General features: G+C 34.4%; 5 protein-coding genes and 1 long non-coding RNA gene across 6 annotated transcripts; 3 read left to right on the top strand and 3 right to left on the bottom strand.

The window, feature by feature from the left end:
• Positions 1-13760: 13760 nt before the first annotated feature.
• Positions 13761-15110, bottom strand: LOC123667701 (elastin-like). The gene is made up of 3 exons (XM_045601542.1): positions 15060-15110; positions 14682-14973; positions 13761-14317 (listed from the first exon to the last, which is right to left on the bottom strand). Exons 1-3 carry the CDS (start codon positions 15108-15110, stop codon positions 13761-13763), a joined length of 900 nt encoding a protein of 299 aa, XP_045457498.1.
• Positions 15111-20183: 5073 nt separating this feature from the next.
• Positions 20184-21652, top strand: LOC123667700 (chorion class B protein Ld32-like). Its single transcript, XM_045601541.1, has 3 exons — positions 20184-20234; positions 20322-20613; positions 20986-21652. Exons 1-3 carry the CDS (start codon positions 20184-20186, stop codon positions 21582-21584), a joined length of 942 nt encoding a protein of 313 aa, XP_045457497.1. The 3' UTR covers positions 21585-21652.
• Positions 21653-22971: 1319 nt separating this feature from the next.
• LOC123667880 (gastrula zinc finger protein XlCGF57.1-like) lies at positions 22972-26510 on the bottom strand. Its single transcript, XM_045601714.1, has 2 exons — positions 24959-26510; positions 22972-23444 (listed from the first exon to the last, which is right to left on the bottom strand). Exons 1-2 carry the CDS (start codon positions 26374-26376, stop codon positions 23042-23044), a joined length of 1821 nt encoding a protein of 606 aa, XP_045457670.1. The 5' UTR covers positions 26377-26510; the 3' UTR covers positions 22972-23041.
• Positions 26511-30568: 4058 nt separating this feature from the next.
• On the bottom strand, positions 30569-53855 carry LOC123668009. The gene is made up of 5 exons (XM_045601827.1): positions 53685-53855; positions 38961-39092; positions 37785-37857; positions 32818-32891; positions 30569-32540 (listed from the first exon to the last, which is right to left on the bottom strand). Exons 1-5 carry the CDS (start codon positions 53850-53852, stop codon positions 32010-32012), a joined length of 978 nt encoding a protein of 325 aa, XP_045457783.1. The 5' UTR covers positions 53853-53855; the 3' UTR covers positions 30569-32009.
• A 10082-nt stretch (positions 53856-63937) lies between these two features.
• Positions 63938-64491, top strand: LOC123667827. The gene is made up of 2 exons (XR_006745480.1): positions 63938-64071; positions 64397-64491. It is a non-coding gene; the product is annotated as an uncharacterized LOC123667827 (long non-coding RNA).
• A 44278-nt stretch (positions 64492-108769) lies between these two features.
• Positions 108770-130338, top strand: LOC123667825 (homeobox protein GBX-2-like). The gene is made up of 3 exons (XM_045601665.1): positions 108770-109136; positions 127046-127230; positions 129886-130338. The coding sequence occupies exons 1-3, from the start codon at positions 108770-108772 to the stop codon at positions 130267-130269; spliced, it is 936 nt and encodes a 311-aa protein (XP_045457621.1). The 3' UTR covers positions 130270-130338.
• The last annotated feature ends 638 nt before the right edge of the window (positions 130339-130976 follow it).

The raw sequence follows: 130976 nt of genomic DNA, 5'->3' as shown, positions 1-130976 counted from the left end.
TTTTTGAACTGTCTTTCACGCAAACTCGTCCTCAAGAAACAAGAAAGAAAAAGAAGGAATATCTAGTTTAAAGCAGTCATTCATAAGATATGCGTTAACCTATAGAAGATATCTCATAAACCTCATAAAAACACGGACAAATGTAGACCAATTTCTCATACTGGGTTGAGGGTATATGTTTCAAAAACTCATTTTTTTTACTCAGCACTAGTTTGTGGCTGTTTCACTAGCGGTTGCGTGTTTGATCCCCGCACATGATGGCCATAGAGACGTTTGCCGTGGTCTGGATGTTTGTGCAGTCCCGTACCTCGGAGAGCACGTTAATCCGTCTGTCCTGGTTGTCATCATGTACACCTGATAGCGATCGTTACTCATAGTAGGGAATATATCCCCGCATTGGAGCAGCGTGGCGCATTAAGCTCTGATCCTTTTCCTACATGGGGAAAGAGGCCTATACCCAGCAGTGGAATATTACAGACTGAAGCGACAAGTAACAGATGTTAACAATTCTCCCGTTCCATAAAAAATACATATTTCGTCCGTATGTATAAGGGGAAAATGTCTAGTATTATCATCACTGATCGTTAAGTGAAATATTAACAAGCGGTGAATAAATGACATAACTTCATACAAAAGATTGTTTGCACTTTGTTTCGTTCAAAAATAGTTATTATATTTGTAAAATATTGTTTTTTTTTTTTTTATTTCCTCTCTTTTCTTAATCTCTTGCTGCATTTATGCGGCTTTATTCGACTAGCTGAAGTATCGTAATATCTTAGGAATTTTCTAAAAACATCACAGAACCATTCGTATGTTGGTCAACTGTATTGATGATATAACTATAGTGTCAGAATAGAGCGTCAAACTAGATTTTCTCACTGTCATTTCAAATTAAAATACATAGTACGTACCTATTGTGTTACACTATGTAAGGATTGTTTCGAAATTCGTTTCAGGTTGGTTTTACACTTCTAATAAACTTGTTTGAGCCTTTTCCAGTCTAAAAGACTGGTACTAAAATAGAATTTCTTCCTATTTTTAACGTTTTTAATTTGAATTCAATTATTATATAATGTATTTTGATTATGTAAAATATTATATATTACCTTCGCAATAAATTTATTAATAAATAATGTACAAAATATGAAATCATTTTTATCAGTTTCATTTTCACAGTAATGCAGTTTCTAATTCATATTATGAAATAGAAGTTACATAATATTTAATATAATAATATTTATAAGTAATTTATTTAGTAATTAAAATTTCTTGATATGTGTTTAGTTAGGGGAAATTCATTAATTACGTGAGTTCAGGATTGTCCAATGAAATCTCACCAAATGTCATTTAAACCGAGGGTTATCAGAAATCTCACCTTAACTTCAAAAGATATAAAATGTTACACGAAAAAGTACACAAGTATCCATGGATAGAGTAGCAATTTTAAAAAAGTGTTGTTTTTATCCGTTTTTGCTTTGAATTTTATGTAATTTAATTTAACTATAGTATACCTGAACGGTCAAGAGGGAACTTGTAAATTTACATTTATGGATACGGTCTTTAGTTCGATGCTTGCGCGGAGTAAATATTCTTACTTAGACAAATATTTGCTTCTTGTCCTTATGGGTTTTCTCACCGTGTCTCAGATAACACGTAAGCCGTTCTCGGTTTTTATCATAGCCTCTGATATCAAAATCAAAATCAAAAACAGCTTTATTCAAATAGACCCCTAGAGCACTTTTCGAATCGTCATTATACAAATTAAAATTTTAAAAATAAATTATTATATTTGTAAAAGTAAAGCTACCACCGATTCGGAATGTAGATTCTGCAGAGAAGAATCGGCAAGAAACTCCGCAGTTACTCTTTTCAAAAACAATATATAAATTGTGTTTTAGTACAAAATTAGTAACATGTTGCATGTTAGGATCTCATTACTAATAGTAGAATATTTATGTCGCAACCCGCAGTGGATCAACTTGACACATTTCCTAATTCCTTCTCTTTTCCAATTTGAGGCAAAGACCTATGTCTATCAATGGGACGTAAATCTAATATATAAAATTCTCGTGTCGCGGTGTTTGTAGTTAAACTCCTCCGAAACGGCTTGACCGATTCTCATGAAATTTTGTGTGCATATCGGGTAGGTCTGAGAACCGAGCAACATCTACTTTTCATACCCCTAAGTTATAAGAGGGGGGGGGTTAAGAGTGTTAATAAAATATTATGAAATTTATGAAAAAACTAATTATGAAAAATAATTATGAAAAAACCGGCCGGAACCGCCGCAAACGCTACATCCCGCAATTTTTAGATCTGTAATATTTTCGAAAATATTCATTTAAATCATATGCTGCAAAGGGCCATATAGATCTATATTAAATGAACAATGTATTTAAGGTATTTAATTAGATAAGGATTAATGCTGTATTGGTTAAAATCGCTTCGAAAATTAGCCATTTTTATCGTAAAAAGTAAATGACAAAAACATGTTATTGTGGGATATCCATAAGAGATAGACATATACCATAGCGGAGTTTTCTGTAGACCTTTTCAATGTGTACAATACTAGTTATTTTGATAAATCTCGTAGGGTTCAGACTGCGTTTGCAATGTAAGCGGAAAAAAATTAATTATTTACGACATCACATTAGAAACCTCAAAATAACAGTATTTCTCCACTATTTAATGGGTATTATTATACATATAAACCTTCCTCTTCAATCACTCTATCTATTAAAAAAACCGCAAAAAAACCCGTTGCGTAGTTTTAAAGATTTAAGCATACATAGGGACATAGGGATATAGGGACAGAGAAAGCGACTTTGTTTTATACTATGTAATGATTTCATCTTTTATGATATATCTTAATGCATTTTTTAATCGACTTCAAAAAAGGAAGGGGTTCCCAATTCGACTGTATTTTTTTTCCATCGTTTATTTTTCTGTTTTGTTGTTTTTTTATTTGTTTCGTCTTATTAAATATTAAAAAATATTTACAGAGCCAATGTTTTAGGATGTTTTTTGTCTCACATTTGTCTGTACATGCGGTTATTTTTAAAATAATAAGCGATAGTGTATAAATTAAATTTAAAGAAAATATATGAAGTAATTTTCTCATCATTACAGCCTAAACAGTCCACTGCTGGACATAGGCCTCCACAAGTGTACGCCAAAAATAACGTGAACTCATGTGTTTTGCCCATAGTCACCACGCTGGGCAGGCGGGTTGGTGACCGAATAATAATTTCTCTATAAGAATTAAAAAAATTCAATTTCGGGTAATTATTATTGTTACACCTATCTCGAAGTTATCTTTATTAATATTTAAGATAAATGGAAATTTCAGATAACGATTATTTAAACGTCAGGACAACGTCCGTCGGGTCAGTTATTTTATAATTATATCTATATGATAAATTATTTTTCGTTATGAACGTTCATTCATTACTCACAAATAGCGTTATGTAGCTTTGTAAATCTCAGCACTTGTCATAGGACCGTAAGCTAACAAGAGATTGCATTAAAAATTTACAACTCTTTACAACTTCAAAAATAACATTGCTGTCAAGTAATGGTGAGCAATGCAAATATTGTCAACCTCGTCATCCAAAAACATCCTAGCTGGATAGGAAGTTGACATACCTCCTGAAGCTCCTAAGAGTTTAGGGTTAGAAGACAAAGTTTATTTATTTATTTTATTTTATTTGGGAAACAAACAATTATTACAACACTATTCAATAAAAACAATATAAAAATAACACAAATCAATCAAGTTTCCACAATAAAATTATAACAAACACTTGACAATCCATGATAAAAACAAAAAAACAAAAACTAAACATAAAGTAAACACAGTAATTAACAAAGTTAAGTTGTTGATAAGACCGCCTTTGTACTCTCTTCTTCATTCGTAATATGTTATTGTGTTGATTGTTGTTATGTACAATAAAGAGTATTATTATTATTGTTATTATTGTTTCCAGGCTATTTAAATACAATCTATAGTTAAGAATATGAAGCTTCGTGCAACGCTCCCCGAGCAACTCAAAAGTAATTAAATTACGATTTGCCATATTTACGACATTTTACACGATATTTGAATATTTCATTGATAATACCTTTTTGATTTTATCCAACTTAAACAAAAGGAGTAGGCTTATTTGACTGTATTTTTTAAGTAGGTGTTATTTCATAACTTTTAATTTAACGTATTAATTCGAATATAATGTATATATATATATATATATATATATATATATATATATATATATATATATATATATATATATATATATATATATATATATATATATATATATATATATATACTAGCTGACCTGGCGAACTTCGTATCACCTTATTTTTTTCTGAAATATAATAATAACATAATATATCAAAATAGAATATAGCCTATCTTTTAAGTTGGATCAAACTGCACACGGTGTGCAAATTTGACTAAAATCGGTTAAGTAGTTTAGGAGTCCATTGAGGACAAACATTGTGACACGAGATTTATATATATTAAGAGGAAAGGGTACCGAAGAGACTTTTCAAAAATAGGTATTTGAATAAAATGTTTCTGTCGCGCTGCATGCCGCTACCGCGCCCCGCGCCATCTCCGCCCCGTTTTTTCTATGTGTGACTGTCGTGTTGTTAGTGTGCGTGCGCCGGCTATTCAGCTATTAATTGTTGACGATATTTTAGTATTCGCATCTTTCGTTTGTGATTGACTACGAGTACATATAGCGCATAGTGCTATTTTTCTGAATTTGGCTTGTTTTATTGAATTTGTTCTGCATCGTATTGCTGTGACTCGGCTTACTATTATTGAATTTCGTAAACTACTTATTATTATGTTTTATTATTTTGACTTGGATACTCTTTGTGACTTGATACATGTCTATATTTTTCTGGGTAATTATCGAAATACTTAGGTACTTTATTTATGAATTAGGTATGTAATTACATGGTTGAGGTGTGAGTAAGAATGGGTAATGAAATACATAGGTACATAATTATAGTGTATATATTTAGTACATAGTATAAGTGTAAGTATAGTATATATATGTAATGTAGTACATACATAGTATAAAATGTTTATCTTAGTACCTATATAATTTGTAATGTCTCATGTTTCTTGCAGTTATTAATACATAGGTATAGGTTATATGTATTAATTAACATATAATTGCGGCGATATAACAATGATTAAAAATAATATTATAATTTAAAAAAAAACAAGAAAAGCCGCCTGCGTGAAGAACAACTATTAGGAAGTCAATTGAAAAGGCTGGAACAAGATAAAAATTCAATAATTACACAAAGATAGCTAAATAAATCACACCAATTTCACACATTATGTACTGTACACTTACAAAAATCATGAAGGCGACTTTTTCAATTATTATTTTATTTATGTTTTTTTAGTTAGGCAAATTACGTAATCGATTGAATTTTTTTAAAGAGTGGTTGATTAACATGACATAACATAACAATACACTTTATTGTACACCAACAGAAAATAATAATACGTATCAGATTGATTTTTAGCCGACTTCCAAAAAAGGAGGAGGTTCTTAATTCGACTGTACTGTGTGTATGTTACTTCAGAACTTTTGACTGAGTGGACCGAGTTCGACTTGTACGCAAAGGAAAAAAGCCGACTTTAATTACATCGACATGTAATACAACAAAGGTAGACGAAAATATAGTCAAGTAAATACGCGTTATTAAAGATTACTCAAAAAGTTGTTATCAGATCTCGATGAAATTTAAATAAGGACTACACGATAAACATCAGCTTTCGATTAAATTAAAAATCATCAAAATCGGTACACCCAGTAAAAAGTTATGCGGTATATCTCAAATAAACTTAAGTGAGACCAAATGACACACACCACCTTTCGATTAAAAAAAAATTGTTAAAATCGGTCCACTCAGTCAAAAGTTCTGAAGTAATATACATAAAAAATACAGTTAAATTGAGAGCTTCCTCCTTTTTTGGAAATCGGTTAAAAATAGAAACCGATTTTACACGTCTATAGAATTCCTAAGTCGACAAGCTTGAACAGTGAAAGATTTAGTATAAAAGAAAGAGGAGTGAGAGGGAAATTCAAGAATAATTAAAAAAAAACCAAAAACCCGCCTGCGTGAAGAACAACGTCCGAGCAAAGTCCACATTTTTTAAACTTTAATATTGTATTTCTTTATTAGCATTACGGGAATAATAGTCATGATATACCTTTTTAAAATCCTTGTATTGTGCCCTTCAATTTGATACCCACATTGTAGTATTCGAGAAAAAAAAATTTTTTTTATTAACTACAATGGCTTCGCGGAGCCGCCATGTTTCATTTTTTTTTAATGTCACCTATCTAAGAACACTTGGGCAGCTAAGACGAACCTAACGATACCTCAATTATGTAAATCCGTTCAGTAGTTCTGGAAATATGAGGTAGTAAAGAATATTACATACAAATATACATACATACAAGATACGCGCGAAAAACATAACCCTTCCTTGGCAGTCGGGTAATAAGCTTTCCTCAGAACGAAGACTACGTTCATTGGAATCACTAAGAAATTTAAATCGTCGTTTTAGATAAGCAGGTACAACAGGGTTAAAAAGAATAAAGTAAGTTGAGAATATACGTATTCCCGCAGTAGGGAATTGGGTGTGTAAGCAAAAATTAGTAAAATGTTATCCACAATGAAACTTAATCTTGTGCTTCCTGGAAAAAAGAATAAAAAAACTGTCATAACTACCTATAGAGTTTTCACTTAGAAATGACTGAAGTCTGAAAAGCAATCCCCTTTTATCTAAGTCAAGCGTGCGCCAAATTGTTGATAACATTCTGTATCGTTTATTTCGGGATTCAGTTAATCATTATGAACAATGAATTAATCTTTTTTTATATAAGAATGGGGCACACAAGCAGACGAAGCCATCTGATTTATAACAGCTACCGTCGCCCATGGCCTTTAGAGAAAACATGTAGACACTAAACGCTTGAAAACCCCCAAATTTTAGCAAGGTCATTCCATAGTTTGAATGTACGCGGAAAGAATGCGCACGAAGCTCGCACATTGGTTGCAAACCACTGGTGGATACAATTAGCACCACTAGACTTCTTGACATCGAAAGAATGCAGACAAACGACACTGCTCATAGTGCACATTACGCATCGCGTGCTCGCACCGTGGAATGCTCGATGGTGCTTTTCCCTCATCGTCAAGAGTTGAATTCGACGCAAAAAGAGTGCAAAGAATTTTCGCTTACTTTTTCGCATAATGTGCCAGAGAGCCTTCAGGTTCGCGCAATGATGGAAGTATAGACTAAAAAAGTTACCTTCGACAGCTTTTGTAAGAAACAAAAGGCACGGGTTCCATTTGGAAAGCTCAATAGTCTCTCGCCAATTCTGCTGTGTCTGAACTTTGCCCTAGCGATTTACTACCTGTATGACCTGAACGCAGCGTTGAATCTCTTCTTCAGGTTATGTACCTGTGAATCCCCCATATAGATACGGGAGATTCATAGGAATTCACTAATAGTATTGGCCTCACAGGCTGAAGCGAACGATCCCCCGCATCTATTGCTGCAGGTCAAGGCTAATAACTCTCCAGCTTGGAACTACAAGCTCTTTAAATTAGCTTAAAATCGAAATTCAAAACATTCATTCCATTAAAGAACTCACGGAATTATTACTGATAAAATTCAATAGCCTTGCATCCAGTTTTCCGGAGGTATTAACTTGATGTTTTTCAAAACTAAAACTGATAAAAAATTACCTAAGGATTTCGATGGAACAGGAACAGCTACAGCAGACTACACTCACTATTGTCTATTCTAGGAGGAAGTAATAACTTATAATCAATAAATATTTATTTTAATTCAATGCAAGCATTTTTTGTGAGAAATCTTTACCCATCATTTGCCTGCCCCTCCCCCCCCCACTAATTTTGATACAGGGCCCCAAGGTTCCCGGGGTTTCAAGGAATGCTACGCCAGTGGTGTCACTTGAGTTTTTTACGCAATCCAGAAATATGATTCTATTTGCGAAGTCCAAATACGAATCGCATAGGTACATACATAGATTTGACCAAATTTAATAATCTGCTCCTCAGTAATGTCAAGAAAACAACTAAACAATTTTTTACCGATGAAAAAAACAGAGGAGGTTCTAAAGTCGCCACGTACCTATATTTATTTATGTTTGACCATGCATAGCTTTTTACTGAGTATTGCGAAATTGATAAAAAAAAATATATTGGAAAGAATAAACCCCGAAGTTGTTTTTCGCCTAGGAGGCGAGGAAGAAGCGCGGCTCGCAGCTTGCTTGGCATAGGCATGGGAAAGAGCAGAGTCCTAATTTTTTAAACTTTCTTATTGTATTTTTTATTAGTATTACGGTAATAATAATCATAATATACTTTTTTGAAATCCTTGTATTGAGCCCTTTAATTTGATACCAAAAACAAACAACACAGTTATTTACCATAATTATCATTGTTAATTATTAGCGAAACCCTTCGTTAGCCCAGGTTTTACACAGTGTTACAATAAAAACCGCATATACAAATACGGTTTTATTATAGTTATGAAAAAAGAAATTATTTAATTTTGTTAATACGAATTTTAGAAAATATCGACTAAAAATTACATCACTAGTGTATCGATATAATTATCGACTATGAGGCATCACTTCGCTGGCGTATATACGTATTGCTTTGACCCTTCCCTCCCCCAGACCTATCCCCCAAAAAGCAAGAAAGGGACAACTGCAGCTAAGACCGTTTTAGGTATATAATTTTTGACCAAAACAGTGTTTCGTAGTCGACTGTTTTCTCCTCAAAACATGGAAATTTTTTTTTAATTTTTTTTTTACAAAAAAGAAGAAGCCTTCGGCTATGCCCCTATGTTTTCGGTTTTTTGAAAATATGCATATATTTTTTTTAATGAGTGTCTGAAAATGTACAAAAAATTATGCAATATTTCGAGTTTTTGAAGTCTCCTAATTCCTATGATAATAAGAATATGAAAAAAATCAAAACATAGGGGCATGGTCATGGCAGCAAAGAGTTCTATGTCACAAAAATATTTGATCTAGTGCCATTATCCAGGGAGAAAACAGTCGACTACGTTTGTATGGAGAAAGAGCCGGTACCCTTTCCTCTTAAGATATATAATATAATGTAATGTATAATTATTTTAAAATTACTTTTATTACGATTTTAATGTACAGTTCTTATTTATTATTATTATTATATAGTTGTACACATACATATATGTGTTAATAAACTACGCTATCTGAAAGCGCATGTTGTTGCTAGTTTGGTAATGAACTAGTTTTGTGTCATTCAATTATGAATTATGTCATTTTGCTGATTATGTCGAATGTGTAACGCGTTTACTTAAGTGTAATTGCATCAATCAATGCGTTGTTACCGTTTGCCTCTAACTGAAAATGATGATTCAATGTTTTGTATTTTATAAGAGACTAGCTTCTGCGCGCGACTTCGTCCGCGTGGAACAGAGGCGCGCGCAATACTTGATCATTATTTTGCTGCTATGTTATTTTAAAACTGCAATATCTCCTGAGATACTTATTGAAATCTAACTATGTAAAAGGCAATTTTGTTTTAAATTAAATACTTGTGATGAATAACGTATTTATTTAGATAAGGATTAATATCATGTTTATAAAGACATCTTCGCAAATAATGCGTTATTTTAGAACAAACTTGGTTAGCATAAAAAAGGTTATAGTGAGCCAACCTTAAAAGATAGATATATGCTGTCGCGGACTTTTTTTATAACTTTTAGAGAAGATCAATTCTGTCATACATGATTTTTGCGAAACTTTAACTGTTTTCACGGCGCACGCAGCGGAAGCTCTCAAAAGGAAAAAAGAGCCCCCGATTTTGAAACATTCTTCATTGGTGCTCCGCTCCTTTTGATCTTAGCGTGATGATATATAGCCTATAACCTTTCTCGATAAATGGGCTATCTAACACAAAAATAATTTTTCAAATCGGACCAGTAGTTTCTGAGATTAGCGCGTTCAAACAAACAAACTCTTCAGCTTTATAATATTAGCACGGATATTAGTATAGATTGGCGTAGTGGTCATAGCAATGGTTGCTATATGACTGGTTTTAGATAGAAATTTCTTTTAGTCTGGGTATTTTTGGTTGTGCTATTTTAGTTACTAGATCCCATCCTACTGGGAGCTTTGTATATCTGGCGTTATTAAATATAAAATTACCGTGTCACAATGTTGGTTACCATACTCATCCGAAACAGTAAGACCGATAATAATGAAATTTTGTAAGCATATCGTGTAGGTCTGCGAATCGGCCAACATATATTTTTCACACCCCTAAGTTACAGGGGGTTAATAATATACAGTAATAACAACGTTTGCTGGGTCAGCTAGTTTATTTATAAAATTAATCTTCTATTTTGCATATTACATTTATTGTAATAATAGTTCTGGTTTCCTTTTCGGGTGGACTATTATCAGCTACGCTTTTTCACTAGATCTTATAGGCTTCGTCTAGCTTAAGTAACTACATACATAGATTTAATTTTTTATGACTGATTTCGTATAAATATCGGTATTATATAATAAGTGCCTCGTAATAAGCATTACTCTTGGTAGAAACATTTTTCGTTATCCCGCAGTGGAGCAGCTTAATGGATTTAGTTTCTTCCATATTCGTCATAATAGATTTTCAATATGCAGTTTCAGTATGTAGTTTCAGTAGTTACTGATTCATCATCATCATCATTTCAGCCTATCACAGTCCACTGCTGGACATAGGCCTCCAAAAGTTTACGCCAAAAATAGTGTGAACTCATGTGTTTTGCCCATAGTCACCACGCTGGGCAGGCGGGTTGGTGACCGCAGGGCTAGCTTTGTCGCACCTAAGACGCTGCTACCCGTCTTCGGCCTGTGTGTTTCAAAACCAGCGGTAGGATGGTTATCCCGCCATCGGTCGGCTTTTTAAGTTCCAAGGTGGTGGTAATAGAACTGTGTTATCCCTTAGTCGCCTCTTACGACACCCACGGGAAGAGAGGGGGAGGCTATATTCTTTAAAGCCGTAGCTGATAATAGTCCATAGCGCGTAGTTATTGATTAGTATTATCTTTTTTTTTTTGGTGTATCTAAAAAGTGGCAGTGAGATGTTACAGTCCAATATTTACCCTAAAATATTATACAACAAATTCTTGTCGCGTTTGTCTGTTCGTGATGAACTTGAAACTACCGAATGAATTTTCATTCTCTTTTTTCTAATAGATCTAAAATTCTGAATTAGGAGATTTATAATTATTATTTTATAAAAATACAAAAGTATTTCGGTTAAAAACATTATATTACTAGCTGACCCGGCGAACTTCGTATCGCCTAACACAAACTTTATCGTATGGTATTAAAGTTCAAATTAACTTTTAAGTATTATTACAAATCTTTTGTATGGGAGTTTAGAAAAGTGTTGTTTTTAGACTTTTTCAGGAAATTTAATTTTTTTTTTTTTATAATTTTTTTCTCCGTAAGAACCATCCTCGTACTTCAAGGAATATTTTAAAAAAAGAATTAGCGAAATCGGTCCAACCGTTCTCGAGTTTTGCGCTTAGCAACACATTCAGCGACTCATATTATAAGATTTTATTGTGTGACCAACAGTTGATTTATGTATATTAAGCCGTTGTCAATGTTATTTTTCTGCGTATTATTTGTCATGGTTCTATGTAAACTACATAATCTTACAATAAATGCTAAATAAGTTGGAATCAAATGAAATCAAATCAAATCAATTTTATTCAAATAGGCTTCAAAAGCACTTTCGACTTGTCATTTAACAAACTAAAATTTTAAAGTGATTATTAGTTCTCACACATGAGTTCACGCATTTTTGGCATGAGCTTGTGGAGGCCTATGTCCAGCAGTGGACTGCAATAAGCTGGAATGATGATGATGATGATTAGTTTTTAAAAGTGAAGCTACCACCGATTCGAATTCGAACATAGATTCTGTCGAGAAGAATCGGCATGAAAGTCAGGAGTTACTCCTTTGAAAATAATATATAAACTGTGTTTTAGTACAATATTAGTAATATCTTGCATGAAATACAGCATCATTAAGTCCACACATCTTTTTCAACTATGTAATCCTCCCACTGCTGGACATAGTCTTCCCCAAGTTTGCACCAGACATCCCGGTTTTCCGCAATCCTCATTCCGCCAACACCAGAAATCTTACGTATATCATCGGTCCAGGGAGCTGGAAGACGTCCCACACTGCGTTTACTAAGACGCGGTCGCCACCACGCCTGCTCCAACGGCCATCGGTTCTGCGTCGGTGCCTGGTCGGTGCACAGGTAGCCAGCCCACTGCCACTTCAAGTTGCTAATTCTGTGGGCTATGTCGGTTACTTTCGTTCTCTCGCAGATAGTCTCATTTCTAATCTTATCTTTGAGAGAACCTCCAAGCATAGCCCGTTCCATTGAACGTTGAGTGATTTTAATCTTGTGGACCATTCCCTTCATCAGTATCCACGTTTCCGCTCCGTATGCTATAACACAGGCAGGGCGCATTGCTCGAAAACTTTTGTCTTCAAACATTGCGGAATCTTCGAAGTGATGATTACAAACGCTGCCTAAATCCTGTTAAATACAACAAAACAATGTATTGTGGATTTCGTTTTTAACATATGTCTACAAAAAGTCCCTTGTGGCATCTTAAAAGAATAGTTCTCATAAGTTAGAAAGAACACGTTAGATCTTCTAAAAAAATCGTGACTGGTTCTTGATAGCTGTACTTATATTTTTTAATATAATAATAATAATAATATATTTGACTCCTCGCTTGTTGAATGGATTAAATTTGGCAAAAGAATCACTACAAAAAATTTAAGAAATGAATTGAAGTCGTATTATTTGAACATTCTGTAACTGAACTAAAAGATACTTACTAAAAACTCCAGTTTTCCCTCTATGATGTTCTTCCCCCTCAGATACCTCGCCCAACTAACCTGAGGTCTCTTTTATCATTAGTTCACTCTCAGTTTATTGACATTTTATGTACATATATTAATCAAAATAACATTAGATTGTAGCACTGTTTGTCTTGATTAACCCTACTAACCAATGTTTATATATGTTTGTTTGTCTTTTGTTTCAGATACTAGCTCGGCACTTAAAATTGCGAAAAACTGGCAACAATTCCGACGTATTTCTGATTCACTTCTTAATCTTTATTTTTGATCTTACGACTTGCACTCCCACAAAGCCTTACACAAAGCAAAGTTTTCTGCCCTAACTTAACGATTCTCATAACATAAGGTAAGCTCCACTCACATATTGGCAAATCCTTCAGGGAGCCAAAGTAAAAGAAGAAGAAGAAAGATACTTACTACAGTTTGTAGAACTACCCACCTTATTTTTAATTGCCTAAATAAACTGTATACAAACTTAATACTCCGGACAAATCTCTGCGATTTTTTTGAGTGTATTACTATTATGTAAAATGAGTTTAAATAATAATTATAAAAAAAATATGCTAGATCAAAAAACGAAGTGAATAAAAAATAAAACATAGACCGTGATGTTGAGCAAGGGTTAAGAAGAAATTAACGTTGTAAAGAGGCAAAAGTTTTTGGTAAAGTGGAGTTAAAATATAGTATGTATTTGTATGTATTAGTACTTTTTATTTGTAGGAACTTATTATATTTAAAAACACTAGATATCACGTGTATTTAGATGGCTCTACCACAACCGCAACCAGCGCGGAAGGGTCCAGCTAGAGATCCCACACCGTAGCCGTAAGGGCCGTAACCGAAACCCTCAGCACCCCTGGCACCAATGCCATAGCCTAGTGGACCAGCAATGCCAGCGGGAGCGAGGTCCTCAGCCAATATGGCGACGGCTCCATTGCCGCAGCCGTAGTTGACAGCACCAGCACCAGCGGTTGGCAGAGCTCCTTCTAGAGCCACGGTTCCCAAGAATGGCAGAGCACCGGTGACTGCGAGAGGTCCTTCAATGGCGTTTTCTGACAGAACTGACACTCCTGCGGGAGGGATGGTGGACGCACTGGATACTCCGAGACCGCCACCATTGGACGCTGAGACGGCGGCGGCTTCGAAAGCGAAGGGTGCGGCTTCATAAGCAAAGGGGGCGGCTTCGTAAGCGAAGGGAGCGGCTTCGTAAGCGAAGGGAGCAGCAATAGCGGGAGCGAATGGTCTTGCAGCAGCAAAAGGTGCGGTAGCAGCGAACGGTGCAATAGCCGGGGCGAATGGTCCTGCGGCGTCGAGTTCTGTTTATGATGTTAAAGTGGCATAATTAATGAAATACTACAATAATATATTGAATAAATAAATAAAATTAATGCCTACATATTATGTGAGAACAACGAAATGTTATTATATCTACTAATTTACGGTGATTGAAATAGCGATTTAAAAAGTACTAAACATTTAACGAACTTAGAAAATCATTTTTAATATTCAATAACTGTGTACCAAATTGGAAATATAAACTTTCTTCAGAAGTAAATGTAACGTGACTTAAAGATGTCTTGTTCGAATTCCGTGAAAAATACAAAAAAAAAGTGTTATTATTCATTTAGTTGAATACGTCATCTCGTTAATAAAATAATTGTTTTCATCAGTTTTGCTTACCGTTGCATGCGCAGTTTCCAGCGATAGAGACAGCTCCAGCCGCCGGTACAATTCCTCCGAACTCCACAGCGCCGAGGATCGGCACCTGACCAGCGACCTGAGTTGTACCGGCGACGCCCATCTCACCAGCGACACCCACGTTGCCGACGCCTGAACCGCCATATGCAGCATATTCGGGATAGGCAGCGATGGGGCCCCCGTAGCCTAACATGGTCGGACCAGCCAAACCTTCCCAGCTGAGTGAACCCGCCATAGCAGGCCCCATACCACGCAGGCACTGGCTGTATACATTCTAAAACACAGAACAGTCATCAGAAAAGAAAATAATAATAATAATAACAGTTGTTAAGTTATCACTATTGCAATTGTCCTATTTACCTGAACCAAGCAAGCTTGGACGGCGAGGAGCAGGAAGGCAATAGTGGACATGTTTGTTGGGTTGTTTGCGATGACTACACAATGACGATGAGAAGGGCTGGTCGTTTATATATTAGTAATCAATGAGGCTGTTCAGTTGGTATAAATATGTCGAAACAGCACGAAACGTGGTTGTTCAAACGTTTTAGTTTTTTTACACAACAAATACTTAGTACTAGGTACTCGTAATTGTTGTTGCCGGTAATTTTCCAATTTCAAATTTCAACCTCACGTGGGGTTTTTACATTTGACATAATTATATTTGTTATTTACAAACTTAAAAAGCGCTATAAGAATCTGATTTATGGAGACCTATATTTTCATGACTCTTTAGATAGATTTAACTGAGAACTCCAGAAAATATTCTGCTCAAAATTTGGGGTGGCCCGTCTGGTTAAGTACCTAGACCTACAGACGTACCTAAACTTAGAGAAGATGACAGATAATTACACTGCTTTCAAGCAGTATTGTGTTCCTGTGGTGAGTAAGATGATTAGAACGCCTTGGGGCTATCTATAGGCTACGGTAATCGCTTACCATCATGTGAGCCGTAAGCTTGTTTGCCGACCTAGTTATATATTTAAAAAATATGTTTACATATTAGGTATTTAAGTCATTCATTAATTCATATCGTCTTCAATGGTTCTGAATGGGCATATAAAATTTCGCCAATGTCACGTAGAGTATAAAACGTGCGAAGTTCATTGATCAGAGTGCCTAGAGCGAGTTTTATTCACAGAAACATGAGAGAAACGCGTTTATACGTGAAGATTTTTTGCATGGGAATTTAAACACTGCAGCCTAGACGATAAAGAATAGTATACGACACAATCGATACAGAGTCATCTAGCGGCAAACGCGAGAACTAGATTGAGTTGCCGAATTTCCCATACAAAATGAAGTTAAAATTTACGCCCGTTATTGTGACGGAATAAACAAAACTCGCACTAGGCACTCTGAACGGTCGAGATTTATATCCATCTTTATCTTTTGAATTAGAAGTGTAAGTTTCACTTTAGTTAATAAATACAAATATTTGTGTTTAAAGGATATTATAAATTAAAATAATTATTTAAATACTGTGTTACTCTAAGAAGATTACGAAATAATATTTACGATCGTAAATAAGGTTTATTTATAGCTTAAGTTTATTACGTTTAAAGTTTAAATTTACACAAAAAGTTGCAGAATTAGGAATTTTTGCGGAATTAGGGATTAAAAAAAGTTCGGTTACACCAATTTTTTGATTTATTATCGTCCTGGTGACCAGATTGGTACAAAGAGAAGTATTATAAGTCTATGATCTTCGGTATTTCCCCAGTCGGGCTGCTTCAGATTTTGAACAAAATATTTCCTCTACCTCAAAAACTATTTGTATATGTTGGTATGGTATAAAGGTTTTTATCATGGTAAAGGAGTTTTCATTATTTTTCGAGTTTTTGCACAAGATCACGATCTTATTCCTTAAATTAAACCCTTTACGATGAAAATATTATAAAGTTAACATTGGTTATAAAATTTTTAAAATACGAAAATGTAATAAAAAATTATTGATTTATAAACGGTTATTAACCTATTAACCAAGTATCGTTTGTCACGTAATTTTACATAATACGCTTAAATTCCAACATCTCACGTTAAGGTGATAAGCATTTGCATGTACATATGTATGTTTATTGAGTACAAGATTTCTTTTAAATTTGTGTCATCGCTGTGATTATTAACTGGCTACTGTTGCAGTTATAGGCGTTGTAGCTTGATGTTTTATAGCCTACCTTCTAGACAATGTAGTTTTCTATTAGTATATCGATTCAGTTTTGATATGCTGTTACTGCTGTGCTACTGAGACTCGCATTGTGAAATAAAAAATGCTCTCTATTTCTCTTCCCCAATGTCTCTCTTCGACGTACGGCTTTTTAGTTGTCACAGCCCATCTTGTGTATGATGAAGTAAAATGTAGGAAACCTTAAATGTAGGAGATTTTACCTTCAAAGAAAAATAAGACGTTCCTCAGTTGAGAAGTATTTACAGGCGATTACAATCACTAAGTAACACTAGTGATGTACAATAAGTTACCTGACGTCGACAATGCGGTAAATTAACATTGTAGAGTTACACATGTAATGTGTAAAGCATGTAGTGGTTATAAAATAGGAATGCATAAAGCATGTAGCATGGAAAAAAAAACAAAAAAAAAAACATAATCTTAAATAATTATCTTAATCATTAACCTACATAAATATATATGTATATATAGGTATATATATCTCTCCCACGGTCAGTTTTGGACTCACCATCGAATCAGAGAAAATAAGCTTTAGTTCGCAATTTGAAGCATGCAGTGTTGAAAATTATACGCCTCAACGCTTTGAAAATTAAAATGTAAATAAAAAACGCATGGGCACTTATTTATTTATTTATAGACACACCAACAGCATTACAAACATTACAATACAACAATCTATAATCCACAATATTAAGATAGTATGCATGCCAATTAAAGGTATGTACAGCACTCTTAATTAATTAAATTTAATCTTTATACAATCACAGATGGAGAAAAAATACAAAAAAAAAAACTAATGTGAGTTCACGTTACATACCCTCGTACAGTAGGTAATATATGGAAAAATTCGGAAATATAATCTAAAATAGAGACTATAACAACAAACATAACAAGTATGCAGGTTATACAGAGGGTAACGAATAGAAACGCGCAGTAAATTTTTTTCAAATGCTGGAGAATGAATCATTAAAAATATCTATATCCGATATTGACGCGGTGAGTCGGTTGTACTCAGAGCATAATCGCGGTATTGGAAAACCTTTGAGAATGTTAGTCCTACATGCAGGAACGTATAGTAGCCTAGTAATGCGATGTCGTGGATATTTTCGGGGACGCTCAGCTTTATGTTTTTAAGTAAGTCCGCGCAATCTACATAACCTGACAAGATCTTTTTAAGGAAGATAATGTCGAGCAGATATCGACGGTTATAAAGTGATACCATGCCAAATTGTTTTAGCCGCAGATCATAAGTGTCTTTATGGGATATACCTGAACTGTGGAATGCCAGGTGCCTCGTAAAAGATCTTTGAATGCTTTCAATACGCTGTGAGTAAGTTGTATATTGTGGGTTCCAGACCACTGACTCAAATTCAAGCCTGCATCGCACCAGTGAGTTAAACAAAATTGTTTTTGTTTCTGGGTGTAGAAATCCTTTAGTATTCTTTTTAAGGAAGCCTAGCATTTTGGAAGCCTTAACCACAGTATCAACGTGTTCCCTGAATGTTAGCTTACTGTCCATTATCACACCGAGATCTCGCATTTTATTAACTTCTTGCAACACTTCTGAACTTAATCTATACGTTGTTGCAAGAGTTTTCTTTTTCCTTGTGTATTTAATATGAAACGATTTCTTTGCATTCACTATCATACCATTTATGCTGCACCATGTATTGATTCGATCAAGGTCACCCTGAATTAGCAAAAAATCAACAATCGACCCAACTGTTCTATATACTTTTAGGGCGTCAGCAAAAATCGAATATCTACAGTTTTTAATCGAAGATGTGATATCGTTAATAAACACCGAAAAGAGAACAGGACCCAAGACGGACCCCTGAGGTACTCCTGATTTAGCAACGTAATCCTGTGATCTGTGGCCATTAAGGACCACAAACTGAGGTCTCTTTGCCAAATACGAATTAAACCACTCCAGAAGGGCCCCATCAATAGCGTAACATCTCAATTTACGTACTAGACGTGAATGGCACACCTTGTCAAAAGCACTGGAAAAGTCCATATAAATACAGTCCACTTTTTGATTTCTATCTACTTCCTTAGTTAAATATGACGTGAGTGACAGCAAATTTGTTTGGACAGAGCGTCCTTTTATAAACCTATGCTGCATATCTGAAATAGCTGTACCTATATGGCGAGTTATAATCGGGCAAACAAGAGTCTCGAAAAGTTTAGAGAAACACGATATTATAGAAATAGGTCGGTAGTTTTTAACGTCGTTACAGTCACCCTTTTTGTAGACTGGTATAATCTTAGAAAGTTGGAGGGATTTCGTCGGGACCAGCACCCTTGAAGATGTCAAGTTTTTTAATTGCGCGTATAACTTCTCTCTCGGAAAATTTCAACTTACTCAGATAATGCGATTTGTTCGCTATAACAGATGTTTCTTCAGGTAGTATTAAGGAGCTGTATACGGACGCGAACCTATCCGCAAACAATTTTGCTATCTGGGACCCAGTTTTTGCGATTTGATTACCATGTGTCATTTCAGCAGGTAGAGTAGTAGGTAAGAGCCCATGGATGTTAAAACTTATATATAAAAAAAATAAGTTAACTGTGTTGTATGAGTGCAAACGAAAATAACCTACTGCACTTATCTACATCAATAAAAGGTTATACCACGTAGGTAGTCGGTAAAATAGTTAATTAAATACCTACGCATGACGAGTATCATATTTCGATTTTAAAAAATCGTTGAGATCGGTTAACCAAGTAAACACTTAGACGTAATACACATAAAAATCGAATTGAGAAATTCCTCCTTTTTGTAGTCGGTTAATAATGATGTCCTATTTGTTGAATACAAAGTTTAATGATTGAAACTTAACTCGAAAAGAATTTTTTTTTTTATATAGATACAATTTTTTTAATCTCCAGAAGTTACAATAATTATAGGTACCTACTTATTAAGATACACTTCGAGTAACTTTTTGTCTTACTTGACTAAATAAATTATGTTTGATTTCATGAAAAAATGAGTACATTTATCTTACATTAGCTTAACACAATGAAGGTACAACATACTAAAAATACTAATCATGTTTAATTTGCAAAAGACAAAAAGCTATATAAGTATATGAATAAATAATACATGAAATTTAAAAAAAATGTACAGGCAATATTAAGTAGAATTATTGTGTAAAAAAACTAAAACGTATGAACAACCACGTTTTGTGCTGTTTCGACACATTTATACCAACTGAACAGCCTCATTGATTACTAATATATAAACGACCAGCCCTTCTCATCGTCATTGTGTAGTCATCGCAAACAACCCAACAAACATGTCCACTCTTGCCTTCCTGCTCCTCGCCGTCCAAGCTTGCTTGGTTCAGGTAAATAAGACAATTACAATAATGGTAACGAACTACTATTAAATATTATTTTTGTTTTTCTTTTCTGATAGCTGTTCTGTGTTTTAGAATGTATACAGCCAGTGCCTGCGTGGTATGGGAGCTGCTATGGCGGGTTCACTCGGCTGGGAAGGTTTGGCTGGTCCGACCATGTTAGGCTACGGGGGACCCATCGCTACCTATCCCGAATATGCTGCATATGGCGGTTCAGGCGTCGGCAACGTGGGTGTCGCTGGTGAGATGGGCGTCGCCGGTACAACCCAGGTCGCTGGTCAGGTGCCGATCCTCGGCGCTGTGGAGTTCGGAGGAATTGTACCGGCGGCTGGAGCTGTCTCCATCGCTGGAAACTGCGCATGCAACGGTAAGCAAAACAATGAAAACAATCATTGATAAGATGACGTATTCAACTAAATAAATAATAACACTTTTTATCTGAATTTTTCACGGAAATCGAACAAGACATCTTTAAGTCACGTGACATTTACTTCTGAAGAAAGTTTATATTTCCAATTTGCTACACAGTTATTGAATATTAAAAAATTTAAAATGATTTTCTGAGTTCCTTAAATGTGTAGTATTTTTAATGGCAAAAAAATCGCCATTTCAATCACCCTAAATTAGTAGATATAATAACATTTAGTTGTTCTCACATATGTAGACATTAATTTTATTTATTTATTCAATATATTATTGTAGTATTTCATTACTTATGCCACTTTAACTTTATAAACAGAACTCGACGCCGCAGGACCATTCGCCCCGGCTATTGCACCGTTCGCTGCTACCGCACCTTTTACTGCTGCGAGATCTTTCGCTCCAGCTTTTGGTGCTCCCTTCACTTACGAAGCCGCCCCCTTCGCTTATGAAGCCGCACCCTTCGCTTACGAAGCCGCTCCCTTCGCTTACGAAGCCGCCCCCTTCGCTTATGAAGCCGCTCCCTTCGCTTTCGAAGCCGCCGCCGTCTCAGCGTCCAATGGTGGCGGTCTCGGAGTATCCAGTGCGTCCACCATCCCTCCCGCAGGAGTGTCAGTTCTGTCAGAAAACGCCATTGAAGGACCTCTCGCAGTCGCCGGTGCTCTACCGTTCTTGGGAACCGTGGCTCTAGAAGGAGCTCTGCCAACTGCCGGTGCTGGTGCTGTCAACTACGGCTGCGGCAATGGAGCCGTCGCCATATTGGCTGAGAACCTCGCTCCCGCTGGCATCGCTGGTCCGCTAGGCTACGGCATTGGTGCCTGGGGTGCTGAGGGTTTCGGCTACGGTCCTTACGGATACGGTGTGGGATCTCTAGCTGGACCCTTCCGCGCTGGTTGCGGTTGTGGTAGAGCTATCTAAATGCACGCGATAGCTAGTGTTTTTAAATGTAATAAGTTCCTTACAATAAAAAGTTACCTTACCTACTATATGTTTCAACTTATTTTGCCAAAAACCTTTGGCTCTTACCAGTCTTACCTCTTGGTTCTTTACAAAGTTTGAATATTTATATAACAGCAGCTGCTGGCTGGACCTCGTTTTTGACAACTATAACCTATTTGAAATAACACATAGAAAAAAAATACTAGAATAAACTCTAACACAAAATAATGGACTATTACGCCTAAACAAATAATTATAAAGTAGAAATCAAGAATTTTTAAATTAACTATTTAGTTAACTTTTTACAATTGGAAGATAGCACAAAATGTTTCATGGAAAAATGTGATATAGATGCTTAGAGGACATAATATATTATAGACTATTTTTAGTAATAATCAGGTCATTAAATTAGGTCTGACTTCCTCCAATGAATTATTCCCATACCGAAGTCGTCCTGATGCGCAAAAAAATGAAATAATCAAATTCAAAAATCGCTTATAATCAGACTAGTACTTCGCCGATTTTCGAGTGAGTGTGCTTACAACCTTATTGGACGGCTCGATCCGCACTTGTATCCCCTACATTACAGAATATTAATTAGTTAAGGTCTAACAAAAAAAACTAACTTCAACTTACATTGTAAAGTAGGTGATACAATACATATTATTAATCCAACAAAAAGTTGAGGAAACATAAAAAAAACGGCCAAGTGCGAGTCGGACTCGCGCATCGAGGGTTCCGTATAAAAATTATTAAAAATATTTTCATTATACGATGTAACTTAAATGTTACGCTTTTACAAATTTTTCCTTTATCTGTGCTATAAGACGTTGCTTTGTACCAAATTTCAAGATTCTCAGTTCACGGGAAGTACCCAGTAGGTAGTTTGATTGCGTTGGCTTAGAAATTCGATTTTTTCACAACTCCAAAGTGTCCTTAAACCTGAATATTTGATATGAATTTCAACTAGATACCTCCGCGCGTTCCTGAGAAAAAGGATCTTGACAGACAGACGTTTTTAACCGAGGTAGGGCACAGCAGGAAATTTCCTACTCAAAATATGGAGCAGCCCGACTGGCGAAGTACCTCAACTTTACAGAAGATCACAGCTAAATAATACTGCTTTCAAGCAGTGTTTTGTTTCTATTGGTGAGTAGGGTGACCAGAACTCTTTGGGGTAATTGGGGTAATCGGTAACGCGCTTGCGATACTTCGGTGTTGCAGGCCTGTTTGCCCACCAACTTGTATAAAAAAAAGTCATTTTAAAATTAAATAAAGATGTCATAACATTTTTTAAAATATTTTATTACACTCATTTTTTATTTATGTGGTTACTCACACAATAGGGAATTTTAAATATTTTTTAATATCATATCAAACATTGGGGGTCTAATCTGCATTTTTGATATGATAAAAAAAAATTATTACACCGTTTGTTATAATAACATAGGTTCCTTTGCATGAATCTTTATATGCACTTTCAATGCTGAAGCTTTTCTGAATGCTTGGCCACAACTCGTACAAATAAAAGGCCGTTCCCCAGTATGGCAACGAATATGAGAAACTAAATCATTTCTCTGTATGAACGCTTTCTTGCAATGAGAACATTTGTAAGGTTTCTCTCCCGTATGAGTACGTCTATGGTTCTTCAAAGTTCCAAGTACAGCGAATCTCATAGAACATAAGTCACAGGCGTATGGTCTTTCTCCACTGTGGATTCTGCGATGTTTTGTCAATGAACTGGATGTGGTGAAACTGTTTCCACACTCATCGCATATAAAAGGATGGGCTCCGCTGTGTTTACGGGTGTGTGCGTGTAATTCTCCTTTTGATACAAATCTGCAAATATAATAAACATGTATAATAATGTGACATGAATATCTGTAAATGGATTTCAATTGCAGTAAACATATTTTGATGTTGAAGAGATAAGATAATTTCATGACAAAACATAATACTGAATCTTATAATAGAATTAATTATCATTAATATAGTCGAAGTCATTATTAACATACATATAAAGGCCTTCCATCATAGAACATAGTTTTTTAAAGATATTTCAAAAGAGGTACATTTTATAACTACACAAGCATTACATTAGTTTCAATGTAAACATTCGCAACTATTTTTTTTATATCTGTCTTTATATTTAATCTATATACTAATATTATAAGGCTGAAAAGTTAGCTTTCTTTCTTTTTTTTTTTGTTGAAATGTGCTAATCTCTAGAACTACTGGTTCAAATTAAAAATTTAATTTTTGTGTTAAAAAACAAACAAACAAACAAACAAACAAACAAACAAACAAACAAACAAACAAACAAACAAACAAACAAACAAACAAACAAACAAACAAACAAACAAACAAACAAACAAACAAACAAACAAACAAACAAACAAACAAACAAACAAACAAACAAACAAACAAACAAACAAACAAACAAACAAACAAACAAACAAACAAACAAACAAACAAACAAACAAACAAACAAACAAACAAACAAACAAACAAACAAACAAACAAACAAACAAACAAACAAACAAAAAAACAAACAAACAAACAAACAAACAAACAAACAAACAAACAAACAAACAAACAAACAAACAAACAAACAAACAAACAAACAAACAAACAAACAAACAAACAAACAAACAAACAAACAAACAAACAAACAAACAAACAAACAAACAAACAAACAAACAAACAAACTGAAAAACTTGCATCAATCTCAATTAGTAAGGACAAAATTGGAATAATAACAGAATTACTTAAATATTAAACTGATTATAAAATATACTATAGTTCATATGTATACTTAATGTCATATTACTTAAATTTGTTTTTTATTTTATTTAGCACTTAGAATGTATTTTTTAGTCTTAGTATCAAAAATTAAACTTAATTTATATTATTTATTTTTGTGTTACCCACACATTAGGAAATCGTTAACAGTTTTTTTATATCATATCAAAAATCTAAGCGACCGTAGCGCCATCTATAGTAAGTTTCTTTACAGAACCCGTAAGGCCGTCGTGAACATAGAATGTATGCTAGAACTGATTATAAAATCATCATATTAAAAATTTCAATCTAGCGCGTACATCGTTCCATAGCTTAATTGGCTAGAGCATCGACACAGTCAATCCGAAATGCAGATTCAATCCCCACTGGAACGGTAGATTTTTGATATGAAATTAAATATGTTTAAACTTAATTTAGTTGCATTTTGTAAAGAAATGCTTACTTTTAACTTATATAGTAAATGAATACTACATTTAAAAGCTAATTAAATATGTATATCTACTTCTGTGTCCAATCTCAGTTAGACATACATAAACATAAAAAAAAATCACCTGTGCTCACAATGTTCACATTTAAAAGGCTTTAGACCCTGATGTCTCATGATGTGCTGAACTAAATTATTCTTCTGACTAAACCCCCTTCCACATATAGAACATAGGAACGGCTTTTCACCAGTATGAATTCTCATGTGCTCTGTTAGTGTTGATAACATTGTGAAAGTTTTGTTACAGACTTTACATTGATGTTTCTTATCAACTTTATGGCTTTCCATGTGGAGATCGAGGCAATCTTGAGTTGAGAAGCTTTTACCACAATCGTTACATGATACGCCTTTTTCTTTTGAGTGAACTAAGTTTATATGGTTATCTAAGTGGGCTCGGTGGTGAAATTCACGTTTGCACGCCTTGCAAGTATACTTCGTCTGCTTTTTATCTTCATGTCGCTTTATGTGAGAGATTAACGATAGTTTATGTACAAATTTTCTCATACACATCGAACATTGGAAGTTCTTTTCTTCACTTTTTAATTTGGTTTCAACGTGGACTTTCATATGAATTGTTAACTCATCGAGATTAGAAAACTGTTCCTTACATTGACTGCACATTAGAGGTATGATTTGACCATTCTTTGAATTATTTTTAGTCTTCTTATGTTTATCCCTAATTTTGTTTTTATGACTTTTCATATGAGCTATTAATAGTGTTCCGTTTTCGAATTTCTTTTTACATTTAGGACACTCGTCATTTTTACAATCTAGATTTTCTTTGTGATTATTTATATGTATTTGTAGTAACTCTAAATTAGAAAAGTTTTCATTGCATGTTGGACATAACAGTTTTATTACATTGTCTTTATCAATGCACATTTTACATTCTTTTGTATGTACTTCGAACTCAGATCTATCTACAGACACAAAACTACATATACATTTTTGTGGGTAATCTGGTAAATGAGTATTTTCTATAACAATACTATCCGTTAAATCATCAATATCATTTTGTAAATAATCATCTCGCTCTTCTTTTATCGAATTTTCGTATTTATAATTATCAGAACTTAGACAAAAAGTATTTATAGGCTTTTCTATGTCTGAATTCTGTGACTTTTTTATATAACTAGCATAATTATCGTGCAATTGATTATCGATTGGTAAATGTGATTCATTAATTATTTCATTCTTTATTAAATCGCTAAAATTTGCTGTCAGGATTCCGCTTTTTAATATGCTCTCGGATTGAATGAATCTCTTTTTAAAATCATCTGCTTTGTATATCATAGTATGGCACTCATTACAAACCTGCTTAGGATATTCTTCACATATAGAAATATCGACACCGGTTATAAAAGATAAAACCTCACAAAGAGTTCGATCATCTCCTACCACTTTGCTTAATAGAGATTTACAATCCGACGCCTCGCAAAGACACGTACGGCAAATGTTATTCCGTCTTAGTATTATATTATCCATGTTGATGGACTTCGAATTTAGTTAAATATTTATTGATAATCGACACAAACACGATATATTTACATTTTAACGGTTTAATATATATTCCTCGTTGTTTGTCATTCTAATTCTATTTCTTATTGTTTTCATACCTACAAAATTACAAATAATGTATCAGTGTTGCCAACACTTAAAACATCTTTTTCCTAAATATTTTACCAAAAGTCTCTAAATTAAAAACCAAACCTCCTAAGCCTATAATTGAATTTTTTTATAATCATTCAGATATTTTTTTCATTACTTTATATTTTTCAGTCTTAAAATAGAAAATAAATTATTTTGTATACTTTGCTTTACTAAATTCATTAAACATATGCTTCAGCCAGAAGCATCAGAGCTTAATCCACCACGCTGCTCCAATGCGGGTTGGCGGATATATTCCCTACTATGAATAACGATCGCTATCAGGTGTACATGATAACAACCGGGACCGACGGCTTGACGAGCTATCCGAGGCACGGTAGGGAGACCCACAAGGACTGCACAAACACCCAGACCACGGCAAACACCTGTATGGCCAATACAAATGTTTGTCATGAGCGGGGATCGAACCCGCAACCGCCCACGCAACAGGTACAATCCAAGGCTGTAACCGTTGCGCCAACGCGGCGTCTGCTATTTGCTAAATATCCTTAAATTTATGGAAAAATCTCTAAAGCTGGCAACAATGTATTTTATAGTCTACAGATATCAGATGTGAAAAAATAATCGATTCATATATTAATCAATTCTTTTTTCGTCAATCGATTATTGAAATATGAAAAATCGATTTTTAATTAAACGATTTATTTGAAAAAGAAAAAAAAAATTTTTTTTCGTAGTACATATCATATTCCACGATGATAAAAAAACGGCCTAAAATTGAGGTGTAGATGTTGCACGGACACTGCCGTGTGTTGTAATATTTTCTAAATACTAAATAGTGCATTGACTCTGTCATAATTATGATATTTTTATAGATACCATTCGTTTACTAAAAAGAATTAAGAAGCCCTTTCTAACCGTATACAATTATTATATTTGGATTTGACTTTTTGACGCATATAGGCCAACACATTTTTGATATTATTTTTATAGTGACGCTGTATTTCTTGCAAGATATTACTAATTTTGTATTAAAGTTTTTTCTGAGCATTTTTCGATCCAGATAGATTTATCAGGATCCCCAATGGAACTTAACATTATATACCTATCGGAGTTTTTCCACAGGGAGAATTCAGAAAATATCATAATGCGCGTTGTCAGTTTCAGTTTGACACCTAAACACAATAAATACAGATATAGCTCTCTACATTTACCTACTCTCCTTAGATTTTCTCGAGATTTAATAATAGAAAAAATATATGCATATTGTTCGGATTAATGCTCTAATTATGATATTCGATTCATGCTGGAGTGTAAAACTTGAATTACGTTTTTTTTGTTCTCAATCCCCCCTTTTTTTTAGTTCCACTAGATTCACAATAATTAACGTAGTAGTGGCCGAGTAACTATTGTAGTGTTGCTATCTACCTCCTCCTCGGATGTCATATTATTTTTCTTGTATAAGTTTTTTTTTCAAGATCATGACAAAATTGAAAAAGAAAGTTTGTACAGAAATTAAACGAAAAAATAAAAACGATCTATATCGTTTGGGGTAGGAGAAAGAAGGAAACGGGACCGAAGGTAGGAGGGAGCCTTTTTGTCATGGAGTATGTTAAAGAGAAAAGAAAGGATGTGCATATGATGAAATAACTATTCAATTTGCAAATATTTTACGATTGATTAATGTACTAAATCTCATCATCATTTCGGCCTATCACAGTCCACTGCGTGACTAGGTCTCCACGAGTACACGTCAAAAATGGCGTGAACTCATGTGTTTTGCCCATAGTCATCACGCTGGGCAGGCGGTTTGCTGACCGCAGCGCTACTAAATCTACGCGCACTGTAATAAAAAATCATACTAGTCTATTTTATCGAGGTAGTGCACAACAGGATATAATATCCTGATCTGAAGCAGCCACACTGGGGAAACACCTCAACTTTTCAGAAGACTACAGCTACATAATACTGGTCTTGAGTAGTACATACCTAGTCATTATGATGAATAAAGTTGCGGAGGTTCAGAGGTAGGATTGTTCAAGGCACTTACGATGCTTCTGGTATCTATAGCCTATAGCCGCTCTGGTGAAAACAAGGTTGTAAGTCCTATACGTTTAGACTAGTGATGTACGAATATTAGTGATATACGATTTTTCAATATTCACATTCGAATTCGCGCGAAACGATGCGAAATTTTTATTTTATTTTATGATGATGGATATGAAATCATGATACTACTGATAAGATTTATACTTATTATTACTTACGTTCTAATAAAACAACTATTCTGGTGAAGTAGCGCGTGTAACACACCGACCTTGGGTTTGATTTCTACTGATATTTGTATACCTAAGTACTTGTATGAATATTTTTTTTCCGGTCAAGATGTCTTATCTTTGTGGACGTTCCCACTGTGAAAAAAAATATTTATGTAGAGAAAAAGGTTATGCTCGTAGTGGGATGGTACAGGCTAGTACAGACTAGACTGTTCAGCTCTCGCTGGGCAACCGCCACTGAAACTAAGTCATCAATGTTGCTGTCAACAGTGTGATCTGAAACCATGTCCGTTAACGCTAGTTTCTCACTGTGGTTCAGTTCAGTGTTGCGAATTCTGTATACAATTATTCGCATTTGCGAATGTGATGAATCCAACATTCGTTACATCACACGTTTAGACGCTAGGCTATAGCTACTTATAACAGAGAGTTCTCATTAATAGTACTCAAACTTGATAATTCTAAGTGTCTTAGATTGTATATGTATATTCTTTATTGCACTAAGTAAATTTTACAATAGTCATAATAATATAGGAAGTTGGCAAGGGCGAACTTATCTCTAAAAGAGATCTCTTCCAGTCAACCCATGGCAGTGAGTGATAATGTGAAACGCGGGGCAAAGTAGTGCAGGAATAGAATAATAATAATAATAGTAATAATAATAAAACATATAAAATGCATACACCACACATACATAAACATATATAAACACTATAGATTCGTAGAGTTCAAGATGTTCTGAATAGTAGTGTTCCCGTGTAGCAGATTAAAACATGGTTGTAGACTGTAGAGATGGTAGGCTGAAGCCTACCTACCTCTACAACTCTTCAGAGTTGTAACTCTTCAGAGTTTACAAATGTACGCGGAATTTTGCTGTTTTCGAACCCCCACTTAAACCCAGTGGTCCCTTAATCGTCATAGCGGGGCGCCATGGGATCGCTACCGCTTACGCCCGTAGAATACCCACGGGAACTATGAGCGCTCTATTATCTCAAAAAAACATAAATACATTCTTTTTTTTTTGAATGTTGAAGACTTCTTCACATCACATCTTCACCTTGACCCCTCCCCCCCGCTATACAGCTCGTATCACGTCGTCACGCTAAGCAGCCCCCTTCCTTGCTCCTAATTTAGGAACGTATAGGACAACCTCTAAGAGTAGATTCATCTTAAGACATCATCACCACTTGTCAACAGAAAGTAATCGTAGTCAAGAGGCCTGTACCTACAGTTAAAACAAGGAATAATCTAAATACTGAAAATTTAAAAATAAAAAATTTAATCTCTTTCGTAACAAGTTTCTTTTTACATATGTACTTCTATAATCTTCTCTAATTATATTGAAACCTCTTTTTTTCTGAATTATTTTTTAAGTGGGCTGTCAATTTTCCCGCCACCGTTATTTTCATTTCATTTTTCATCGAATTTCCAGCTGGCCAGCTATTGCTTGTAGAATATGTCAATGATAACTAGGTCAGCAAACAACCGTACGGCTCACCTGATGGTAAGTGATTACCGTAGCTTATAGGCGTTTGCAACACCAGAAGCAAGCGCGTTGACGTCCCTATCCCCATTTCCCCCCAGGAGCTCTGGTGATCTCTCAGACTTTACTCACCAACAGGAACACAACACTGATTGAAAATAGTATTATTTAACTGTGATCTTCTGTAAGGTCGTGGTGCTACCCCAATCGGGCTGATCCAGATTTTGAGCAGGAAATGTCCTGCTAAGCCCTACCTCAGTTAACCTCAGTTTAGTAATAAAATACATCGGAACAGAAAATAAATTCTTTATTCAATATCAATAATATCCAATTTAATCAGATTAACTTAATAGTGTTTTTAAAATAAAAATTAATACGAAACATTACAATACTCATAATTATTTGTTGTCCATTTTATTTAATGATAAAATATCCTTTATTTTATATCCGCGCTGAGATCTTATTAAATACATCACATTGTAAAAATTGTTGTTATAAACCACATGTGTTGCCAGCGAAGAAAATTTCATTTTTTCAAACTGGCAATCTTTTACGGAGAACAAAAGAGGGTGTAAGTCCCATATAAAAGTTTTCTAAATCTTTACAACTATATCTATTTATGTACAATACACTGTCTGAATGAGGTATTATTTATTTATTTATTTATTTTTTTACTAACAACACTTTTTGTACTGCTCATTATTTCAATTCCTAGATTATAAATTACATGAAACATTAATATCATACTGTACCGAATTATATTTTTCCGTAGTAATTGTCTACCATTACGTATTTTTTTTATATTTTATCTATATCTTATAAATGTAATAACTATATATAATAATTACATAACAATGGTACTCGTTATTGGCACGTCGATGACTTTGAAAACTTTTATGAAGTAGTTAACTATCTTTTTTTATTGACGACAATATATTAAACCTCATCAAAATCGATCCGTGCGTGTTACGAACATTTATATCTATAGATATATAAATCAAACACATTTGATCGAACGGTTATTAATATTTACGTGTGCGTTATTTAATAACTTAATAACTACTTCATAAAAATTAAAATTAAAAAAAAAATATACTAGACTAGGATTTTCACTTAATACGCTTCGCCAAAGAATCGACACTATTTGTCAAATTTGACCCCCAAAAGGGGACGCTAGACTAAGGTGAAAAAAAAGAATGCCCCATACGGGACACTAAGTACCTATTAACGTTAAAAAATAACAATTATGCAAAATCCTATATATTTGGCAGTTATTTTCGTTTTGCATGATTATTTAGCTGCCATCTTGAAAAAATATAATACTATAAAAAATAAATCCGCATACACACGCGGCTAATAAAACTTTAAGCACATTATATGCACAAAAATAAAACTAAAAAAAAAATATACAATATAAACTATGCGCAATAAAGATTACTAAAATAAAGTATCCCTATTTTTAAACATCACATATCGAAGCCCAAGTTTGGTACAAAATTTAAAAAAAAAAGCTGCCAAAATCGATTAAAAAAAAAACGCACCAAAAATGCCTTTTATAATCTATACTTTCATTCATAATGAAATTGCCCAATTTTTTTTACCGTTTAAAAAAATAATATCGGGCAGTAAAATATATGAAAAAAATAATTAAATTACGATGGCACTGTATGGACTATGGCGTTCTTAACTATACATTTACATCCCAATAGGGATTCATCTCTTTCTTTACCGCTTAAATGGGCGAGATAGGCTCATTTCGCGCTCGCTTTCTCCAAGAAATCCATTTTCAACCTCAACTCGATCAGAAAGAGTTGCTTTTGCAATGAAAATATTTCTTCCTTCTGCCGTAACTCCATATTTAGTATTTTCATTTTAGCTTCGTGTTCCCATATAGCGTGCTGTCTCTTCGCTATGAAATATGATCTCTCTTCCTCAGTCGCGGACCCGCAATCATGTTTAATTTGGTCATCTGAGTTTTCCTGTCTTTCGTGACCATTTTTTCTATTTTCGTCATCCAAATGACTTAAATTTAACGGCGTATTCGATAGTTCGTTGAGCTTTTGAAGGAAATTTTGATGTAATCTCGCTTGTTCGATCGCTTGCAGGGGGTTCGTTATTATGGGGAGGTGGGAGCTGAGTGTTAGTGGGTTGATTTGGGGGTTGGGGAGGGTTTTGACGGGGGGCGGGGTGGGGGAGGATTGGGGGATGATTTGGACCTGGGGTTCGAGTACGTTTGGCATCGTATCGTCGCTGTCGTTCGTTGATAGGCGGCCGTTTGACATCTGATTGAAAATGGAAATTATTACATTAAAAAGATATACAATAATGTATTTTTGGTAATATATTTTTAATTTTTTTTTGAACTTTATAAAGAAAACCTTCGAGAAACAATTTGCACAAGTCACAACAAATTGTAAGGTGCCTAACAAAAATATTTATGAAAATTTTATCATATAAGATGTCGTTCTAACATTTGTCAAATTAAGATTTTTTTTAATTTAAAAAATGAAAATTGTCGATAAATTGGTGTTATTCTACAATAGTTTAGGAGTTACTCACGTTAACAGGCACACAGTCATCGTCTTTAACGCTGTGAGCGCCCTCTGCGCTTGTTGTTGCTTCTCCCTCCTCATCTGAAAATACAAATATGATTGTCTACATCAATAAAATGATAATTAGACTATTTACAACAAAATAAAGCAATATTTCTGCATAGTGACAATCGAATCTTCTAAGTTTCATTTCTTAGACATAAGTCAAAAAACCATTTTTAAATTTACAATTATGGACTTTTTTTTCAAAGCGTAGTTGCGGAGTTTCTTGCTGATTCTTCTCTGCAGAATCTACATTCCGAACCAGTGGAAGCTTCATATTAATGATTATAAGCTTATTAATAACGAACATAATTTTAATTTCATCATCATCATTTCAGCCTATTACAGTCCACTGCTGGACACAGGCCTCCACAAGTTTACGTCAAAAATGGCGTGCACTCATATGTTTTGCCTATAGTCACCACGCTGGGCAGGCGGGTTGGTGAGCGCAGGGCTGGCTTTGTCACACCGAAAACGCTGCTGCCCGTTTTCGGCCTGTGTATTTCAAAGCCAGCAGTTGGATGGTTATCCCGCCATCGGTTGGCTTTTTAAGTTCAAAGGTGGTAGTGGAACTGTGTTATCCCTTAGTCTCCTCTTACGACACCCACGGGAAGAGATGGGGTGACTATATTCTTTACTGCCGTAGCCACACAACAGTGTTGTTTGTATAAATCCTTCTCGAACAAAACAATTTTTGTATGATTTTATGTAAGCGCATAACTTCCAAAATTGCGTTAGAATATAAGCAATTAGTTTTTGTTTCTTATTGTTAGGAAAGTTTTTTTTTTTTTTTTTTTTTTGATTACATATTAACAATTGTGTTTGCTGGCAAACGAAAAAAACCGACTTCATTTTATCGACAAGTAATACAACGTAAGTAGGCGAACAAAATTAACAAACGCACTAGTCGCCACTGCGATTTTCGACGATTCCCCTCGATTTTTCTGGGATCCCACCATCAGATCCTCGTTTCCTTACTATTGTACCACTCTTGGTATTTCTCTCTTTTCCAACAAAAAAAAAAAAAAAAGAATCAGCAAAATCGCAAAATCTCCTTTTTTAAATCGGTTAAGGGGCTACCCGGCCGAATTTACTGTTTTTACATTCCTTATAGTATGCTTGAGAACAACATAACACATGAGTTCACGTTATTTTTGACGTAAACTTGTGGAGGCCTATGTCCAGCAGTGGACTGTATAGGCTGTAATGATAGTATGCTTGAACGTTGAATAAACAATAAAGTTCTAAAGACAATATTTTAGCTTGATAATTGATCTGTAATTGTGTCTACTGATATATTGAAAAATTTACCTTATCACGAGAAAATGAATTTTTCGTGAACGCTTTTCTCGGTCTAAAATCCGTATAAACTCGCTAATTATGCAACGCATAGACATGAAACTTTAACCAGTAGTGAATAATGCATTACTCTTCAATACTGTCTGCCAATTTTTCAATTAAATAGATAATTTTTGAGAAATCTGTAATATTGAATTTCGTAAGTAAACCGGGCAAGCGGGTGTCTGCGCGGGCGACGAGGAGCATTCGCCTCTCGGCCGTTGTATGAGGACCTTGTGTCGTTTGATGCGACGCGCGCGCATTTATTGTTTATTATTTTATTTTTATTGACCCCACAATTTTGACATTTGTGTGATAGGACACTGTAGACACTTTAGTTTTACAAGTGAACGAAAGGACGCATTTACTTATTTGCTTGTGCAAATACTGTTTACTTAGTTTTATAAGCGAGCGAAAGGACGAAATAACTACCTATTTGTTTACTTGTGTAAATTGAATATGCCGAAAGTATCAAAAGTGAAATGATATCAGCAACAAAGGCTCACGGAAATACAAATCGCAGTGTAAGTACTTAATTACGTACTGATTTTTTATCGTAATTTTATATTGTATTGTAAGTTTATTACAATACAATAGAACGTATTAATAAAATTAATATAATATCAATTAAATTTACTAAAATTTACAATATAAATAATCATCTTATTATTTTATTTACAGAGCTCAAAGAAAAAGACAGGTACTACAACAACTCGATGGAAATATAGAAAACCAAGATTTAACTTCAGAAAATTGTCAACTTCGAACTTGCGATGTCACACAGTAAGTAAAATATGCTAAGAGTCACACCGCAATATTAGACACTTCCTGACTGGGCTTTGCGGACTTGGTGCGGTTATAAAGTAAATCGGTATGTGAACCCGACTGCTTAAATCGCTGTGAGTGATTTAAAATCAAGTCCAGTACTCAGTATAGGAATCTAGATTGAGTACTGGACTTGTTTATCTTTCTTTTCAGTTTTTATGCAGTCGGTTTTTATTTATTTCTTTTAATTTCCTTTTTTTACTTAGGATTAGTTTAAATGAAAAATGAGTACCTAGCCAGGAAGTGACATTTTAATCGTAGGCATCGATTACGTAATAGTATAAGTTTTGTGTGTTATATGTATGTGTGTATGTAATTAAGTATGTATGTATGTATGTATGTATGTTATATTGTGTATTCTTTTTGTCTTTATTCATACTATCTAATGAAATGACAGACCTACTTATAATCGACGAATAAAGTATTTGTATATGTATATTATTTATGAAACATACATTTTAGTGTGTCAAACATACCTATATACCTAGTACCAAAAAAAAATGCAGCAATAAGTGTACTAGTATTTGTTTGCGTGGATGTGTGTGTAGATGTGTACAAAATGTAAAATATGTTATTATCTTAGTAAATGTATATTTTTTTCTAGGACTACCTTTAAAAAAGTGCCACAAGGTCTAGATTTAACTACGCCTATGGCACATAAGAATAAGTTTGCAGAGTCAACTAATGGGTTTAATTCAACCTAATGTCAGGGATTAGAAAGTGAAGAAAAAGAGGTTTTTCCATTTTAGTTATCACTGTATTATTTTACCTTTCACATTTTCTTTCTGGTAAACAAATAAAATATGTGTTCAACTTTTTGTTCTCGATTCAGTTATTTTTTTAATTTCAGTATACTGTTACTACGAAACCGGAAGAAATTATATCCGATAAATACGTCGGAAGGAAGATTGTGGCCATATCTCAACTCAAAAATTACTTAACTTTTGTAAACATGGCCATCTAGCGTATTCATCGAATGATATAATACTAACAGGAGAAAATCAAAATAGTCTGATATCATTATTTACTTTTCAGTGTAAAATGTATAACGTAACTCTTACAATCGAAAATGATATCTGTGAAGACAATTATTTAAATTTGAATGCATGTGCAGTAGCTGGTACCATCGCAATAGGATGTGGTCGGTCACAACTTCAAGAAGTGTTGTCAGCTATAAATTTGCCTAGTTTCACTGAAAATACATACGACCACAATCACAAGGTTATTGGCAAACATCGTCATCTCATTGAGGTGAAATGTCCCATTACAGCGCATAGAATCGGCATAGACGAAGCTATTAGGAAGAAAAAAATAACCGTCTGGAAAATAAATAAGAATGGTCAATACCACATTAACAAAAATTGGTATTACCAAATTCAAGGTCAATTACATGTAACACAAAGCAAAAAATGTATATATGCGGTATGGGGCAGTGAAAATGAATCGCTTAGAATCGAAATTATTAATAAAGACGATAATTTTTGGCAGAAGGAAATAAAACAAAAGTTGACAAAATTCTATATTGACTGCATACTTCAAAAACTGATTGATCCGAACACATTATTTAAGAAATATACTCAAATAAAAGCAAAAATGTAACCGATTCATATTTAAAAATAAAAATCACAATTTTAAATCAATGAGTGTATGTTTAATCATGTGTACTCAATATAATAATTGTGTTTGCAGGCAAACGAAAAAAAACCGACTTCAGTTATATCGACAAGTAATAAAACGCAGGTAGACAAAAAATTAGTCAAGTAAATACGCATTATCAAAGATTACTCCAAAAGTTGTAATCAGATCTCGATGAAATTTAAATGTGACCACATGATAAACATCGGCTTTCGATTAAATCAAAAATTGTCAAAATCGGTACATTAAAAAGTTATGCGGATTTTCGAGTTTTCCTCGATTTCTCTGGGATCCCATCATCAGATCCTAGTTTACTTATCATGGTACCACACCTAAGATATCTCCTTTCCAACAAAAAAAAGAATTATCAAAATCGGTCGATAAACGAAGAAGTTATCCCCGAACATACATAAAAAAATATATACGGTCCTCCTCCTTTTTTGAAGTCGGTTAAAAAGAGTAGGATTTTTTTTTATTTATTCGGCCCGCTGACTAGTGGTCTCTTTACAATCGACTATTTGGCTAGTCGGCCAAAGCTATAATCAGCACATCTATACTAATTAAATTACTTACCAACAAATAGATATCCAGGTATTTCTTTTTAGTCCATCCCTAATTGCAAATTAACTCTGTAGCGTATTTAAATAATTTGCAAAGTTAGTATTCACATATATTTAGAAGTGAATTATAAATAAAATATATTTAGGTATTTTAATCTGTTTGCGTTATCAACTCTCGGCCTATAAAATCGATTGATGACTGCGCGTTGTAATAATACGCAACAAATCCGCTAGATGTCTTATTTTACCTCACGCGCTTAAATACGTAAAAGTTGTCAGGTGAAGAGCGGGAAGGGGGCGGTCAAGCGAGTTGAAACGCGCGAGGTCATTCAGATAGGGTACGCCCTTAAAAATAAGCGATATTTCACGAAAAAAACCTCTAAGGTTTTCTCCCACAAGGTTTTGTGACTTTTTGTTTTGTTTATTAACAAGCATACGGCCCACCTAATCGTAAGCGGTTACCATAGCTTAACGAGGGTTTTCCCAACACTATCCCTTACTCACACAGGGACATAACACTATTTGGAAGCAGTGTTATTTAGCTGTGATCATCTGTAAGCTTGAGTTATCTTACCTTTGACATCTAGGGGGTGAATAGTTTGCCAGAGCATGCCATCGAGTAGGTTCGGCGCTTCTGCTGGTGGTGGCTGGAACAATAATTAACCAACTTTGTTTCAATAGCATCATATCCATACTACGTGACCCGTTTGGAGGGGGGGGGGGGAGTCTTTAGAAATACCAAGCTTGGTCGCAGGGGTGGGGGGATGGTCTTAAGTTTTTGTCACGTAGTCAATAATGTCTAGAAAAATGTCACGTTTTTTCGAGCTAGTTTATTCAAATATGGTGCTTTTATGGTAATTAAGACAGATGAGAGACAAAATATATTTTTTTCACTTTCTGTTTGCAAATAATTATTTCAACTATACGATACGAAAAGCAGATTCTGCAGAGAAGAACTAGCAAGAGACTTCGCAGACACTCTTTTAAATAAATTAACTGTGCTTTAATACAAAATTAGTAATATTTTGCATGAAGTACAGCGACACTACAGTTTTGTTCAGTACAAAAATAATAACTAATTATAATAGTATTCAATAAATATTTATATTCACATCCATAAAGCGATGAAGTTGAAGGTCAGCCGATCAATATCTGTACCGCTAACTATACACATACTATTTGACGGATAGCGGTATCCAACGGATAAGTTTTTGGTATATTATTCTTTTTTACCATCGAATTCCGGTATATTAACCAGTCAGTTCAGCCTGTCGCAGTCCACTGCTAGACATAGGCCTCCCATAGTTCGAGCCAGACATCGCTATTTATCTAATATATAATGTCGTGTATTTGTAGTTAAACTCCTCCGAAACGGCTTGACCGACTCTCATGAAATTTTGTGTGCATATTGAGTAGGTCTGAGAATCGAACAACATCTATTTTTCATCCCCCTAAATGTTAAGGGTAGTCCACCCCTAAAAATGTTTAATTTTTAGATATATTATTTATTTTTTATTTTATTATGATTTGGCGCTGAAAAATACATACAACCCAAAATTTTCACCCTTCTAGCACCAACCCCTATTTTTAAATAGCGTTTAGCGGCAAGACAAAGTTCGCCGAGTTAGGTAGTATGAGATATTTATTTTATCAATTGAGAATAAATAGATCCTAATAGATTAATCTACCGTCTGCCGTCCAAGTCTATTCGTGACAGAGGCCCACAGTGTGTGTCTGTTTGTGTGTGTACCTGTGTGTCGTGGGCGCGCATCTTGCACTTCTTCTTGTAGTTCTCGTACCACATCTTGACCTGCGCGGGCGTGCGCGGCCGGTCGCCGCCGCAGCGCTTGTTCACCTCCTCGCAGATCGTCGACCACACTAGCTGGAATATAGAATGAAAATATCAGCCTAATTATGATTATATTCAAATTTCTAAAAAAGACATTAAAAGCTCATTCTATTATGTACACATTTCACTATCTCGTTTATTTTACAAAAACTTTTAAATTGGTACCTAGTAACTGGGACTCAAAGTAGCTCGTACCTATCGGTTACTCACTAATTTAATGTCTTATACGCCTTGACAAACTCATAAAATATACTTTATAAAAAATTACACGTACATTAACATTTTTATTCGCTAACCCGAAGTTGAGCAGCGTGGTGGATGCAATACTTCTTCTTCGTGGTAAATGAGGCATATGCCCAACAGTGGGATGTTCAGGCTGAATCGTTCGTTTATCGTATTAGCATTTTTTAGCTGTCCGCTTCGCGTGCAATGCCCCAAAAGTAACAGATATAAGCCAGTTAAATCTAGTCTACGTAAGATTGCCAGTGGATACTACATAAGGATTGCGAAGAACCGGGATGTTAGGCGCGAGCTTGGTCTATGTCTAGCACTAGATTGCTAGATTTTAGTATTTTTTTTATATATTATGTTTATAGATATTTGATATATATATGTGTGTGTACGTGTGTAATGTGTATATGTATGTGTATTTACGTATTATATGTATATATTATGTATGTACACCTCCATGCCGTGTAATTCTTTTGTCATGTCCTTTTCATGCTAGAGGTTGTCTGGAAGAGATCGCTCTTTTAGAGATAAGACCGCCTTTTGTACATGTCTATATTTTCTTTTCGGTGTAAAATATTTTTTCTCTGATAGTGTACAATAAAGAGTATTTGTATTGTATTGTAGATTGCGATAGTTAGAAGCGAAGTCAAGCGAATAAACTGACTGACTACTTAGGTGGAAAACCACAAACCGCCTGATGTAAAGCGTTTACCGTAGCATATGGATGCCTGTAACTTCTGTAACATCACGAGGGCGTTACCGACTCTAACCCTGCAGTCAACACATCATAAACTTAGGGACTACCGTATTCACAAGAAGAAAACAACGCTTCTCGATAGCAGAATTATTTGACTTGAATTTCTCCGTACTCTTCATTTTTAAGCAAAACTTGCATTCGCATTCAGCCTGTATCATATCCCACTGTTGGTCGTAGGCTTTTCCTCATGTAGGAGAAGGATCAGAGCTTAATCCACCACGCTGATACAATGCGGGTTGGCGGATATGTTCCCTACCATGAGTAACGATCGCTATCAAGTGTACATGATAACAACCGGGACCGACGGCTTAAGTGTTCTCCGAGGCACGGTAGGGAGACCAATAAGGATTGCACAAACACCGAGACGACGGCAAACATCTGTATGGCCGATACAAATGTTTGTCATGTGCAGGGATCGAATCCGAAGCCGCCAGCGCAACAGTCACAAAGCAGTGCTGTGACCGTTGCGCCAACGCGTCGTCATTTGTTTTGTAATAGTATCAAATTATGTAACATAATGATACTGAAAACGTCAGCAAATGTTGATTTGAATAACTAACAATACTAGTTGGTTACCGTGACCTTTTATACTCGTAATTGTGTCATATAAAGAATTTAGAACTAATGGCTTCACTAATATCACGGAGGATGGCGAAGGCACGAAGGAGATAGTTCGGTGAATTAGAGGTTACAACCTCAATAGAATTTTGAAGATTGCTAAAGTGTAGTATAGTATAGTAGGTAGTCTGCTATTGGTTACGACAGTAAAGAATATAGTCAGCCCCTCTCTTCCCGAGGGTGTCATAGGAGGCGACTAAGGGACCACACATTTCCACTACCACCACGAAAGCGGGATAACCATCCAAGTGGTGGTTTTGAAATACACAGGCCAAAGGCGGGAAGCAGCGTATTCGGTGCGCAAAGCCAGCCCTGCGGTTACCAACCCGCATGCCCAGCGTGGTGACTACGGGCAAAACACATGAGTTCACGCCATTTTTGGCGCGAACTTGTGGATGACTATGTCCTGCAGTGGACTGCGATAGGCTGAAGTAATGATGATGATGACGATGATGTGATGATGAGTACAGATCAACTTATGAACCTAAAACATCACAAACATTGAAAATACTATGTACATAAACAAAAGTATTATTAGTGATTCATTTACAACTACACCATGTTAGGACAATCACGTTAATCTATACAAATAAATAAAATTGGAGTGTCTGTTTGTAATATTGAAATAACCGCATTTTACTAAATGCATATATAAGTTTTATTTCTGCCGTGTGTGAATGACACACCCACACATTTTTACGATTAGGGTGGCAAACAAGCGTACAGCCCACGGTTATCGTAGCCTATGAAGTGCTACCAAGTCAAAAACTCATCTGCCACTAAGTTTTACACGGTCGTAAGAGACGCCATGGACAGAGACCGGTGGAGGCAAATCATCCGCTCCAGATGCAACCCTGATGCTGACCACGATCCTCAGACACGAGGGACCGACAAGAGAGAGAGAGATGAGTGCTTGCAACACTAGAAGCATCACAAGCGATGCCGACTCTAACCCTGACTCTCCCCAGGAGCTCTGGCCGCTTCACTCACCACCGGAACACAAAACTACTAGAAAGCAGTGTTATTTGGTTTGCGATCTTCTGTAAGGTTGTTCTGTAAGGTAATTTCACAGGTGACCAAGACATTTTCTGCTATGCCATACGTCAATAAAAAATATGGGTTTACGCGTTACGATTTTATAGGCTAGATGCAAGGGATAGCTGACTTAAAAGGAGTAGCAGGAACAAATAGTTGATTTTAAGAAATTGTAAAAAAAAGGTTTCTATTGGACCAAAAACACATGAGTACACGCTAGTTTTGGCGTGAACTTGTGGAGGCCTATGTCCAGTAGTGGACTGCGAAAGGCTAATGTGATGATGATGATGTGACTGGACCAAAAACCAATATATTTTTAAGATTCATGTTTTCTGCGCTGCTTATCATATCACTTGTATTTTCTTTTTCTTGACATGTATACATAATCTATATATTAATACGTGAAGCAAAACTTTGAACCCCTTTTTACGAAAATTGCGGAGACGGAGGAGTATGAAATTTAGCACACCTATAGTTTATATAGAGAAGGAGTGCACAATGCTAATATTTTTTTAAATGTCATGAACATGATTTTTTAATATGCATAAATATACATTAAATCAATAATAAAAAAAAAACATTACACACACTACCATGTATGTGTCACACACACGCAAACATACTATTTTGTTTAATATTATAGAAGTATATTAGTATTTGTCTACAGAATCTCATTAATGTTCGAACTTATAATTTAAATTATTTATGGTCGAATTTCGACCTCTAGGCGAACACTAGCTAAAATAAATACACGTAAACCCGCGGTGTCAATATGTACACAAGTACATTTCATCATAAGAAACACGTGGCGTTGACTGCAGACGATGCAGTGTCGCATTACAACAATTTGCTTAATAACGAAACAATAATCGAACGGTAGGTACGACATAGTTCATGGCATATATCTTTAACTATTGTAAAATATTGAAGAATAGCCGGCCCGGCAATTTTCGTACCGCCATTTTTATCCTGACATAATGATTGTTTTTAAAGTGAAAACTTCTTTAAGTTTGTAATGTCGAGGTACTACCCCAGTACGAAATATTTTGCTGTGCCCTAACCTCAGTTGTATCTGGGGAAATCATGAGCTATTGCCATCATTTTATTAGCGATAACAATAATTGTTTGATCGCAAGCGAAAAGAAAAAAACCGACATCAATTATATAGACAAGTAATACAACGTAAATAGACGAAAAAATAGTCAACTAAATACGCGTTATCAAAGATTACTCAAAAATTAGTCATCAAATCTCGATTAAATTTAAATGGGACTACAAGACAAGCATCGGTTTTTGATTTAAACAAGAATCATCAAAATCGATATACCAACTGAAAAGTTATACAGTATACAACGTAGATCGACAAAAAATTGTCAAGTAAATACGCATTGTGTTAAATATAACTCGAAGTATATTTATTAGATCGCAATTAAATTTAAATAGGGCCACATGAAACACACTACCTTTAGATTTGAAAAAAACATCGAAATCGGTCCAAACAGTCAAAAGTTCTGAGATAACATACATTAAAAAAAAAAATTATAACCGAAGTGAGAACTAAAACTTAAAAATTCAGACTAGGCTGTATGGATTATAGTCCTTTGCCTTTCCCTATTGGGGATAAAATTTAAAACAACAACAGCAGTTTAAATGATACCTGTGGATAACTATCAAATTACCTACTCTGTTTATATTATAAACGTGAAAGGTGTCTGTATTATTTAAACTAATATTTGATGATCGTTGGTTTTCAAATATTTAAAATTGTGCTTTGATGATGTTGTTCAATCTTATTTTTATTTCATACGTGAAATTTAAAGAAACGAAATAGGCGAAGTAATTTTACTAAAGAAAAATACAAAACCGTTCAAGATAATTCATAAAAAGATCTTGTGTCTGAGTTGCGTATCGAGAAACAGACAACGTAACTAAAAAAATCACCAACTGTTATTTACTTAATAATTAATTGGACGGTCCGCCTGATGGTAAGAAGCCTACGGATTAGTGGCGCATTTACCAGTATATTAGGCTGAGTAAGCTGGAGCCTAGCAAATTTTGGGGCAGCATAGTTTTCCTAAATTTAAGTTGAGATGAGTCGTACGGTTGAAGATGTCTGTGCATTCAGAGAGTTTGATTGCATTTTTTTATAAATACCTTAATTTTACAGAATTAGAAACTTAATTGTTACAGATTCATTACAACTAGTGGTCGGCCAGTGGTCGAAATTCGACCATAATTTTACCGCTCGCGGCTAATAATTTGACCATTCAACATTCCAGTCCAATAAATAATAATTAATTTTAAATTGGTAGAGGTATCTGTCTTCGCGCATTATGTGAGGATTTTCTAGTTGCCAGCTATGAAGATTGTTTACGCTACGCCCGTACGGAGGTACCTGAACGAGCGGTATCCCAACAGATGGATCGGCCTCTCGGGACCTATTTTGTGGCCATCACGATCGCTGACCTAAACCCAATAGACTTCTTTTATTGAGGCTGCTTAAAAGAAAAAGTATACGAAAAAGTAATTGCAACAATACATGAACTTCGTCGACGTGTTTTGGATGCGGCTCGAGAAATTGGAGAGAGCAGGTATTCGCGCCTATTAAAAAGGTCGTTCATAAGAAGATGTAGAGCCTGTATTAGAGTAGGTGGTAAACAATTTGAGCTTTTATTATAAAACTACCTATTTGAAATTGTTTAAATTATTAATTGGGGTGTTTGATATACTATCCAAACCACCCCCAAAATACACATTCACTGATTTTCGAGATAAAGTTCTTATTTTATTATTTGTTTTGGTTATAAGAAAAATAGGGCTAGAGAAACATAGGTAGCAGTAACTCGGTGATTTGAAAAAAAAAATGAGTGTAATACCATTTAAGAAAGTTCTATTTTATAGACGTTTTTTAAGCTAATGGCCACCTAGGTCTCCCTACGTTTTTTTATACCACAGGTGCTCAAAATTTATCGTAATAATTGTGTTTGCAGGCAAACGAAGAAAAACCGACTTCAATTATATCGACAAGTAATACAACGTAGGTAGACGAAAAAATAGTCAAGTAAACACGCATTATTGGGTTATTATTGGTATTGGGTTGTCTGGAAGAAATGGCTAATTAGCCATAAGTCCGCCCATTGTACTTCACTGTCTGTAACTATCTTTATGCTTTTTTTTGTAATATATTTGTGGTGTACAATAAAGTATAAAATAAATAAATAAATAAATTATCAAAGATTACTCCAAAAGTTGTAATCAGATCTCGATGAAATTTAAATGTGACCACATGATACAAATCGGCTTTCGATTAAATTAAAAATCATTCAAATCGGTACCCCCAGTAAAAAGTTATGCGCATTTTCTAGAGTTTCCCTCGATTTCTCTGAGATCCCATCATCAGATCCTGGTTTCCTTATCATAGTACCAAACTAGGGATATCTTCTTTCCAACAAAAAAAGAATTATCAAAATCGGTTCATAAACGACGGAGTTATCCCCGAACATACATAAAAAAATATATATATACGGTCGAATTGAGTAACCTCCTCCTTTTTTTGAAGTCGGTTAAAAAATTCGAATACACTATTTTTTATTTTTAAGTCTTTGAAAAAAAGAAACAGTTGTGGCTAGAAATATTTTATAATGCGCGATAGCAAGCCCATCTACGGCTATTTCCAGAGAAAATCAATTATTTATTTTTGAGTGTGCAGCCGTAGTGCCTAAAAGTTTGAACAAAGGTTTGATACCTTTATTAAATACTTAAAAAAATTGTAAAAAAATCCTAGACCGTTGCAGATAGATTTTTTTTTCTGAGTTTGTTATACATTAACATTGCGTCTTGTTAATGTTACAACATATTAACTTTCATTTTTATTTTTACCCTACTTAATACTATTTCAAACATATTTATAAAAAAATAATAAAACAAATAAAGATATTTAAAAATATAAACAATCTTACTCCACGCCAGGCCATCGGTAGTTAAGGCTCTAACGCCGAGTTGCACAAAAAGAAATTAAAATTTAAGTAGTGATTAAACTAATTTAATCGCAAGAATTGTATGAAATTCTTGTGATTATTAATCTCTACTTAAATTTTAATTTTGTTTCGTGCAACTTGGCGTAAGGCTGAGAACCTCCTCAAAATGCGGCTCGATCGTCTCCAGCAATACTGGTCCTTTTAACCTGACTTGTTTCTTGTTATTTTTTTTTTTTTTGTTTTTATTATTATAGTGAACGTGACGTTAAAATGAGAGTAGTAGAAAGAGTAGAAAATAAGAAAAGAATAGGAAGATTAATATACAACCCGACCACAGCAAAGCCAAAAGGAAGGTTATAGTTTTAGCAGTCTATGGATGTATGTTCATCTGTTCCCACATATCTCCCAAACTACTTGTCGTATTTAGACAAATGAGGTATCATTAGAGGCGTCTTAATTGTCAGCTAGTTATAAGCTACATGGTGTTACATTATATCGAATGGGGCGCCCTCTGAGGGACATAAAGTGACTTACAAATTTTTTTTTGTCGTAGTCAATTGAGTATGAGATTTTAACTTTTTTATTTTGTTACTTTAAGCCTAAGCAGACATTAATTTTAATTAAAAAAAAAAACAAGTAGTTATTCGTTCTTTAAGCGAAAAGATCGCCAAGTACATTTTTATCGAAAAATTATTGCGATGGTTTTACTATGGTGTATAATTAGCAGAACATTATTATTTAGCATGCTATTATTAAATCTTTTCTTTTAACTGAGGTAGTGAACAGCAGGAAAATTCCTGCTCGAAATACGGAGCAGCCCGACTGGGGAAGTACCTCGACTTTACAGAAGGTCACAGCTAAATAATACCGCTTTCAAGCAGTGTTGTGAGTAAGGGGACCAGAGCTCCTGGGTATATTGGGGGTAGGGCTGGCAACGCGCTTGCAATGCTTCTGGTGTTACAGACGCCTATAAGCTACGGTAATCACTTTCAAATATGCCGTACGCTTGTTTGCCAACCTAATTGTATAAAAAGACTGGAGGATAAAATTCTTTATGTTACAACAGCTTTATAATTAAATATTTCTTTCTATGAATAGATACAACAGTCGTCAGATAAGTTGGTGAAATAGTAACAACAACTTATGTTACCCTAGCTGTCGTGATTTCGATCACCGCTCGTGACAAATTATTGTACCTATTGGTTATACATATATATTGGTCGTGGCCTGGACGTTTTACGTGACTCCAAATTATTTATCATACCTAGTGAAAACACATCCCACTAAATTAATTATTTTCTGTATTTTTTGTTTCTGTTTTTTTTTCTGTATATTATTCGCGTTTACGCTTTGTCAAATTTTATTTACAAAAAAAAAGTATCTAATTATGTGAGCTAAGGAAGCTTAAGGCTAAGGCCAATATTTCATGATGACTCTTTTATAAAAAAAAAAAAAAAATTTAACATCTCATAAAGTAAAAAGCACTGCGTCGAAACTACAGCTTTATAAACGGACAATACATTTATAATTTATATTTATATATTAAACGATCGACGAAAAGCGGTCGCATAGCAATAAAATTTGGCTGACACGTTTTTTTTTTCACGAATTCTCGAAAATCTAGTGACCTGGATTATAAATGAATTCATAACTACGAGTATTGTACGAGTGTGTGTTAGTAATAGTTATATTTAATCAACTACATTCATATGAATGAACTATATTTAGACTATCTATAATATATCTAGATATCCCCAACGGTTTCAACTGCGTTAAAATGTTTGACTACTATTCCTGTCTATGTCATGATACTATACACTTATATTTCTAAGTGAATAGAATACTATAATTAATTTTTAAAACGAAGACATACACTTGTAACAAGCAGCGCGTTCCCGAGCAATTTTGACAGTTTTCGACAAAATCGCGCTAGCAAGAGATAACTCGGGGCGGGCATCATACCCACAACCCCCGGAGCAGAATGCAGGATCATTGCATACTGCCCAACGGGCTAGATCATAGGTATCCAACACTGTGCCCGGATCTTGTTAGCTTCAGTCAGTCAGTTCAGCCTACTGCAATCCACTGCTGGACATAGGCCTCCCTTGTTAGCTTCGGTTGGAATTTTTATTTGTTTTGGGGATCAAGGTGTTTTGTGAACTTGACTAGTGGTCACCTAGTGTTATATATAAGTTTAAACATTAAACAAAAGAGTATGCGTGTGTGTCAAATACATGGTAGTGTGTGTAATGTTTTTTTTAATTGTTTTAATGTATTTTTATGCATAATTTAAAAAATATATTAGCACTGCAATCTTCCTCTATATAAACTATAAGTGTGAAATATTTCATTTTCCTCCGACCGCGCAATTTTCGTAAAAAGGGGTAAAGTTTTTGCTTCACGTATAAATATATCCCACTACTAGGCAAAGACCTCTTCCCCCATGTAGCAGAAGGATCAGAGCTTAATCCACCACGCTGCTCCAATGCGGGTTGGCGGATATATTCCCTACTACGAGTAACGATCGCTATCAGGTGTAGATGATAACAACCGATTATAATATAATATTTTTTTAGGTGTAAATGCCGAGTATTTTGTCAATTTTTCTAATCAAAATCTACATTTTAAATCGGTAGTAGTTGCATCCTGTAAACTATAATAAAATTTCTCAAAGAATTATACACAAAAGTTCTTTTGAAGCCTACGTGAATAAATTAATTTTTGATCGACGCCTTTACAAGGAAGTCTAGCAGTATTTGAACGAATCACGCAAATTGTTATCAATGACGACAGCGTTACAGTTAAAATAATCAGTTACATATATTTATCTATATGTTAATACTATAGCTGTGCCCGCGACTTCGTCCACGTGGAATTATAAAAAATAATATTGTTCAGTTCGCTGAGTTACAAAATAAATAAATTTCTAAAATAAAAGTAGCCTAAGTTACTTTTTCCTTCTTCCTATACTGTGTGGTTACGACTGTAAGAATATAGCCACCCCCTCTCTTCCCGTGGGTGTCGTAAGAGGCGAGTAACGGATAACACAGTTCCACTACCACCTTGGAACTTAAAAAGCCGACCGATGGCGGAATAACCATCCAACTGCTGGCTTTGAAATACACAGGCCGAAGGCGGACAGCAGCGTCTTCGGTGCGACAAAGCCAGCCCTACGTTCACCAACCCACCCAGCGTGGTGACTATGGGCAAAACATATGAGTTCACGCCATTTTTGGCGCGAACTTTTGGAGGCCTATGTCCAACAGTGGACTGCGATAGGCTGAAGTGATACATCCATATATGCATTTAGTAAAAAGCGGTTATTTTAATATTACAAACAGACACTCCAATATTATTTATTTGTATAGATTAGTATCTAATTGATGAACGGATACGCTGCCGTAAGATAAGACAAGTTGCAAGGTCACATTAAAAATATTGTCAAATATTCAGTAAAGATAAACAATAACGATTAAATATCGATCGTAATAATACTTAACAGATTGGTTATTTTTAACCGACCTCAAAAAAGGAGGAGATTACTCAATTCGACCGTATATGTATGTATAAACTAGCTTTTACCCTACTTCACTCGCATTGAATTTTTTTTAAAGTATCCTATGTTACTTCTAATACCTCCAAGAATATGCGTACAAAATTTCATGATGATCGGATTAGAGTTAGGGATTAGGGATATATATATATATATATATATATATATATATATATATATATATATATATATATATATATATAATTTATTTTATCGTTTGTGAACCGATTTTGGTAATTCTATTTTTTTGTAAGGAAGGAGATATCCCAAGGGTGGTACAATGATAAGGAAATCAAGATCTGATGATGAAATCCCAGAGAAATCGAGGGGAACCCTCGAAAATCGTAGTGACGACTAGTGCGTTTGTTAATTTTTTTCGTCTATACTTACGTTGTATTACTTGTCGATGTAATTGAAGTCGGGTTTTTTTCCTTTGCTAGCAAACACATTTATATATTTTAATATCATGAAATGATTTCAATGGAATTATCTTTAAAAGTGCTAATCTCTGTTAGCAGTATGAGTTTGTAAATCATTTTTGTACGTTATAAGACTCGCTAAATACCCAATTAGATAAAATTGACGCGATAACCATAGATGATTGCTGATTTTTTTAATCTGGTGTTAACAATTAAAAATTAAAAGTCACCTACTTCAATATTGGCCATACAGATGTTTACCGTGGTTTGGGAGTTTGTGCAGTCTTGGTGGGTCTTCCCACCGTGCCTCGGAGAGTACGTTAAGCCGTCAGTCCCGGTTGTTATCATGAACACTTGATAACGACCGTTACTCATAGTACTTGAGTAGGGAATATATCCGCCAACCCGCATTGGAGCAGCGCGGTGAATTAAGCTCTGGTCCAGCATCTCCTACATTGGGAAAGAGGCCTATGCCCAGCAGTAAGAGCTAAAAAACGCTTCCGCCTGTAGTCAGGCCTCAATGTTAAGAATTATGTCTAGCCAATAGCGACTTTCATACTCAAGAATGATGCAAATTACAACTGACGAAAACGAAATAAGTGTATGTTATTGTAAATTAATTTGAGGTTTTGTCTAATAGATGAAAAATGTCAAGTACTCAATTAAATACTTTAAATTTTAATCACCATAGAGCAGCCCGACTGGGATAATACCTCGACCTCACAGAAGATCACAGCTAAATAATACTGTTTTCAATCAGTGTTGTGTTCCTGTTGGTGAGTAAGGTGACCAGAGCTCTTGGAGGGAATTGGGGATAAGGTCAGCAACGCGCTTGCGATGCTTCTGGCGCTGCAGACGTCTATAAGCTACGGTAATCGATTACCATCAGGTGAGCCGTACGCTTATTTGCCAACCTACTTGAATAATAAAAAAAAAAAAAAACTTTAAACAACAAGTGACACTCTTTTGCTTCGAGAAGATTTTCATATTGATTCCGATGTATCGATTTTAATGCCTTTTTTGTGTTTATCAAGTGGTTCCATTTAAATTTGAGGGAAATTTAATAAGTAGTTACAATCACAAAAATGATTGTTTTTGTATCTGTACCTACCTGCACAGTTATGCTACGACAGGACTTTCAATAAGTTTTTCAAAGATCTAAAATTATTTTTTACATGTTTTTCATACAAATTTTTAAGATTAGACCAAGATAAGCAATGCAAGCAGTCAACTATCAAACTTTTACCATCTTATTATAAATACATTTAATTCAATTATATATATAAAAAAAAAATAACGATAAATCGGTTAGTAAAAAATCCTAATACCAAGCAAAGATGCTTTTCCAAATTAAAAGATTGGAAATTAATCTATCACACTTCTATTTTGAGTTAGTGGACAATATTAATAATTCCCTACCATAATCGACCATTACTATATCAACAACTGGTACCGACAGCTTTACGTGCTCTCCGAGGCAAGGTGGGGAGGCCCATAAGCACAATATATTCAGGCCATAAACAATTATCTGATCAGAGCTGGAACTTTGAACCAATGAAGGAAAAATCCTTCATTGCAAATTCTACGAAAGTTCGAATGAAGGAGACAAAGTCTAAAATGAAACTTCATTATTAGGCTTTTGATTAGGACTGTTATTCAGCTTTCCTGATACCATTCTTTAAAACGGTAATAAAACTTAGGCACTTTTAAGGGAGTATATATAGTTTTTAAACTGCCAAGTGAAACTGCGAAGGGAATCTAGTATTAAAATAGCACCCAATATGAAGCTGCCAATCAGCTACACGTGTGTATGGCCGTTTTAAAATATATTATGAGCAATGTTCAACCCACGTTGTGTGACTGTTCATTGACTTGTATGAGTATTTGTATAATTATTTAACAAATTCTGTTTTTATCACTGCATTTTGTTACTGAATTCTTGATGACTTACGTGTTTTTAAAAGTTAAATACTATAGGATATAAGCTTTATTTATAGCATAAGCTTGGAAAATGCATAGATATAGTAAAAAAAAGTAGATAATGCGCGGCCTTTGTTGTTAGTGAAGCCACAAAACTCGGCTCCTTCAAGTAAATACACGCGCTCACGCACACATATGCATCAAACTACGCTCATTTTCGTTAGTATGTCACGAGGCTTCATACAGTAACTTTGCTTATAAAATGCCGTCTTGTGTGATTAAATGGTGCAAAAACAATACCAAAGTAAACAAAAAATCTGAAGAATTATCGTTTCACACGTAAGTACATATAAAACTTTAAATTTATTGTTATTCCAAAATAATATTGAGGTTATTCGGAACTTATAATTTCAATGTCACGAAATGACGTACCATGGGAGTGTTGCCAGTAGTTCTTTTTTTCAATACCCCAAAATGTGGGTAAGTAAATTGTACGCAATAAGAAAAATAATTAAGTAAAAAGTAGACATAGTTATTGTTTTTATTCTCGTGTTATTTTATGTTACATAAATTGAAAATAAAAAAATCTAAATATATTTATGAATTATTAACTCGTTTGTTTTATGTTTTAACTTTTTACAATTTTTGAGTAAACTAGGTACCCATATTTTACTATCAAATTTCATGGTTTTAGGTTTCCAACGAATATTTTAATAAGAGGTGAATGGGTAGCGGCTGTAAGACTGAGAAAATGACCACGATTATGCTGGCCATGCGCATAAAGTCAGTTTAATACGATTAGTGATTGAAAAATATTTGAACATAAGACTACATCATATTAGTAAAATGCAAACAATGACGATGACTCTGAGTTCTAAGCGACAAAAATTTAAAAAACTTATACGACATAAAGGATTCTAGGTTTAAGAAAAATAGTTTAAAAAAAAAACCGACTGCAAACTGAAAAGAGATAAACAGAGGGGATAGGAAGTATCCATTCATACGATTATCTTACGAATATATTTTTTTATTATTCTACCGATTTTTTGTTTTATTTTTAGTAAATTTATTTAAAACTATAAACAGGTTTTTATTTTCACATACCCATTTTACCTATATTAAATTAATTGTTTAATAAAAATTTTAGGGACTTTTTTAAAAGGTGTCAACACTTCACTCACTCACACATCTTTAAAAAAGTGGCTTCAGTTTTCTGTTCTAGGTGCGTTATCTACCTTTTTTTACTTGATCTATGGGAAAATGATATAAATTTTCAAACCACTAATCAGCCTGCAAATCAAAGGCTTAACTGCCATTGTTGCAAGCACATGATCAGATCTGACTCTACGTTTCGTGACTCATTAGTTAAAGCTACAGATAGGGCAAAGTAGAAAATAACTCGGAATTTCTAGGCAGCCCATTTGGTGAATTGTCTCAACCTTACAGAAGATCACTGCCAAATAATAATAAGGATCTTAAGTAGTGTTACTTTCCTGTGGTGAGTAAGGTAACCAAAGCTCCTGGGAGTGAAGTTCCTGAAGAGTAGAACTGACAATGCGCTTCGAATGGTCCTAATTTGGCAGTAATCTATGGCAATATCCGCTAATTATCAAACGTGCCATAATTCGTGGTATAAAAATAATTATGCCCCAGCCGCATTCTATGTTTATATCTATAAACTTGGTCAGCACACAAGCGTACGCCTCACCTGATGGTAAGCGATTACCGTAGCTCATAGACGTCTGCAACACCAGAAGCGTAGCAAGCGCGTTGCCGACCCTATCCCCAATTCCTCGAAGATAAAGTTGACAACGCTCCTAGTGCTACAAGCGTCCATAGTGATAGCTTGCAGTTGTTCATAAACTACGGTATCGTACGCCTATCCACCAACCCACTAGTATATTCTGCCACCCTAGTAGTATAAAACAATGTAATGGTCACTTCTGTTTCCGTTCAAGGTCGATGATATAGTTGATAGCGCCCTTAAAATGCTCCTAGTATTGCAGGCGTCTATAGCGGTACCTATCTGTTTATTACTAGGCGCTACGTATGCTAGCCTGTCACCTTCCAAGTATAATCTGTGACCCTAGTAGCATAAAACAAAGAAATGGTCACCTGCTTGCTGCGGTTGGTCGCGTTGTTAGAGCGCCCCTGCCGCAACACGTCCCGGTGGCGTGCGATCAGCTCGAGCACTGTCCTCTTCTCAAGCTCGGTGAAGTTCTTCGATCGTTCCTTATGACCGCGCCGCGCACGGATCGCGGTCGCGCTACTGCGCGTCGTCATATCACTCTGCGGACAATTTATTATGTTTATTTATTTATTTATATTTATTTATTTATTTACGTATATAATAATATATATCGTATATAACGTTACGTAGATTAATCCAGAGCGTGTAATTCTGTTCGGACGTGTCCATTGTTAATTTTAAATACTTTTAATAAAATAGTTTTAATTTAATTAATGTAATATTTTTTAAAAAGCCCTTTCGCGCTCCCGTAAACTTGTCTATATTGTAAACATTACAAATCTTAATAATTTAATGCGTTTACAAAATTTTCTTTATATCGAATCTTTGGTCTCAATATACCGCTTTACCGCTCTGCGAAACATAGGAGGCGTTGAAAAACATAAGTCTATAAAAGTTGGGTCGCATACTTGCACACCATTACCTAGAGTCAGTGTTCGAATTAGTAACTCTCCCATCAACCTCGAACTTCATTCCATCATTGCAAACAGAGTATGCCGCCGAACGTGGTTATAATATATAATGTTATATTTTATTGTACACCACAGCTCTGACTCTTCTCCTACGTGGAGAAAGAGGCTTAAGCCCAGCAATGGGATGTTACAAGATGAATCGTAATATTAAAAACGAAAGTCAAGGACAGTTACATATTATGAAATACAATGGACTTATGACTCACTTCAGCCTATCACAATCCACTGCTGGACATAGGCCTCCACAAGTTTGCGCTAAAAATGTCCTATATGTATAAACTTTTTTTTTGTGAATATACCGATTATCTTAATTTTTCTTTTCTACAAATCTTGTTCTGACAATAGTGAACGAAAAAAAAATTCGCTATGGTGCAGTCGTTTGAAAGTTATGCGCGTAGACACATTACGGCAATTCGTTTTTATTTATATACATAGACAAGCACAGGTGATTAGAATGGATTAAATTTTGGAAACCGTCTAGTTTTAAGTTTTTCTACATAGCAATTGTGTCTTTATTTCTCTGCTGGCTTCTATTATTTTTGCCAATGGTTATAGGGCAATCTAATGGTAGTAATCATTGAAGAAGTCATAATTTTTTTCTCTCATCAAGATATAATGCTGAAGTTGTGTGGTTTGCCATTTATTTTTAACGTTATTTAACAGATTTTGATGTATTTTATTATATATATAATACGACAAGCTGTGCTCGCGACTTCGTCCGCGTGGATTTAACAAAAAAGTTATTGTTCAGTTTGCAGAGTTAAAAAATAAATAAATTTCCAAAATAAAAGTAGCCTAAGTTGTTACTTATTACATCAGCTATCTGCCAGTGAAAGTCCCTTCAAAATCGGTCCAGCCGTTACAGAGATTATCCAGAACTAACAGAAAGACAACAGATAGACAAAAATTGTAAAAAAATGTTATTTTGGTGTATGTACCATGTATATATCCATATGCATTTAAAAAAAACATTTTTTTTTATATGTCAAACCAGGAACAATCTTTTTGGTTCGTATTCTGTTTTTAAAATTAGTAACAGATCACGTTTCTGTCAATGTCATGATATATCAATTTCTAATTTAATTTTTTCCTTTGTTTATTTTTTATAATGTTTCGATTACAAAAGTCACGATTATCGTAGATCAATGGTTTTAATATGATTATTGGTTTGGTTTAACGAAGGACGGGAGGACGTCTACGATTCGTTTCAAATTCTATCGACATTTTTGGTTATTACTTTGCCCTTATTTTTACATTTAACACTTCGTTAAAAACACTTTTACAATCAGACACAAATATATTTTTTTCATTATTAATTAATATAGATATCAAAAAGTTTTTATTAAATTATGTAGTCATAGATAATAATTCTCACTACAGCTTATAGTTAAGAAAAATTAGGAACGTCGATTGTGTTGAGAAGAACCGGCAAGAGAATTTACAGTAACTTTTTTTTAATATTTTATTTTTATATCGGCTAATATTGGCTTATATCGACATTCAATGGAGAAGTGTGGCGATATAAATCCTATATAGAAGTTTCTGCCCAACATTGAGACAATTTATGCGCAGTACAGTAAAGTTGCGTCTATTCTACGTAAAGTTAGAATAACTATTATGCTACTAATTTTAAGAGTATATTCGTTGCATATAGATACTATTTTTTTCACTATAAAATAACTTAAACAAATCCTATTCAACAAGATCAACAGGCAAAATTTATTAGATAATATTTTCTAAATATTTCTATAAAAAAAGTAATAATCGTTAAAACTTGCTTTATTTTTTGGTATCATCTTATTAAAATCAATGTAAAATGCACGGATGGCATTTAAACAACCATACTAATTAAATGTTATTTATGAATGTTTAAATTAGCCGTTTGAACTAGTCACAAAAATATTCGTCTATAAATCAATTAATTAATTGTAATTAATTTTATTATTCGATTTTTCTAGAAAGAAGCTTTAAAAGCACATTAAAATATTTTACAAACCAGTGTAAAAGCCATGTGCATGTCCTATAAATGCACTTTAAGCACAGTACACTCAACAAAACACGCAGGAGCGCACAACACACAACAACAAACACACTTGTCACTGGCACAACACAACACCCAATGGGCGATTTAACACGAAATGCAACATAGATGGCGCCACGAGTGCGGGTGATCAACGCAGAACTTGAAATTTAATGGCATTTTTATTAATAATCATATCATTATAGGTACAGAAAATTGTTGTTTTTGTTAGCTGAATTAATCATCCAAAATTAACATATAGGATTTTATAATATATTTTTTTTACTAATTTGACAAAATACGCTGTTATGCTATTACTAGCGTTCATATCACAGTTCCAGAATTCATTTGAAAAATTTAACGATTCTTACGGAATAACTTCAGAGTGAGACTGCTATCCATCTCACATATGAGCACTCACTTCACTTTTCACAAGTCTTATTTAAAACAACCAACACAACTAACCTTCAAGACCGTAAAGAACACATTAAAATTAAACTTTTTTTATTATTTTTATGTCACTATGTCGGCAAACAAGCGTACGGCTGACCTTATGGTAAGCGATTACCGTAGCTTATAGACCTGCAACACCAGAAGCATCGCAAACGCGTTGCCGACCCTATCCCCAATGCCCCCAGGAGCTCTGGTCACCTTACTCACCAACAGGAACACAATACTGCTTGAAAACAGTATTATTTTGCTGTGATGTTCTGTAAGTTCGAGCCGGGCTGCTCCATATTTTGAGCAAGAAATTCCTGCTGTGCCCTACCTCAGTTGTCTTATTTATGTAACTTAATACTTTTACATTACATTTCTTTATTTTCATCAGGACATCTAAACTAGGTATAGCCTGTATCTCAGATGTCAGTCTCCTTCGTTACATATTTAAAGCAAAAATTACATCGCATGCTCATCACAAGTACACTATTTGTAATAACATTTTAACAAATAACAATAATTAATGTGAGGGTAGAGTAACAATTACATTGTGTTCAACCAAAAATGTATAGTTTGACAACGAAAACTATGAACTTAAGCACGTTTCTATGTATTATTTATTTCTATTTATTTTTTAGATATAACTAGTTACTATGTTACAGATTTTCCATTTATATTTATATATTGTGCGTAACTAACATTACTAACTAAGATTAAACAGTATACCGTTACCGAAACCTCGTGTGACAGTAATTTATATTTCATCTTATCTGATATTGAAGATATATTCATCCGGCTTTCGAACTATTTCTAGGCCAATTATTGAATAATTTCTAGAAAAAAAAGTCCTCCATAAGAATATCCGTCGTTACAGCGATACTATGTGAAGAAATGAAGAGTCGAGTTCGCACGTCAAATAATTATTACTCATTGATTCTTAAATCTGAGCGGTAAAAAATTGTATAGATAAGAAATTGGCGAAAGGCGACGAATATGTATATTTAACTGTAATAAAGGATGTACATTCGAAAGTTAATCCTAACTTACTTGTTGACCAGCCACTTGGTCGAGGTACGGTACAGCAAGAAATATCTTGCCCCAAATTCGGAGCAGCCTGACTGGGAAAGCACCTCAAAGCTTTCTCCCTTGTAAAGAAATGTTTTTTGAGGTACGGTATATAACAGGATATATCCTGTTCAAAATTTGGAACAACAACCTTACAGAACATCACAGCTAAATAGCAATGTTCTCAAGTCGCGTTAAGGTCCTGTGATGAGCAATGTTGGCCAAAACTCCTGGTAAGGGCTAAGAAGAAGAATCCGTAATAATGGGGTCGCCGGCCAATAGTCGGGGGGCTTCGGCCGGCCTGACAACGCGACCACACACGACTGAGGGGTGGCCTTGTTGTGAGCGAGGCCACCCCTCAGACGTGACGCGACAAAGCCAGTACTGCGGTCACCAACCCACGTGATGATTCAGACACGTGGTGATTTCACGTTATTTTTGGCGAGAACTTGTGGAGGCCTATGTCCAGCAGTGGACTGTATAGGCTGTAATGATGAACTCCCAATATTTCAATGACGTAGCAGACGCCATAGTCACGAGCGATTAATTGGAAATAAGGTATGGAATTATTGTACTGTCAAAAACGGACCCTGTCTCCGGACTTTAATACACTTTCAGCACTTATCATTGGCAAAATCATCGGTGAAAAGCTGATGAAGCCAGTCTTTAAAGAAGAAGAAGAAGAATTGGAAATATCGACAGTTTCAAAATGACAATCGCGGTAAAAGTATGATTGTAAACGCAAACGAAAAAAGACCGGCTTCAATTACATATATAGACAAGTAATCGCGTAGTGCGCGTTATCAAAGATTACTCAAAAAGTAATTAATCATCAGATCTCGATCACATTTTTATGGGACTAGAGACATGTATGTGATATTGGAGCCATATTTTGTCTACCAATTTTATCGAATCAAAGAGACTTCCTTTAGGATCTAATTTTATAGAAAAGTCTAAAAATGTCGTTGTTTTTTTAGGCAGTGATATTGATTGTTACTGTTTATCCACTGTCGTATTCGCATTAAGTTTAATAGCCACTTAACTATTCCAAATCAAACACATTCTAAAGGAAAACGTAACTAAATTTGGTTCATTAGGTCTCAAGACAAGCCCGTTCAGTGAAACAAACAAACAATCAAACTCAAGGATTTATTATTATTATTATTATAGATTATATTTGCACAGAATATGCAAAAAAAACAAAGAAAGCAATTAAAACCTCTTTAGTATTATATAATAAAACCTGACTCCGTTTCCGTCCTTGATATTTAACACGTTACATTTTTTCTTATAAACTTAAGCGTTTTATTTTTATGATGATTTTAACATTTTTTTGCTGATTTTTAGGAACATTATTTATTTATTATTTAACTATTCAGATCTGTATTTATTAACATTTTATGTTACTCTCAACAAAACAGTATCTACAAAAAAAATATTGTAGCGTTCCGCAAAAACTACTTTTCAGCTTTATAACTTTCGAACTACACCTGGAAACTAATTGTTCCTTTTTTTGTTACTTGGAGTTTTTAGGGTAATAATAATAATAGGGTAATAATAGGTATAAATAAATACTTGTAGCAAAAATACTTATTAAATTGTGACGGTACCGTAATATAATTTCTTTAGTATTCATTTGTATTTATATTTTTATTTCATTGTAAGTAGGTTAAGTTTGGAAATATATTATTAAACATTATTATTATTAAATAAAAAAAAAAACTTAGGCCGCGATAAATTTAACACACAAAAATAGTGCAAATTGTAATATCTATGTACCTAATCCATAAAATTAAATAGATTTATAGTCTTGTCACATAAGGTTGTTGTATTTAGAAATTTTTAACTGACTTCAAGAATAGGAGGTTACTCAATTCGACCGTATATATATATTTTATTATTTTTTTTTAAATGTATTATGATCGGGGATGACTCCGTCGTTTATGAACCGAATTTGATAATTCTTTTTTTGTTGGAAAGGAGATATCCCTAGTTTGGAACCATGATAAGGACACCAGGACCCTGATAATGGGATCCCAGAGAAATCGAGCGAAACTCTAAAATCCGCATTACTTTTTACTGGGTGTACCTATTTTGATAATTTTTAATTTAATCGAAAGCCGATTTTTATCATGTGGTCACATTTAAATTTCATCGAGATGTGATTACAACTTTTGGAGTAAATTTTGATAATGCGTATTTACTTGACTAATTTTCGTCTACCTACGTTGTATTACTTATCGATATAATTGCAGTCGGTTTTTTTTTTCGTTTGCCTGCAAACACAATTCTAAATATCTATTTTATTTTTTTATAGACGTGATATTAAAAGTAAGTAAGTTCCAAGGCATGTTTCAGAAATGTTGTAGCGTTGTGAATTTCACTACGCCCTTGCCTACGATTTTAAAAACACAATTTGCATTTGAAACTATTAAGTCAATGATATAATAGGCTATATTACGTAATATAACTCCACTATCAGGAAGGATAACCACAACAAGAATATTTATAATTAGCATTTTTAAAGTTTTAACTCAACACGGGCCGAAACAGCAGAGATTTTACGACGCAAAAAATTCAAAAGTTCAACCACAAAAAAAGCCAAAGAAAACCTATGCTAATTGGTATCCACAAAGGAACCAGTCAAGTCTATATCATTGAAGCCTCCAAACTCGATGCGACAATTTTTTCACATCATCAATTAAAGCATAGAAATAAGACTACCAAAAAAAATTATTTTTCACGACACCAGCGCGTTCCTAGGTAACCTGTTGTTAACTAAGAACGTTAAACTTTGAACAGGTTTCTTTCAAGGATTTATTTAGTTCGAAACGATTCTAATTATTTATTTCGTTCTAAAATTTTTGTACATTTTTAACGTTTTACGGAATTCAATCAAGACTAGTTTTAACAGCTTTAAATCGGTATCAAGACAACTTCATTTAAATAAGATAACGCCTAGGTCTCGTTCTTCTCGTTAGTAAATTTTTAAGACCATCTATTGCTATAATTAAATATACATAATTGATTTTCTCATATAATTAAGTGAAATAGTTTTGTTTGTTGACGTTAATCTTGGATGGATGGATATTTTTTTCTTCTAAAAATTCGAACAGCCTGACTTTTTTTGGCAAACAAGCGTACGGCTCACCTGGTGGTAAGAGATTACCGTAGCTTATAGACGCCTGCAACACCAGAAGCATCGCAAACGCGTTGCCGACCCAATCCCCAATCTCCCCCAGGAGCTCTGGTCACCTTACTCACCAACATGAACACAATACTGCTTGAAAACAGTATTATTTAGCTGTCATCTTCTGTAAGGTCGAGGTACTACCCCAGTCTACTCACTCTCACCCCCAGTCTCACTACTCCAAATTTTGAGCAGGAAATTCCTGCTGTGTCCTACCTCAGTTCAGACTTCAGACGTTCAGTTCTGAACGAGGAAGTATTTCCACTTTACGAGATCACAGCTAAATAACACTGCTTTCAAGAAGTTCTGTTTTTATGGTAAGTAAGGTAGCCAGATAGCAACGCGATTACAGTGGTCCTGGGGTTGCAGACATCCATAGACTGAGGTAAACGCATACGATCAAGACATTACTTGTAAAGGCGATGAATGTTACTGTTCACGTACCTACCCGCATATTATAAATAATAATTTTCGATTAAGAAAGAGTGAAAAATTGTTCCTGTATTTGGTAATGCAAACGAATTCGTTTGTATCAGCTATATATCCTCTTTATATTGTTTGTATTTTGGTTCATATCAAGTAGCATAGGACTCGTTTTTGTTAGTAACAATTTCTCATTAACTAAATTTGACTGGAAACATCTTCGTTTCATTCGAACTGGCGCAGCGGTGACTCACATATGTATAAGCAATCTAACCTCCTAGAAATTATGTATAAGATGCTGTTCGTGTTGGCCCGTAGTTTTTGCATCCCGCACCTTTTGCACATAATATATACATATATGTAGACAAGACGTCTAGGTCGATCAATCAGATAGAGATAATAGTATAACATCTAGATTTAAATCTAATCTCACGTCTTAATTTACTTATCTCACCGCATCCACGCAAAAGAGCTACTTAACGGAGGAAATGTTGGTATAATTCTTACTGCAATTTATTTGTCATATTATAAAATTTATTTTATGTTAAAAGTTATGATTTTTGTGAATGTCACGTATGCCTCCAGTAGAGTTGTGTTGTGTTTCTGGTAAGGTAGCCAGAGGTCTTGAGGGTGGGCTGTATTAACAACAAGAGTCAAACACCATTGACTATAGACGGTGAAAGAGTGGCTTTATCTATAGTCCAAGGGGTTTGGTGCGCCCAGGCGCTGTATTAGTTTAGGTTAGCTGCAAATTAAAATTTAAAAATGTATTACTAATATTTGTAATTGTCAAAATATCTATTATCGACATTTGTGTTTATGTATCCATTTTTTTTTTTACAATTTATATTATTATTACTACACGCAGGAACTACATGAACTAAAGCCACCTATGTTCTGTAGAAATATGTCCTATATGTGTGTGTTTGTGTGTCCTATAGCCTCTTGGAACAACTGAATATCAAGAAAAAGACATGACTTAGACACATCACATCGTAATTAAGGTTTAGTAACTATGACACTCACCACGGGTGAAGCTGCGAGTGTCATTTGGTTCAACATGAATAGAAACAGGTTGTAAAGTTTCCAAGCACGAATTTAAATATAATTTTCCTTGTTTAAATATAACTACTATTTGTACGTTTTTATTTTAGTTATAATAATTGTGTTTGCAGGCAAACGAAGAAAAACCGACTTCAATTATATCGACAAGTAATACAACGTAGGTAGACAAAAAAATTGTCAAGTAAATACGCATTATCACAGATTACTCCTAAAGTTGTAATCAGATCTCGATGATCGAATGTGACCACATGATAAACATCGGCTTTCGATTAAATTAAAAATCATCAAAATCGGTACATCCAGTAAAAAGTTATGCGGATTTTAGAGTTTCGCTCGATTTCTCTGGGATCCCATCATCAGATCCTGGTTACCTTATCATCATAGTACTAAACTAGGGATATCTTCTTTCCAACAAAAAAAGAATTATCAAAATCGGTTCATAAACGACGGAGTCATCCCCGATCATAATACATTAAAAAATAAATAAATAAATATATATATATATATATATATATATATATACGGTCGAATTGAGTAACCTCCTCCTTTTTTGAAGTCGGTTAAAAAGGTGATTTTTATCGTTTAAAGCAATTTCTTCCAGACAACCTTTGAGTGTTAAATCCCAGCTTAACTTAAGATTTCATGGTTTGTTTGTTTGCATCGAATAGGCTCCGAAACTACTGAACCGATTTAAAAAATTATTTCACTATTGATGTTGAAGTAACACTATCCGCGAGTGACATAGCCTATATTATATTATCAAACAAATCAGGGAAAAATATAATTGATTTTTTTGTTAAATACCCCTGCGAAGCCGGGACGAGACGCTAGTATATAAATAATCCTTTTCTACATCGTCTCGACACATGGCATTTAAACGGCATTCCGATTATAAATTACCAAAAGCATCGCGAAAACCCGACTCCCACGTTACTATTTTTTTATTTGAATTGACAAAGTTTTAGATAAACTGAATCTTTAATAAGACCGCTCTATATTCTGCTGGCTAGTTTTTTTTTTTTTTTATTCATAAGACTTTGCCGAAACTTTATAATTATGTATTTATACAAAAAAAAAATGTAATTTTCGGCTATGGTGAATGTAGTGGTAAGATCTGGTCTACTTGACGCTGACAGTCTTGGACTAGATTCTCGCTCGGGAAAGATATATTTGAACAAATATTTGTTACTGGTGTGTATGTCCTTGTACGTATTCCCATCGAACTCGGAATTTAATAGCAAGTAAAGCTGCTGGTCCCGGTTGTTATCGTAGACACCTGATACCGATGCACAGAGGGTGATTTGACCCAAAAAACTGGTCAAAATTCAAAAATTCAAAATTTATAAATATTAGAAAATTTTGCTACATAGTCATAGATAAGGACATAATGAATGATATACCGTAAACTTTCATTCACTCTTGCTTCGTTAAACATATAAATCAATCGTCATTTTACCGTCTCGTTTAGATCGTCTTTGTTCTGTACGGTTTGCTGCGAAAAACAATTGAAATTTATATTTTATTCGAAACAAGATTAAGTGAAACTGAACTTTTTTATACAATGGACCTTTATGCACCAGGTATGTTTAATTAATATTTATTAGTAACTTGGTATTATATTGCTTAGTATCTTTAGAAACAAGTTTTTTTCTAACTACCTTCAACATATTATTTATTTTATTTAAAGATTAAATGTATTAAGTTTTTTAAATATGTTTCCCGAATGGTCCCAGCTTGTATTTTTTTTCTACTATTAACCTAATGAGTTGTGAAGAGAATTACATAAAATTTAGGTGCCACTAAGTGCCACTTTTGGAATGATATTATTTTTATTCAATTGACTCTTTTACAAAGCAAAGTTTTATTTGCGTTCAGATATTTATTTACCGTATTTTATGGTTGTAGGTTCTTCTGGGTTAACTGTTTTATCAAGACACAGTATATATATGATGACTAAGAACATAAATGAGAAGAGTTTTAGCGAAGAAATAGATAAGGTACAAGAAATAATATTAAATAAATACAGTTTAAATAGTAAGGAAAAGAAAAAATTTATCATTAAATTTTCAAAGCTAAAGTCGGAAATGAAGTCACAGTGGATAGCTGCAAAAAGAACAGAATATAAATTTTTGAAAATGAATCGAGATTGGCTGCAAGGGACAATAAACGTCGCGACGTTTGCTACGCTCCGATAAGACTTCAAAGTCTTTAGAGGGACGACCAACACTTGATATTTTTTTTCTCGTCATTGATAATCTCGATTCGTTTTCAAAAATTTATCTTCTGTTCTTTTTGCAGCTATCCATCGTGACTTCATTTCCGACTTTAGCTTTGAAAATTTAATGATAAATTTTTTCTTTTCCTTACTATTTAAACTGTATTTATTTATTATTATTTCTTGTACCTTATCTATTTTTTCGCTAAAAGTCTTCTCATTTATGTTCTTAGTCATCATATATATACTGTGTCTTGATAAAACAGTTAACCTAGAAGAACCTACAACCATAAAATACGGTAAATAAATATCTGAACGCAAATAAAACTTTGCTTTGTAAAAGAGTCAATTGAATAAAAATAATATCATTCCAAAAGTGGCACTTAGTGGCATCTAAATTTTATGTAATTCTCTTCACAACTCATTAGGTTAATAGTAGAAAAAAAATACAAGCTGGGACCATTCGGGAAACATATTTAAAAAACTTAAGTATTTAATCTTTGAATAAAATAAATAATATGTTGAAGGTAGTTAGAAAAAAAACTTGTTTCTAAAGATACTGAGCAATATAATACCAAGTTACTAATAAATATTAATTAAACATACCTGGTGCATAAAGGTCCATTGCATAAAAAAGTTCAATTTCACTTAATCTTGTTTCGAATAAAATATAAATTTCAATTGTTTTTCGCAGCAAACCGTATAGAACAAAGACGATCTAAACGAGACGGTAAAATGACGATTGACTGATATGTTTAACGAAGCAAGAGTGAATGAAAGTTTACGGTATATCATTCATTATGTCCTTATCTATGACTATGTAGCAAAATTTTCTAATATTTATAAATTTTGAATTTTTGAATTTTGACCAGCTTTTTGGGTCAAATCACCCTCTGTGCGATGGTTACTCATCTGGAGCCTGTTCTTTCCCATATGGATGCCCTTGCCTTTATGAATGATGTTAACACCAGTGATATAATTTAAAAGTGTACATATAATCATATTTACACTTTTAAATTATTCATCATCATCATTACAGCCTATACAGTCCACTGCTGGACATAGGCCTCCACAAGTTTACGTCAAAAATAACGTGAACTCATGTGTTTTGCCCATAGTCACCACGCTAGGCAGGCGGGTTGGTGACCGCAGTACTGGCTTTGTCGCACCAAAGACGCTGCTGCCCGTCTTCGGCCTTTGTATTTCAAAGCCAGCAGTTGGATGGTTATCCCGCCATCGGTCGGCTTCTTAAGTTCCAAGATGGTTGTGGAACCTTGTTATCCCTTAGTCGCCTCTTACGACACCCACGGGAAGAGAGGGGGTGGCTAAATTCTTTAGTGCCGTAGCCACACAGCACATTTTAAATTATTGGTATTACTTTATTTATATTACTTTATTTATATTTACACTTACTAATTATTAATAAATTGTATAGAAAACGGTTTATTGCAAGTAATTTATTCTCATTGAAGGTGTCTAAAAATATAAATAATATTATGTCTAACAATAACTTATTAGCATCGAAAAAAGGCAAAAGAGACTACGTTCGTTACATCACGATCACTAACTTAAATATTTATTTATTTATCTTTTTATTGTACCTCTCTTTATTGTACACAACCAAAATCAAAACAATAATATATTACAAATACAGATCACAAAGGCGGTCTTATCGCTAGCATAGCGATCAAATTAATATTATTGTATTATTTGCCTTTACAGCGGTCACAGCGTGAAAACCTTGTCTACTAATTATGATTGCTCTGTGACCAATGGATAGGAGTCTTAGTAACGGTCAACCGACTTTAAAAATTGATAAATCATTAATGTTATGTGCAAAATTTTAACACTGAAATACATATACCTTAATAGCCAAAGCATATTATTCGGTACAAAATTATATAAATGACAGAGATGTGTAGGTCAGTGATGTCATATCTACCAACTTTTTGGTAGATCTACCAATTTTTACTTCAGTCTACCTATCTACCACCCTAGACCTAAAAACTACCTATTTTTTAATTAGTTTGACATATCACTGAATTATATTTAGGACTATGACCAAAAACATGACCGAATTGGACAGATAGTAGATGACATTTCATTTCACAGAAAAAAATGTGGTTCCTACACCTAAAGAATTCTGGAAGCATTTTTATTTTAAAAAAGGATACCGGTCTCCTTTTTTTCCCCTGCTATGCGAATTCGTGAGAAAATTACTCGCACTTCCACATAATAGCGCCAACGTTGAGAGATTGTTTTCTGCAATTAATAATATGCAAAACCTTCCAGAGAAATAGAATTTGCACGGAGACTAGAGGGATTGTTGCGTACTAAAAGATTCATAGCAAACAACTGGCAGTCTAGCGCAGAAGATTTAAAAAATTTCAATAAATATATGTATAATTTGCAAAAATAAACATTTTAAGAACAGTTCATGCATTTTTAATCTTATAATATCTTCTAAATTGAGGTGGTAGATCTACCAATTTTGCATTTTACATTCTACCAACTTCTACCAACATTTGGCACATAATCTACTAATTTTCTTAAATTCGGGTTGGCAACACTGGTGTAGGTGCAGTACCACATGATCTAAAGCGAGACATATGATTGAATTTATAATGGTTGAACAATAGGTATGCTGTGTTACGGCAGTAAAGAATATAGCCACCCCCCCTCTCTTCCTGTGGGTGTCGTAAGAGGCGACTGGGGGGTACAGAAACTGCGGAGTTTCTTGCCGATTCTTCTTTGCAGAATAAACATTCCGAATCGGTGGTAGCTTTACTTTTACAAAAATAATAATCATTTTTAAAGTTTTAATTTGTAAAATGACGATTCGAAAGTGCTCTTGGGGCCTATTTGAATAAAGCTGTCAAACAATATCGCTTTTATAATTTTGATAGGACGTAGGATTATATTACGTAGGTATCAGTGCAACTAACGTAGTTCCTAGAATTACTATTGTCAGGGATCAACGATGCACGTGTCGTTGTCGGCGTTGAATGCAATTGTGATTTGAACCAGAGCAATTTTGTATCTATATAAAGCTGCTTTGATCTATACAAATAAATAAAATTGGAGTGTCCGTTTGTAATATTAAAATAACCCTACTTAATAACGGGACATTCACTGGCAGATAGCTGATGTAGTAAGGAGTAACTTAGGCTATTTTTGTTTTAGAAAATTTATTTTATAACTCTGTGAACTGAACAATAACTTTTTTTTTAATGTCCACGCGGCCGAAGTCGCGGGCACAGCTAGTATGTAATATAAATTATACAAGCAAGCAATAAATTGCTTATTAAACATTTATTTTTTTTATTTTTATACTTTATTGTACACCACAAATATATTACAAATAAAGCATAAAGATAGTTACAAGACAGTGAAGTACAATCAATGGGCGGACTTATGGCTAATTAGCCATTATTATTATTATTTATTATAATAATAAGTAAATAAAGCTCTTATTAATGAGTTTATAAGTAAATAATAACAAATAAACAAATATTATAAACTAAAAACTAAAAAAAAAAGAATACAGTCGAATTGAGAACCTCCTCCTTTTTTGGAAGTCGGTTAAAAAATTATAACAATATATCGTTATATATTATAACTAATAAAATCGTTGGATAGTAATTAAACATGTCACAAAATTATCAATTTGTCTAGATTGGTTTCATATTTTAAAGAGTGGACTACAAAAAGTCGAGCAATTTTTCGAGTTACATAAAAAAAAAATTCAAGTAAGCTATGAAAATTCTTTTGAATCGTCATTTTACGAATAATCTATTATGTCATAATTTATTATAGTTTATGTTAAGTTGCCACTGATTCGGAATGTGGATTCTGTTGAGAGGAACAAGAAAGAATAGAAATTACTCTAGTCTTGCAATTTAGAACTTTTTTTTTCAAGTACTGACGCCGCGTTGGCGCAACGGTCACAGCCATGGAGTGTACCTGTTGCGCTGGCGTTTGCGGCTTCGATCCCCGCACATGACAAACATTTGTATTGGCCATACAGGTATATTTGAAGTTGTTTCATTATAATGTGTTTATTATTTTATTAATTGAGAAGAATCGGCAAGAAACTCCGCCGTTGTTCCTTTGAAAATAATATTATTAGATTATTACACAGTATTTTTGTACATAAAATAACATTAAATTTTAACAATTACAATACAATCAATAATACCAATTCACTGTGTAATTAATTAAATAATTCAAAAATTAAAAATATATAAAAAAAAAAAAATTACAAATAAAATTATTTTTATTACATGCAACATCAATTTCAATATGTCAGATTACATGTCATAATTAATTTAATTTTACAGACATGTCATAATCAAAGAGAATATTTATTCTAAATCTGATACAGATTTGTATCTCTAACCGTATTATTGACGTTAATTGACCGTTATTATTTTGACCGTTTCGTACACAACTAATTCGTCACAAATGAATAATTTATCTCAACGTAACACTACTATTACCGTTAACTATAAAAATATCTCTGTCGGTTAGTTCCTAGAGTGTTGTGGCGATTTTTTTAACGACATCATTAACTATAACTCATTAATTATACAGTTTGTCTATATAAATAAAAGAGTTTGCCGCGTCGTTGAGATCGTCTTGTGAGAATTTTTCGATCTCGTCACTCTAATTTTTTTTTCTTATCGAAAATGTTAGAATGAGAATTTATATAAAAAGAAATGTTTTAGAAAGTACGAGATTGGGGTGTATTTTTTGTAAAGTTTCTACTGTAAAATATATAGGCCTCTTTCCCCGTGTAGGAGAAGGATCAGAGCTTAATTCACCACGCTGATCCAATACGAGTTGGCGGATATATTCCCTACTATGAGCAACGATCGCTATCAGGTGTACATGATAACAACCGGGACTGACGGCTTAACGTGCTCTCTGAGACACGGTGGGGAGACCCACAAGGACTGCACAAACACCCAGACCATGGCAAACACCTGTATGGCCAATACTAATGTTTGTTATGTGCGGGGATCGAACCCGCAACCGCCAGCGCAACAGATACAATCCATGGCTGTAAACGTACAACATGGCTGTAGTGTACAATAAAGAGTATTTGTATTGTATTTGCAGGTCGACGAAAAAATAGTCAAGTAAATACACATTATTAGATATAACTCTAAAAGTACTTGTCAGATCTCAATTAATTTAAATGGGACCAAATGACACGCAACACCGTTCAATTGAAATAAAAATCATCGAAATCGGATGACCCAGTCAAAAGTTCTGATGTAACATACGTAAAAAAAAATACAACCGAATTGAGAACCTCCCCCTTTTTTGGAAGTCGGTTAAAAATATTAACATCGCTTTTGTAATTTAATATGTATTAACTATACACCTATACTTATAATACAAAAGACTAAAAAATTTGCTGGACAAATGCTTTTTAAGCCTATTTGAATAAAGTTGTGTAGTCCGCATTCAGGCGAGGCCGCGGTGAAAAGCTATTACGTACTAACAGGACAATGCCTATAAATCAAACAATTATACCACATACGAAAATTTAAAAAAAAATGTGTCAAACTTATAAAAATTCCTTTGATAAAGTAGTAACTATCGACATTTTGACGAAGCGTAGGTAAAACGATACGTTTTCTGAATATGGGATCCGAATATTAAATTTCAAAAAAGGTTCAATATTTTAATTAATTAAAATCAAATTCTATCATCACAGACTATCATAAAATACTAATTTTAAAGTAAAAAGATATAGCCTACTCGTATAATCTGCCGCGGTAAATGGCTATCCAACGGAAAAAATATTCTTTCAATCCGAACAAGTACGAGTAGTTCCTGAAATAGCGTTTAAACAAACAAACAATCATTTCGGTTTTATATTATTATATACTTAGTACAGATAATAAACTATGCTACGGACATATGTATATCACGTAAGATCCATTTGTCACTATGTGTTAAAAATAGCACACAGGGTACAACATATGTATGTATGTGTGAATTTAAAACTGCGTTTAAGAAAGATACACATACATATATTTTATGTGTTAGAGAGAGATAGGAGATCTAACGAGCTTTTATTTTTTTTAAATCGATCAATTTGACGTAACCTTTATATGACATATGTTATATGCATATTCATGCGGGTTAGTTATTGTATTGTGATTGAGAATTAGACTCATTTTAAATATAAAGCTTCCTATAGACCAGTGACCAGTTCATTTTTTTTTTTTTACCAAATTAATTTAACTAACTCATTGCCATGATAACTAGCAAATAAGTGTTAATATAGACATAGATAACAAAGTTAATAAAATGTTCAGAAATTATGAATGAATGAATGATGAGTGATCAAAGAGTAGGGGAGGGGGGGGTCAGCGTCGGAACATTTCCTAGTTTTGGCACTCACAAGCTAGGCAGTCACAGGACTATCGATCTGTAGTTTTTATGATAAATCGCCTGTGGTATTAATATAATTATAATGCATGTTTAACAAAAGGCATGGGCATTTTGAGCCCTGGATGTATCTTTTTAAATAAAAAAAATAAACTCATTGCCAGCACAATTTTCAGTATAAAACTTCAAAAAAGGAAGATCTCATTTCTACTATATTCTTAATGTTGTCATTGCGGACGCGATTTGGATTTTTTTTTTGGCAATCGAAAAATCGTTGTCTTTTGTCGCCGTCTTTTTATGTGCCACCCAGGACCATTGCCCTCCCCGGCACCCCCCACGCTATGTCCCTACTATAAGATTACTATTTCGTAAATGCTACTTATTCTCTTCTCTTACTATCTTCTCTTCCCTAAAGAGTATATCTAAATATAAAAAAATAATTTTAGATTAAAATATTTGCTCCATACCTATTATTATTTCTAAACTCTTAAAAGTTCCAGAAGATTAAGTTAAGTAAGGTAAGGTAAAAAAAAAACCTTACAGACGTTTACATTCATATGGAACAGGCAGCATTCGATGCAGCACAAATGCGACTGGAGAGTGAAGAGGAGTAGGGAGGAGGTAAGAATAGGAAATTGAGGAGACTAATTCCTGTTACTATTAATAATAGTAAATAAACGCCTCACACTCAACGGCCGTCAGCCGCGTCTTCGGTGCGACAAAGGCAGCCCTGCGGTCACCAACCCGTCTGCCCGGCGAGGTGGCTATGGGCAAAACACTTTAGTTCGCGCCATTTTTGACTAGACCTACCCCACTAAGATTTAATTTCGTGTCCGGGGTCCAGAAACACAAACACAGACACCCAGACCATGGCAAACATCTGTATGGCTGAGACAAATGTATACCATATGTGGGGATCCGTAAACCACCAGCGCAACTGCCACAAGCCAGTGCTGTGACTGCGCTAATGCATCGTCAATACGCAGTTATAGCAATTTTTTCACAACTATTTTCAATTTCTAATAATTTCATTCCACTTCAGCCTATCAGGGTCCACTGCTGGACATACCTCCCCGAGTCTGCTCCTAACTTTCCGGTTCTTTGCAGTCCTCATCCGGTCCCCTCGATCTGGGTATCTACGTAGATCCACCTCCATCTTACGTAGATTGACGGGCCAACGACTTATATTAACCTATTCACTAAAACTGGCTTTCATAAGCTGCTAAAAAGTTAAGCTAACTTAGACCGAGACATTTTTTGTTTTTGACAGCAAAACAATAGATTTAAGAGTCATATTAATTATGAAAGTAATGTTCAAATGTTAAAATTATTAACTATAATAATTATATACTTCGATTAACCTCATTCTCTAAAACTTATGTAGGACACCTTTACAAGATCGTGGTCGTAAAGTATCGGCGTTTGTTTTAAATGCTAATAATGCTCAGTTCTATGATTAAATATAAATTTTAAAATTTTCGGCATTCGTTTGATGAATTTAGCCAAGCCATAATCTATATATACATATATTAATACGTGAAGCAAAGACTTTGTGTCCATTTTAACGAAAATTGCGCGGACGGAGAAGTATGAAATTTCGAACACTCTATATAATACTATAAAGTTGAAGAGTTTGTTTGTTTGTTTGTTTAAACGCGCGGGAACTACTAGTCCGATTTGAAAAATTCTTTTAGTATTAGATAGCCCATATATCGAGGAAGGCTATAGGCTATATAGCATCACGTTAAGACCAATAGAAGCGGAGCACCGATGAGGAATGTTTCAATCATTTTTTTTTTTCGTTTTGAGAGCCTCTGCTGTGTGTGCTGCAGTTTCGCAAAAGTTACGTATGACACAATTTTTCCTATTCCACGCGGGCAGTAGTTTATACACAGAAGGAATGCAGATTTTTTTTATTATGCATAAAAATACATTAAATCAAGTAAAAAAAATTACACACACTAACATGTATTTTACACACACGCATATATACTCTTTTGTTTATTGTTGTCCGTGGTCAAATTGAGAATAGATTATAGATTAATATTGTTTGTCGTTACTGAATGTCAAACATAACCATAATACATTCATTTATTACCCGACTGCCAAGGGAGGGTTATGTTTTTCGCGCGTATCTTGTATGTATGTATGTAATATTCTTTACTACCTCATATTTCCAGAACCACTAAACGGATTTACATAACTGAGGTATCGTTAGGTTCGTCTTTGCTGCCCAAGTGTTCTTAGATAGGTGACATTAAAAAAAATCAAACATGGCGGCTGTGCGAAGCCATTGTATTTAATGAAAAAAAAATTTTTTTTCTCGAATACTACAATATGGGTATCAAATTGAAGGGCACAATACAAGGATTTTAAAAAGGTATATCATGATTATTATTACCGTAATACTAAGACAGAAATACAATATTAAAGTTTAAAAAATGTGGACTTTGCTCTTTCGCACGCCTATGCCATGTCAAACTCGCCTCCTAGGCGACGATCAACTTCGGGGTGTAGCCTTTCAAATAAAATAAAATGGTTAAAAAAAAACATACAATTAAAATTACAAATAAAAATTAATAAATGTCACACCAATTTACAATTACATTAATAAAATTAATAACAAATACATAATACCAAATACAAACAAATAATTTTAATAATAATTTCATTATATTAAAACTAATAGTTGTTGATTTAAGCAGTCACCTATTTGCTAAAGGTCAGGCTTACGTTGCTTTGAGCAGAGTGAGATCTTTCTCCGGGCTTGCTATCAGTTCTCTTGACCCTAAAAATTTACTTAATCAACCACATGATGTAAACTGTTTTAATTAATTGAACCGATTACGTAATTTGTCTGACTAAAAAGACATAAATAAAATAATAATTAAAAAAAAAAACAAAAAACCCGCCTGCGTGAAGAACAACTAATAGAAAATCAACTGAAAAAGCTGGAACAAGATAAAAATTCAATATGCACACAAAGTCAGCGAAATAAATAGAAACAGTATCAAACATTTTTTGCTGTACATTTAAAATATATTAATAAGGTAGTCCTTCGAAACTTTATGCAACGTCATAGATAATATGCAGTCGGAGGCATGAAATTGAAGGATAAGTCAAATCATTCTCTCTTTGTGCATGTCGCTGACTTTGTGTGCATATTGAATTTTTATCTTGTTCCAGCTTTTTCAGTTGATTTTCTATTAGTTGTTCTTCACGCAGGCGGGTTTTTTGTTTTTTTTTTAATTATTATTTTATTACAATATGTATATTAGTTATTTATATATAATTATTTATTAGTTAGTATGGTCGAATTTCGACCACTGGTCGACCACTAGTATACATCCAGCTGCGAAAGCCAGATGCACGTCCTCCTCAAATTTACGCTAAAAATAGCTTGAACTCATCATGTGTTTTGCCCATAGTCACAGCGCTGGGCAGGCGGGTTGGTGACCGCAGGGCTGGCTTTGTCGCACCGAAGACGCCGCTGCCCGTCTTTGGCCTGTGTATTTCAAAGCCAGCAGTTGGATGATTATCCCACCGTCGGTCGGCTTTTTAAGTTCCTTGAGTTTTTAAGTTAATTAAAATGTGTGCAATTCACATACGTCAGAAGTGGAACTTCTGAAAAGTTGTCATAAAGCAGGTCGTTGCGGTTTATTCTATCGACTAGGGTCAAGGTCACGTGAAAAAGGCCATAAGCGCCATGTAAAACGCGTCACTTACACGTGTTTTGAGCAATAATGTATTCTATCTGATTTTATCCTGTAAATTCATGTGTTTCACTTCTTTTAAATAACAAAGATTCTAAAGAGGATTTACTTGAAAAATTTGACAAGCCACGCCGCCGCCGATGCAAGTGCCCACTTTAGCCGCAACTACTCTATGTAAAAACCTATATATCTAAAGAAGTATATAAATATATAATTATCAATCTGCTGTGTGGCTACGGCAGTAAAGAATATAGCCACCCCCTCTCTTCCCGTGGGTGTCGTTAGAGGCGACTAAGGGATAACACAGTTCCACTACCACCTTGGAACTTAAAAAGCCGACCGGTGGCGGGATAACCATACAACTGCTGGCTTTGAAATACACAGGCCGAAGACGGGCAGCAGCGTCTTCGGTGCGACAGAGCCAGCCCTGCGGTCACCAACCCGCCTGCCCAGCGTGGTGACTATGGGCAAAGCACATGAGTTTGCTGTTTACTGTTGAGTAAGATTGCCGGTGTAGGCTGGATGAGGATTGCGGAAAACCGGGATATTTGGCGCAAACTTGTGGAGGCCCATGTCCAGCAGTGGACTGCAATAGGCTGAAGTGATGATGTGATGATGATGATATTAATATCTTGAGTGACATAATATCGCCCGACTGAGACCACTACGGTATTTACCACTGACCATACGGTATCACGGAGGTATTGGTTTTATTATGTCAGTCACTTATGATATTATTTTTCAAAATACTTTCCCTATAGGAATCCAATTAGTGCCAGCCATTTACGAGTATAAGACGATTTTTTAGAGATGTGATATACGAATATATATTTGACTTCGTAAAATCTGAATTTCACTTCGTACGAAAACACGAACAAAAGTAAATAATACGAACCTCAATAATTGAATGCGTCATATAATGTAAAAGATAATAAAAAAATGACTGCGATAAGAAAAAAAAAAATTCATACAAATGAGAATTAACGTTTTTTGATAAACAAACTCTTTCGCCTAATCATATTATTATAGAAGTATTGATTCTTTAAGTAGTAATATAAATTTTGATAAAGTAACTGTTGCAGGTTCTAAGAATCTGCATTACGATTTCCGAACCGGTGAAAGATTAAAGATATTTTACAAGGGAAATATTATAATTCAAAATTATTTAATACCGATATAGTCCACTTTTGTTTTATACATTATTTACGCTTCAGCCTGTCATATCCCACTACTGGGCATATGCCTCTTTCCCCATGTAGGAGAAGGATCAGAGCTTAATCCACCACGCTGCTCCAATGCGGGTTGGCGGATATATTCTCTACTATGAGTAACGATCGCTATCAGGTGTACATAATAACAACCGGGACCGTCGGCTTAACGTGCTCTCCGAGGCACGGTGGGGAGACCCACAAGGATAGCACAAACACCCAGACCACGGCAAACGCCTGTATAGCCAATACAAATGTTTGTCATGTGCGTGGATCGAACCCGCAACCGCCAGCGCAACAGATACAATCCATGGCTGTAACCGTTGCGTCACCGTGGCGTCTATAAATAAATTATTTATAATTATATAAATCTATACCTACTAACTAGTGGTCACCAAGTGGTTGAAACTCGAACATACTCAATTTAAATAATAAGTTTGAACATTAAACAAAAGAGTCTATATTCGTGTGTGTGTAAAATGCATGGTAGTGTGTGTAATGTTTATTTATTTTTATTGATTTAATGTATTTTTATGCATAATTAAAAAAAAATTTGCACTCTGCACTCCTTCTTTATATAAACTATAAGAATGCGAAATTTCATACTCCTCCGTCCGCGCAACTTTCGTAAAAAATGGTACAAAGTTTTTGCTTCACGTATTAATATATAGAAGACATACTATAAAGATAATATATATATGATTTTATGTTGTTTTTTTTTTTGTACAACAGATGGACCGATTTTTTTTATTTTAATTTTTATTTTATTTATTACTTACTTTACTGCACAATACATAAAAGAATTGTACAAAAGGCGGGCTTAATGCTAAAAGCAATCTCCACCAGCCAACCTTAGGATGTACAACAGCGAACGTTTGTAGGTGTGCCAAATTGAGTATCAGTAAAATTCACATTAAGAGGAAAAAAATAAGAATTCGTAACCAATATAATTGTGTTTGCTCGCAAATGAACTGTTTGTGCAGTCCTTGTGGGTCTCCCCACCGTGCCTCGGAGAGCACGTTAAGCCGTCGGTCCCGGTTGTTATCATGTACACCTAATAGCGATCGTTACTCATAGTAAGGAACATATCCGCCAACCCGCATTGGAACAGCGTGGTGGATTAAGCTCTGATCCTTCTCCTACGTGGGAAAAGAGGCCTATGCCCAACAGTGCGATATTACAGGCTGAAGCGAAGCATACTCTTTAGCCTTATACATTTTGCACCATTTTTTTTTTTATATATATATAAAAATCAATAATATACGCAATAAGCTCAGACTTATTCAAATCGTAATTAACAACAAGAATGTTCTAAACCAAACAAACATTCCATTTCACTTATAATTTTTGTTTACGCCTTAAAGTTAGTACTTTTTAATAAATCAATACACGAACATACCCGCGGGCCCTAACAGGTGGCTTAATAAATCACAATTAAACGGAAAGACATAGAAAGTCGTCATCATGTTACACTTCTATTATTATTATAAGTTTTTTGCTGTTACGAAACAGGACGGCCTTTATCGTTAACATTTAAAACAACTGGTTATAGATTATTCGTAAAATTAACATTTGAACGTGCTTTGTAAGAAAAAATATATATATCGCTTTATATACGGGGTGTTTCATTAAAACCTCTGTGTCGTAAATACGCCTCCATAATCTTAATAACGCCTAATTTATAGTCATATGATTAAAAAAAAAATTGTAACACGTTAGTTTGCGTCTCTATACCCTAGCCCTCGCTGTAAACATTACGTCACAAATATTTACTTACGAGTAAAAATGAAAATCGAAATATAACAAATTCCGTAAAATCTTCAGTCAACTTTTTAAAGTTTTGTCGCATCAAGTACACGTCGTTTTAAAAACTGCTCCCATCACGAAAATAGACTTAAGGACTAATAATATAACAATAACAATCAATTCAAATTTATGTAAAGGAACGGAAAGCGAGATCTTCGATAACAATCTACGTAAAAAAAAAAACCGGCGAAGTGTGAATCGGACTCGCGCACCGAGAGTTCCGTGCAAAAATTATTAAAAGAATTTTTATTATATGATGTAACTAAAAATTTATACTTTACGCAATTTTTCCTTTATCTGTGCTATAAGACGTTGCTTCAGACCAAATTTCAAGATTCCGAGTTCACGGGGAGTACCCTGTAGGTTTAAATTCTCTTGCGAGTGTCGAAAATTTGCAGCATAAACGGCTGTATCTAGTGATTGCATTGGCGTTTGGTTTTTTCACAGCTCCAAGGGACAGTAGGCCTGAGTATATTATATGAATTTCAGCGTAATACCTCCACGTATTCTAAAAAAAAGTGTCTTGACAGACAGACGGACAACAAAGTGATCCTATAAGGGTTCCGTTTTTTCCTTTTAAGAAACGGAACCCTAAAAAATGAATTGACAAAATGTCTGCACGCGCATAACTTTAGAACGAGAACACCAAATTGAATAATTCTTTTTTTTTCCATTATTGTAAAGACCTTTGTATAAACGAAAATTTAAAAAAATCTAAAAGTTCAAGGACAAAAAAAACGAGGTACTTTACACACGACTGAAGTAAAACTTCTGCACAATAGGCCTGCACTGTCTTAGATATACGAAACGAAACTGGCAATGAAAGAAAGAGACAAATAAAATGTGTGCTCACACCTCTCTTTTGCTCCGGTCGCCCCGCCCGATCACACTTTTTGTAACGCTCCCGTCACGCATTTGCCAGCTTACTCCCCAAGTTAGCGTGCGTAAAGAAGTTTTACTTCAAAAAGGCGATAAGAAGACTACTATAGATTTGCCACTTGTACTATTATGACGTCTCTGTCATTTCATATGTTAAAGTCCGTCAAACAATTTAATGCACAGAAGCGTGCCAAGATTGATATGATAATATACGTACGCACGAAAATATCACCCTCCTTTGGCAGTCGGGTAATAAAATTACAAAGTTAAAACAATTAATGACAAATCTAGACTGTGTTACATAATAGTCGGTAGACTGGAAATTGATTATAACAACTAGCTGTACCCCGCGGTTACACGTGCGTTAAATTAAAAAAAAAAAACGTAGTCTAAAGTCTTCCAAATCTAACACAAAAATATTTCTTTCAATTCGAACCCGTAGATCCTGAGATTAGCGCGTTAAAACAAACAAACAAACTTTTCATCGTTATTATATTAGTAAAGAAAATACGCTTCAGCCTGTAATATCACATTTGCTACCATACCTGATAGCGATCGTTACTCATAGTAGGGAATATATCCGCCAACCCGCATTAGAGCAGCGTGATAGATTTAGCTCTGATCCTTCTCCTACATGGGGAAAGAGGCCTATGCCCAGTAGTGGGATATTACAGGCTAAAGCGAATCAATATAGTATATTCGTCCATGTCCATTGGTAAATGGTTTGACAGAACTTAGGCTTTCAAGCAACACTTTAAGAAATATGTATAAAGATATGGTTATATTAAACACTCAGTAGATTATTACAGCTGGAGACGGGTATGAAAGACCAGTATTGCTTGAAATGGTACAAATTGTGAGAAGTTTCTCAGGTCAAGTTTAACGCCTCCGTAAAATTGTATTTTTATTATTAATTGTCTCTTTTTAGGAAAAAATTTTATGATATTACAGTTATTTTAAACAACTAGCTGTGCCCACGACTTCGTCCGCGTGGAATAGTGACTTTGTACAGCATTTTTTAGATATATATTTTGGTTTATTTTGGATTATAAGCACCATCGTTTGGGTATTTACACGTTCGAAGTGATTATTTAAACTGACATAACTTTTTTATTTATGAACCGATTGACATGAAACAAACACTTAATGTTAAGTGAAGCTTTCTAATATTTATTAGTGGAAACCACATCAAAATCGGATAAGCCGTTTCTGAGATTAGCGTGCACAAACGCACAGACAAACAGACAAATTCTAACAATAATTGTTTTAGGTGCTATTTACGTTTGATAAAGGTCTTAATAATATTTTTTCTCATATATCTTCTATGTACAGATAACGATCCGTTACATTTTTATTATACGTATTGATAGCGTCCGGTAATATGGTATTTTTAATGAGTACGATTGAAATTTTGACATGACGTCGATTAGTTTTGACGTTTTGACGTCACAGTTGTGATTTTAAAATATGGTCGCAAAATTACTACCGTTCACCTCGCCCCATCACACTATTCGTAACGCATTCACCAGCTTACTCCTCAAGTCAAGCATGCGTAAAGAAGGTTAACTTCAAAAAAAAAAAAAATTTTACCTCGCCAAAAGAAAAAATAAATAATCCTAACGTAAACGAAACACCCCATACATACCGCTCTATTTAAAAACTGAAAGCCTGTTCTGATAATTGTTCAAAAGCTTTGATCGCGAGCTTACACGTGTGTTACAATTCAGCAGATTCGATACGATATTGGTGACGGGTTGGTCCTAAATATATTTCTGATGAATAATTATAAAATATGAGAAATATATTGTTTGCTTTTATACGTTTTTCGGATTTCATTTTGAATTATAAGTTGTGTTTTATTTATTTTGTAAACTTAGTGTGGTCTTTTGATTGTATTTATGTAAATGTATGCATGTGTACACCTTATTTCTACTTTATTCTTTGCCAAATTTCAAGAAAAATCGTTCTTTTTGTTATATATAAGGTCGTCTTTTGTACATTTATTGGTCAAATCTTTTTGTTAAATCCTTTATTTTATGCTCGCTCACTGAGTGTGTAATCAGCTATGTTTAAAGGCACGTGTATTATATATATTTTGTTCTTCATTATTTTCGTATCTGTTCTGTACTACTTTCGCTGGAAAGTTCCCTTTTATTTATTATTTATTTATTTTATACTTTATTGTACCACAATATATTACAAACAAAGCATAAAGATAGTTACAGACAGTGAAGTACAATGGGCGGACTTATGGCTAATTAGCCATTTCTTCCAGACAACCCATGCCAACCACTTTTATTTGATTTTTACGATAGTTTCTTACAATTGGTAGGTAGTCTACTAACTCCAAAAGCATATATTATTGCGCTAGGAATATAGGGACTTATCCAGAATATTATTTTAATTTTTTTTTATATGACAAAGTTTGGGTCAGCTAACACATTTTAAAATATCAGAGCAATAAAAAAGGCGAACGTTATCTTCTTTACGATAAATCTAACGCAAACATATTTTTTCTATCGAACCGGTAGCGCCTGCAATTAAGTCTTTCAAACAAATAAATTCTTAAACTATAATAATAAGTATAGTATTAGTATTTTTAACCAACAAATCTTGAATGCTAATTAGACAAATCTCGTGGGAATTTATTTGCAATAAGTTAGATGTTAAATAACTTAAACCCGTTTCGACTACGAACACAGATAAGCTTGCAATTTAAAACATAAAGAAATGATATTAACTGTCGATGCAAAAATATAATGATAATTTAAATGTCAATTTTTTTAAACAAATACATTAATTAACATAATATAATAGTGTTTTTATTGTCTGGAAGAATGGCTTATTAGATATTATTGTGCCGTGTAACTATTTTTTTATACAACTGGATCGGCAAAACAATCGTACGGCTCGGATGATGGTAAGCGATTACCGTAGCTTACAGACGCCTGCAATACTAGAAGCATCGCAAGCGAGTTGTCAACCCTACCCTCGACCCTTCCGTCATTTTACTTACCACAGAAACACTGTTTGAAAGCAGTATTATTAAGCTGTGATCTTCTGCAGGGTCGATGTACTACCCCAGTCGGATAGCTACAGGTTTGAGCAGGATATTTACTACTGTACCCTACCTCAGTTAAGTAAATTAAGTTAGAAATTTTGTGTTTATTACTATTATTATATTACTGCCAAGAAGGGTTACATTTTTCGCGCGTATCGTACGTATATATGCATGTAATATTTTTTATTACTCCATATATTCTAAGCCGCTGAACGGATTTATACAATCAGGATATCGTTACGTTTGTTTTGATAACCCATGTGTTATTTTCCCTAACCCTTGTGTTCTTAGATAGGTGTAAAAAAAAACAACTAGGACTGTTTATAATCATAAAATAATCTTTAGTTTCCTAGACCAAAATCTCGTCTCGTTCTAACATTCATGCGATTTCTTGTAGCTGAGTTATTAAATCGTTTCAATAGGTATTGCTGTTCGAATTCGTTAAGTGTCACGTTGAAACACATTGTCGATTTATTGACGAACAGCGGTTAGAAATTTTATTTATGTTTACATTTTAGGAAACTTTTTCTTCAAAACAACTAGAGCGACAAAGAAGCGTACAGTACACACCAAGGTAAGCAGTTACAGTAGCCTACAAACGCCTATCACATCAAAGGAATCATAAGCTCCTTGTCAAACTTATCAAATACAACCAACTGCCAGGAGCTCTGGCTGCCTACAATACGCTTTTTTACACGTTTACATTTGAAAATTGTTAGACGCGCTGAAACAAAGTTAAAACTTGCAAACTTATTTTTATACCGCACCGACCTCAGGAGCTCTAGCCACGTTACTCACAAACAATAATTGAGAGTGTCATTTAGCTGTGATTTTTGTAAGGTTTAGGGTACTCACGTTAGATTTTGAGTGAGATATCTCGTGCTCTGCCCTTCCTCAATTAATCTGTATGAAGCACAAAACATAAACCGAAAATTGAACGTAAAACTATTTTATATTTATTTTATTTTCATTTGAAAGTATGTTCTTTAAACGATTTATTTTTCTTAATATTTTGATTAAACTTATCAATAATAATCTCTATTAACAAATTGAGAGAAAGGAGATCAAATATTTATTCTATTCGTTTAAATATTAATTGTAAGTAACCAATCAAGTTATTAAGGAAGTTAAATATAAATCAATCGGTACTTTAAACTACATCAAAAGGAAATTTCTATTTGACTATTTACATACGAATTAAGATTATTTTATTTCAATTTTATTGTATATTTAACGAGCTTGTGTAATATTTAAATTGTAGCCAAATGAGTGAGTATAAAAATTTCTATAATGTTGATTTTTAATCTATATAAATATAAATAACATTTACCAACATATTAACAACTAACAACTATTACCAACATATTTTTCTTATACCACTTTTATTAAAGGTTGCCTGGAAGAGATCGCTATAAGCGATAAGGCCGCCTTTGCATACATTATTTGTTTTTGTATCTAATCGTTCTAAAATGTATCTTCTTTTTGTGTGTGCAATAAAGTTTAATAAATAAATAAATAAATAAAATAACTTTGTATACTACGGGACTTTTCGCGGTTTTTATTTTTCAATTTCCGATATATCGGGTCATTGCAGGCGCTATGGTCACAGATATTTCGAGTAATTAAGGGGTCCCGTACAATAAAAAGTATTCATAGTGACTGTCAAACTATAAATTTATATAAAATTGAAAATATATGTACGCGCATAACTTTGGAAAGACACCACATTGTTTTCGTTATTGTCAGGACAATGTTTATATGACAAACTAGCTTCTGCCAGCGACTTCGTCCGCGTGGAATAGGAACAGTTCTGTCGTACATGATTTTTGCGAAACTTTACGCAGCGCACGTAGCGGAAGCTCTCAAAAGGAAAAAAAACCCAATTATGAAACATTAATTCATCATTTTACAAATTAAAACTTAAATACTTAAACTTAATTATGTTTAAAAGTAAAGCTATCACCATTAGGAATGTAGATTCTGCAGAAAGAACAATGGCGCAAGAGCTGTTTCCGCAGTTGCTCTCAAAAAAAAAAAGCTGGAAGTTCAGCCATAAAAATATTGCCGGTTTAGTTGTTAAACTTTAAATCTCCTGAACCAATTCCAAAACTAATTACCATTAGAAAAAAAAATTGTAGCAAAACTCATTATGAGGCACGGGTTTAATAACTGTACCGCATAACTATGGGGTCAACGAACTCTAGTATAGATAAAGTACAGGAAGTAACTTTCAAATTCGCAAACCATATGAACGGAACTCATCAACGAAGGCTTCATCATTTATCCGAGTTTCCGGATGTCATCTATATGTATATCACAGCTTTATAATTTTATAAGTAAAATTCTAGTGTCACAATGTTAGTTAAAATATTCGTCCGAAACGGCTGGAACGATTTTTATGAAATTTTGTGTGCATATCGGGTAGGTCTGAAAATCGGCCAACATCTGTTTTTTATACCTCTAAGTTGTGGGGGGGGGGGGGGGGGGGTTAATAACATATATAGGCAAAACGTTTGCGGGGTCAGCTAGTAACTATAGCTAGTACGTAAGAGAAGGATCAGAGCTTTATCTATCACGCTGCTCCAATGTGGGTTGGCGGATATATAATATAGTAATGATCGCTATCAGGTGTATATGATAACAACCGGGACCGACGGCTTAACGTGCTTTCCGAGGTACGGTGGGGAGACCCACAAGGACTACACAAGCACCCAGACCACGGCATAAATCCGTATATTAGGGATAATATCTTGATCAAATATAAATGGGACGAACATGTCTAGCGCCAGCTATTGATTTCAAAAATAATGAAAATCAGACACGTAAAAAGTGATGGAGTAACACAAAAAAACTTAGTGTCGTATCGAGAACCTCCTCCTTGAAGTTGGTTAAAAAATTGGTCGCAAGACAAGCTTACAAGTAAACTCTATTTAAATTATATGTAGTTTAAAAATAATATGGAGTCGTCAATTAATCAATATGAGGTTCGAAAGGCTCGGAATATTATCACGAAATATCACAAGGAGAGAAGGGAGGGGCGAAGGGGGGGTTAGGTAATTGAAATATCATGTATATATAATTTTCATTGAACGTGCCATTTCTAAACTAAACAAACAAGCAACAAACACCCTGCAACCTTGATGCCTGCCACAAATTTAATCAGGTTATACCTGTATTTAAACATAATAATCTATAAAAAAAAAAAAAAAATTTGCTTTGCACAAAAAATACACGTTTCATAGGGATTTTGGGGGGGATTGGGTATAGTCCAAAATTCAACATCTCCAGGGAGTACGCGGTCAAGTGATTAAAGGACGATCTCTTTCTAGAATATTTCTTGCCTCTCGCTTGTATCCACATATTGTATACTATATTTTTCAGGTAAGACTTTTTTATGCACGCTTCACTTGGGGAGTAAGCTGGTGAATGTGTGACGAGCGCGTTACGAAAAGTGTGATCGGGCGAAACGAACGAAGTTGAGAGGGAGGTATGTTAGAGCTAAAGAAGTTTTACTTCAGTCGAATGGTCTAAAGCACACTCGTTTTTTTTTTTTTTTTTTGATACAATTATTTATTGGCATTAATAAACAGGTTCTATTAAACCCAGGATATGGTAAATCATTAACATTCAGTTAATACAGTTTTGATAAAAATCTCTAATGACTATGTATCGGTTATCTATTTAATATTTCTAAGATAAAAAAGAAGCCCGTTCCAAGAATTGCTTTCACATTCTTTTATATATTATATATATTAAAATGTAATAAATAGTTTATATATGTAGTTATACTAAATATGTTAAGCAGGTATTGCTTTTAAGGTTTTATATGTGAGATAAAAAAAATAAGAATTAAAATTTTTTTTTTTTTTTTGTATCTGATATATAGTATACAGTAATACTTATCAAAATGAAATCAAAATCGAATATGACATTATTCAAAATAGGCCTCAAAAGCAACTTCGAATCATAATCTTAGAAATTATAATTATAAGTGAAGCCATCATTACTAATATGTAATCTTGCACAGCTAACACTAATAATAAGCTTTAGCTATTAATTTCTTTTTAATACAAACTCTAGATTTATTCTCAGACAACTGCATCAAATGATAAAAATGAAAATGGAACTTTACACAAGATTTTTTTATATTTTACATACAACATTTCACACATACACCCAGAAACATACCTATGTACATATATATATACAAAATTGAAGATTTGAATATATTTTATAGGAATCATTGGTTTATATTTAGTATTTATAAAGATTCTTAATTCTTGAGTTTTTAAATAAAAACATTTAGTTACTATTCTTTTCTTACTAATTAAATGATATATATATATATATATATATATATATATATATATATATATATATATATATATATATATATATATATATTATGGTATTTTTAAACAAAATTATGTTAGACATGTAACAGACATTTAATTTTAAGAAGAAAATTTTAAGTAATTTTTCTTAACTACATGTAAATCATTTTCTTATTCACCTACATGTAAATCATATCCATCATCATCCCTTCTTACTACATGTTAATCATTTTCTTATTCACCTATTGGGAAGGCACTTTGATAAATTTTTTTATTATTATTTTTATGTAATTGTAACTACCATAGGTGTTTTAAAATAAATAAAACATATTGGTATTGTTAATTCCTTACAAACTTGATAATTAATATTATGTTTAAATATATATATTAAGTACTTGATTTTAAATATAAAATCATTAGGTATCATAATGTGGTTTTGTAAAATCATTAAATATAAGTAAATAAGAAATATTATGTAATAAAACTGACAATTAAATTAAACCGTTATCATAATAATCTCTATATCTGTTAATTTTCTGTTAAATGATAATTTAATTTTATCTTCTGTTAATTTTTTTAAAGTACTTATTATCAAAATTATATAATTACATTGTGCCACCATATTACTTGTTCAATAGATAAATATAATGAAAATTTTGATATTAGAATTGGTATTAAAATGTTTATTATCTTTATAATATAAGTATATCATTAATGAGTATAAATATAATGAATTTTATTTTGATTTTTCTAAAAAGATAAATAAAAAATTTAAATAAAAAGTTTTATTATGAAAAAGATAGTAACAGAGAAAGTCGAGTAAACATCTATCACTATCTGATAAAAATGACTGATTAAAATGCCTTTTGTTTATAGATAAAGAAAAACAATAAAATATTGTTAAATAAATTAAAAACAAACCTTTTTCTTTAATCCATTAAATTTTTCACCAAAGCACTTCGTAGTTCGAGTCGTAACTAGAAAAGTTAGCACAAAAATAAAATTCGCGGCAATCAATTTTTTTTTTCGTGATAACTACAATGTCAGTTAAGGCACTTTATCGTACAGTTTAGAGCCAATCAAAGGTTTAAATATAAATTTTGTACTAATTGAGATAACGAAACAATTACGAACGATAAGTAACCGATTAAAGTTTGGTATATATCGACGAAAAGCCGAAAATATTTAGAGACCCGGTTTGTATTAGACAAATGTAAGCGGCGACAAGGCGATTCGTAATAAAATTATACACGGCATAGCGTCAAATTACGCGTCTCTCGCCTTTAGTTAAAAGGTTAACAGCCAATTGAGAACATTTTTTTTTAATCAGTTAAAAATAAGGACATTCAACGATTAAAACGATGGTGGAACAACTCACCGTTGCTAGCGCGCCGCATTCCACCGTTCTCGAAGTGCGTGGGATCGTATTTTCATCTTGTTCACGTAATACCACTTTACGAATTACTAATATTTTGTATCAAAATGCAAGGAGATATAAAAAAATAAGATCACCACTGTTACATTGGAACTGTCAAAGTTGAACTTCACTCAAGTGGCCGTGCCAAGAACCATAGACAACCTTTGTGTTTTATTTTTAGATAACTTATCTACTCAATACTAGGTGGCGCAATATGTATTCAAAATTACTGTCCGGTCAACGAGTAGAAATAAAAGTTCAATTATAAATAATTACATATCAATAGATTTTAACTATTTGGAATATGGGTCTTACAGTAAAAGTTTTACTGAAGAGAGCCTGCTAAAAATACAAATATAATCAACTATCTTGGGAAATTGTAAGGAATGTTAGGATTTGCTAAATTGGTATTCTGTGTCGGCTATTTCTTCGCCTTTGCATTACTCGTTGCTTTTAGAAAACACCCATGAAGATTTAATAACTTCATTGTTATTTACATTTATGTGTTTTAATGGCTTTGCTTAATTTAATTCTGTAAAAAATATAACTAGTAACTAGATCTGATAATATCTGATAATTCTTGTTCGGTAAATCGTGTTAGTTCTTCATCATTACCAGTAGACACTCATCTCGTTTCTAATGGCTATTTTGAATATGCTTCTACAGTTTGCACACCAATGTACTTTGCTTATAAGATTCGAATAGAACCAAATGAGAACAAATTTATTCGAAGGTTGAATCTTAGGCGGTTAAATTACACCGCGTCCTAAATCAGTGGAGCTCGAGCAGTCATGAACGCAGAGACCAAATAATAATAAAACTGAATGTTATCCTAAAATAAAGAAAAATAAAATAAAAGACATATCTTGAACTTACGTAAATATTTGTTGATAAAAAAAATGTATATTTAAGTCACTTTTGTCATTATCTTGTGTATTGGTATATTGTTTTTTTACTATGTACGTCATCAGTTGGTCCTATTGTATGAATGGCTTACACAATAGGTGAACGATCCTACTTATTTATTTTACTGTGATTTAAAATGCGAAAGTCTATGTGAATGAATGAATGTTTGTTACTCTTGCAAGCAAATACTCGTACTACTGAACATATAGTTAGAGATTAACACAACGCTTACATTTGTTTCCGACATGTGTAACAATTATCTGATGTATATGTTAATAGAATACCTGTTATAGCAAGAGAACCTAACTAGAAAAAGGTTTATACATATAAATATTTATTTTTGATCTGGAGGTCAGTTTCTTGTTCTTCTTTGCTTCCGTGCATTTGGGAGCAAATTAGATCATTTGTCCCGCTTGTCAGGTGATAATGTTACTCAACCATGGTTGGGAAACCCCCCCCACATCCAACAGCACAGCGTGGTGGATTAATATCCGGTCTAACTTTTACATACCGTTTTAGTCAAGTCAATCAAAAAACAAAAATTAAAACAGGTGAAACCACGCGGAATATATGAATGAATGAAAAACCTTTTATTATAGCCACGCGGAATATATAAGTAGTCATTAATATTTAAAACAACATTAAGATAACAAAAAACAGTTCCCCACGTGTGAAACCGTCAACAGATTACTAATAAACTATAAATAACTTAGCAATTAACCAATTTGTAACCAAAGGCTGACAACACCACGGTCGGGTTGCCGTATTTTATTGCTCGGGCAACATTTTACCGTTCCTTTGAAAATCGAATATCATGGAGACGCAATGAGGCGCGAAATGTTTCGCGCCTTGCCGGTTAAATATGGCCGACCGTGTAAGTTGCAATATTTGTTTTTTTTTTTAGTAGAATTATGGGCTGTTTCTTTGGATTTCGATACAATTTATCTTATACATAAGTTACTGATAGACGTTATTAACTGTAAGTATAACAGGCAATCAGGGTTTTTATTACCTCAACTTATAAACTACAATTTTTAGATTAATATTTGCTTTTTTTGTATTTTAAAACATATAATACACACGATCGTCTGTTCTCATGGTAAGCAATTTAATACTTGTGTTATAAGGACCAGGTAACTGTTATAATTAAAAATATTTCTTAAATACATATAGAAGTAATACATAAATAAATAAATACAAATATTACACCCGGACTCATGCGGAGGAATCCAACCCGCAACCCGCGGAGCAGAAAGCAGGGCTACTGCAAACTGTGCCAACGGGCAAGTTAATATCTCATAAATATAGAGGAATTGAATGGTAAAAAAAAATACTATTTAAAAAAAAAACAAGAGTGCTCTAGACCACACAACTGAAGTTAAACTTCTGCACAATAGGCCAGCACTATGTCTTGTGTTCACCTCACCTAATCACATTTTTCGTAACGCTCTGGTTACGCATTCACCAGCTTACTCCCCAAGTCAAGCGTTCGTAAAGAGGTTTTACTTCAAAAACTTTTATCTACCTCCTCGGTAAATGAACCTCCTCGGTATCCAACACAAAAAAAAAACGATTCGAACCAGTAGTTTCCGAGGTTAGTGCGTTCAAACAAATTCTTCAGCTTTATAATATTAGTATGGATTTCTTGTCAATTGTCAAAGTATTTAGAAGACAACTTCGGAACGCAGTCGTCTGTAACGGAGGGTAGATTCATATTTCATCTCTCAATAGCGTCTAATGCACTCTTGAGTGGACGTTTTATGACTTCCGGTTAACTATAACTACAAATTGCGGTAAATATCGTTAGTAGGGAAATATTTAGAATTATTATTCATTGATTGTAATTACAGTTTACAATTGTTTTAACATGCTCACTTAATCCTATAACGTAACTTGAACTAAAAAATATATAATATATTAAAAATAAACAGTTCCAGCCAACGAAAAAAAAAAAAACAATAAAAATCGAGTTAGTGCGTAGGTACTTAAGTTTAGTGACTAAAAATGTCAAATACAACCAATTACTTTCAAAAGAAAAAACAATTAAGAAATTTTACGAGCAATATATTAACATTCAATATCCTTCGTCTACATGACGATAAAAGATGTAAAAAAAAAACAAACACATTAACGCATTCCCGCGCAAAACAACGTCAAAAAGCCCGCCCACATCCATCTGTCAGTTTGACAACTCGAAACGTCAAGCATTGGTGACTCCGTTAATTGTTATTCGTCTCAATTTAAAGAGCTAATGTTTATCGGTGGTATTTTAATTTAGATTCTTTCGTCACAGTAAATGCGTTCTTCGATTTGTCATTAATAGTTAGTTGATTTAGTTTTTTTTAGTCTAACGTTTTTTTAGTGCTTTCTCCTTAAAAAAAAGATAAGTCACGTGGTATGTAAAAAAACTGGGACTGAAATCGTGTAAACGACGAAAGAACAGACTGCTAAGAGTGACGCTTTACAGCGCCTTTAAGTGTCTCACGATATAGGTATACTAGTAAACCGGCACTAACTATACCGATACAAATAGCAAGCACCAATTTACGTTTTCATTTTAAAATTTTTGTTGTTTTACTTAATTATAATTTAATACATTTAATAGAACGTTCTAAGTTTAAATAACACAGATTATTAAGGAAAAAACTTCAGTCACGTGTCGAAGTTGACACAAACACTTTTTTTTTATTTTAATTTTCTTTTTTTTACATCTTAAGAAATAAAGTCTGAGCGATACGTTCGTCATTTTAACCGCAACTCGCAAGGGTGAACTAATGGCGGGGTCACATTCGGGGTTGTCACCCCAAATGTAATGCTTAAGCATGCCACGATAACGTATTAACAAATTATAGGTCTAGACTTTTGTATAGAATTACTAATATTAAAGAAGTGCTGGCTTTATTTGTGTGATAAAAATAATGTTAAAAAAAAAGTTACGTCAGCTAGGTTTTACATGTAAACTTTAGTTGTTTATTGGCAGAGTAATGTAATGTGTGTGTTTTTTAAATATATTAGAGTTGTCACTTGATGTCACTAGACAAGATCGTCCATATGTGATTAATATTTAAAAAGATGATAGTAATTAAAACCGGCGGTTTTATTTACGCCATAACAAATAATTGTCTTAAACATAACACAAAAATTATTCACTGAAAGGATATTTAAGCGTAAATATATATATAACAAAAATATCTGACATATGTAAGTTACTTACAGTATACTTTAGTTTTACCAGTAAGGGGTAAAAATGAAATTTAGAGCATTTTCCGTTTCAACTGGTGGGTAAAATACAGCTTTAGGATACACAGGCTGCAAATAATTTTTATCTCCGACTGAATAAGTGGAATTTGATAGTGAAAAGAAAAATTTATCACATGCATCTATCTGTTGGTCCAAAGACGTGCGACAAAGCCAGCCCTGCGGTCTCCAACGCCTGCCCAGCGTGGTGACTATGGGCAACACACATTAGTTCACGCCATTTTTGGCGCGAACTTGTGGAGGCCTATGTCCAACAGTGGACTGCGATAGGCTGAAGTGATGATGGTGATGAAATTGATGTTTGCTATATTTCTTATTTTATTATTTGTCGATTTGAATAGTCGTTTTTTTTTCGTTTTCGAACAAACAATTTGTGTTATTATTAAAAAATAAGATTAATAAGCACTAAAGTATAGATAACAACTTAAAGTACGTATAATTAAATGCAAACTTATATTGATTTTTATTTATATAAGACATTTCTATTAACTTTATATCTCTATGTAAAACGAATTTACGATACAAATGTTCAATTATAAAGTGTTTTGGGAACGGAATGACGATTTTAAAATAAATCTTTCTCTTGAATATAATTTTGTACTAAATTATAACGTTATTTTGGTATAGTGGTGATGGAAAGTTCTATCAACGCCAGCGTACATATATGTAGAAATATTTGTATGTAAAAAAATGTTTCTGGTCAAATGTTAGTCAAAATCTGAGAATCGGCCAACATTCTATTTTTTATAATCCTAATTTATGAGGGGTTAATGGAAGAAAAATATTTCTTTATTTTTCTTTCTTTATATTCGATCGATTCAGCCTGTAACTCCTGTCCCACTGGCATAGGCCTCTTTCTTCATGCAGCAGAAGGATTGTAGCTTAATTCACCACGCTGCTCTACTACGGGTTGACGGATATGTTCCCTACTGTGAGTAACGATCGCTATCAGATATTTATGACAACAACCGGGACTGATGGCTTTACGTGCTCTCCGAGGCACGGTAGGGAGACCCTACAAGGACAGATTTCCAAACCGGCAAGACATATTTGTACTAATACAATTATCCATTCCGAGCGGGAATCGCATCAGCAAACCGTCGTTGTTTTAGACTACACGCACCACTACACCAGAGCAGTTGTTAGCTATGACGTCATCATTACCATCATCACTTCAGCCTATCGCAGTCCACTGCTAAACATAGACCTCCACAAGTTCGTGCCACAAATGGCGTAAACTCACGTGTGTTGCCCATAGTCACCACACCACGCCTGCCCAAGGCGGGTTGGTGACCGTAGGCTGGCTTATCGCTGTTTTAGGCGACTACAGGCACCACTGATGATGAGTTCCTTAGATTAGTTTCTAATAATAAAATAATCATGTTAGTTTTTATATATATTTATATCATAAAACTAATAAATTATATAACGATTCAGAATGTAGTCTTTGTAGATAAGAATTAGAGAAAAACTCCGCAGTTACTTCTTTAAAAAAAAACATATTATCTTTATGGATCGCCCATTTATTAATTATCCTAGTTCTCCTGGTGACCCTGGTGTTGCTGGCGTCAATAAGTTCTTACGCTTGTTTGAGCCATTGTAAAAGAAAGAAAACCCTTTGAATATGAGAAGATTCTAATAGACCTTTCAGAAGATCACAGCAAAATAATATTGTTTTCAAGCAGTATTGTGTTCCTGTTTTGTTGTAATCGCTTACTATCAGGTGCGCCGTACGCTTGTTTGCCGACCTAGAGACATAAAAAAAAATCAAAAAAAAAGATAACAACTAGAAATGTTTTAATTTCCCTTTGCTCTTGCCAACGTTTTAAACAAACATTGGTCCCAACGCTGTCCGTAATTATAAATAAATATTTATTCGATAATGATTGGTGATTATTGGCCACGTAATTGGACGTTGGCTCGCGTGTCCCACAAATTACATGGTTCAATTGATTGCCGGTCATTTGTCGTGAATTTATTTCGTAAGTAGTAATTTATAGAAGGTACTCGTATACTTCTGAACGAACATACGATTCTATATATATTGTTTTGTTTTTGAAGTGAAACTGGAGCGATACTACTATAATAATAAAATAAAATAAAATAAATAAAATAAAACATAAAATGTAGTGGCGAACGAGATTATTCACCCATAAAAAAAATGTGTTTTCTTGTAAATGAAAAAAAAATCACCTTTAATTCACACCAAGTACCTACTACCTAATGCGACGAAGGTAGTAACAAATATATTCAATCAAATACGCATTACCATGAATGATTCAAAAAGTACCTACTTTCGTCAGATCGTAATCAAAATAAGATCACATGAAAAGCACTAGCTTTGAAATAAAAAATAGTCATCAAAATTGGTCAACCTAGTAAAAGATTATGAGGTAACACACAAAAAATACAGGTGAATTTAAAACCTCCTCCTTTTTATGGTGGGTTAAAAAACACCTAGAAAACATAACTCACTGGACACGGAGTGCTATGTAGGTATATCGTTATTTTTAAAACTTTTACAAATGTTGCCATTATTTTTTGAACCAATTGTCTAAAAAATAAAATTGAGAAAACTTAAGGCCAATTTTACCGGTTTTGGATGACGCTGTTTGATAAAGGTATCCAACAGATAAAAGTTCCATGTAGTATTTTGTAACTATCTATATTTATAATATACTAGCGACCCGCCCCGGCTTCGCACGGGTGCAATGCTGATACTAAAATAATATACTACAGAATGTCTTTATTTATAGTGTGCAGCTGGCTTATAGCATGGTTATTAACATAATAACAACAACATTCAAATATGCTTCGTTAGATTACACGCTGTTACAGAATGCGTTGAAGAAATAAAGGTTCACTGCTCGTTCCCCGCAGGTGATAGCGTGATAATACCTATGTAGCCTATATGTTGACCCGACTTCTTAATCATATTCGTGCCAAATTTGAAGTAAATCCATGCAGTGCTTTTTGAGTTTATCCCGGACATACATACAGACAAACAGACAAAAATTCTAAAAACTATATTTTTGGCTTCGGTATCTATTGTAGGTCACACCCCAAGCATTTAAAAAAAAAATATCCAACGTACAGTTTTGACTTTCCTACCATTTTATTATATGTATAGATGATGATTGATAATGTGGAACAGATCCTAATGGCCTATTCAACCTCCTGTTGTTAAAGTTACGTTGTAAATGTTATTCGTTACTTATTTGAAGGATAAAGTATATCCACAACCGGTAAAACCGGCCCTGAAATAAACAAATATTGCAATTGACACGGTCAATTCGGTCCTTGATTGTCGACTTTGATCGACTTTTGACTAGCCCGTTGGCGCAGTTTGTAGTGACCCTGCTTTCTGCTTCGAGGGTTGTGGCTTCGATTCTCACCCCGAGTCTGGGTGTAATATAAATATTTATTTATATATCTATATATGTATTTATAAAAAAAAATATGTAGCTATATACCAGTTGGCTGTTACTTATAACACAAGCATTAAGTTGTTTAATTTAGGAACAGACGACCGTGTGTGTATTGTGGAAAAAAAACGAATGAACTCTATCGCTCTGTTGAGAAGTCCGTTTACCCAGTTGGCAGTGACCTTTTATATTTGTTTTGCGGATTCGATTCCCGCTCGGTGTGGATATTATTTATTCTATAAGTATTTCTATAAATATTTCTTTCCTGTTTCGATTTCTTATCTTCTTGGTCTCCCCATTGCGCCTCGGAGAGTACATTAAGCTCCAGAACCCGGTAGTTATCATATGCACCTGATGGCGATCGTTACTCATAGTAGGGAATAAGTTACCGCCTATCTTAGGGACAAACGACCATATATGTTTGTGAGACGTATTTTTTTATATATTTTTTTTATATCACTAGGTCGGCAAACAAGCGTACTGCTCACCTGATAGTTAGAGATTACCGTAGCCTATAGATGCCTGCAACACCAGAAGCATCGCAAGCACGTTGCCGACCCAATCCCCCCCCCCCCGCCTCCCAGAAGAAGCTCTGGTCACCTTACTTACCAACAGAAACACAATACTGATTGAAAGCAGTATTATTTAGCTGTGATCTTCTGTAAGGTCGAGGTATTTCGCCAGTCGGGCTCCTCCATATTTTGAGCAGGAAATTCCTGCTGTGCCCTACCTCAGTTAAAATATATTATATTTATTCAATCATTAGTTTATACTATGTAATACAAATTACGTCTTCCCTATTTTGTGTGTGTGTGTGTGTCCCCTGTAAGAACATTAAGCAGACACCACACCGTCCCACTCCTCAATAAATTACATTTTATTAATATGCCCATTAAAACAACCAGTTTAGTGTGAACTGTCTTTATTAACCGATATCGCAAAGACGTGTAATGTAGTTAATGTGAGATAATTGAATGAAATATATATTTTTAACAAATGTTTAGGTACTTAAACATTAAATTTAACTGAACTTAATTATGAAATAAATGTCTTTTTCCAGAGTTTATGATAATTTATTTATTTATTTATTAATATTTTATTGCACAACACATTAAAGAATTGTACAAAAGGCGGGCTTAATGCTAAAAGCATTCTCTACCAGCCAACCTTAGGACGTACAAGAGCAGAGGTTTTTAGGTGTGCAAAATCGAGAATTAGTAAAATTCAGATAAAGAAGAAAAAAGGGAAGAAATATAAAGTAACGTTAGCGGCTTAGTATGTACATGAGCAAATAACGGCTATAGTAACGGCTAATAATAGGCTTTATGAGCCCTCTGAGATAGTGGAGACATCAACAAGGACGTACTTACAAGCCGTATTAAATATTTGTATAAAAACAAATATATGCGTCGAGACGAAACCAAACCCATGACCGCTGATATTAAGACGTGTCAATATTATTAAAAGATAAACAAATAACTATGAAGATACACACATACAAGCATACATCATATCATAAAACAGCGTACCCCTCTTTTGTCAATCGGTTAAAAATAAAATTTATTCAAGCGAACAATATGAGGGTAGGTCAAGTAAGCTGGTCGGCGTAATGGATCTCATTTCGCGCTAAAACGGAACGCGGCCGGAAGCCACGCCCCTTCCGGTGACAGCGTGCCAAATTATCTCGCCACAGATTATGTACATTTAGGTTTAAGGCGGCAAACACGTTTCTTAAAATGAAATGAAAATATTGAATACTTCAAGAACTATTTGGGATTGCAACTTGACGAAGTATGCGTTTCTTCTAAATAAATTGACAAAAGTTGGTGGGAAACTACCAAAGATTTAAATTCTGCCGTGAAGCATTGGTAAGAATCAAGAAAAGAAGCATTCTTTTTTTGTTGGAAATAAGATATCCCAAGGGTGGTAACTTAATAAGGAAACCGTAGTGACGACTAATACGTTTGTTCATTTTTTTCGTCTATTTACGTTCTATCTCGTGGTGCATTAAATATAACTAATAACTAATATAAGGCGTTGTACGATTTCTGCTTCAGTTTGAATGTCTGTGTTGTCGCATGTCTCCCCACTGTGCCTCGGGGAGCACGAAGCTCTCGGTCCCGGTTGTTATCATATACACCTGGTGGCTTTGCACCCAACAAGTAATGGAACAACGTGACGAATTAAGGTCCGATCCTTCCTTCATCAAAAAGGAGGCGTTTTCCCAGCAGTCGGACTTTACAGGTTGAGTCAATTAATCTTCCTAAAACAACATGTCTTTTATAGGTTAATTAAACTAATTAATACACAATAATTAACTTTAAAATATTCCATCATCGTCACTGTTGTTCGTAATTATATTGACGATGAAAGATCTTCCGTAATTGGTACTAAATATGTTCCTAAGATAATAAGGTACAAGGCTGACGATACCCAAATTGTATGCAGGTGAAGACAGGTGTAGTGGTTATAGTCCTGGGTGAATTAAGCGGGTTCGATTTCCACTGATGATAAGTATTTGTATATGCCATGTATGTAGGTGTTTGTCGTAGTTTAGGCTTTCTATTAATATTTTGTAAATATTTCTTTATTTAATATACATATCATTCATTGGCCTTAGTCCATCTATTGCAGACGATTTAGACAGTGTCAGACAGACACTGTGTCGCCTAGGTCACTTTCAGGAAATCGCAGAGTTGCCTAAGCTCTGCGCCACCCTCTCGATGGCTAGGCCCAATTTCATAGCCACATAGTTAGTTACAAAACACAAAAGATTAATTTTAAAATCAATTTAATAATATTAACAATTAACTATTAAAAATTATTTCTTTAAAAATTAATTAAAACATAAACGCGATAACATTTTCTGCATTTCCATTGTCCCCAAAGAGTCGACGTCAAAAATGTCAGAGGGCATTCTATTTTCAAAAACTGCGCGCGATTTTGATATCCGTACAAAATTAAATTCACTTCAACAATCAAAACACCTTTTTCAATTAAACCAAACCTTATCACAAAAGAATAAGAACTACAATTATTATAAGCAACGGTAAATATAAATGTGCCAAAAAGAACTACAAATTTATCTACAAAGTCTACATAAAACAGGATACATTCATAATTGATTCGTACTACATTGTAATAAGGTTTAAAAATAATTTTAGGATAAGGAATGTTATTTTTGTAATCCAAGTGACGCGTTAAGTGCGCTGTAGTGATGCGACATGACAGGCGATTCGATATGTTAGGGTGAATTTGAAATAAATTCGGTTTCGCTTTCTATCATTTAGTGATGTGATTTTGATGTTGTTTATGCAAATGTATAGGCGTGGGGGAACTAATCGGTTGATTTAAGAAGGTAAAAGGAGAAGTGTTTTTGAAAGAAACACACACACACACACATCAGCCTATTGAAGTCCACTGCTGGACGTAGGCCTCCACAAGATCGCCCCAAACATTCCGGTTCCACTGGTATTCAAAATAGCCGGGAACTAAGGGGCGAAATTTTTGGCACCTACTTATGAGTTTTGCCCGTAGTCGCCACGCAGGGCAGGTGATTTGGTGACCGCGGTGCTGGCTTTATCGCACCGAAGACGCTGCTACCCGTTTTTGGTCGGTGTATGAAAGCTGGCAGTGCGATGGACATCCCGCCATCTGACGGCTTCACCAGTTTCAAGATGGTAATGAAACTTTGTTATACTCTAGTCGCCTCTTACGACACCCACAGGAAGAGAGGGGGTGGCTATATTCTAAGCTGCCGTAGCCTAACAGCATTTTTGAAAGAAAGTGCGATAAAAACAACATAGTCAATAAAATGCAAGAATCTACTAAATACCTAACTATAAATCTAAAATTATATTTTCATGTAATTTCAAAAGGGAATGTAAAAAATGTAATTTCATAGTCACCACGCTGGGCAGGCGGGTTGGTGACCGCAGGACTAGCTTTGTCGCAGTGAAGACCCTACATTTAAGAAGGATATTTCATATTGAACTTTATTGTTTAGAACATAAAAAATATAATCTTTGCTTCCTAAATAATGTATTTTTGGGATAAAATAACTAAATCGTTGAAGAAAGAGCGTCATAACGTGTCTATACTATACGAATCAGCTTTCAACCCTTACCGCCTAATTTATATATAATGAGCATCGATCATTATTAAATACTAAACACAATAACTTAGAAATGTTAACTCTAAAGGGTAATAAGATTCGTAAACACCAAAGTTAAGAACAAGTTTTGAACCATTGCAATCGTGTCTGAACAACTAACACGAATCCTAGCAGATTGAACACACGTTTTAATTTTTTCGAGAGATTATGTACATACTGAAAAGTTACTTTACATGTAAAATAGCCTGTAACATGGAGATTTTGTCGAAAATCAATAAGTAATCCTATGCATTTGTGTTATGTGAGTCATTTGTGCTTAACAATAAAAACTGTTGTATGTTTATGTTGGTGTTAACTTTGTATTGCTATTTTTGTCTTTATGTTAGTACTGATTTTATTACGATTTTTTTTATAAATAAATAAACGCTTTACACACAACTGTGCTGTGTGGCTACGGCACTAAAGAATTTAGCCACCCCCTCTCTTCCCGTGGGTGTCGTAAGAGGCGACTAAGGGATAACAAGGTTCCACAACCACCTTGTAACTTAAGAAGCCGACCGATGGCGGGATAACCATCCAACTGCTGGCTTTGAAATACACAGGCCGAAGACGGGCAGCAGCGTCTTCGGTGCGACAAAACCAGCCCTACGGTCACCAACCCGCCTGCCCAGCGTGGTGACTATGGGCAAAACACATGAGTTCACGTTATTTTTGACGTAAACTTGTGGAGGCCTATGTCCAGCAGTGGACTGTATAGGCTGTAATGATTACACACAACGACCCCTGTAGGATTTTCTCCTGTTTCGGTCCAGAAACACACACAATAAACAAGCACAACGCACAGACCACCAAAAATATCCATATGGCAGATACAAACGTCTGTCGCGAGCAGGAATTGAACCCGGACCGCCAGCGCAACACTCAGTGCTATGACCGCTGCGCCAACGCGTCGTCAATTTTGGCGAAAAATTACTAGCCACAAATTATGTAGATAAAAGTATTTTCATTTAATGACCGATTACAATACGGACACATTAGAAGAGTCATGTCAAATACGTGTTATGAATATGACCTAAAAATTTCTTCATCATAAATTTTCCTATCTTTATAATATTTAGTACTTACAAAGTAGGTACTTATATGTAGAATTATATTTCAGGACGATCGTAATATTTATTAGATAAATAATAACTAAATTTCATTAGTTAGGAATTAACTTATTTAACAAATCCTTTCCTTCATTAAATTTCCTTAAATTTAACAAATCCTTCCTCCCTACACAGGTAGATACTTATATAAACTTTGACAAAATAAAAACAAATAAGGATATACAGTTAACGTAACGTTAAAAAAAAGAAATTTATTTTAAAAAGATAATAAAAATCAATAGCCCCCACACAAACATTAGCACAGATAATAAAATAGCAACATTAAAATAAAGCATGTAGTATTCCAAACTAAATTATAATTCGTGCTGATCAACCCACGGTACAATCTCTAGGGAATTATTGTCAAACGACGCGATCTCATCACTACGACACGCTAATGAAAGGAAATTACTCGATAAAAAAACTGTACATCACTATTAAAATCGACCAATCAAATTACAGAACGCTGATTGTTGGGCGTGACTACCCTCATTACTTACGAAGCAAAGATTTCGGGACGAAATAATTTTGATATATCTATCTCCTTTTAACATACGTAAATTTGATCGTTAGATAGAGATAGAATAAACTCATTACCGAAGCAGACGTGTTCACAGGCTGTTTTAATATTTAATTTTATGGCGGTATTAATGTTGTTATGAATAAGTTGATTCTATTATTTGGGATTTATGTGGGGGTGTCTTAATGGTTCGGAATACGGATTAATGGCTGTGAACGGTATTTGTCAAGTGGATCGTTTTGATGGGGTTTGTTTTTTTACGGTTTGTTAGTTTACGTTACACTTTTGTTTTAATGAGTCATTTTGTTTAGACTAAGGTAATAATCTTTTCATCCTAAGAATTTATTATGCTAATTTTTTTTAATTAACAATTAACATCCACGGGCTCCAAATGCCCATGCCTTTTGTTAAACTTGCATGCATTATTATAATACCACAAGCGATTTTTCATTACAACTATAAATCGGCCGTCCTGTGACTGCCTAGTAAAACTAGCACGTTGTCCGACGCTGACGTTTTTTTTTCCTTACAATTACTCTTGATGGAAAAGTATACACATCATTCCTTAACTGCTTAATATTTTGAATAGTTATCTGTACCTACATGTACTTATATTGATTTGATTTACATTTAATTTTACAATAGATTATCTTAAACATAATGAAATATACGTATAGCGTGTTAGATAAATCTATGTAATCTTAATATAGGTATACTTATAAATTACGCGTCACGTTGTTTGACCGCAATGGACTCCTAAACTATTAAACCGATTTTAATCAAATTTGCATACAGTGTGCAGTTTGATATAACTTGAAAGTTAGGCTATATTTTATTTTTATTTATGTAATTATTGTATATATATATATATACGGTCGAATTGAGTAACCTCCTCCTTTTTTTGAAGTCGGTTAAAAAGGCGGTACGAAGTTCGCCAGGTCAGCTAGTATACCTATTATATATTTTATTTTATAATTATAAATTTATAACTAAAACATATTTTACTTTATTCAAGATTATATTATTGATAAACGTGTATGGATTTAGTGATGCCGATTTTTCTCTGCAGAATCTTCATTTCGAATCTGTGTTAGCTTTACTATTTACTATACCTAATTAACGTATTAAGATGAATATAATTTTAATTATATAAGTGAAGATTCAAAAATGTTTTTGAACCATATTTAAATATAAATGACTATTATAATATAATAAAAATTAAATAATAAAACTATTATGAATATTTGAATAAAGTAATAAGTGTATTTTATGATTTTATGGTTGGGTCCATAGGACTGTTTTAATTAATATTGAAACATAGCGTAGTAAAATTGGGTGGTTATTAACGTAACCACAAATTCTTTTCAAATTTATTTGTGTTATAAGCAATCTTTGCTCTCGGTTTTATTCACGATTGCCATTTCTTCGGCAATAAAAATACATACAATCCGAAATATTCACCCTTCTACCACTAATCCCTATTTTATAATAGCAATATTATTTTCCGATCATTCCGTCAATAATAATTGATAGACTAAATGTGAGAACGCAGCCGGTCTCCTGTCTTTCTCTACAGACCTAAACCGTTTTTGGCCATTACTTATTAATACGTGCCATGTTCTCGCGTGGGTTCATCTTGTTTATGTTGGCTGAAGATGGACTCTCTAAAATATCGTGCAATCCATTCCACTGAGATAGGTGCTGATAATGTTTTCTTTTTTTCATATTTTGTGATACAGATGCAATTTGCCATTTATTAGTTACGATAATATAATTGTGTTTGTTCGCAAACGAAAAAAGAACCGACTTCAATTACATCGACAAGTAATATAAGGTAAGTGGACGAAAAAAATAACAAACACACTAGTCGTCACTACGATTTTCGAAGATTCCACTCGATTTCTCTAGGATACCATCATCGGATCCTGGTTTTCTTATCATATTATACTCCTTGGGATATCTCCTTTCTAACAAAAGAAGAATCAGCAAAATCGTATATAAGTTATCCGCGAACATACATAAAAAAATATATATACAGTTAAATTGAGAAACCTCCTCCTTTTTGAAGTCAGTTAAAAAATAAAAACATCTCTTTATATTGAAATATTAATTTTATTTTGCATTAAGAAATACTCGTGCAATTGCCAAGAAAGGCCATCGTCCTCATCACAACGCTTTATAACGCTATGCTTAGACTCCAGTACATCCCTAGCTTATGGAAGGTTTCACAAATCATAATGATCCACAAAGTAGGCAAAACACCATATGATAAAACTTCATATCGACCAATTAGCTTGCTACCGGTACTGTCAAAAGTCTTTGAAAAGCTGTTACTCAGGAGATTAGCTCCAATTCTCATGGAGCGAGATATTATACCGAAACACCAGTTTGGCTTCAGACCTCAACATGGAACCGTGGAACAGGCCCACAGAGTCTGTGCATCGATACGAAGGAGCCTAGAAAACAAGGAATATCGTCGGCTTTCCTGGACATACAACAGGCTTTTGACAAGGTGTGGCACAGAGGTCTACTCTGCAAAATAAAACAGACTCTACCCCATAGCTATTTCCTTATACTGGAATCATATCTGTCTGGGAGAATTTTCTACGTTAAAGAGGCTGAGGAAACTTCAGATTTCTATGCAATAAATGCTGGAGTACCGCAAGGGTCAGTCCTTGGGCCTGTGCTCTACATGCTCTATACGGCTGATCTGCCCTTAACACCCGGCGTTGTAACTGCCACCTACGCAGACAATACCGCAATTCTTGCCTCTAGTGCCGATCCTAGACAAGCATCGGATACGCTACAAGTTGGCCTAGACAAAGTAAACAAATGGATGCAGACGTGGCGGATAAAAGCAAGCGCTACTAAATCGGTGCAGGTAACTTTTGCCCTCCGACACGGAAATTGCCCTCCGGTAAAACTTGGCGACAACATACTACCAACCAGCGATTGCGTAAAATATTTGGGTCTACACCTCGATCGTCGTCTTACATGGAAAAACCACATTAAGGCCAAGAGAGATGAAATATCCATACAACACCGGAATCTGTACTGGATGCTAGGTAGAAACGCAAAACTATCGCTAGATAACAAGCTCTTGCTCTACAAAGCGATAATTAAACCAATATGGATGTACGGGATACAGCTATGGGGAAGCGCAAGCAACTCTAATGTAAATGTAATCCAGAGGCAACAGAACAAGATACTCAGATCTATAGCCAATGTACCCTGGTACGTCACCAACAATGAGATCATGCAACACCTATCGATGAATTCTGTGAGGCACGAGATCCGGTCCAACACCTCAAGATATAAAGAAAGGCTATTAAACCACCCGAATGAGCTAGCCCGTCAATTAACTATCGACGACTGTATTAAAAGGCTAAGAAGGCATAACATACTGGAACTACAAAACAGACAGTGAACTGGAGAAAAACTGAGAGTAGATGTCTCATTGGAGGCACACTCAGCCACAGACGAATATCACAACCAATTTGCTTATAGTTCGGATAGACTGATTGCAAATACTACATTTAAAAAAAAAGAAAAAAAAAATTTGCATTGAGCAAACACAAAAAATCTTACCGCGCTATTTTTGATAATCCTACCCAAAAAAGTAACTAAATAAAAATAATAAGAAAAAAGAAACAAAACCGCGTCAACTATCAAGTAAACACAGTCCAATCAATATTAAATATCCTCCAAAAAGGTAGTAGGATAAACCAAAAAACAGCATTTCCAAAGCAAAACAGGAGCATTAACAAACTAATACGACATTACACAGACAAAACCCCATCAAAAGTCTACACGTACCAATTGATACGGTATGCGAAAATTCATAAAACATTAGCACATAGATCTTTACCCAGTCTAGTCTCGTGGTCGCTTCTCACACGGCATTAGCGTCTCAAATACACATTGTCTGCGCGTAAAACTATAACAATAGATCATTAAACCGCTAATTCTATTAGACAAACTAGCTGTGCCTGCGACTTTTTGTTACAAAATAAATAAATTTCTAAAATAAAAACAGCCTAAGTTACTCCTTACTACTTCATCTATCTGCCAGTAAAATTTCCGTCAAAATCATTCTGGCCCTTTCAGAGATTAGCCGGAACAAACAAAAAAAATTGCGAAAAATGTGTATTTAGTTAAAAGCGGTTATTTTAATATTACTAACAGACAGTCAGACACTCCAATTTTATTTCATCATTACAGCCTTTACAGTCCACTACTGGACATAGGCCTCCACAAGTTTACGCCAAAAATAGCGTGAACTCATGTGTTTTGCCCATAGTCACCACGCTTGGCAAGCGGGTTGGTGACCGCAGTTCTGGCTTTGTCGCACCGAAGACGCTGCTGCCCGTCTTCGGCCTGTGTATTTCAAAGCCAGCAGTTGGATAGTTATCCCGCCATCGGTCGGCTTCTTAAGTTCCAAGGTGGTAGCGGAACTGTGTTATCCCTTAGTCGCCTCTTACGACACCCACGGGAAGAGAGGGGGTGGCTAAATTCTTTAGTGCCGTAGCCACACAGCACTTTTTTTTATTTGTATAGATAATAAGAATTAGAATTTATTACATAAGATCAAGCATAATCGTCTGACTGACAAATCAACGCCAAACCCAAAACACTAATAATGATAGAAATTTGCAAAAATGTAAACTGGTATGAGATGGATTGTGTAAGGTTTTATACTGCGTCATTTAGAAATGATTTGTAATTCATTCGTAAAACGAAATAATCTTTACTCACTTTTGTAGGTATGAAAAATATTTACAATGTTTATCATAAAATTTAGTTTTTACGGTTTTCAATAGCTGTAATAATTAAAGAAATATGTACGTCAGCATTCGCTGTGTGGTTACGGTAGTAAAGAATATAGCCACCCCCTCTCTTTCCGTGGGTGTCGTAAGAGACGACTAAGGGATAACACAGTTCCACTTCCACCTTGGAACTTAAAAAGCCGACCTATGGCGGGATAACCATCCAACTGCTAGCTTTGAAATACACAGGCCGAAGACGTCACCAATCCGCCTGCCTGCGACTATGTGACTATGGGCAACACACATGAGTTCACGCCATTTTTGGCGCGAACTTGCGGAGGCCCTATGTCTAGTAGTGGACTGCGATAGGCTGAAATGAGATACTTATTTAGCTTTTTCTCTCTTAAATGCCCAAGCCCATAATTTAAAAAGCGATACATTAGCTCCAAGCCGTCCCATTATTGAATCATTCAGATAACTTGACATGTGTTACAAATGAGACAGGCTTAGTTACTTTTAAAAGATTTATTTGAAGTCTAATAAAATACAACATATCGACACAAATGGACACTGACTCCACTCGAGAATATCAAGTGACTGATCACACATGATTTACTTGAAGGAAATGTGATTTAAATACTATCTTTTAACACCTTATAAAATATTCATAAAGAGTAAAAACTGTATAATCATACGATTTTCCTCGTATTGAAAGTTTTAACTAAACAATATATTCAAAGAAAATTTAGTACAAAAGTACATATCAACTAAAAATATTCAATTTTTTTTCATATTTCGTTACTCATTAGTAGGTGGGTACATATCCGCCAACCCTCAGTGAAGCAGCATGGTGAATTAAGCTCCGATCCTTGTCCCAGTAGAGAATGAGGCCTATGACCAACAGGCTAAATTGTGATCACGATCGAGCTACATAAAAATAAAGTAATGTACAAAAAAATATGTGTCAGCTCCGACGCACGACGGGAGTTTACTCCTTCAGATCGACTGTCTAAATAGGCACAAAAAAGGCTTACTAGTCTAAGAAAAAGGTTAATACCATATCAAATGGTAAATAAGCGAATCAAATAATGCCATCTATCGGAACCCCATATTCCAAGGCCATTCGTTCAGTAGATATTATTCCTCATATTTTTTTCATACCGGGGGCCTTATATGAAAATCGATTCTTAAGGAGTTAACTCTAATAATAATATGTATAAAAATAAAGTATATCCTTCACATGAGACAGCTAAGGTCCCACTATTAGGTATACCTCTTTAGGTATATCAAATACTCAGACGCTACTCTTCATAATGATTATTTTGACAGATTTCACATTAATCAATAGTCTTTTTGACATTTATGACATTGTGTAGAAACGTCAGAAACACGAAAACAATTTGAAGTCTATAAATCACTTATTTAAACAAATAGTAGAATTCGGTAGCCTATCTAAAATAGTATTAACAAAAAAAAATATTCAGAGGTTACCCATGCAACACCAGAAGCACCACAAGGTCATCAACGGGAACTGATTCTCCACGAGAATTCTGACTGTGATCTTCCATGAGTAAGGCTGCTCCAGATTTCAAGCAAGACATATTCCGCTATCAATGGGAAAATAGTGTTTCAAGCTAGATTACCAGTAGATACCTAGATTAATCTGCATACGGTTTGATCTCGGTTAGCCTCGCTCACCATTTGAGGCAACTGTGGGTTTAGAACGATTCGTCTGCAGCCGATAAACAAAAAAGTTTTTGATAGATTCAATAATACATAAGCCTACATACAAATATCCATACATAAATAATCACGATAGTATAATATGCATGTATAAATGTAAGATATATACCTACCGATATAAAATATATTTAAATTATGACGATTATGTACAAATTTATATGTATTACTATGTAAATAGTTATCCATTCCTCGTCGTCAATTTGTCGGCGATAATTATCAAGCACATCAGTGGTAAGGGATGGCTACAATCAATTGCATGAGGGGTGGTCGAGGGTGAATTGATCTCTAATGACCGAGAGGACTGTTTAGTTTGTCTACTACGTTATACCTCTACCTAAGTAACTATAATTCTAAGTGGCAAAAAAAATTGCATAAATTTTAATTGTCATTATATTAATCTGAAAGATTTTGGAGGAGATCTTTGCGCAAAAATGGGTACATATTTCAAATAATCAAAATTAACCATACTAAAGATATATTAAGGACTTGTTCCCCAGTTGTGGATAACGCCATTTGTCGGATGACAATACAAATACACTTTGACAGCGCGAGGTAGAATAGGCCAGTGGGACCTGTTTCTCCTCAATCGATAATCTGCAATTTTAAGATTAATATATACGAATAGATATCACATAAATATTGTAGTAATAACCATTAAAATATTTAATCCCAAAATATCACGCCAGTGACAAAAGGAAGCACAAAAATCTAAAGGAAGCACAAGACCATAAACTTATACAAAGTGCTGACATACAAAACACTCTGATCACCACCAATTACCAGTGTACTGAGCGGTCACAAATATCCATGTTGCTATTTCTTTCTAACATACAATAAACGTATACATCTATCTCGCTTTAACTATACCGTAAACTGTTCTTAATCATTCTACAACTACCTTCAAAACGTGCTATGTCATTGTAAAGGTTGAGAAAATTTGTATCTTGTTAGTTTATTTGTAGAGTTTAATATCGTTTGCCGTAAATTTTGATAAGGGTTTGTTTATGGGCAAGGGAAAAGAGATTTTACGTTGCAGGAATTAACGATAAAATTGTTTTTATGTTTGCGTACATATGGCAGTATGTTTCTGAGTTGTGCGGTAATGATAGTAGTATTAAGACGTTGATAATAAAGCTTATGTTCGCTCAGCCGACGTTCGCATTAATAAAATATAAAATTACAGCCAGTAACACCCCGTATGTGGGCGTGTCTGAGCGGGCATCGTAGTACATCACTACGATGCCGCGGTGGACGCACGTATCCCGCGCTCCTATTCTAACTTTTTAATTTACTTTTTTTTCACGCGAGTGTTGTGGCCAGTGATTTGAAAAATTAAAAAAAAAACATTTTTTAATGTGCAATGGAGTCCGAACTCGAATCGCAGATTAAGAAAAAGGCTCCGAAACCTTTTTCGATAGAATCGTTGATCGGTGACAGAAAATCGCCGGAGATCGACATAGAGAATAATATATCGGAATCTTCTAGAAATTCTGAGGACGATGTCGGGGACAGACCTGAGGGTTTGGATAGGATGAGGTACTATTTGAACGCGCCATTTTTACAGCAGAATGTGAATTTTCCGTTTTTGCTCGGTTATCCAGAGCCGTGGTTGTCGAGAATGTTCTCTGTGCCTCCGCAAGCGCAGGAGAATAGAGAAGAGAAGAGAGATAGTCCGGTCAGTGTTGGAAGTGACATAGATAGTGATGGAGCTGAAGATAATACTCAAGGTATAGTTTTAATTACATTTATAATAAACTTTTATACTAAGCTTTTATCTCTATATATTACTAGCTGACCCCGCAAACGTTTCTTTGCCATATATGTTATTAACCCGCTTAATCCCCCGACCCCTTATAATTTAGGGGTATGATGTTGGCCGATTCTCAGACCTACCGATATGCCCACAAAATTTTATTAAAATCGGTCGAGCCGTTTCGGAGGAGTTCAATGTTTAACACCATGACACGAGAATTTTATATATTAGAAGATTACGGGAAGCAAAAACTTTGTACCCCTTTCTACGAAAAATGCGCGGACGGAGGAGTATAAAATTTCGCACACTTATAGTTTACATAGAGAAGGAGTGCAGAATGCTAATTTCTTTTTTACATTATGCATTAAAATACTTTAAATCAATAAAAAAAAACATTACACACATGACCATGTATTTGTCACACACACGTATATACTCTTTTGTTTATTATTATAGAAGTATAGTCTTTGACTACAGAAGTTTAATAATGTTTACACTTAGGTATAATTTAAATTAATTATGGTCGTATGTATTAACGCGTAATTACACATTTTACAAAATCATACAAGTGGAGACTGTCTATCTAGGACTGGTATACAATTGTTTTGATATTACGTAAGCATATTATTTAAATCTAAATAGCCATAAATACGCTGTATTATATAATCTGTAACTATGTTAAAACTATGTTTGTTCAATTTTTTTGTGGTGTAGGTAAAAAAATATAAAGAAAAATTTACTATGTATCTATTATAAATATCATTACATAGTATAAAACAAAGCCACTTCCCGCTGTCTGTATGCTTAGACCTTTAAAACTATGCAACGGATTTTGATGCGGTTTTCTTTAGTAAATAGAGTGATTCCAGAATGAAGGTTTATATTTATAATAGTAGAGGAACACTGATAGTTTATGCAACCTTGCGAAGCCGGGTCTCGCCGCTAGTAAATATTATAAGCCTGAAAAATTCGTTTTTTTAATTCTTTGTTAAGCGAGCTAATTTCAGAAAGTTATGTTTCGAATTAAAATATAATCATTGTGTTAGATAGCCCATTTACCGATGAAGGCTATAGGGTATTTTTTTCCTCAAATTAACTCGGATGAAACCGCGGCGCGCAAGTAGTTACCTCATATGTATTTAGAACTCTATATGATAGACTCTATACCTTATATGGTTGCTTGTAGACTACAGAGTAGGTAAGTTTCCATTACATTTCGCAATAATGTCTTTTTAACCGACTTTCAAAAAGGAGGACCCCAGAGAAATCGAGGGTAACTCGAAAATCCGCATAACTTTTTACAGCGTGTACCGATTTTAATGATTTTTAATTTAATCGAAAACCGATATTTATCATGTGGTCAATCTTTGATAATACGTATTTACTTGACTAATTTTTCGTCTACCTACGTTGTATTACTTGTCGATATAATTGAAGTCGGTTTTTTTTTTCGTTTGCCTGCAAACACAATTATTTAATATCTATTCAATATTCTGTAATTCCTTATAAAGTTAGAAAATATATATTAATTTTTATGTAATTTTTTAACATTCTCAGAATACATACACGCCATTAATTAAATACAGTGTTAAACTAATGCTTGAATTGTAGACTTTTAGAACTGAGGTAGAACATAGCAGGAAATTTCCTATTCAAAATATGGAGCAGCCCGACTGGGGTAGTAACTCGACCTTACAACACCAGAAGCATCGCAAGCGCGTTGCCGACCCAATCCCCAATCCCCGCAGGAGTTCTGGTCACCTTACTCACCAACAGGAACACAATACTGCTTGAAAACAGTATTATTTTGCTGTGATCTTCTGTAAGGTCGAGGTACTACCCCAGTCGGGCTGCTCCATATTTTGAGCAGGAATTTCCTTCTGTGCCCTCCCTCAGTTAAAATGGTATTTGTGATGTCTAATTTAAATTTGACGGACATCTACTTTTACTACTTGGTACTTTTTGACTAATCTTTGATAACGCGTATTTACTTGACTATTATTTCGGTTACCTACGTTGTATTACTGGTCGATGTACTTAATTGAAGGCGATTTTATTTCGTTAACAAGCAAACACAATTATTCAAAAACACGACCAGCTTTTTTTACCTACGATACATACATATAATCACGCCTCTTTCCCGTAGGGGAAGGCAGAGATCACTTCTTTCCACTTGCTACGACTACATACTTCTTTCGCTTCGTCCACTTTTATTATTCTAAATGAATAATAATAATTCTAATGAATAATTTACCTACAATGCCGTAGCTTATAGACGTCTGCAACACAAGGACCATTGCAAGTGCGCTACTCTACAACCCTACCAACTCTACCAACTCGACACTTCGAGCTCTGGCTATCTTGCCATAGCTTCACAACACTTCAGAGAGTTATTATTTACTCGTGATCTTGTGTAAAATATAGTTATTTTCACAGTCGGGCTGCTCGAGATTTTGTAAATTCAGTTTTATATAAGCATTCTATTAGATATTGTATGTAGATTTTATTTTATGTAATAGGATGGACAAACAAGCGAACAGTACCATTTGACTTGAACTTATGTTTACTGTGGGCAGGCAAAAGTAGTTATGTAGTGTGTAGCGCAACGCTCACGGCATTGATTTGTGGCTATTGCGCTGGTGTTCGCGGGTTCGATCCCCTCACACGATAAACATTTGTATTGGACATACAGGTGTTTGCCGTAGTCTGGGTGTCTGTGCAGTCCTTATGGGTCTCCCCACCGTGCCTTGGAGAGCGCGTTAAACCGTCGGTCCCGGTTGTTATCATACGAAGGCTGAAGTGTATGCATTCCTGGATTTTAAGGAAAAGGTGTAAATAGTAATAAGGATAAGGTTAAAAGATAAGGATTAAGATTAATAGGATATGAGGTACTTTATTATTTTCAAACTCCTTTTTATACCAATCAGGTTGACTGGAGGACATCCCTGTACCGTCGGTCTGTATAATTCGACCATTCGGTTGTTCCAGTTCTTATTTATCCATTTTTAGGCTTAAATCTATGGAAAATAAATTAGCATTTACTAAGTGACTGATGGTACACAAAATATTTGAAATATTTTTAAGCGCAGCATGTTGAAGCTTAAGATCACTTTTATTATTTCTCTTTGAGTATTCCATCTTAAACACACATATAGTTGGTCGGTTTGGGTAGTTTTTGCTCTTCCATCCACATTTGTATCCCCACAATATTCCCACAAAGATAGTTATTTTTTGGTCAGTTTATCTTCACCTTAAGGGACCCTCAAGATTAAAAAGAATTTCTAAGACACGTACCTTCCTCCTCCTATTTTCTTGGGTTATGGAAAGTAAAAATCGATGTGTATAACAAGCTATAAGAACATTATTCACACAAAAATTTTAATAAAATATTTGAAACGACAAAAATATTTATAATAAAACTAGCTTTCCCCGCATACGTTGTTTTGCCATATATGTCATAAGTCCCCCTTAATCCCCCCCCCCTCCCTCTTATAATTTAGTGGTATAAGAATGGATGTTGGCCAAGTCTCAGACCTACCCGATATGCACACGAGACGATGATGACACGAGAATTTAATTATAACATAAACAAAAAAAAAACAATAAACAATAAGCGACTTAAGTGTGACTAATAGTCTAAAACACTAGTCCCCAAAAAGGGCTTCACTAAACCTATTCTGTATTTAGTTATGTACTTCTTACAAGGTATCTTCTAAGTAGACTCTTGGACCCCTGTAGCTCGGGGGCAACCATAATTGACACGGCTGACACAACGGTAGTAATACCACTGGGACATGATTCTGCAATTTCAATCGGTTATCAATGGACAATCATTGGCGTTTATAGTAAATGGTGTTTTTATTGTCGAACAGTTTTAGTCTTATTGATATGACACTAGCTGGACCCCGCGGTATCACACGCGTTGATTGAAGAAGAAATAAAGCCTTTCTTCTTCTTAAAGCATAATTAACCTTCTATTTTAAATAGTTTAATTTTTTTAGTTGTGGATGTCGGTAGAGCAAGGAATTATCTATAAAACGATTTATAATTTATGTGGAGTAATTTTGAGATTTTTTCTCAAAAGGGAGGCAAACATCTTTACCTTAGCACATTAATGTATATGATTGGAAATCAATGAAACATGTTAAGCGATTATTACATGATTTAATAAATATTATATGTATATTTATAGTTATGTATATATTTCTGTGTCTTTCTCCTACATGAAGAAAGAGTCTTATACCTAACAGTGGAATATTACAGGCGTAATACAAAATTGTTGGCGAAAAATGATAAACGGTTAGTAAGTTTTACAAGCGCGCTGTCAGCTTACTACCACAGATACCTAACACTCCATAAGAGCAGCATTATATAGCTGTAAATCGCTAGTCAACTATTAAAAAAAACTTCAACCTCTAACGTATCTACTTATCATTGAAAAAAAAAGAAACGATTATAACTTGACAAATGTCATAAATCGACGCTAATTCGTATCGGCACTCACAAACGTACATACAATACTATTTCACGCTAATTACGTTTCAGAATCGAATATAATGACAGTGCTACAGATTCGAAAAAAAAAATGTCACGCCACTAGAACGCATCTGTACCATGAAATTGTGATTTCTGAACGCTACTAACAATTGTTTTGGCGCGAAATTCGATAACAAGGTGACAGCTGTCATTTTGTAAAGGAATATTTTCGTTTTAATTCTGATTTTTTTTTTGTATTGCCGTTTAATTTTTCTATTACTTCTATTAGTATGACATTTTAAATCTTTTTTATCAAGCAATAATTCTGATACCTTGTTGATTGATACCTTGTTATCCCTTAGTCGCCTCTTACAACACCCACGGGAAGAGAGGGGGTGGCTATATTCTTTGATGCCGTAGCCACACAACATGATGTGATGCATGATATAATAATATTACAAATTATAATATGCAAAAATTATTGAACTGAATTAGCTAACAATAACAAAATTTAATATTTTAATACATTTTTTTTTCGGTATATTATCTATTTTAATGTAACCTCGACGGTGTCAACCTGTGCGTTTATAAACAAAAAATTAAAAAAAAAAGTTAACACTTTACCAGCTAACCCGGCGCATTGGCGCTTTGTGCCAACTTTTTATTAACCGACTTCCAAAAAAGGAGGAGGTTCTCAATTCGACTGTATTTTTTTTTTTTTTTTTATGTATGTTACATCAGAACTTTTGACTCGGTGGAGCGATTTCGACAAATTTTCTTTTAATCGAAAGGTGGTGTGTGCCAATTGGTCCCATTTAAATTTATTTGAGATCTAACAACTACTTTTCGAGCTATATCTAATAATGCGTTTTTACTTGACGCTTTTTTCGTCGACCTACGTTGTATTATACCGCATAACTTTCTACTGGATGTACCGATTTTGATAATTCTTGTTTTGTTGAAAAGGAGATATCCCAAGTTTAGTACCATGATAAGGAAACTAGGATCTGATGATGGGATCCAAGAGAAATCGAGGGAAACTATTGAAAATCCGCAATAACTTTTTACTAGGTGTACCGATTTTGATAATTCTTTTTTGTTGGAAAGAAGATATCCTTAGTTTAGTACCATGATAGGGAAACCAGGATCTGATGATGGGATCCTAGAGAAATCGAGGGAACTTCTTGAAAATCCGCAATAACTTTTTATTAGGTTTACCGATTTTAATGATTTTTAATTTAATCGAAAGCCGAAGTTTATCATGTGGTCACATTTAAATTTCATCGAGATCTGATAACTACTTTTTGAGTAATCTTTGATAACGCGTAGTTACTTGACTATTTTTTCGTCGATCTACGCCGTATTACTCGTTGATGTAATTGAAGTCGGTTTTTTTTTCGTTTGCGAGCAAACACAATTATTTCTCATGAAATAGGTATTCAAACATATTATTTTATAAAAATTATTATATTCTTTTATAAAAACTTTTTGTATGACAAAAACAAACAATAAAATAATTTGCATTCATAAAAAAATATATATATCTAACTAATTCAGGTAGAATGGAAAAAATAAGATGGAGATTGATTGAGCCGATCGAGATAACAATCTCAATAAAATTTTGGAGATTGATGAACTAGTAGGTTGTTTGTGGTTAATCTTTAACTCGAAACGGTACAAATATCTTAAAAAATAAAAACTTATTCAATATTTGAGGAACCTTTTTTTAGAATTTTTTTTTAACAATCACAAAAAATATTCATCTACAGCATAATTTTATTTCATTTAAGTGACTTAGCTACGTTACTAACACAAGAAATATCATAAAGGAACAATCACAAGTATCAACAAATATTTTATATTTACAAGATAATATACCTAAAATCATCAGAATACTCGTATATCAAGATCACCCCTTGGATACTGCTAGAAGTGATTTAGTAGAGAATTTATAGGGAAGGGCATTATGGATAGGATAATATGAATAATAGATTATATTATGGACTAGGAGCTTAAAACCATTGAAAGGGATGTTTAGTTCTGTAGCTTCATTGGCGCCAAATTTACTTACAATGGGAGTTTCAGCGCACCCGGATAGTATCTTATAAATAAACAAAATAACTAATAAATGCACTAATAATAAGTAATAATATCCCACTACTGGCCATAGCCTCTTCCTCCATGTAGGAGAAGAATCAGAGCTTAATCCACCACGCTGCTCCAATCCGGGTGATGAAATTAAGGGATTCTATTAATTCTGCTTATCAGTGACATTTACAATATTTTACCATAATGTCACTAATGAAATTAAAAGTAGTTCTTTGTACTCAAACTAGAACACATTATCTATAACTAGACTTAGACTTAAAAACTGTTAATAAATTACGTCACACATTAAGGGGTCGACAAAGTGTGACATTGTGTGACAAGGGGTGAGGGAGTCTAAAATTTGTGACATCACATTTCAAAATAAAAGACTCGTTTATGTAATTGTGAGTTGTACTAAATAGAAATAATATAGAAACTGGATGTTTTAATTTTACGCTTCAGCCTGTAATATCCCACTACTGGGCATAGGCCTCTTTCCCATGTAGGAGAAGGATCAGAGCTTAATCCACCACGCTGCTCCAATGCGGGTTGGCGGATATATTCCCTACTATGAGTAACGATCGCTGTCAGGTGTACATGATAACAACCGGGACCGACGGCTTAACGTGCTCTCCGAGGCACGATGGGGAGACCCACAAGGACTGCACAAACACCCAGATCTCGCAAACACCTGTATGGCCAATACAAATGTTTGTCATGTGCGGGGATCGAACCTGCAACCGGCAGCGCAACAGGTACAATCCATGGCTGTGACCGTTGCGCCAAAGCGGCGTTGTTTTAATTTCAAAAACAAAATATTGTAGTATGAAAATGCTACATGAAATTATGGTCTCATAACGTCAAAAAATCGAGAAATTTGTGTGACGTAATTTATGGATGAATTATGGATGGAAAATGGTAAGAAACTCAATGAAATTAGCATACATTTCATCTTCTAAGCACAGACTGTCTTATGCTAAATGAAAACCGACCAGTAAGCCAAAAAACTTTGAAGTTTTAAATTACAGATATTTTATACATTACACACTAGCTGTGCCCGCGCCTTCGTCCACGTGGAATTAAACAAAAAAAGTTATTGCTCAGTTCCCAGAGTTATAAAATAAATTTCTAAAATAAAAGTAGCCCAACTTACTCCTTATTACATAAGTTATCTGCCAGTGAAACTGCATTCAAAATTGTTTCAGCCGTTTCAGAGATGATCCGGAACAAACAAACAGACAGACAGACAAAAATTGTAAAAAATGTCATTTTGGTATATTACCGTGTATACTTCCATGAATTTAGTAAAAGCGGTTATTTTAATATTACAAACAGACGCTCCAATTTTATTCATTTGTATCATCATTACAGCCTATACAGTCCACTGCTGGACATAGGCCTCCACAAGTTTACGCCAAAAATAACGTGAACTCATGTGTTTTGCTCATAGTCACCACGCTTGGCAGGCGGGTTGGTAACCGCAGGGCTGGCTTTGTCGCACCGAAGACGCTGCTGCCCGTCTTCGGCCTTGTGTATTTCAAAGCCAGCAGTTCGATGGTTATCCCGCCACCGGTCGGCTTTTTAAGTTCCAAGGTGGTAGCGGAACTGTGTTATCCCTTAGTCGCCTCTTACGACACCCACGGGAAGAGAGGGGGTGGCTATATTCTTTAGTACCGTAGCCACACAGTACATTACATACATACATACATTTGTATAGAAGTATATTATACCAACATAATGAACTTGCTACAAACTAGTAATGACGTAGAATTTAATTTTAAAAAATTATAGACACACTAAAAAGTACTTAGTATTTTAGTTCCTATTTAAACATACTATTTTATTTTTCGTAGATTTAAAGACAGTAGAAGTAAGTAACACAATATTTAGGTATATTTCACTGAAAAAAAAAAAGGTTTTATTTTAATTCAGTATGCTAGACGTAACCTTTTATCGAATTTTAAATGTTCCGGATTTCTAAGTACACGAAAACAAATATATCAAATATTTTATTTAAACAAATATTCGACTTAAAATTCGATCGCATGTAACAACAGTGTGAAAAATTTAAACCAACTCGATACGTGACCAACATCACTAGTGACGTCCGTTTATCGAATTTTACAGATAAATATCCGATTCGAGCGAAACTGCATATTAAAAGTTCACGAACGATTTAACTTCGCCGCTGACTTTCGAACGCACTATTTACGAATTCGAAATTTAAATTCCTAACGCGTCGAGCAGGAACTCGGCTTTATTCGTTTATATTTTCTTTTTCTTTTGTTATCTGTGGACTTTATTCGACTTTATTAAGGTTTGTATTTCGGTTGGCGCGTTCGAAATTTAGATTATTACGTTTTTACAATTCATTTGACGCGTTCGATAACTGTCAATGGTTGTCGAAGAAATAAACATACATATTTATTCGTTAAAGGGTTTTTTTATCGGAGTTTTTTCATGGAACGAACGAATGTTTAATTTTTTTTTTTTTTACTGAAACGCGATTGACACTCGACATTACTTTACAATTCCAAGTAATTTGTCTCATTTATTTATACCAAATCATTGTTTGTACAAAATTTATAAGCTTTTGTTTATTGTAATTTAAAGTATTTTAATACGAATATTCTGTGTGTACGTGTGATTTTTTTTAATGTAAGCTTTTAAATTTGTTTATTTATTTTTGTAATATTAAAAACGATTGATAACCTCCATTCAAATAGAAAAGTACACAGTTTATATCTATACCTCCCGTTTTTTTTCCATTTAAATTGCAAATTTTATTACAAATTGGCAAACGTTCGTTTAATAATTTTATTTACTAATAATGCTTATATTTGTGCAGTCCTTGTATGTTTCCCCACTGTGCCTCGGAGAGCACGTTAAATCATGACCTGATAGCGATCGTTACTCATAGTAAATAATCAGATATATCCGCCAACCCGCACTGGAGCAGTGTAGAGAATTAAGCTCTGATCCTTCCCCTACATGGACATGCTCAGCAGTGGGATATTAAAGGTTGAAGCGATGCTTATATTTACTTCAAATCTATAAATAACTCAAAAAGAATTAAAAAAAGTCTACTAGCATAATTCACATATAATATTTGTATGTATGACAAATATATTAAAAATGAAAATTGAAAAGTGTAATAAGTAATAACACTTTCAATAAATGAATATGCATTAATAATCTACAGGCCTGCAACATCGTTCACAATTACAAGTTTCGGCCATCATCTCAACAGTCCTTATCACATTTATATTCGAAATATTATATACACGTATGACATTAAAGGTTTATCTCGTTCACAAAGTACTGTAAAATATCCACACAGCTGGAAATGAAATAGACTCTTAAAAGAAATACTGGCATATTGATCTACTGAATTTAAAAAATTTAAAAGTAACATCTGAGTTTTTCAACACTTTTACTCCGTTGTAGTAGGATCAAGAAATTTTTGAACTGAAACTTCCTGTAAATGTCACACTGTAGGGCGAACACTTCTCCACCTGTAAAGGGTAGTGTAACGTTTATTCTTCACAAAAAATAAATAAATAAATAAATATCTTATACATTCACCTGTTATTAGAGTAATCATCTTAATGTTTTTGTTATAGATATGACGGATATAGCTTCATGGTTTTTTTTTGTCTATAAACTTAGATACTAATAGTATATTACAACCAAATTCAGGTAGAAATGAACTCCTCAACACGAGGAGCAGAAAGCAGGGTTACTACAAACTGGCAAACAATATCCGCGACTCTTTTCATATTAACACATTTTGACTTTCATCTCCTACCGAAAGGGACCTGTACTGAATTTTGGGAATAAGTGTATATAGTGTCCAAGCTTGTAGTATTTAATAAAAAAACACACGCGGATAATAGAAACCTTACACTATCTAATATATAAAATTCTCGTGTCGCGGTGTTTGTAGTTAAACTCCTCCGAAACGGCTTGACACAAGAATTAAAGTGGTATATATTATAAGTTTTATATATAAGTTATATCAGTTTTGACATCTTAAATGATTACAAGTAACCCTCCAAAATAAATTCCAAGATATCTTCAATGTAAATGTGTCATTTTCTTTACATATATAACCAAGTGTCAGTCTATCGCACTTTACTGCTGGACATAGGCCTTCCCAGTTTCGCGCTAAGCATTCCAATTTTCGCCTTCAATATTACGTAGACGTCCGTCCAGCGGGACGGAGGATGTCCTACACTGTTCGACAGCGCGCGGCCTCCACTCCATGACACGTCTGCTCTAGCGGTCATCCTGCAACACATACATACATAAAATTCAGATATTCAACGGAAAGACATTAGACATTCTTTTCAAAATGTCTTCATTGTACACAATTAGATTTGATAGACTTTGTATTTTACTATGGAAACACAATTTTATATTATACTATTTATTATATAATAAATAATTATAATGTATGGCGTCAGTAAAATTTTCACCATTAGCCAATACATACTACAGCACTATAACGATACGATATGATTCAGCCTGTAAAATCCCACTGCTGGGCATACGTAGACCTTTTTATTCATGTAGGAGAAGGATAAGAACATAATCCACCACGCTGCTCCACTTAGTTGGTGGAAATATTTCCTTCTATGAGTTACGATCGCTGTATCTGTGATAACCGAAACTAACAACCTTACGTGCTCTGTATGACACGGTGGGGAGAACCACAAAGACATATATTCAGACCGTAAATAAATATTTATGCAAGTACAAATATCCATCCCGAGCAGGAATCGAACAACCGTCGATGTTTAGATCCTTACACGGCAGTCAACCAGAGCGGTATAGATAGTCAAGTAATATTAGAAAATGCTTTAGAAAATGCGAGGCAAAGTTGAACTTTGATTTATGACTTTCTTTTGTTATTCTTCATGAAGTCCAAAGATTTCTAAGTGATTATAACTTTTAGGGAAGGTCAAAGGTTGAATTGTATTTGTGAAAATGTTTATGAACTTCGAAGTACAAGGTACCTATATATTCTTATTTATGGAGTTCACCTAGGGCTGTCATGTAAATCGTAGAAATTAGGGACAAAATTATCGCCCCTAAAATTAAGAAGATTATTTATAGTTAGCCAATTTTTTTATTATAATTTTAAAATGGTTAATTTGTAATAGCCTTCTAGAAACAATTTTTTTACATATTTTATTGCATGTTTTTGGACGACGCGTTGGCGTAAGTTTTACAACAATGATCTTAAACATCTATTTTAATTACCAATGTTTTTAAGCCATGCCAATGTTTATTGTGATCAGAATGTTAGTGCTTGCGTGTTGTTTGTTTTCAGACAGTCAGGATCCACTTCCTGTAGTGAGCCATTGCATTGAAAGTGTCTTTAATCGTACAAAGTTGTATATTATTAATTCAAAATATGGATTAATATATGTTTGTTACTCTTTCATGCAAAACTGCTAAACTGAATATAATGAAACTTGGTACGTAGATAGCTATGAGGCCCATACCAACACATAAGCTACTGCTTAATCTGACATTTCCACGTGAAGGGAAATAAAGTAGATAAAACCGAGTGAACAGCCATAACTTCTACAACCAGTTGTAATAGTTGTTTATAACTATCGAATAAGATATTTAATAGAATTTAGGAAAAGCGGTTATTTTAATATTACAAACAGATGCTCCAATTTTATTCATTTGTGTAGATGTATATTATACCAACATAATGAACTTGCTACAAACTAGTAATGACGTAGAATTTAATTAAGAATAAGATATTTAATAGATAATATAATAAGAATAAGATATTTAATAGAATTTAGGAAATTGTGTTAAATTAAAAAGCTTACTAGCTAATACATAAGCCAATTTATATAGTTCAAATTAATTCCATATAATACTAAAATAAAAAACCTAAAACATCAGCATCATAAAGAAGCCAATAAAAATCGGTAATTTGTAATAAAAATCGGTACCCGTTGTCCGGCACTACGAACAGCGATAAGGCGGAGCGCTGACTGAGCGGCCATCGTTTTTTATCACGAGCTTGATTGCTAGGGGATGAAATTATCGTGGAAAGTCTCAATTTGTACTTATTTTAATGGAATTTTAACTATATAAATAAAAATGATTTATCTTTTCCTTTCGTTATTGTCAGAATAAAGTTTGTATAAAAGAAAATTAAAAATAGTGATATATTCACAAAAAAAATGGACATACAAAGTTCACTGGATTAGCTAGTCTTAAATTTACAAATTAATATGAAATAATTAACTGATCTCGACTTTTACAATATTTATAACTTTAGATTGTTATACCTAATATTTTATGTTGTTAAATGTAATGTCGTCGAATCGATCGATCGGTCGATCGATTGAAAAATGTATTAAATAAGATTTATTTAGATTAATAAAATTATAATGCGTAGACATTGGTAAAACAGGAAATATTTAAAAAAACGGGTTGCTTTAGACTATATGACTGACGTAAAACTTTTTTAAGCTCCAAATTGGAGCAGCCCGACTGGGGTAGTACTTCGACCTTACAGAAGATCACAGCAAAATAATACTGTTTTCAAGCAGTCCTGTGTTCCTGTTGTGAGTAAGGTGACCAGAGCTCCTAGGGGGAGTTTAGGGTTGGGTCGCCAATGCGCTTGCGATGCTTCTGATGTTGCAGGCGTCTATAAGCTACGTTAATCGCTTACCATCAGGTGAGCCGTACGCTTGTAGCTCCATCTTACTAATATCTCCCTCCCAATTTCTGTCCGCCTCACCCGATCACACTTTTCATAACGCTCTCGTGACACATTCACCAGCTTAGTCCCCAAGTCAAGCGTGCGTAAAGAAGTTTTATTTCTTGAACTTTTTGAAAAAAAAAACTAACTGCAATACTTCGACAAGTAATACTTTTTTTTAGGTAAAGGAAAATAGTCAAGTAAATACGCGTTATTAAAGATAACTCAAAAAGCATTTTTTTTTTTTTTTTTTTTATTATAAATTTTGATCCACGGGCTCAAAATGCCCGTGCCTTTGTTTATCATGCATGCATTATAATACTACAGGCGCTTTTTCTACTTATTATACTACAGATCGACAGTCCTGTGACTGCCTAGTAAAACTAGGACGTGGTCCGACGCCGACGGTTTTTTTTTTTTTTTTTTTTTTTTTTTTTTTTTTTTTTTTTTTTTTATATTATTTTTTATACAGTTATTATTTGTTTATCTATGTATAAGTTATCTATTTCTGTTATTTACTTAAATTTCACTACATAACTATTTATTTATCTATTTTTTTATTTTATTTTATAGGTACATCCACAAAATACATATGGAACATTATATATAATTCACTATTACATTATTATCTAATATGTATCCCATCACGGGGTACACAACATTCCACAATATATTAATGCCGTGTAGCAAGTATAATTAAAATTACTTCGCATAAAAAATTAACAGTAAAGATACTACTTGTTAATAATAAAATTCATTTAAAAAGGTCATCAATCAAATTTATATAAAGTGTAAAGTTGAGATAATATTAATAATCAAACTTAGCTTAACTAAAATTTAAATAAATATATCAACATGCAAAATAACTGCTATTTGTAACTATTTGATAAACCAAAAGGATATAAGAATTTATATATTTATATATCTACTTTCTTATTACTATATCATGAGCCACGCCTGATCCCAGCATCTTGAGCAGAGCCCTTGCCAACGACATATCACGCTTGTGGATGGTTCTTTTCAGGTTGTGCTCCAAGATTGTTTTTGTCGAGGCACCCAGCGCTCGGCTAACGAACCTGCCGATTGCGTCATCACCGTCGTCAGTGTAGTAGACACAGGTGTTAGTGTGTCTTGTTAACGCTACTACCGCATGAGGCACACTATCGTGGATTTGTAGCCTCTCGGTCTTTGTCTGGACGATGATGACCTCGCTGTAGGTTTGCCCTTGTGCTTCATGAATGGTCATGACGCGCGATCCCTCTCCAGCACCGTATCCCTGGTCCATCAGGAATTTTTTCTCTTCCTGCGTATAGACCAAGTATAGGGTGGCCTTTTGAAGTTTTAGTATTGGCGCGCCAGTGTATCCATTCATTCTGAGGGAGTGGATGGTGGGATTTGACGAGTACATGTTTATATATACCTCGCAGATGGCATATACAACGTCCATGGGACTCCGGTATGTGCAGGACAACTCACGTGAGATGTTGATTGTCAGGTAAGGTCTACAGTACCTTATTTCGAACAGATTTTCTCTGTCTATATAAGGCAACTGGTTGACATCTCCGATGAGAACAACTTCGCTTGCCCCCGAAAGCCGAGCCGCCATTACTATAGCTCCAAAATGGTTCATAAGGGCTTCGTCCACCGTTAAACGGTTACATTTCGTGCCCTTTTTGAACCCATTTGTTAAAATGGAGGCCATAGTACGTACCCTAGACCTGATTTTGTCGCCAAAGCGGCGGGCTAGTTTCTCTTTAAGATCTTTGGCAGCTTCGACTGTCGTGGTAACTACTATTTCTACATTCTCATCGAAGTTCCTAACTATGTGTGTCGTTTTTCCGCACCCAGGTACCCCGTTTATCCACTCCAGCTTCGGCAATTGCCAGCCCACGAGGCCCGCGTCGACATCAAGATCAACTGAAATGGATTTTGCCATCTCAAGCATCCTGTCATCCAGCATTACTCTCGTGCACTTGGCAACCACCAAAACCGGGTCCCTCGGAGGTGTTAAAAATTTTGGTGACGTGTTTTCCCGCCCCGCAGCCTCGGCCGTGCCTACAAAACCACCCGTGCCGCTATAGGCTGCCATATATTTTCCTGACATGTGTCCTTTGATAACCTGGGACGTGTCGTTATTATATATGGCTGCCTCTGCCTCATCGAGCAGCACCATTAGCAGACCTTCGCTGCCTCGCTGATGGGCCTCCAAGATCTTTTTGCATGTGGCCAAGTTGACTTCTCGATTGGCTTTTACTATGGCTAGGAATTCAACCATTGCGTTAACAGCATGGTCTAGCGGGTTCGACGCCGGTCTTAGCCTGGGCGGGGTTATTTGTCCCTTATCGGCCCTAGTTCGGTGAGTTTTCGGCTTAACCGGTTTTCCTAGATGGTCAGCCCTCAGAAACTACTCAAAAAGCATTTGTAAAATCTCAATTAAATTTAAATGGACCTATAATACAAGCACAAGCTTCAATTGAAAAAAGGATCATCGAAATCGGTACACCCAGTAAAAAGTTATGAGATATAATACAACGTAGATCGACGAAAAAATAGTCGAGTAAATACGTATTATTCAGTGATCATAGCAACTTATTAGTATTCTAACGGTAACAGCACACACAAACCCGTGCATAAAAGTAATCATAATAAAAATATGGGTATTTTACGAAGAATTTTATCCTTCTTGTGTCTGTTGATTTATTTACTTATTTATTGACCCAGATGGTCATCTGTGAATTTGTGAACTCATTTTACATTCTAAAAGTACCACTTACCGTTTAACTTAACGAATGTATTATCTTATCTGTGACATATCTCTGATTTAACGTCAATAAATCTGCGCTTCGATCGTGTGTCTAAATGTTTATTTTAAAATTCATTCGGTACATAGATTTATATTAACTTAAATCAAGACCAAGACTAGGGTTTTTATTTTACACAACTAGATCGGCAACAAGCTTACGACCCATATGATGGTAAGCTGTAGTGTGCTAGCTCCGTAGACTATAGACAACTGCAACGCTAGGAGAATCGCAAGCGCGCTGCCGATCCTACACCTGACTCTTCCCAGGAGATTGATTGGATGTGATTTAAATTCTTGAGAACTTTTTTTATGTAATTAGTTCGCAAAAACGCGTACGGCTTACCTGATGGTAAGCGATTACCGTAGCTTATAGACGTTTGCAACACCAGAAGCATCGCAAACGCGTTGCCGACTTTAACCCAAATACCACCCAGGAGCTCTGGTCACCTTACACACCACAGGAACACAACACTGCTTGAGAGCATTATTATTTAGCTGTGCTCTTCTCTAAGGTCGAGGTACTTTTTTTCTCCAGATTTTGAACAGGATATTTGCGTCTGTGACCTAACTCGGTTATGTAACGTTAACAACAAATTGTTTCGTATATCGCTACATTTTTATCCATGTTTAACTAACTTTTCAAAATTCTTTGACATAAAAATTTGGGGTATGTCTGTATTATAAAACGATAGTTCTATAATACATATATACCAAACTATCACTGTATCAGCAAAAATATATGTCCCCGCAAAATTATCTCAATCCCGTAAATAAAACTAAGTAAGAAGTCGTTAGGGATAACCATTGAACTACTGGCTTTGAAATACACAGGTCGAAGACGGGCAGCAGCGTCTTCGGTGCGACAAAGCCAGTACTGCGATCACCAACCCGCCTGCCCACCGTGGTGACTATGGGCAAAACACATGAGTTCACGCTATTTTTGGCGTAAACTTGTGGAGGCCTGTGTCCAGCAGTGGACTGTATAGGCTGCAATGAAAGAAGTTGTTAATCGCTCATACATTTACTTATCTATATTTTAACTGTTAAAATTGACCTGTAAAATACCGAACACTACACAGCATTTTATCGATTTCAATTTTGATACAGGACTCGTTATAGACTAGTGTAATACTTTAAAATGATCACTTAATCACCCTGCGGTCACCAACCTGCCTGCCCAGCGTGGTGACTAAGACAACATACATGAGTCCATGCCATTTTTAGCGCGAACTTGTGGAGGCCTATGTCCAGCAGTGGACTGCGATAAGCTGAAATGATGATGAATGATGATCACTTAATATATGGTTTTATAATTTCAAATCATTAAAATAAATCTTAGAGAATAAGTGTTTCCATAAAAAATTTAAAATCAATAATCACTTTATTCGAATGTCCTTCAAAAGCATCTTCGAATCGTAATTTTATAAATTATTTTTTTTAAGTGATTATCTTCTTTCATATAAAAAAAAATGAATGTTGCTAAGCGCATAACTCGAGGATAGCTCGACTAATTCGGCAATTTTTTTTTGTATGATCCTTAAGGCCCACGGAAGGTTTTAATAATATTGGCACTATTGAAGGCCATTAATCAAAAAGAAGAAGAAGAAGGTTTTAATAATAAATAAAAAAAATTACTTTTGACTTTTGACAGAACGGTGTCTGTCCGGGCAGCTAGTTCTTTATAATAATTGAAGCTACCACCGATTCGGAACGTAAATTCTGCAGAGAAGAATTGGCAAAAAACTTCACAGTTTTAACAAATCTCATTTGTTTCCTTTAGGTAATGAATCAGAAGCTGATCAAGAAGACACAGACACGCCGAGAGAGAACAAAGCGAGGCGACGTAGGACAGCCTTCACCTCGGAACAACTCCTCGAGCTGGAGAGGGAGTTCCACGCCAAGAAGTACCTGAGCCTCACTGAGAGGTCACAGATAGCGTCCGCGTTGAAGTTAAGTGAAGTTCAAGTAAGTAAACAAAAACATTTAAAAAATGCTAATATAAATTAGTTTAACTTACAAATTCGGTCGTCGTTTGTTCCTAAGGTCAAATGTATGTTCGTATTGTAAGTAACAGCATTGACATAGCTACGTTGTAACATACTAGCTGTGTTCTGTGGTTTCACCTGCGTTTATATGAGGAAAAGCGTACTAAGATATTAATTATATAGGCTAACGCCTTCCTCGGTAAATGGACTGCTGCTTCAGCCTGTAATGTCCCACTACTGGGCATATGCCTCTTTCCCCATGTAGGAGAAGGATCAGAGCTTAATCCACCACGCTGCTCCAATGCGAGTTGGCGGATATATTCCCTACTATGAGTAACGATCGCTATCAGGTGTACGTGATAACAACCGGGACCAACGGCTTAACGTGCTCTCTGAGGCACGGTGGGGAGACCCACTAGGACTGCACATACACCCAGACCACCGCAAACACCTGTATGACCAATACAAATGTTTGTCATGTGCGGGGATCGAACAAACAAGTACAATCCATGGTTGTGACCGTTGCGCCAACGCGGCGTCAAATAGACTACCTAACACAAAAAGATTTTTTCATTTCGAACTAGTGGATCCCATGTAAACATGTCAGCTTTATAATATTAGTATAGATTTTAAAAAATTGAATTAAAGTACCTACATTTTTAAATCAGGGTTTCATTACGCGTGAACTACGCACACTGTTGCCTAAGCCAGCATAATATCATGGAGGTATGCAGTACTAGAGTTGCGATCTAGAGACTCATAACTTGGTATTTCAGATTATGAAAATTAAAATATTTACAAATTTTTTGTTCATTAGATCATCGTGGCTGTGCCCACTTTTTTTTTATGTCAAAATTTAGAAAACTTTCTTAACGGCTACATGTAATATAATTAATAATAATAATATAATTATACATAGAACTATGTACGTATGTAAAATAAATCTGATTATTGAATAATTATTATCACAGCTTAAATTTTTTTTATATCATTTCTAACAAATAGATATAATGCATATTAGAGTTATTTTTCGTGCAAATAATTGACAAACATTTGATTTTTTTTTTCTTATTTTAAGGAAACTAAAGAGATATTTGATTTTTGTTCTAAATTAAGTATAAATTAAGTAAAAATTTTCCGCTTGAGTTCTACAATAGCTAATAGAGACTAAATTGGCACTTAATTAGGCTTAAATGAATAATAATAAACTTTGAATTCCAATTTTGAATAGCAAAACTTTTTCTTACCAATTAACTTCTTTTGAGTTGAGCACAAAATTAATCTAGAGTTGTTTGAAGGTAAATGTTTAATATGAAGTCTGCAAAACTAATTATTTCTTCATATCTGAAGATTTTAATTTAATTTTTATTACGTACGTAATTAGGTCCTTACTAGATAACATGTAAATCGTCTTTGCAATACAGGATGCCCTAGTATGTTTTATGTATTTGAGCTGATTCTAGAGATGTTGTTAGTTTAAAAAACATTACCTTTTCTAAGATTTTCAAAGACCCGACTGTTTTTTAAAAGTATTAGAACACTTTTAAAATATAGTCGGATTGGTTCAGTGGTTCTCTAGTTACTAAATATGTTATCAAGCTCAAAAGAGCTTAGTAACATATTTTGCGATTCATTTTTATTTATAAAGGTTAATTGTAAAGACAGTAATTATAACTAAGGTAGGGCACAGCAGGAAATTTCCTGCTCAAAATATGGAGCAGCCCGACTGGGGTAGTAACTGGACCTTACAGAAGATCACACCTAAATAAAATAAATAAAAATAAAAATGTTTATTACTCAGACAACAAAGAGGTCCATAATTGTTAGTAAAAATAAAAGATGAAAGCTTAATAACTAATGTTAGTACTTAATAACTAAAAGTGACTTTGTAATATCACACAAATGCCTGAGTAGTGGACAGTCCCTGCTATCGGCGATATATCTCTCGACCTCACTGGCTAGGCCCACAGGAACGAAGAGTCGATACGTGTGGAGCCAGTTCGGTTGCAGGAGTCTCTCGCATTTTAGAGCTATGCTACGAATGTTTGACGAAGAGTCCATTCCGGGTTTCAAATGAAGTTTTCCTTGTCCAGGACCCTAATGATTTTGGGCCAGGTTTATCCTTCGGTCGCCTTTACGACCCCCACGGGAAGAAAGGGGGTGGTGCTATTCTACTCGGCCGACACCACACGGTATCCAAACGGCACAAGGCCAATCCAAACTAAACTGGACTGAAACAGCCTAGATGCTTTCTGCTGCTGCGCCAAGGTCTTCTCTTACCCAGAGTAACAATCGTTTTCAGAAAAATAACCGTGGCTGACCGGATAGTTACCGGAATGATTTGAATCTATATTATATTATATATATCCCATGATCGTCGATGTTAATGAATCTTTTCGTACTATTACTCCGAAATATAAGTTTTAAGCTATTATGTTTTCTTAATTCAATAACATTTGCAGATTTTTTTTTGGCTAAACATAATCCATACGTAAATGAATAACGAATATCTTGGGAGACATTCAATCTGTATGACGTATAAAATGTTAATTTGACCAATTAATTTAGTTATAAGTTTTAAACTTTTAGTACCTATAAAAAAAACAATCAATATATTATTTAATTATTGTTCCAGGTTAAAATATGGTTTCAAAATCGACGAGCAAAATGGAAACGTGTAAAAGCAGGTCTAGCGTCCGGCAGTCATTCTACCGGTAAAAACGGATCCGGCACAAAAATCGTCGTCCCTATACCCGTCCACGTAAACCGATTCGCCGTCCGGACGCAACACCATCAAATGGAGAAACAGAACCTACAATACAAACTAGACAGAAACCAACCATTACCTGGTAGTTTACTACATTCTCAGACATCTGCGTTTTTATCGGCAACCAAAGTGAGTGATAATCGACACGAATCGGTAAATTTGATAAATCGCAACCCTATGTATGACGCGTCGAGATTGATGACCCCGGCTGTCAATTTGAGATTCACAAATCAAAATGGCCGACTGAGTTAATTATTTCTTTTAATGTAATATAAATAAGTGATAAGCAATTGCCTAAAATAATTATTGTATTATAAAATTAATATTAAAGATTGTGTGATTATCTTGTATTTTTTTTTTATTTCTTTTAAATACTTTTGTGTAAAATCTGTGATTAGACAATCACAAAAAAAATATTTAAACACGAGTAAACAATCATGGCTTACATTTTGGTAGGGATGAAGGAAGAATAATACTATGTTGTCATAACATTTCATACCTAAAAGTACAAATACAGAAAATTCTAAATTTGTCAATCAATAAACTGTAAATTTAAGATTTAATATATGCGAATAGAGCTATCTCATAAATATAGTAAATAAGATGGTAAAAAATGATAATGCATTAAAAACTTTTTAGTGACGGATACTGTCATCTGTCTAATAGCGTTATACAAAACTGGTACAAACATAGGCCCTTAGTTTTGTAGGAACTGTACAGATAACTTATGTGATATAAGTCTTTAATTAATTAATTTATTTATTCAAGGCTTATCAGTGCAAGGTACACAGACAACTATCTAGCCTACGTACAATTTTAAAAAAATTATATATATAGATATTTCAGCCTATTGCAGTGGCCTATGTCCAGCATAGTGCTGGACATAGGCCTCTCCCAGTTCGCGCCAAAAGTCACCACGCTGGGCAGAAGGCGGGTTGGTGACCGCAGGACTGACTTTG

The sequence above is a fragment of the Melitaea cinxia genome, chromosome 29 (assembly GCF_905220565.1).
Source record: "Melitaea cinxia chromosome 29, ilMelCinx1.1, whole genome shotgun sequence".
NCBI classification, from domain to species: Eukaryota; Metazoa; Arthropoda; class Insecta; order Lepidoptera; family Nymphalidae; genus Melitaea; species Melitaea cinxia.
Note: the sequence above shows the minus strand (reverse complement) of the source record. Positions and strands in the feature narration are given on the sequence as shown.

Excerpts from the sequence above, each read along its gene's own strand:
- LOC123667880 (XM_045601714.1), bottom strand. The coding sequence starts at position 26,376 with ATGGATAATATAATACTAAGACGGAATAACATTTGCCGTACGTGTCTT. Across the intron at positions 23,445-24,958 it reads TGTGAACATTGTGAGCACAG|ATTTGTATCAAAAGGAGAAT; the intron begins GTGATTTTTTTT and ends TTATATTTGCAG.
- LOC123668009 (XM_045601827.1), bottom strand. The coding sequence starts at position 53,852 with ATGACGACGCGCAGTAGCGCGACCGCGATCCGTGCGCGGCGCGGTCAT. Across the intron at positions 37,858-38,960 it reads TGCGCGCCCACGACACACAG|CCACCACCAGCAGAAGCGCC; the intron begins GTACACACACAA and ends TTATTGTTCCAG. Across the intron at positions 32,892-37,784 it reads TCACCCCCTAGATGTCAAAG|ATGAGGAGGGAGAAGCAACA; the intron begins GTAAGATAACTC and ends TTGTATTTTCAG.
- LOC123667700 (XM_045601541.1), top strand. The coding sequence starts at position 20,184 with ATGTCCACTCTTGCCTTCCTGCTCCTCGCCGTCCAAGCTTGCTTGGTT. Across the intron at positions 20,235-20,321 it reads TCCAAGCTTGCTTGGTTCAG|AATGTATACAGCCAGTGCCT; the intron begins GTAAATAAGACA and ends TCTGTGTTTTAG. Across the intron at positions 20,614-20,985 it reads TGGAAACTGCGCATGCAACG|AACTCGACGCCGCAGGACCA; the intron begins GTAAGCAAAACA and ends CTTTATAAACAG.
- LOC123667701 (XM_045601542.1), bottom strand. The coding sequence starts at position 15,110 with ATGTCCACTATTGCCTTCCTGCTCCTCGCCGTCCAAGCTTGCTTGGTT. Across the intron at positions 14,974-15,059 it reads TCCAAGCTTGCTTGGTTCAG|AATGTATACAGCCAGTGCCT; the intron begins GTAAATAGGACA and ends TCTGTGTTTTAG. Across the intron at positions 14,318-14,681 it reads TGGAAACTGCGCATGCAACG|AACTCGACGCCGCAGGACCA; the intron begins GTAAGCAAAACT and ends CATCATAAACAG.
- LOC123667825 (XM_045601665.1), top strand. The coding sequence starts at position 108,770 with ATGGAGTCCGAACTCGAATCGCAGATTAAGAAAAAGGCTCCGAAACCT. Across the intron at positions 109,137-127,045 it reads AGCTGAAGATAATACTCAAG|GTAATGAATCAGAAGCTGAT; the intron begins GTATAGTTTTAA and ends TGTTTCCTTTAG. Across the intron at positions 127,231-129,885 it reads TGAAGTTAAGTGAAGTTCAA|GTTAAAATATGGTTTCAAAA; the intron begins GTAAGTAAACAA and ends TTATTGTTCCAG.